The sequence below is a fragment of the Eretmochelys imbricata genome, chromosome 15 (assembly GCF_965152235.1).
Source record: "Eretmochelys imbricata isolate rEreImb1 chromosome 15, rEreImb1.hap1, whole genome shotgun sequence".
NCBI classification, from domain to species: Eukaryota; Metazoa; Chordata; order Testudines; family Cheloniidae; genus Eretmochelys; species Eretmochelys imbricata.
Genome location: NC_135586.1, coordinates 16678564 through 16800459, shown reverse-complemented (window position 1 = coordinate 16800459; position 121896 = coordinate 16678564). Strand labels below are relative to the sequence as shown.

The window sequence follows — 121896 nt, the reverse complement described above, 5'->3', positions numbered from 1 at the left end:
AGTGTTTAATGGAAAAAATCCCCAAAATAAAATAATATGGTAACTCCATTCATTAGTAGAAGCCTTGACAGGCTGCAATTTACATGCCCTTCTCTTTTTTTTTTTTTTTTAACCTCTGGACTAAACCAGGAACAATAACACACTACTCCTCCTAACGAGGTATCTCTGATTCTAGCAAGTACTGATCTTTTTGTTTCACTAAAAGTTTCTTCTTTACTATTTTTATTAGATGACAGTGTTATGGAGACTGATTTTACCAGGGAAGAGATGTCTAGTGATTACAAAACAATACTGGAAGTCAGGAGTTCTGGCTTTTATGCCCACCTCTCCTACCGACTAGTTGTGAGATCTTGGGCAAATCACTTAATCTCTGTGCTTCTGTTTCCCCTTCTGTAAAGAGGGTATTAAGATATCTGCCTCACAGGGGTGCTGCAAAACTTGTTAAAGAGCTTTGAGATCCTTGGATAAAAGGCGCTATAAAAATGAAAAGCATTATGAGTTGATGGCCCCTATTACAACCTGTCTGAAAGCCTTTATGAGGGAAGAAAGGAGCTTTCACGTTACATGAGCCAAGTCATAAATGTGGAGATTATAATGGCATCGAAACTCCTCCCCACACTACAATTGAAACTGTGCGAGCAATAACGGCATTTTTCCAGCTGTAGTGGGGCAGAGCTAAAGGATTTGTAGCTACAGGGGAGTAGCCTAGCAAAAGGGCACTTTGATTTTCCTCTTTATCATTATTTATTATTTCTGTCACTGTAACGTTCAGAGTGCTCAGTTGGGATCAGGGCCCCATTTTGTTGTGCATGCTTCTGGAATGTAAGTTCCACATAAATGAATCCTGTTAATATTAATATTTGAGAATTGACACGAATATGTTCAGACTCTCCTTCTATCTGGAAGGGATAAAATCTCATGAAATCCCTACCTGCCTTCAACTGAAGGCTCCATTCTAGATTCTGTATTTTGGACGAAACTCTACTTTTGTTGTTCAGCATGCCAGGTTCCCCTTCAATTATATGTAATTTTTTTTAACCTTCGTTATACCTCATGACTACGTGTTTAAAACAATAAGCACTGCTCCTGCAATTGGATCTGGATGTTGGCTTCAGTCGGATTTTGTGCGGCCCTGATTACAGGACTGAGACCATAGTGTGTACTGGCAGAAGAGGATCTGGAGTTGGTTCAGTTGGGTCTGTGAACATTCCCAGAGTGTCCCTTTGCACAACTTAATGATTCCTGCTCCTCTCACTTGTGCAGACTTTGCGACTGTTAATTATCGCATTAAATAAAAATGAGAGCTTGCTATAATAACACCAACAGCCTGTGGTGGAGAAAATATGCGGCTACTTTGATACAGATCCCCTTTTAATGAGGACATAGTAGACCGGGCGAGCTGTTTTCCCAATATGTTAGTTGAAACCTACAATTCCTGGTTCACAGACATACCCTATTGACCCCACAGTTTTGAATGTTGGATCAAATGATTTTATTATTGCTGTTTGTTGTAGCTGTTTTTGCCACCTCATTCCCTTGATTTTACCACTTGTCTCTGTCAAATGAAAAGATGGGAAAAGGAGACATGAATTGGCTGGTGGGGTGTAAATGAAACAGGTGTTATGTGTGAAGTATCTGCTTTCTAATTGCTGCTGTTGGAATTTGGGGTGGCGGGAGGGGAAAAGATGGCTACACTTAATTAATAAGGCAGGACTCACATAAGCTCCAGCTGTGAGCATGGGATCAGTCTTTAAAAGATTAAACTCAGGAGGTGGGGCTGAGGTCTTGATTTCCTCCTAATGTTAAACCCCAAGACATGCTGCTGCTGGATACAGAGTATGTGTCCACTAAGCCTTTAGACTGTTGTGTTCGAATCAGAAATAGAGTATCCATTGCCACTCACCTACCCCTGTTCCAGGGGTGAGAAATAAATATAACTATGACAAAATCAAAGGTTGTATAGCTATATTTTAAATATGGAACAAAGCCTCCATACTTGGACTCTGATCTTGAACCCCTAAAAAGTCTGAGGATTTTTTGATCGTGTTTTGGCTCCACCTTTTATAAAAAGAGGTACCATTTGCAAAATGTGGATCCAGATAGGGGTTTGAATTCCAATCGTCTTCTTCACCCGGTACAGGGGGTTCAGATCTGGAGTTGTAGCCTGGATCCATCTCTAATGTTTATGAATAAACATAATCACATCTGTGGTCGCTGCTGTGAGGGAGAACCCAATTTGATTGTGCTTCGGTGATGGGGAATGCTGCAGAGGTACTGTGGGGAGCTCTTGGAGGACCATGACGGTGAAGGCCCTAACATCATCTCTTTCTCTATCTGAAAGATGGCAGCCATGACTTCAGGACTTGGCTAAGGCTGTGAGGGGATCATCAGGGAGCTGCCAATAATATGGAGAAGCCCCTAAAAGTACATTAAAACAAAAACATTTTTACCATAACTTAATGTTTATCTTGCCGTCTTCACCCACTGCCACAAAAAGCAAACAGGTGCATGATCACCACCAACGCAAGGTCATTCCGAAACCAAAGGACCGATTAAAACGGTGCGATGCTATTGATTTCAGTGGGGTTTTTAAACTGTTTACACTCATGTCAGAGGGAGCTGATTCAGACCCCGAAGGCGAGGCAATGTCACTGTGTTGGCTTTAATACTTTTGAATTAATCCACAGGGGAGTTACTTATCATTGGGGGTAACATTTCTGAAAAATTCAGGGATGGGAGGGGGTTAGAGTTGTTAGTATATAGAACGTTACATGTGATTATATCATGCAAAGTCCGGGGGTGGGAGAGAGGGAAGAGTGGAAGACATGGAGTATATAAATGTATGAAAAGTTGGGGTGGGGGACCAAATGTCCCCCTTACCTCATCGCAAATGACGCCCCTGCTTATCACTTTAATCTGAGCTGAAGGATTCTTCATTTCTGCTTTGGATTTTCTGGGTTTTTTTCCCTTTTCCCCTGCCCTTTATTTTGAATCTCACCAAGCTCCAGGGGCTAATGTAATTTTTATGCTGGGGACACTTCAAATTTCTGACTAGACTTTTTGTTGTTGTTTTGAATCACGGTTGGGAGAGAGGGAGGAAAGCCCAAGTCCCTACCAACTTCAATCGACTTGGCTAACACTAGACAGGGAGGCCTTCCACCACGCAGAAAAACCAATTCTAAATGTTACAGCATGTTTCCAACAAAGAAAGGTGGGGCCCCGTTTTCCAAAGCTGTATAAACAGCAGCTCTGAGACCTAACTGTGTTGCTGTTTTCAAAGGTTGCTTTCAAAGTGCTGACTCAGAGTAACGAGCCAGTATTGTTTTATCTGACTGAGATTAGGACTCAGAATGTTGTGGTTTTGTAACATAGACTCCAGTGGAACCAGCTGCATATTTGACACAGGATTGTTATTCAAGCTCAAATAACCATCTAATTTAAGGTTGAGGTGATTTTATATACTTTTTTTTTTTCTTTTCAAGAGTAGAGCAGTCATGTATGAAACAGGACTCCCACTCAGCCTCCCTTGGTTCCTAATACTTTCATTTTCATTATTCATTTATTTTAAGATTATGGCCTTGACTGGATAGTTGATAATATTTCCCTCTGTCCTTCCTTACACACCCATGAAGGAGGGGGGAAATTCTCTTATTTGAAGAACTTACATCTAAAAGTCAAGCCCGGGGCAGCTCCCATGCCATAAATAATATTTTATATCGTTATGTGAAATCTTTTCAATTTGCCTCCCTCTTATCTTCCTCTGATTTGAGAGGATGTATTATTTGGAAAATAGTCTTGCTCTTTTGTTTCTCTTTATTCATTTGTTTGGAGGCCAAACATAAAGTATGGGATGCATCTGAGTGAATTATTTGTCAAAAACTTGCAAATAATAGTTAGGAAATGTGCAAGCATTATTTTGAGGGATAGGTGATTTTTCTGAATAATAGACATTTTTACAATGAAAATTAGATAAATTTGTACATCCCACTCATCATGTTTTCTTTTTTTAACTTGGCAAAAATTATTTAAATGGGTATAACAATTTAAGCCCCCAATTCAACAGCCTGTCTCTATTCAGCACTTAGCAAGTGCTTATCTTTTCACTCTTATTTACTTACCACTGATTCCATGTGCTTAAATGCTTTGCTGAATTGCAGCCCAGTGTAGTCAAAATAAGACAGCACATGTATCCTCTTGGAACTCTTTTTTTACTACCTTAACTCCTTTCCTGAGAACCTGTACAATCATAGAATGACAAAACAAAACTGTCACGTATCACTTGCCTCTCTCTTTCACTACTGATTGCTATGAAATGCAGCACTACTTTAGATCATACTTCTAATTGTATTGACAGAGAATCACTATTTTTCACTACCAATTTGTTTGGGGGAAAAAAATACATTCAAAATGATGGGAGGGGGGAGCTGACTGACTCATGGGCTCTGTATCGTTTTACCAATCTATCACCTTTGATTTGAGTTGGTTAGTGATTAAAAGTGGTTACCTTACAAGGACAGATGTCCTTTATGAAATGACACTGTAGTCTCAGTTCACTGCCTATAATGAACCAGTTCTGGTATAGGACATCCACAGAATCATGCTCCTGAATCTCAGCTGAACCTCAGCTCTGAAATCTGAAGAGAGTATAAACTGCTGTAGTACTTTCAGCCTGAGTCTGGAGACAGCCTGCAACTATAGCTATGAGACGAGTGAGCTGCTCTTATTCAGCTCAGTGAAATCTACTCATCTCAGTCTCTGACTGACTGCCCTGTCTGCACTAACATTGCCAGTGGTGGAGCTGAACTGGTGGTGGCAATGGTGAGAAATATTTCTAGTGCAGACAAGGTTAGTGGTTAGTCACAAATTGCTGATAATCCTCAGTATCGACAAGGCCAGGGAGTCTAGGTTGATTAACCCTCGCGCTTATACTACTAAACTTTTTCCTCCAATTAATCCATTATCATTGATAAATCAAGTGTCTCTGACTGCCGAATCAGATCTGGTGATGTACTCATAAGCATAAATCTGTTGTGTCCCTCTGCTTATGAACTAGCACATGCTGTCAGGGCTGTGCATGCTTCAGAGAAAGAGTACAATTTATGTGATATCAGCTGCTTGACAAACTTTAATATACGTTTGCTATAAAACAGGCAGCAATTAACAAAATGTGATACCCAAATAAAAACCCTTGATTCATTTGCACAATAGATCTTCAATTTACTCACATTCATGCTAGAGACACCCATAAAAATGATATCCAGCCTTAAAATCACTTAGAAGCACATTCTGAAAGACCCCACATTTGCAAGTGATACTCCAGTACTTATCTAATGCTCATGTTTCTATGGCTTTGCCTTCATGATTCTTCCAGTGGTTCCTTTATGTTTTCTGGTATTCTGCCAAACACCTGTGACTCAGTGTGCAACAACTATTCTTACTGTTTAATTTAGCTTTGCACAGAAAGGCTGTATTAGGCCTGATGTAGGCCTAATCCCAAACCTCTAAAGAGGTTTAAGGAACTCTAGTTTCACCTAATCCCGAAACCTAAACCTAGAATCCTTGAAAACCTCCATAACACCACAGGCATGGGCAAATAAAGGTTTTCCACTATTAAATTATTAAAAGGACACAGTGTGTCTTTTGGATTTGAAACCTAAAGCTTTACCTAAGAAGCTGGGGACTACCCACAATAGAGTGTTTATTCTGAAGATAATAGATTGGAGGGTTTATTTGACTAAAGTCTTATCACTAAAAAACTAGAGGAGATATTTCTGTGCAAAGTATATCCAGGTTTCTGTTTATGGATAATCTAAATTAAAGCCTGATATCAGGAACACATAGAATGGGACCCAATGCAGGACTGGTGCCTCAGACACTGAAGCTTGCTCACAGTAAACATTTAATATTAATATTACAGGTACAATTTTGTCCATGATGTATACATTGTTTTTCAAAATTTTGAATCCAGCTAGTTTTGGGGTGTCTTATTGATGATCAATAACATGTAAGCACTTGTAACTTTAACTTACAAATTGCATCCAACGGCAATAAATTCTTGCTTATGTTATTTCATGCTTAATTAATTGAATTCTTCCATTCAAGAGGTCCACTAATCACTTTGTCTTGCCACACAACTCATTAACTTTGTGCTGTGAAAGGGGATGCTTAATTTTCAAGGAGACTGTAAGGAATACTAACTGCATCATATTCTAATGCACTATTTTTTTAACAAATGGGAAACCTCAGGATACAGTGACCATTTGGTTTTATAATACATAAATTTTACAGCAACAAATTGCAGTTTTAAGTCTCTTTTTTCTAAAGTGATATGAATTAAGACAATAATACATGAATCCTATTTGTGCATTGTACAATGCTGAGGATATTGTCTCTATTTAACAAATTGTTCATAATGAGAAATACAGAAGGTCACTAGTGTCCATGAGGTTGCTTAATCATGTAAATATGTTTAGAGGGTGCTGTAGTAGTTGGACTGAGGATTCAAGATTCCTGGACCAGAATACCACAGTGATAGGGTCTTATCACACCCAACTAGAATAGAAAAAATTAGCAGCCTACTCCTCTGGCCCAATGACTATTTAAGTATTTATCCACAGTGGAATAGTCATTGGGCTGGAGGGAGAGAATGACTCTGTAGATCAGTGGTTAGGGCACTCGTGTGGGAGACCTTGGGTCCAGTCCACTTGCTCTAGCCACTTTGTCATTATTTATCCAGAGTGCAACAGTTTCAACAGGAGAGATTGTGGGAGGCCACATCAGAATATCCATAGCTCAATTGTTAGGACATGTTCCTGAGAGATAGGGTTTGAACAGGGCTCTCCCTTCTTCCCCGCTCTGGCACAGAGGTGGGGCAATCGAACTTGGGCCTCCCAAATCCCAAAGTAGTGCTCTAATCACTGGGATAAAAGTTATAAGGTGGGCACCTTGTTCTCTGGCAGAATGGGACCCTATCCAGTAGGCATACTCAGATACTATCAAATTGGGCTCTGTATGTGACTTGGGTGGCCAAACACCTGTCTTTCCCTGCTTTGTGTATTGCTCTGGGGTTTAGGTGGGAGGCAAGCACCTAGATGGCTAGAGTGAAGCAGCAGTGTGCATAGGCACAGGCAGAAGCTTAGGGGCCAAGTGAATGTAGATGCCTACAGGGTTCAGTGAGAGTTTTGTGGATTTCAGTGAAACCATAACTGGGACTTAAATGACTAAAACCTGAGAGTTAGGTGACTAACTATCTCTGTGGATCCCACCCTGTATGCCTTTGTTTGCCCCTCTATAACCAGGATAGAGTATTGCTTATCTGTCAGGACAGTCATGCTAGCTTTCAAAGGTGAGATCCTTAGATAAACTGCATTGAAATACAAAGCATAATTATAAGAATACAGATTATGGGGCAGATCCTCAGCTGAACCTCAGTAGAACTATAGCAATTCACACTAGCTGAGAATCTACCCCTGAAATGCTACATAAAACAAGGGTGGTGTTTTCACCTCTGTGATCTGGTGTCATAAACAAATGAATCACGGTTTCTTCCCTTTTTATTCCTTGCTGCAGCTCTGAGGATCTGTCCCATTTTGCCCATCACTGAGCCTTGCATCATAGCAACCATCCCTCTGGCTAAGAAGGCTGGAAGTATGTCCATCCTCAAGTTAGCCTAAATGCATTTGGAGAGTGATATGAGACACTCCCACTTTCCAGGGTGGGAGTAGTATGCCTTTCTCCACAGCTGTCAACTACAGAGCAATGGACTTAGCTTGGGTTCTGAACTGTCTTCAGACTGCCAGTACAGCTGTTTTGGGAGTATAGCTCAGAATGTCACCAGAAACCCAGAGTTCAATTACAGTCCCACATACAGTATTTCTGCTATAACAGCAGAATTTCAATTTACTAGTCTGGTCATTTAATTATTGCCCAATATGTTGAACTCTTCTACCGGCTCATTAATTACTGTTTTAACAAAACTGGTGCTAATTGCTCTCTGCCTCACCAGTCAACTTGTCACTTTAAGTAGTTTGTTCTGCAAGACAACAATGGTAAATTAATGTCTAATAGCAGTTGTGCTGGACTGAAATGTTTTGTGACAGTTAGCTTAATGGTCCTGCCATTAAAGGACTACATGAAATTATCTCACAAAAATTAGGATGGGTCGCAGCCTCACATAGGAGGCAAATTACCTCTTTTATTTAGAAGTGACAAAAATTACAAAGAAACCCTGAGTGAATCAATCAGCTGACAGAGTTCCTGGTAAATTACAGGTTTCAGAGTAGCAGCTGTGTTAGTCTGTATTCGCAAAAAGAAAAGGAGTACTTGTGGCACCTTAGAGACTAACAAATTTATTTGAGCTTAAGCTTTCGTGAGTTACAGCTCACTTCATCAAGGAATGCTAAACTGTATTACACTGTTTGACCACTAGGTGACACTGTAAAATTCCTTATTTAAAGGAATCTCCACCATACCTGGCAGAGAATTAAAGAATCTTATGTTATGATGAACACAGCTGGAGTGTATAAGCAAGCTCTGTGACCAGTCCATATCTGGTACAGAAGTACATGACATGGTGTCAGGAGTAAACTAAGAACAGAAACAGAAGGAAAAAAGCAACAACAGTTGCAAACAGAAGGTGATACTGGATTTTTGAAAGGAGATCCAGTACAAATAACCTTAAGAGACAATGCTGAATCATTTACTTAGATACAACTCACAGGATTCCTAGCCCGTTATGTCATAAAGTGGAAACTAAGTTAAAAAGAATGGAGTGGATTGGCATAATCAAGAAAATCTCTGAGCCAACAGTATGATATGTGCCAATGATACCAGTTATAAAGAAAAATGGAAAAATAAAAATCTGTGTGGATCTTAAAAGACTTAATGAAGCAGTTGTGAGAAAAAAATATATCCTCCCAACACTGGATGACTTCCTCCCCAAAGTGAAAGGAGCTATATTATTCTCCAAGTTGGATGCCTTGTGTAAATTCTGCCAAATTCCTTTATCCAAAGAATGTGCTAAACTGACTACATTTATCACATCCTTTGGGACATTTTGCTTTTGAATATTACTTTCTGGGATTACCAAAGCACCTGAAATTTTCCAAAGAAAGATGGCAGAACTGTTGATGAACATAAATGAAGTTGTAGTTTTCATGGACAGTATTCCTAAATCTAGTCAGTCAGTCTGGACTGAAGGTAAACAAGGAAAAATCCATTTTCTGTCTACCCCAAATTGAATTTTTGGGACAGACAACAAATAGGACTGATTCCATCTTTAACTGAAGAAAGTCAAAGCAATTAGAGAACTGAATGCACCAACTAATGTACCAGAACCAAGATATATATTGGGGATGGTAAATTACCTTGGTTGACTTCTATAAGTCCTTTGTACACTGAATGAACTGTTAAAGCCCAGCACATCTTGGCTCTGAAGGCCAAATTAAGAATAAACCCACAATGGTCAGTACAGGGTAAAGCAGCTATGGCCTAGGTTGTGTATTGTTGCAACAACATGGCTCTGAGTGGAAGCCAGTTGCATTTTGTTCTCGCGAACCCATAGAAGCAGAAAAATGATATTCACAGATTAAAAAGGAGTGCCAAGCAAGCTTATGGGCATGTGAGAACTTTTTCAGATCTTTGCGTGAACTGGCTTCATTTACGCTGATAACAGACCAGAAATCGTTTGTAACCCGCATCAACAGAAGAGACCTGGATCAAGCAGCACTGGGATGCCAAAGTCTATTGCTAAGGTTAATGTCATTTAACCCAATTGCTAAATATGAGAGATTACACCAGCAACAAAAAAAACCTTGACAAACATGCAACTTCAGGAAGGCTGCTGGCCAATGTATCTAAAAGACACTAAGGAAGAGACAAGAGACTACTCTGCGGTGTGTAGACAATTGAGTCAAATGGACTCATGATTACCGGCAATTGCATCATAATTCCAAATGAAATGAGAGGAGAAATCCTAAACCTCATCCATGAAGGATATCAAGGATTAACTAAATGCTGTGAACTGGCCAACCAGTCAGTGTTGTGGCCAGGCATCAGCAAGGACTTAAAGAATAAAATATCTGCATGTGGACACTTCAGAATTAACGGAACACACAGAACCTTTAACAATGCTTTTACTAGACAGACCTTTAGAAGAGAATAGTTGCAGATTTATGAAAACATTTACGAAGATGTCTGTCTGGTAGGTTAATTCTTGGTCTAATAACTTTGGCAATGTGCCTTTAATAGAGTGTACAGTACTCTGAATTCTATCTCCTTCAGGGCTTTCTGTTGTGCCCATCACTGTGATAGAAGTACTTTCAAAATGACCTCTCAATCAAGCTTTCTGAGACCTTGACCTCCTGTGTGGTCTTATTATCCTGAGTCCATGAAAAGGAGCCAGCTAATCCAGAGTTCTAATTCTCTCTTTGATAGTGATTCCTTCAGTTTAGGGCAAGCCACTTCACTTCTTTTGCCTCAATTCTTCTCTTTGTAAAATTGTGATTCTACTATTTACAGGGATGATGTATTTAAAGGGATGACTGTCAGCAAAACACTATATGAGTGCTAAGTATTATTTTATAATTCTTGACCATAAGAGATATAGCTCTAGAAAACTACCCTGAGTATAGTGGTTGCTTGTGTATTTTGAGCCATCAGTGACTGATTAAAAGGTAAATACACAGAGTGACAGATTTTGAAAGCTGACTGCCCACAAAATTATGTGCAAACTCCAAATTGGGAAGCTGGCTTGAAAAATCAGACCTGGAAAGACTGTAGCCAAGATTTTTAAAAGTGATTTAGGGTTAGGGGTGAGACACCTTAAAGAAGCCTAATTTTCAGAAGGCAGGTGCTCAGCTCTTTCTGAAACACTGGATCTGTTTTGGGTCTTTCAAATGGGTCATCCCAAAATCACTAGACAATTTTGAGAAACCTTGGACAGCCTGCTTTGTGCAGAAGCACCAAGCAGCTGCACACAGCCCTTATTTCCTCACTTTGGCCTCGGATAACCTTATTGTTCTCAAACTGTTAATTTATTTACTTTAGATGTTGGAGTGAATTTGGTTTGTAAAAGGAAACAACACAGAGGATCACAAAACAAAGCTTTTCCCACCCAACTACACCATCCGCGAATGATACTGCCAACTAATAATGGATTCATCCCTGTGACTGTTTGTTTTACTCTGGTATCTTTGGCAGGAGCTCATGTCTTTATTTCTACGGAAAGGGGGAAAAAAATCAAGCTTTCCTCTTGCAACGTGATAATGGGTAACTAACTTCCCCACTGGATTTTAAGCAGTTTTATTTACCTTCAGTCCTCACAACCATGTGTTAGAAAGTGGATTTTAAAATAGCATTACCGGGGGTATGAGATGATGGTCCATACATCAGGCTGTAAACTGTAAGAGGTAAAATTAGGGTGTCAGGTTGCTGGAGAAACAAGGAATCTCTTCCTCCCCCCCAGGACCCCCTTCTGATTGTTGTAAATGACACGGACATAACTTATGTATACCCCAAAGCAGGGGGTAGTCAAGAGGGAGACCCCGGGTCCAACCCAGACTGCCAGATCTTCATTTACTTTATTTACTTTTATTATTTTTATTTTATTTTCCATTTTTTTATTATTATTTTCTCAGGAGTCCGGATCTTGACCAAGAAATTTGGCCCTTGACAAAAACTAATGGGCCAAGGGCGCCCCAAAGTGCCATAACCCAAGGCGGCTGCTGCTGCAGAAAGTACCACAACCCCCGCCCCATACTGCTGCAGGGGGCGGAGCCTGCCCGGCACCCCCCGGAAGCAGCAGGGCCGGGCTCCGTCTGTGCAGCCCTGAGCCGGCAGCAAGCCTAGGAGACGCTCGGGCTGCTCGGCGTAATCATCCGGGCTCCCTCACAGGAGGGCCCCACCTCCCCGCCACCCTCTCCCGCTCGCGCCACCTGGCCCCTCACACAGGCCACACGGCGCATGCCCGCCGCTCTCCCCACGAGAGAGGCGATCTCAGACTTGGCAAGGAGGGGGGGGCCTAGCGCGTCACGTGATTTCTTATCATGGGGCTCGACGCTCTGCTGCCTCTGTCTGGTCCCCCAATGAATCTTTAGGTGTAGGTAGTAGAGCGCCGCGTGACCGATCCATTTCGTTCTCCTCCCTTCCCTTTCCCTAGTCCCCCCAGGCAGCGGAGGGATGCCGCGTCCCCCTCCCGCGGGCAGCCTGGTGAAGAGCCTCTGTGTGTCCGTTACCTCTGGGCTCGGGGAGCACCTGGGGAGCCGGTCAGTGCTACCACGGGGCGGGAGGGATCCACGTTACCACCGTGTGGCTCTGGGGGCGAGGGGTCCGTGTCGCTGTGGCTGGGGGGGCTCCGTGGGGGCAAGGGGTCCGTGTCGCTCTGGGGTGGAGGCTCCGTGGGGACGAGGGGTCCGTGTCGCTGTGGGGGGGAGGGGCGGGCGAGGGGTCCGTGTCGCTGTGGTGGGGGTTCTGTGGGGAGTGAGGGGTCCGTGTCGCTATGGGGTGGGGGTTCTGTGGGAGCGAGGGGTCCGTGTCGCTGTGGGGGGGAGGGGCGGGCGAGGGGTCCGTGTCGCTATGGTGGGGGTTCTGTGGGAGCGAGGGGTCCGTGTCGCTATGGGGTGGGGGTTCTGTGGGGAGCGAGGGGTCCGTGTCGCTGTGGGGTAGGGGCGAGGGGTCCGTGTCGCTATGGTGGGGGCTCTGTGAGGAGTGAGGGGTCCGTGTCGCTGTGGGGTGGGGGTTCTGTGGGAGCGAGGGATCCGTGTCGCTGTGGGGTGGGGGCGAAGGGTCTGTGTTGCTGTGCGGGGGGGGCTCTGTGGGGGGCGAGGGGTCCGTGTCGCTGTGGGGTGGGGGTTCTGTGTCGGCGAGGGGTCCGTGTCGCTGTGGGATGGGGTTCCGTGGGGGTGAGGGGTCCATGTTGCTGTGGGGTGGGGGTGAGGGGTCCGTGTCGCTGTGGGGTGGGGCTCTGGGGGGGGTGAGGGGTCCCTGTCGCTATGAGGGGGGCTCCGTGGGGGCCAGAGGTCTCCGTTGCTGTCAGGGGTAGTGTTGAGGGGATCCATGTTGCTGGTGGGGGCACTCCTATGCGATATATGGGGGTGCTGGGTTGCTATCTCTTCTGAGGGGAAGAGGGACTGTGCGATGCCGCCACTTGGGCGACCTCTGTGCTGGGAGAAGGGTTGAAGGGCCCTGTGTCACTATTACTGGTGAATCAATATACGGTGGTTGCTTTTCAGGCATGACCTAATTTAATTGTCAGAACATTTCTGTGAAATTGTTATCTCAGGTTTACAAATGGGAAGACTGAGGCACTGAGAGGTGAAGCAACTTGTGGAAAGTCACACAGCTAGTCAATGGAAGAGCCAGGAATGAAACCTATGGGGCTTCCTGTCTAGCAGCCCTGCTTCAAGGCAACACATTGACTGTACATATGTTCAATATATAAGCCCTTTGGAGCAGGGTCAGGGTCTTTGCATGGCACCTAATGCTTTGCACAAAGGGGTCCTGATGCACAGTGGGGCCTTTGGACACTACTGCAATACAAATATTAAATAACATTAACTTGTTGCACAATTATACCGTCAGAGATTAATTCAAAGCTCAATGAAATCAGGACTCATCAATATTTAAGAACCATGCCTCACATCACCTTCTCAGATAATATCATGGATTTTCCCTCCCACTCCTATCTCCCTGTGGATGGATTCTAGTTTTTTTCCTAATCTGGAGCCTCTGAGCTTCCTTCCATAAGAGACAACAAGCTGGCAGCAGTGAGATGGACACTGGGCTGTTGTCTGCTACTCCATCTTTGACTGTGTTCCCTCTAGGATCCCTCTCTCTGACTGTGTGGTTTAGATCCTGCCTTAATGTATCCCTACAGATGGTCACATTTAATTTGTTTCATATTCTCATTTTAGTTAATAATATTGACAGAAATGCATGGAGTTTTGAACTAGAGGAAGAGTAACTGGAGATGGGGAAATACTTCACAGGACAAATGTTTGTGAGTGGCCTAGTATCTTTGTCCTACATAACGATAATACTAGAGTGAAATAATAATATTTTGATTACCATCCAGGTCTTTGTAATTACAGTTAAACTGTTGCTCTGAAATATTCCTGCAAAATGTTGTTGCAGGTATTTGGAGGAAAGAGCATCTTTGGAGAGCCTCTGTGTAATGATTTCTTTCTTCTAGCAGCTGGCATTGGTGATGCTAATGCCTTTTGCCTTGAGTTTAGAATATATCACCTCAGCTTTTTAATATCCGTGAGCCACAAATACCAAACAGAAATGTAATCTCTGTGCATTTATTTTATGATGAACAAGAATGAGTATTTTGTCAGGTTTTTTAAAGAGTAAGGTTGATGACCTAGGAGGATTTTCCTAGCCATTAAGGGACATTGCAGCTTGAGGAAGAGTGTGGTCTACTGGCTGTAGCAAGGTGGGACAGGGAATGTAATCTCTTGGGTTTGTACCCAACTCTGCTACTAATTTACTTTGTGACCTTGGGCATGTAATTTAACTTCCATAAGCCTCAATTTTCCCACCTGGAAAATTGTAATAGTAATACAGTACTAATTTATAAAGTATTTAGAGCTCTTCAAATGAAAAGCATTTACAAACATAAAAAGTATTATTATATTTGGTACATTATAGCTTTTTAGTATCAAATTTAGCCCAGGCAGAACTCCACTGAGGTCAGTGGAATTGCCCCTAGTTACACCAGGATTGAATTTAACCCAGAAACTTTTACTACCTGTTACTAATCCCTCTCAGAAGCTGGAAAATACTCTTTTCTTGCTAGATTTGTCATCTTCCATTTGGTAAAGAATGTTTCTCCTCATCTGCTTTTCTGTAATGGCTTTGCTGTACTTTCTCATTAGGAGCCTCATTGATATTGTCACAGTTTTGACAATATGCTTTTATTTACTTTTGCTCCCTCTACTGGCTGCCTGATTCTACAGCAACTGAGCAATATGCTACGAGATCATGCATAAAGTAGGTGAAGCCCAGTCTACAAATGGCTACACGATGCATGAGCATTTAGATTATCACGTAGAAATGTAAATGTCATTTCATGGGCCTGCCTATCTATTTGAGCACACAGATGCAGAATTTAGATTTGATATTTAGTTGCCCATATCTAAAATTTGCGTTCTTTTTTTTGTATCTTTACTTGTTACAATGAGAATAGGTGATATTTTTATTTCATTAAAAATAGCCTGTATTATCCCCTTGTGTACAAAAGTTTAAACTCTGTAATTCCACAGGGACCGCTGAATCTGCATATTCTCCTTCCCATGCTCCCAGCCTCTGTTACCCTATATTCTCAGACAGAATTCCCTCTTTGCAAGATTTCTTGAAGAGCGGCCTGCAGTATTGGAGGAACAGGCTTTCTACCCCAGCTTGTTCCTGTCTCACCTCTACTCCTTTCCTCTCCCCCAATCCCAACGCTACTAAATTCTTCCATGAATTCAGTCAGAGGGAGCAGTGTAACTAAGAAGGATTCACAAAGGGACTTAAGTGTTGCAATGGTGAGCATCATGGCATCCTATCTTTTAGGCCCCTAGAAAATTCAGGAACAACACTGTGATCTGCAAGGCCGAGTTAGGCACCTAGGCTCCCAATGCAATGAATGGGGAGAGGAGCAAGAATGGGATCCTCAGAAGCAAGCCCACTAGGTGAAGAGCCACCTAAGATAGCACACCCCCCTCTCCTTAGTACCTCTTATTGGCTAAGCCCCTCCCCTCTCTTGAAGATAGAAGCTTAGCTCTGCTTAGTGATGCACAAACGGCCACCTACTGCCTGGCATCAGGCAGTTTAGGCGCCTAAGGTGTTTATTGCAGAAATGAGTTAGGCACCTATCTCACTCCACACAAGACAGCCGGAGGTGGAGGGGCATATCTTATAATTTCCAGAATCTCTCCTGTTGAAGCTGGTCCGCTGTGGATAAATAATGATAGTTGATGGAGCAGGGGGTCTAGACGAGGGGTTTCCTCCCTTCCAGGTGGATGCACTATTTAAGTTTGTATCCACAGTTGAATAGTCATTGGTCCAGAGAGAATGACTCTATAGACCAGTCTTTAGGGCACTGACCTGGGAGGTGTCTAGAGGTTTGGTGAGAGTTTTGTGGCTTGCAGCAAAGCTACAACTGGGACTTAGGTGCCTAACACAGGGGCTTGGGTGCCTGAGTCTGGGGTTCAGGTGTCTGAATACTTTTGTGGATCCCACACATCTTACTTAGTTGCTTGCCCTCTCTGAATGGGTCTACCCTGGTTTTTTCTCACCTGTACTGCACACCAGGGGAAGTATATGGGCCTAAGTTATTTAGACTGTAAAGGACACTCTTTGCAAGAATTTTTAATTGTAATTATTGAAAATGATGTCTCGTAGTACTTGTATTGTCTATTAATGAATCCTAATGAAATTAGCTCAGTTTACAAGGAAATGTTTTTTCATAACCAAAATAATTTTGGAAACAAAATCTGGGCTCCTTCTGGCTTGTTTGTCAACGTCAGTGATAAAGATTCTGCAGTCAGAACTGTTAATGGTGTTGATGCATGCAACAGAATAGAAACTAGCTCCCAATCTTTCATGGCTCTGCAGTGCTAATAGGAGTAAAAACTGGTTTTTGTCATTAAAATCAGCAGACTGAAGTCTTAATATGCATTGGGAGCTAACACGCTGAAGAAGATGATGTCATTTTTGACTCATTATGACTTCTCTGACCGTAATTGCATTTTAAAGTATTACAGATTACCTTTTGCAGCCCAACCCTTCACCAATGTCCTTTATGGGTTCTTACATTCCTAGCCAACTATTTTCCTGTTTTGTACCATGCAGTATATCTGGCTAGAACATGTCTTGTGTTCGCATGCCTTTTATATTTCAACTTGAATACTAATTCTCCATAAGCCCAGCCATAACAACACACAGTTCCCCTGGAATAGTAAGAACTGTGAACCAGTCAGTTGTAACTAGTTTCTTCACAAAAGCCAATGAAAACAATACTCACAATTCCCTTTTTCCAAGATGCATGTATTTTTCCAGTGTTAAAGGAAACTTTAATGCTGACAAATCAAAGCTTGAACTTTTTGCTTTTGAGTTATTAATGCTGTCATGTTGCAATTTGCACAACTTTGAACCTAAGTAAAACATGTGTATGTTAAAAGAGAAAAAGTAGTTTAAGTAATAGCATTCTGGGTCAAAAAATGTATGTAGGTGGATTTATGGATCATTTTTTAAATATTAAAGTTTGACCCATTAAAATGCATTTGGTACTACAAACGAAGAGTTTAAAATTGCAGTTGCTCAAAAACCACTGTAATTGCTGAGCAATTTCAAAATTGTTGGTCTCTATGGAGCAGTAAAAGTGATCACAAAACAATCAGAATAAAATAAATCCATGAAAAAACGGTTCAATTTTTGCCACAGATGAGAGCTGAAGAAAAACTTCCTTTGAGTGTAGTATTTGCACACTGGAATGTGACAAAAAGTGGACTCTTGATGCTTTTGTTGTATACCATGAAACCACTCTAGATTGCCACTGTGATATAGGTCATTTAATGCTTTGTTCCACTTCTGAAATAAGAATCAATTGTGTTATTACAATGCTAAACAAACAAACCTATTTTCAAATGGTGGTGGTGTGAATGAGTATGTATATTTAATTTTTATATACACACATACTTTGAGGTAGCATGCAAGTGATGGTATCGTAGAAAAGATTTACTAATTTGAGTTTCTCATAGCTGTATTACTTACATGTGTGAAAGCCATGAATGAGGTCATCCCAAATGATCTCAAAATCTAATATTTCTAGTATCAAAAAACTTCCAAATATGTTCTATTCATGTAAGTACTTCAGACATAACAGTTCAAAACATGAATAAAATCCCCCTTTTTTCCTCCTGAAAAACCCCCCACTATTTTCTTCACAAAAAGCCCTGTTGAGAAGTCCTGTTATGATGCATTTTGATTATGTGCTTCTTATGGTGACTCTATTCAGTACTGCTTAACTTAGCTGGGTGGTAGTCATATATGACTTGCTGTAAAGCATTAGTGTATAAAGGAATTCTTCCAAAGAGATGGGTCTTTGACAGTTGTGAAGCTAGTACAGGTCTGCCTTCTGGAGAAAATATAACCCATTAAACTGCAGTTGCTAGATGAACCACGTTGTAAAAATTGGACATTTAGGTTCTATGTACACTGCAAATCCTACTGAGTAAGGGGACCCAGTAACAAAAAGGTAGTTCTTGGCATGATTAAAGACGTGTATTGCAGTGTAGACGGGACATATTAACTGTGTTCCCAAACTGAGCAAAAGTCCAGGCTGTAGCAGGGTTCAGAAACATAGTTAAAACATGATTCAGTCTCATCTACGCTGCAGGAATGAACTCTGTTATCGCTCGGTTGCGAGACAACCTGTGCTGTGAGCATGTCACTTAGTGTGGTAGGGAGGTGAAGCTGAACCGGAATTAGCTGAGGAGGAATGTAGACCAATGCTCTCAGTATGAGAGTTAGTCCACAATTTTTCAATAGGAACCAAAGACCTTTGATATTATGGGCGGGGGCTGAATTCTCCTCTAAAAATGTACCAGATAGGAATCTCAGGAAAGACTTTGCACATTCAGGCAGCTGGAACAGTTGTAGATTTCCCCACTGAGATGTAAAGGCAGTGCTACAAGATTTAAGAAGGTAGAAAGTGTGACTAGTTCAGTGTTTCACAACAACTGGGCCGTGGACCAGCGCCGGTCCCTGAGATCTCCTTGATACAGTTTAGGAAGGCAGCAAGCCAGTCCCTGGTATCAAAAAGGTTGAGAAACCTGGACTAAAGTATTAAATAGGAGGGCCTTATGATATGAACAGGGTTCAAAATTTGGCTTTCTGTTCATCATAAAGCAGATCCTGGTTTTAAAAATAACAACAACCACAACAAAAACTTGTTCCACCACTTCCCATACTTTTTCCTCAGGAGAAAACACAGAATATAACATAGGTAATAAATCTATTTTATGGCCCGCATGAGAAAGGGTGGAGAAAATCCCTTTACTCTGTTTTCTTCCCATAAATTGAAATGTGCATGAGATAGTATGGGAGATGCTGGGATTTTCATCCAACAAATTCACAGCTGGATTCTGCTTTATTATTTGTTGAAACCTGATCATTTGTCACTTGATTAGCTTCTGGCTGTCAAAACCATCACTTGCTCAGTGTCCTGTCTGGTTAGTAGATGTGCTGCAGAAAAGATACTGTAGCACATGCACAGAAACATAGCTCAACTGGTCCAGTTAGTCAAAAACCGCCTCTCCTTTATATGCGAGTTTCCATCATCAAAAATGGAATTTGAATAGCAGAAGATTTGATCATGTGAGAGGTGGGGAAAGAGGAATTATGCAAACACATCAGTTCTGTGAACACTATTTTTTATTCTGCATCATAGATCAATGGGATCTGAAATCAATGGGATTATTTGTGGAATAAAGTACTATACAGCGTGAGTAGAGGTGGGAGAATAGAGTGCTGGACTAGACAACATAGCAAGGATGGATGACAAAGAAAGGAAGGGGGTAAGGGAATGCATGAATTAGATCAGGGAAAGATTGTGAGGTATGCTTGTTGTTATATATGCATTTTAACTTATTAACATGTGGGGTAGTGTCCAGAGTGAAAGCAGGGTGAAGGCCAGTGATCGTAGGTTGACCAAAAGAACTACATTGTGAGGGAGGACTTGAAGTGGGAGAGTGTGGCTGTGTGCTTTACAGAGTGAGTGAGGGTGTGTCGGGTGTAGTGTGCAGCATGAAAAAAGGCATGGACATGGGAGAGCAGGGGAGCAACAAGGTGAGCTGAATTGGCTGAGCATGGGTATAAGTGGGAGAATAGGTGATAGCTAGAAGTGAGACTTTAGCTGGGACAGAACTATGTAGAACCTTCTAGACAGAGATGAGCTTGAATTTAAAATGGAAGACAGGCAGATTTATCATAAAGTTGCCTCTGCACATAGCTCTTAAACATTTTATTTTCTATATTTTAGAATATATACCAAAGAAACTCCTAACTTTTTCTATCCAATAGTACACGTATAGTGTCAAGGGACATACCTGTGTCTCTGCTCTTAACTGCCACCACAGCCATCTGAGTGCACAAACTGACAAGTTGTGTTACAATGAGTCACTGTTGTCTTTGGGAAAGCAAAGGTAACTTTTTGGCATGACTGAGAAGTAGGATGAAGAGTGATGCAGCTTTGTCCCAAATAGGAAGCCTGTGTGGTGTGAGCACTTAGCACTGTGTGCTTTTAATTATTATTTTAAAAAATTCAAAACCAGTTTGACACATTTTTGTGTCTACCGTTTCTTTATGATGACTGACATCTTCTCCGTTTCAGATTGGTCAGGGATTTAGAAGGTAGATGCAGAAAGCAAATGAAATTAAAACCCTGATAAGAAACCATAAGAGTAACATAACCTTGCTGCTACCAATACATTAGAAATCCTGACTCCTACAGGACTATCTGTCAGTTTTACGATCTGTTACATAAGTGGGTGGATGGGCAGGGAATGATTCTTTAATTATCAGGGGTTGGCAGAATATGCTTATACTGATATATTGCCCTACTGTTTTTTGATTAACAGCTAATAAGTTCCAGACCCATAACTAGAAGATTTGGCTCATTATGTTTTTTAAAAGTCACAAATATGCCTGATGAGGGCTAAATGGTATGGATAGTTTTGTAGCATCACATTAGCTCTGCTTGAGTCCATAAGAATTTAAGAATGGCCATACTGGGTCAGACCAATGATCCATCTAGCCCAGTATCCTGTCTTCCCACTGGTGCCAGATACTTCAGAGGGAATGAACAGAACAGGACAATTATCAAGTGATCCATGTCCTGTCATCCAGTCCCAGCTTCTGGCAGTCAGACGTTTACCGACACCCAGAGCACGAGATTCATCCCTGACCATCTTGGCTAATAGCCATTGATGGCCCTATCTTCCGTGAACTTTTCTAATTCTTTTTTGACCACTCCTTTGGATGTAGCTCCATTGAAGATTTTATTTCTGCTAAGAGACCTGTGAGCAGGGACTGTTATTTGGTCTGGGTGGCTGCGTGTGCATGTAACCACTGTAAACCATGACTATTCCCTGTTTAGATAATCCACAATGGAAACTGCAACGGGCCCACATAGCAGTCTCTCCAGTTCAGCCAGCTTCCATAATGTTCTCCCACTGCTTCCTTCTCAATATTCCTGACACTCATTTATGTGCCTAGCCCACTAGAATTTAGTCCATCATGCTCATAAATTTGTTCATTTTTATGATTAGCCCATTTTGACTTCTTGCACTTCGTTTGTCTTTAAATTTTATCGTTTGTGCCTCAAATTCTAACACCTGTTGGCAGTTTCACCTTGTTGAATTAGAACGATGACTGTGGGGATAATTATGAGCAGAAGGAACATTCGGGAATTGTTTCAGTTTTGTTTGTTTTTTCTAGTTGCATTTACGGACCACCCCCCCACTCCTTACTGAACAATTGAGGGTGTTGGTTACTTCCTTCTGTGTTTATGTAAGAAAGCTGTTTATAGTCAGTTTTTCCAGTTGGCATATGTACTTCCTTGACTGCAGTTTGACACATCATTCCTCCCACTCCCTCCCTACAATTGAAGCTAATGAAAGTCCTTTTTTTAATTATTTGTGATTGTTGGTGTTAACCATAGAAGTGGCCACCATTCCAGCTTGGAAGTGTGCTGCTTGACATACTTGTTTTTGCTTTTTAGTTCCCAGTGGTTGAGAAACCATGTACACTTCACTGGGTGTTCAAACAGCTCCGTAAACTGTCACACACCCTGGCTTGTTTAGATGAAATGAGAGACCAAATGGTTTATCAAAGCAGTGGGGGTGGATAAAAATGGATTTTTTTCTTTTTGTTGCGTGAAATTGTAACACCAACGGACCCCGGTCGTTGGCAGGCGGCATCGAACCGGGGACCTCTGGAGCTTAGTGCATGATCCTCTACTGCATGAACTAAAAGCCAACTGCCCCTTAGCTAAGGCTGTAGAGCAGACTCATTAATGGCTAAGTGGTCTCGGTGCCACTAGAGGGGACAGACCAGCACACCCGGGAGGGATGTGGGTTACAAAATATTTTAGTTTATTGTCAAATGTAAGAAATTTTTCAGAATGAGTTATAGTTCAGCCCATCCCTGCTGGGGTGCACAAGTTGGGGTGAGAAGATATAAGGAACTTCCTCACCCACCCTTGTGCACTCACACAGGAGCCTGGTTCAGTGGCGGCATTTGAGCTTTACAGATTGCAAGCTGTGCTCAGAGCTAGTTCCCGCAGCAATACTAGCTGCATCATATAGGGAAGGAGATGACAGGGCCATGCTCCACTTTACTGACTTGCACAACTACCCTGTTCTAGGGGGGTGCACACTGCACCCTGTCCTTGGATGGTGCAATATCTGGTTCCCCCTTACTTTAGGTAGGCCATGGTGTGCTGCTGCCCATTGTGCATCCTTGCTACCTTCTATCCTGAACTGTGATTTAGCACCACAGTTGAGCCATTAGAATTAAACTGTTTTATCATCTGTCTTTTTTTCTATGACAGATCAGTTATTTAAATTGTTTGCCAAAGGAAGGGTTGTATATAATTTCCTACATTTTGGATGGTTTTCATGAATAAGAGTTAAGTATTGTAACTCATTTTTCCAATATAGAAATGCAAGATTTTTAATATAATCGTCAAGGTGATTTACAACATTAATGAACTGAGCCCTGACCTTCCAATAAGATGCATGCAGGCAGACACCTGTGTCCATGTGGAGCCCATTTGTTAGATGAAATTTCATTTAAAGGTGAACTGAAATGCTTCATAACTATTAAATAAGTTCTTCAGTCTTCAAGATCTTTGATATTTTCATGCCTCACTATACCTCAGTTTCCCTGAGTGACTAGTCATAAGTGAGGGGACACAGTAACTCTGTGGCCAAGTCAGGAAAGAAACTCATCTCCTCCTGACTGCCATTTCCCCCTCTAACCACTAGACAATACTGCCTTCCCACAATTAAAAAAAGAACACATTTCTGTGAGAGACAGGCACAGTATAGTCGTCTAATCACAGGAGTGGGTTTTAGGAACTCCTGAGTTCTAATCCTATTCTAAAATAGCTACTTTTGAGCCCTTAACAAGACATTTCATCTCTCTTGGACTGTTTCTCCATCAATATAATGGGAGTAAAACCTACCTCTATTTTACTGCTCCCTATTTATATAACAAACAAACACACTTAATTGTGTTATCTTTTACACCATAAATGCTGTGTAACCAGATGGCTCCAAAATGTAATTAAATATTTAAAATGTACCCTATATTTAAAAAAGGTAAGGAAAATCTCTATCATACCCATGAATGCATCCGATGAAGTGAGCTGTAGCTCACGAAAGCTTATGCTCAAATAAATTTGTTAGTCTCTAAGGTGCCACAAATACTCCTTTTCTTTTTCCATGGAATGTGAGTTATTGTACTTAGGTACTTGAAGTATATCTTCTTCTTAAATAGCATTCTTCTTCTGTGCCATGCTAATGCCAGCATTGGACAAGTAGAGCCATGTAGGGGAGTAGTGGGAAGTAAATGTGCTCTCCTATGTCCCCTTCCACCATCTCCCCTCTTGACCCCATGCCATGGCAGCTTTTGAATGCTTTGGAGGTATGTGGGAAAGGACAGACCATAAAGCCTGCATGCTTAATATTTCCACCACCACCACCCTGAGAAAGGGGAGGGGCAGGAAATGGGCTCCCCTCTGTGTGCTGGCCTGAGGTGCTGGCTAGGAGTAAGGAGTGAGTAAGCTTCACCCAAACTTACTCTCCTCCCAAACAAGAAGGGAGCAGGGAAGGAATTGTGTGGCTCTCCAAGTCAGTTTCTTCCTGGTCCTCCTCCTTCAGCGGTGTAGCTACCTGCTGCCTTGACACAGGGCTGAGTCTCAATCTAGCCTGTTGCGAATATTTAGAGAAGTCCTAATTTCTGGTAATTACTTTAATGCAATGTAATGTTTCTTCTGTCTGATTTCCTTTATGATGATTTTTATGCTTTATCTGCTTTGTTCCCTTCTTAGTTCTTCCAGCAACTGTGGAGGGTGCACCTTTAGCAGGCAGTGAGAAAGCTGCTGTTGAACACAATGGACTGTGAATGGGTCCTTGAAGAAAAAATCTGACATTGGACCTGTTTCTGAGAAGTGCTGAAACTTTGAAACCACTGACTTCATCGGGAGTTGTGGGTGCACAGCAGCTCTCAGAATCAGGCTCTTGATGGTGTAAGGCCATTAACATTCCTCTTGATTGCCTGAAATTACAGCTCTTGTGGATGCCTGGGACTTTCTTTCAGAGCCAAGTGCTGAATATAAACTGAATCCAAAATGCCCAGTGCTGAATGGGTATATGAGGAATAGCTACAATTTAGGTTCCAGAGGGTCATCAACACTATTTATTAGAGACTGGTAATAATAGTGAAAAGATACTTTCCATACCAAGCTCTCCAGGGATTTAAAAATACCCGAAGTCCAGCCAGTGAAATCCAGCCAAGTTTTATAAAAATTATAGTAGTGGCTTTTATTAAATATAATCAGTGCATTTAAAATGTATAAAGTATTCAGTTTACTTAAAGGAGTTATTTTGCCAAACCATAAATGTACCAATAACTAAAGCAAGGAATAACAGTTTAGGAAATCTAAATTTACAGTGCCATAAAAAAAAGCTTTGACTTTCAGATTTTAAAAAAACCTCTCTGCTTAAGCATGTGATTCATATTTAATCCTGGTTATACTGAATTCACATTTGTATATATGTTTATAGTGGGGTATATGCGTCACATGATGTATGACTTGTCCCCATTATCACAATACCAACTAGGGTTTAGCTATTTTGAGCCCTTGTTTAGAGTACAACCCTCTATTCTGTTATCTTTTACATGTGGTTTTGAAATCTATCTCCTCTTTTATCCACAAGAAATTAATGAACACACATTTCATAGCATCCAATAAAACTTTAGAATAACATTCTGCAAACATAAACAAAGGTCATTTATGTAGTTAAAAGGTCCTAGCCTCAACCATGAAGAATTTATTGCAATAGTGGATATAATACTCTTGGCACATACATTCTTCCGTGAACCCAGTACTTGCAGTTTTTGCAAGAGCAAGAGACTGAAGATCTTGCAGGGTAAATTATAATACTGTTTTATACAAAATATATGATTTTGAAAACATTTATGTTTTGAGGTCCTTTAAAAATAGTCACCCAATGAACATTTCATGGTGCTGTGATGTAAACCTGCACAAACATTATTCACGTGAATAATCTGTCAAGTTACTTTTGTATTGTCAGCATTTGGAGGATAGGGCCATTTTACCACTGAGGAAACCGCAAAAGGGCGTTGCCTTAGAATATTCTCATATGTAAATAAATACACAGTTTTGCAACTTGTGCAGAGGTGGGTTGCCAGCAATTTAACAAAACTGGGCTTCATTTCTCCTTGTAAAAACTGTGTTGGAAATATGGGGCCTTATCCCGCAGTCTTTATTCAGGTTAAACTCCAGGTTTTTTTCTATTTGTTTGTTTATTTTATTTAGGAAATTTTAACTAGTTTACAAATCCTTGCCATATAAGTATCAGAAACAAATCTACACCAGTTAGTTTTTGTTCAAAGAACCGTTATCCAAGAATATTGTCATTAGATCTTTCTTTTTAACATGGTGTTCATATAACAGAGTCAGCATCATTACAACACCTATAATATGTCACTTCTAGTGATTTTATTAAATTGAGTGAAAAAATTTGGTGGGAATTTAACCTGAATAAAGACTGCAGGATCACTCCCATAATCATTTGAGGGCTGGGATGTTTCTGAGACAGTCGCTAGGAGGAAGAGGAATGGCCTTACTGCACCCTGGCTGTTTCCTGTTCCTGCAAGACCCATACATACTATGAAAGCTGGGAATGTGAGTTAGGGCTGCCCTAGCCTGTGCCACAGGCTGAACTGCCCCCACACCCGCAGAGTCACGGAGATATGGACCCCCTCTCCTTAGTTCCTGGAGCTGGAGTTTGGATGAATTTTCTCTGTGATCCTTCCTGGCTGTGCCTATTTTTCTTTTCAAAGCTACACTGTATGTGCCTGTTCACATCATTATTACTCCTTATTTTTTGATCAGACATTTAGTTGCACATTTTTATGGAAATTAAGATGATGAGAGGTGCATATAAGAAATACACATTCCATCCCCAGCTTTACATATGACACCAAAGTAGGGCAGGATATGTCCATATGTAAAATACTCCATTGAAATGCAGCCAACTCTGGAGTGGAGAGTGGTAGCCAACTGGTATGCTGCACTGTACTGTGGAGAACAGAGATTTTGGCCAACGCAAACTCTTACAAAAAGTGCCAAGTGTTCTATAGTGTTGATGCAGAACAGATAGACTCTTTAAAGGTCTCCACTGAAAGATAAACACGTGGTAGATGGAAGCGGGCTGTTTAATGTAGAAGGATGAAGGACTGAGTCATTCTGCTGGGATTTTAACTGGTAGTTCCAGGAAGTCTGTGTATTTAAACTACTATGCCATTTCTCCAGCATTTGAACAGTACAATCACCATCTGCTTGCCCAAGTACTCACCTTTACTATTTACCCTTTTCTCACTTGCTTAGCCCTGCTACAGAAATCTTAAAATTCTTAGAGCTCAGGAGAGACTTATGTTGGGTAGACTAACTGGAATAATATTTATTCAATAGAGAAACACCTTTTTCCTTTAAAAGGCACATCTGATTTTGATTTTTATAACTTTTTTTTAGTGATACAAGTGACATTGTAAGGGGGAAAACTCCACCTTATTCTGGAGCTATTAGTATGACCATTAGAGCTTTATAAGGGGAAATGTAATAAGAGTATTTTGTACTGTGTTAATATTGATTTTAATGGATGCCTTATTAATATGGTACTTAAAATATTTATACTCATTTCAAAGTTGGAGCCATTGGTATTTCAGTACCTATCTTTTGCTAATTATAGTTATAATGACCTTTGATTGGAAAAATATGAGACTTGGGATGTTAGCTTTATTAGCTTTTTGTTGTTCCTGGCAGTGAGGTTAAGTTACTTATGAAGGGGAAACTGATCCAGGTGCGGATGTGCCGCGTGATGTCCTGTGCACCATGTAAGTCCTGTAGAGGGACGTACATGGAAAATTGGAGTGGAGTAATTCCACGGAGTACCTCCACACTCCCTGCGTGCTGCAGAGATGTCTTCATGAAAATTCCAAATAAACCAGCTTAGAGGGAACTGCAACAGGTGGATTGGAGAAGAGGCCGGGGTTTAATGCTTCCGTGTCCCCAAACCCTCACATAGGAGTTGCAGCCATGATACCAGTCCATGGGCTTCAATAGCACCATAGTGGGGCTATGAGGTCCCTGAAGATGTGTGTGTGTGTGTGTGTGTGTGATTCCCACCCATTTCCATTCTCACTTAGTGCCCTGCCACAAATCCTGATCATTCAGGCTATTTGCTAGTTGGGTAGAATTTCACCCTAAATAAATTGATGGTTGTTTCCTGTAAAATAATTAACTTCTGATCATTATTAAACTTTTTGTTGGTTTTAAAAGTGATCTGCAAAGGGGATGCTGGATGAGGAAATGAGCTTGTGCCTTCGTAAAACGTTTCTAAGGTAAAATATGAGCAGACAAAACATTAGGGACATCATGTCTTGTATCCCCTGTTTTTGTTGGAGGACTCGCTTTGTTTACACTGAAATTTTTTACATAGCTGCACTGCTGTATCTGTATCAGGACAAACCCTTAGTGTTGCATTGGTGCAAGTCATAGCATGCACCAGTGCCTTTATACCAATGCACCATGTCTAAGCTAGGGGTTTGCACTAGTGTCTGAAAATCCCAGTGTAAACAAGACCTCACTAGTGGTCTCAGCTGTGTATTGTGACTACACTCTCTGCCTATAAGAGAAAGGGTGCTGAATCCTTAACACAGACACCTTTTTATTTCAAGAATTTTGCTTAAATATATGTTAACAAAAACAAATTTTCTCAACTAATGCATCCGATGAAGTGAGCTGTAGCTCACAAAAGTTTATGCTCAAATAAATTTGTTAGTCTCTAAGGTGCCACAAGTCCTCCTTTTCTTTCAATTAATTAAGTTTCACTTCCTTGGTATCTGTGATGTTGCAACCATGTATGTTTTCCAGACATCTAAAACCTTCCAGAGAAGAATTTCAAATATAGGGGAAATATAAATAAATAAAAACCCATGAAGCCTTCTTTATACAGGCACAAAGCCCATGTTGGGGGTAAGAGGGGTTGTTTTGTTTTATTTGTGCAAGTCCTCCTTAAAAGAAAAAAAATACCTCTGGTTGTTCCAAATTATAGCAATACCTCATTATTATTCCTTAAAAATGTTAAATTGTTATATTTGCAACCAGGATGCCATTAGCTTCCCTATTAGTATTTAGTTCAAAGGAAGACTTATAAGTACAAAAAAAGTTCTGTTGTATAAAACTGAATGTGTGTTTGATATCACAGTAGTTTTGGGAACAATGCAAAGGTCAATTATGTTGCTTGCTCTCCTGTCACATGATGTGCATGTGTATATGAATGCATCCCTGGAATTCCACTGTGGGATCTGCATCTTTGAAGCTGATGCTAAAATTACTGCCTAGGCTCTTGCAAAGGCGGATACTGATAGAAGATTCAATGAAATCGAAGGTCGCTGGTCTGGTAGGTGTTGAAAGATACCTGGCTATGATACTATTTCTGATTTAATAATGCGAATGGGAGGCTAGTCCTTTGTAATAATTAGGACTAATTACTGAAGAGGTGTTGACAGATGGGCTAAGAGGAAACAAACTGCCTTTATCCAGTGGTTTAGAGTCAGATTACTGGTCTTGTGTTATCTGTTTCTCAGAAAGTAGAAGCTTCAATCATTCACTAAGTCTTCAAAGGGGAAAGGGATCCTAACAATATACAGGATTTGGGATGAAGTTATGAAATAAATCTTTGACTCAAAATGGCTAAATTAATCCCTTTTCCGTAAATTATTATAGTTTTTAAATTTGAGTTACAGATGAAGAATCTGATTATACTTCAAAGTGAGTCAAACCATTATTGGTGACCTTTTTTTTTGCTGCTGTTCATTGATTAGTTAATACCTGATTCCTTCCTCTCCTGAATGCTCGGTTTCCTCTTTAAAGAATGATCTCTATGGCTGATATCCAATTGGAATAGGGAGGAAAAGGCAATTGCTTAGGACTTTCTCTTCTTCTTAGTACATGAAACATAAGGGTTTTTAGCACATAGACACAATATCTCTGTATGAAAAGCATGTTTACCAAATTTCAGTTATCTAGCTCTTTATACAAACAGACAAGAAGTTGGAAATTTTAGCAGAAATTGGCAGATTTTGGTTAGTTTTGTTAGTCTGGGAATTTTTTTTTTACCATTGAATATTTTTTTAAAAAAGTTCTTCCCTCCATCCCCTCAATCTGGAGCCTCTTGCCTAAGCAGCTGACATTGTCCGTCAGATCTTTGTCTGGTGGGAATGGGTTTAGTAAAGACATTAAAGAGTTAATAATCTTTCACTGGAATGAACATTTGGAGTGGCTTACTTCAGACAAATGATTTAAAACTCTAGCTATCCTCCATGTTCTCAAATGACTCCCTTTTATATTCACTTCTTCCCACCATCCACCCAATCTTGACCCTGATTTTCTGTGAAGCAGTGGATAAATATGGTGGACTTGGATAGTTTTATAAAGAGAGGTAGCTTTCAATTATTTATTTGCTTTTTAACAATGGAGGCACTTTAATTAGTGTTTAAATATTTATAATCAGTTTTATTGTGCTGTAAAATCTGTTATACTTTGATCTAGATTTTCTGCTTTGAGATAATGATGCTCGTAAAGGTTTTCTTAATGAATTTGGTCAGAATTTGACATAATCTGATTATCTGATGAAAGACTGACACTTCAGTTCCTGCCAACATAAAAGAGCAGTACAAAAGGGGGCTGTTCAGAGCCCATTCAAAGGCTGGAAGTTCAAGTTCAGGTACTGCAGGCTGTTTCAAGATTCAGAATTAAGATGGTGAAACAGTTTTAGATTTCACTGTTGGGTTTTGTTTTTTGTTTTGTTTTTCTGATCGATTGTGGTTCATACTGGACAAGGAGACTGAAGCTTTAAATAAGTAATAACACTTTAAACATGTTAACTGTCTTCAGGAACTTTTGGTTTAGCAAGCAGAGAGAAATAAACAGCTAATGTTAAGACATGACCCCTTAAAAATATGGAAGAGCTAGCTGATCAGAATGTGCCAGGCATCTGTGACATTTAATACTAGAAATTCTAGTATGAAGGTCATTGAAGAATTATTGAACTGGTGTTGTAGTTGTTCACTCACTTTTTATTAATATCCTTCACATTTTGACTATTTACCTGTTTGATATTGTTGTCTCAGGAATGGAGAAAATAAATATTGCAGTGTTGTAGCTATGTCGGTACCAGAATATGAGAGAGACCAGGTGGGTGAGTTAATATCTTTTAATGGATCAACTTTTGTTGGTGGAAGAGACAAGCTTTTGAGCTGCACAGAGCTCTTTTTCAGATATTACCAAAGATATTAAATATTTAAAGATATCACCTCACCCCACTTGTCTCTCTCAAAATAAGTAAATTTAACAACTCCGTCCTACATGGTCATGGAAAATGGATCTAGAATTATGTGATCAGATTCACATGGAAGAACAATTGTGGTTTTGTATCTAAAATCTAAGATTAGACTAAGCAGTTAAAATAAACATTTGTTGTATTTGATGATCAGGTAACATTTACCCTGTAAATGTCATTCTTGTTTGCACCAGAATTACAGTGCATTCTTGTCACATTTCTTGGACTACTTTGCTATCTGATAACGTGGCTTATCCAAATAACATCTACATATATTGTATCTGATGGGAATCACAGTGGACAAAAAGGAGGTGCTGATACCAATTCATGTTGAATTTTAGTGAGAGACACAGCAGAAGAATGCTTTTTCATCTGCTTCTCTGAATCCTAAATTTGAAATGGTTGATATTCATGACATGGGGCCTTTTTAAACAAAAAATAAAAATTGATTCTTGAAATAGTAAAGATTATGGACCAAATTCTACAGTCCTTATTGAGGCAAAACTCCCACTGACACCAGTGGGACTTCTGCCTAATAAAGCCTACAAGTTTTGATCTAATGAATTAATACAGAGTAGAGGAACCTCACACAACCTTATTATACAATTTGAAGAGTTCTCTTTTCTTAGAAAACTTTTAGTGAGTTCACTTTCATTGTGCTTACGGAAGGGTTTGAGCACAGATCTGGGAGACCATAAATCCTATGCTGATCCTGGCTCTTTCAGTGACTCTCTATTACCATGGGCAAATCACTTAGCCTCTCTGCCTCCGTTTCTCTGTCTGTAAAATGATTTATAATAATACTTGCCTCGCAGCAGTACTGTGGCTTAGTTAACAAACATAAAGATTCTAAAGAAGGAATGAATTTATAGATATTATTACTGCACCCATAGAGATTAAATAATTTAATATTTTGATTTAAGGGCCTAATTCTGCAAACCTCACTCACTTCAAAGGGATTGCTCAAGTGAGTAAGGATTTGCAGGACAGGGTCAAAAATGTGGACTATGAAAACAAGCAGGAACTACAATAGCTGATTTACTATTTGATTACTTTAACTATTTGTGACTTAGGTGGATTTTTTAAAAAAGTTGTCTGAAACATATCTATAAAATAAATCTTAAAAACAGAAACCATGTGAAAAAAATAAATACAGTATTCTGTTGTATGTGTATCCTGAAATGTGCCAATGCCTAAAGAATTTCTTGCTCAATTTAACCATAAAAATACTTTCCTTCCTCTCCGCCTTTTCCAATGATTTTGTATTTTGTCAGTGCAGTATTTTTTCAGTTTTAGAAAATGGGGGAACAAGGATAAAATAAAATATTTTGGGAGCTTTTTCGGATAGCTCAGCCAGGAGATAGTTTGGGTACAGTTTCTTACAGTACACAATGAAATAACCTTGCTCCCTCTAGAACTAGGATCATTTTGGATAAGTGGTATCTGTGGTCAATGTTGTATATTTTGTAGCAGAAAAAATAGCATAAAATCCAGTAACTGATTCAAAAGATTTAAAGAATATGAAGTAGCATGTTGCTTCCACATATGTTTTTAAAACAAATCCCTTCTCAATTCCTCCTCCTGAAAAAAATACACACCAAGATGGGGTGCCAACTTTGAGGTGACAGCCAGTGCTAGGATTTTAGGAAAGGATACGCTGAAGAAAGTTTAAGGCCTCCTAACAGTAAAGGGTCAGCAGTGGCTTGTGGGATTTTTTTAATGGATAGTTTTTACCTCTAAAATGGTAAAGATGGGAACAAAAATACCACTGTTACTTCTATTGGTAATATTTAAGTACATTTTTGCTCTAACATTGTTTAGTACAAACAGATACCATTCCTCCAGAAATAATTATTTCTAAAGTGAGGTGTGAGAAGGCTTATTTTGGTTGAAACTTGTGTAAGTCCATTTTTTTAAATGGAGGCTAAAATTACACAGTAAAAGTTTAATTTGGGTAAAACTGATGGAGACATTAAAATAAATGTCGTATTATGTACGAACTTTGTAAATTAGTATGAAAGATTTTATTTGACCCTTCCTCCCCTATTGTCAGTTATCACGGGACGATCTCCTGTGCTGGAACTGGGGGTCAATAGAGTTAACCCAGTTTACTCCAGCTGAGGGCCCGGCCCTGTACGTCAATAGTCAATTGACTAGCCATTTTGTGATATATATGTTAGACCTATAACATCATTTCTTAAGAGTTGTATTTTTATTATATAGTATCATATTGCATATGCATTGATATTGAATTAAAGCAAGTTTTATGTTCTATTTCACATTTAGAAGGAGAAAATCTACAGAACACAAAAAGTTATCCTGTGCGTATTGTGTTTCATGTTCATATGCCCTGTGGGAGGAAAAGAAAAGTAATAGAACAGACAAATAAATAAACGTGGTGTTGAAACTGGCATTACAGAGTCTGCTGTTGCACAATAGAACCGCAATCAATTTACTGTCTTTATTGGTCGACTGCCAGAAAAATAGTATAATATTATACAAGGCTAGATTAATTAAATAGTAATTATAAGGGAATAAATCAAGTAATCATAAAAGTTTATCATGGGAAAAATATGTGTCTAGAATTAATTAGTTTTCTAATAAAGTATGTATTTTAATTGCTCAGAATTACGGAATCCTTAATTGCAGACATGTAAGTTTGGCCCGATTAATTTCAGTTGCTGTAAGAACTTGATATATTTCTTCTCTGTCAGTTTGCTGGTTTTTTTATAGTTTGCTACTAAACAAGAGTACTTCAGGAAATGTCTGCTAAAATGTCTCGAAGGTGTTTAATTAAATCTTTGCAGGCTGAGGACAATATTAACTAGTTATTGCTTTTGGAAGCAAGAGATTCATGCCCGATGCTGAAGTAGGCAGCACCCCTAATTTCGGAGGCTGGGTAGACAGATCTCTGTTGCTGACAGATTGCTATGCATGGCTGAACTGAAAGGCTACTCAAAACAGCCTTTTGATGGTCCTTGGCTTATCAATTTTCTGCTAGATTGCAATGATTTATCAAGTGTGCAAACTTGAATTCAACTTTAAGCCTGAATGTTGTGTTGTACAGAGACAATTGTGTGAAGCCTTTTTTTCATTTATTTTGTGCATTTTCACATTCTTTAATTTTTCAAGGAGATTTGGCATTAGAGGTCCTATATCTTTTTGCATTAGCCATATGGGGAGTCTGTTTTGGAGTTGAACTACTGTGTACTTTGTGTCAGATTTCTTTCTCCTAAAACAAGGCTTTCTATAGTTTTATCATTGCACTTTACTGGGCAATTAATGGCTTCATAAAGCAAAACAGATGGGTTTCTTTTTCTTTAATCTGGACAATGAACCTGTTTATGAAACACTAAAATTTCATCAATTTCAGCTGTGTTTTCATGCTGTGTTTTAGCTTGACATATTAAAAACAAGTGCAATGGCATAACTGTAGCCATGATATTCGGCTTTCTCAAAAATGTTTATTTCAGTGAGATTTGCAATGCCTAAAATGTTTAACTGTGTTAAGAAAGGTCAGCCAGCTGATAGCTAAAGGCGAGTATGTCAAAATGAAAGACTGAAAAAAAATTATCATTCTGACACACCAGGAGTATTAGAATGATTAATGTTTATGTTAATTTATGGCTTTTACATGTTGATTAATAGCTTTTTGTTTCAGTGACTAAAATGTATAGGGGCAATGAGATCCATATGCTAACTCAGTATTCTTAGTTTTGTTCCCATGCTGAATCTGTGTTTTCATATGGAAAATAATTATAGTGAATTTTTTAAATTGCAGATGGAAGTATTTGGACGTTATCCTCAAGATACCAGCTCAAATCCCAAATATTTCTGAAAATCGTATGTTGAAATTTACATGCATTTTCTTTACAAACTTAATTATTTAAAGACATAAGTGTATTGTGTTTTGTTCTCTGTCAGTTAGATGATGACTAGTTAGAGGAGAAAAGGTGTTAAAAATGTAACTAGTCATTCTCTGACTGAAAATGATTGAAAAAAATCACATTGTATTGCTATTAGTAGCCATTTCCCCCCCCCCCACCCGCTTTAACTGGATTTCTTGGCATATATTTTTACCAGTGGCTGATAAACAAATCAGTTTGCTCCCTAACCATTTATTGGTTTATACAGTGAAATGTGGAAACCTCTGTTGTTCCCTAGATGGGGTCAGGAAAGAAGCTAACTTTGGCGCAGATCCTGAAGGAGGTTGAGCTCCTAGCCTCCTGTTTACTTCAATGGCAGAGGGAGCTACTTTGCTTCTCTCAGGATTAGGCTTATAGTTTTGAAGTCTTCTTCTGAGCAGTCAGTCATTAGTGGTCATTAACAACTATTTTGTGACCAGTTAGAATGAAAACTCTGGCAGCACTGACTTCCCAACCTGTAAAAATCCAGGCCTCTAGTCAGTTGTAACATAGGATGTGTGGCAACAGATTAATGGTATCCACTAATACAGTATTGTGTAGCTTGGTCATATAAATCAGCAAGTCCTGTTTGATGCTGTTATCTCTCTAAATTTAAATTTTCAAAACCAACAATGTTATGTCAGAATGGAAATCTCTTGGTTATGTTATTTTTTGTTCATATTTCCATTCACACTAGTGCATGCTTCCAGTCCATTGCCATGATTTTATTTTTGCTTTGTTTTTAACATGGATCTTTTAAGGTACAGCATTGTTGCTTAATTCCTACTTTGACACTGATGTTTGAGGATGAACGTAGATAAAGAATAAATGTACAAAGTAATTAGCTAATGCTAATGTAAAGCACTGGATATACACATTGCTAAAAGGAATGACTCTTTCATTTGTACGTTTTATGTGTCAAATCATTCTATTTGAAACCATTCTATTTACTTAATTAGCTTTTTAAACATAAACATTAAAGCACGATATATGGAATTAGTATTATTATAATATTAGCAGTACAGCAAGAAAGATATCAAACAGATCTATAAAGTAAAAAACTTAATGTCACAGTCCTGTTTTCTTGGCATATTTTTCAAAAGTTAACGTAGTGTTCACATGTCTAAAAGCAAGTCACGTGTCACATTCAGGCAAGCTTCCCTCCTACCCCCAGTTCTACCAGTGTGCCTCAGTTCTGACCTCAGGATACTGTGCAGTTTCTCTCCTGTGTTTTACTTGAGGAAAGATTGACAATTATATCAAATTATGTGGTGAAGTTGTGATGTGTACAAATGAGGTCCAGGATGAGAATGTAAGCTTCTGTTCCTTGTAGCCTAAATCTGGATTTGAATTCCAAGTTGCTTCATTTGGTGGGGGAAAGAAAAAAAAAGTCTTGTTATATTTTTAGCTTATTATAGAGTACAAACTAAACATACTTTTGCTCAGATACTTTTCCCATTTCAATGTTCTTCCCTACTTCTGTGTTTTTTATGTAAAGCTTATAGGATTTTTAGTGTCAAACTCAAAGGCAGTGGGCTGAAAAATTACTACAGAAGGCTGGTGGGCATATGTGTTTTACCAAATATTTAACCTGCTTTTAGAGCACATTTTCTTAGTATGTAGTAAACTTCAAATACTCATCTTTGAGTTCAAATACTCTGAAATAAGCAGTTCAGTTGCTTTCTGCAGATGTATCTGGAAGCTGCCAGACCATCTGTATTTTAGTTATGTTTGGATAAAATGGTTACTTGTAATCCTGGACTTTGATCCTTTGCCTGCTAGAAATGCCACATGTCCATACAGCATTTGCCCCAACTACTGTTGTCTGAGGTATGTGCAAGTTCCACTGTGTTTTGGCATTTCAAGTAGAGTAGATTTAAAGGAAGGCCAATCAACCAAGGGTCTCTGTTGATCCAGCCTGGCTGCTCAAATGGATCATGCAGCCAACCAGCATGGTGGTAGCCAGCTGAGATGGGGGAGGTCCACAATTTTTAAATGCAGCCATGCACTATGGGTACTGCTGAGGGCAGAAGGGGAGATTTCCCCACCATGAGAGCTCAACTCTCTGTTATGGTTTATAGGCAGAAAGCCTGGACAAGACTGGCCTTATGGGCCCTTTAGAAAGCTCATACTGTAAGGGCTACCTACCATATTTTAAAATTGAAAATGGAGTTGGATTATGTGCTTTGTACTATTAACTTAATAAAACTGCCCTTTCCAGCAGTTTTCTTTGAAATTACATACTGTATATTCTTACTGAATGCAGGTGCTATGTAGTCGATCTAGTTAGTTAGCTATAAGATGTGGGAAACGTGTCTTAAAAATCATCACGAAAGGAGCAAAGTTACCCTTTGACCCAAGTGGAAAAGACAGAAGAGAGAGGAGAGCTCTGGAGAGGAGCTTTCATACATGAGAACAGGGAAGAAAAAAGGTTGTTCATATTTTTACTGACTAATTCTTTAATCTTACTCTTCTTTGGGAGGCTGGCACCTGGTAGGCTTGGAATTTCCAGAAATAAAAGGGATTTCATATATTTGATGATGAGCACACCTGGATGTGTTGAATATTTTGCAGTCATAATTATATCTGCACACCTGCTAGTTAGAGTCCCGAGTCAGTTTGCCAGACGTGCCGAGAGAGATTTATCTCTGGCATACCTGAAAAATCTCTCTTTAGCACCAACTTTTTGCTACTTTGTAAACAACTACAGAATCGGAAGCCTTTTTTAGTCTTTGCTGAAGCTGTCTGTATCTCAGATTAAATTGTGGGGTTGTGGGGGAAGGGGGTGCTTGGATGATAGTTTACTAGCAATTTGTTTTTGCTTCGATGTGTGATGAAAATACAAATGACAGGAGTGGGAACAGGAGAGTTGTTGAATTCAACTGGAATTTTTCCTGTGGGAATCTATTAATGTTTTTAATTCTCTGTGAGATTTTTCTAAGGTAATCTTTCTGACATTTACATTTTTTAATGACTATTATTAATTGAAAAATCAGCTTTTTCTATTTTTTTTTTATCAAATGCTAAAGTAGTGCATTTCTCACTGCATAGAAACTCAAATAACTTAAGGAAAGTTCCCTAAATTACACACGAAACAAAGTGGGGTTTTATAGATGGTATTATTGGTAATTTGTTCTCTAAAGTTATATAACTTTACATTTTTTGAAGAAGACTAAACAATTCCCAATTTTAGTAGAAACATGTTCTGCATGGGAAAGCCCTTTACAATACAATGTGTGATGTGCACAGTCATTTCTTAACTGGAATATCGATCTGGACACCTGGATTTTCCAATCAGCATGCAGTTGGTGGTGGAACAAGAGTAATCAACATAATATATCTGGAGTTTGTATTGTACCCTGTCAAAATAACTTCTGGAGCACAGTTTGGTCACTGAAGGAGGAGAGTGTTACCAGCACAGGAAAGGCTAGGGGAAAAAAAGAATAGGATTGATGTCTATTTAAAATAACAAGACCAAAGTACGGCAAGGAGGTGTTGCATCTCTCAAGCCTGGTGTCCTCTTACAAACAAATAATGTCATAAGCAAAATTTAATTCATGTCCTCCAATGTCCTGTCTTGGAAGCCAGTGCTCACAACATCTAGGTGCCTGTGTGTCAAGCACATAGTCTAGGACAGAGAACTTTTTTGAAAGCATTTATTATAAATTTCCTTCTGTGGGTCTCACTTTGCTGCTTAGAGCCCTAGGGCCTGATTCTGGTCTCACACCGGTGTTTTGACAATGGGACTTAGACTCCTAAATCATTTAGGGACTTTTGAAAATTTTGAAGATAGGCACTTAGGTGCTTTTGAAAAATCTCACTAGGAGGCTATCTGCATCTTCAGGCACTTAAATACAGTACCTTTGAAAATCTTCTTAAGTGATGTTGCCGAAGTTCACAGAGGGAATTAGCAACAGAGGTGGGATTAGAATTTAGGAGTTCACTGTTCCCGGACTGTTGCTCAAACTGCTGTGTCACAACTACTGCAGAGAGCAGTAGAAAACTTAAAACTTAAAATTGTTATGCTGTAACTTCTCATCACCACTGTCTTTTTTGCTGTGCAGCCTCTGATGATTTAGCAGTAGCAATTAATAATAGAAAATACCTCATTCCCTAGCAAAACACAACGTGGGGCTATTGATAAAAGCCATATACTATTAAATACAGATTTCCAGATTGATGTATATAATCGCAAAATCCCACTTCCAAAGATTGACAATTTACTTTGAATCCATGAGTGAATAAAGTATGTTTACTATTATTTTTTCCCTATATCCCAGTCTGAGGAGTCTTCTACAGTATTATCCTTGTAAAAACATGCATTAGGAGTGTCTGTTTCATGCCAGCTAATGCCTTCCTCACATCCAGGCACACACAGTCTGTCAGCAAAACTTTTGTGTTGCTAATTAGAAAAATGCTATTAAATCCTGCCTCATAATCCCAATAGCCTCTGGGCTGACTCAATTCCATTTTGTCTCCCTCCCTCTCTTAGAACTATACTTTGGAATCATTCCTTCATAAAAAGGGACACCTCCCTATAACATGCTCTGTGTTAGCTACATTAAATGTCCAGAGGGTTACAAAGACAAATTGTCACTTTGAGGGTGATTAGAATGGTTTTGGATACAGTTATGGAGCTCTGATCAAGTGACCTTCAATGACAAAGCGCTTATTGTAACAGACAGCCTCATAATAAGGATGAAGTACATTACAGATAGGCACTGAAGGGTTGAATCTCACCATGGGGAACAACCTTGTACAAGCGTGTAATCATCTGAAAATTTATTCCTGGCTTGTCATGAGTCTGGATCCTCAGATAGCATCATAAAACAGATGAATCAGTGCATTAAAACATGGAAGTTATGCACTGAGCTCATTATTTTTATAGCTTACTGTACAGTACTATTGAGGAAGAGAGAGATGTTAGATTGTAAATGCCTGTTTCATGACCAGACCTAAAATATTTGTTTAATTAGGAATTACAGATACCGTAGTGATCACTGTTATATAAATAACAAAGATAGAATTAAATCTCTCTCTCTCATCTCAACTGAGTTGCAGTAGTCAGTGCATCCATTTAATAAAGGAAGAGTCAAAAAGTCTGACACTGATGCATCATGAGTGTCTACTTAAAAACTGAAACGTTTTACTTGTCCATGTAATGCTTAGTTTTACTTCTGTGTTACCATCCTCTTCTGTGACCCATCTGGGAGAAAGAGTCCTGTTGACATTCACTTATTTAACTTAGAAAATGATTCTTTGGGCTGGTGGAACCCATCCAGTAAACAGCTTTTTGAAAGAGTCATGATTATTGACATCCACCATGACAGCCGCCCCCCCCCTTACTTTTCAATCTACTCATTTCTTAATGTGAACACAGGCAATAAAGTAAGAGATAGAAGTGTAGGATATATAGGGCATGGTCACTAATTTCACACAGGAAAGACTGTCAGTAAAAACCTGCTTATAATGCTCACTATTGTGTCATTTTCCAAATTAATTTAAAGCTCATAAAGGCTGCTAAATTAATAGCTATGCCTCAGCATTGTTCTGGAGGATCCTCTCTAGCAAGCTGAAGTATAGTTCAGTCTTCATTGCCATCCAGTCTTTGTTGTCTTTGCAAAAATTGTCTACATAGGTGTTCATTTTGATGGACATTTTTGTGCTGTGAACATGTTTTGGTAAGGCCTGGATCGATCCAAGCATTCAAGAATGTGCCTAACTGGGTCATATGAGTAGCTCTTTTGAATTCAACAGGATTACTCAAGTGCTTAAAGTTTTATGCACATGCTTAAGAGCTCTGTTGAATTGCAGCCTGTGATCAACCACTTGCTTTACATAGTCCCCCAGCCCAGTCATCAAATAATAATTTTTGATTACTACTGATGCTGGGCCATATTTGAACCAGTGCCTAGAGGTGAAAAGATCTATATCCATTTCCTGATCCTGGGAACAGTGCAAACTCCTCTGAATGCAATATTTAACATAGTGTGGTCATAAAGTTAAAAAGAAATGCTGTTTTCATTTTTTTTTAAATATAACCATACCTGGAACCAAAAGTTGGAACACTGGGGAGTAATGAAACTCTGGGGTAAAAATGAGTATCGCTCTAATCTTACCTGAAATCCTTTTCAGTGGATATATATTCCATGGCAAGAGAGCACAGTGAAAGGATTATTTTGGGAGGAAGGGGAAAGAATTTGCCAAGGGCCTAACTGGAATGATAAATGTGCTTGCTCCACTAAATTTGTGTGTCCAATTCCTTGCATTTTGTAGTTGTCACTTGTCAGTCCAGTTTGCAGCATGGAGAATAACTGAACACATTTGTATATTCAAATATATGATGAGTGCATATTCATGTAGCAAGCTCAGCATTTCTCATAGTTTAGCATGGATGGATAGCAATGAGAAGCAGATTTGATAGATTGCTTGATCCCGAAGTGTAAGAGGGAACATTTTAGTTTGGATTATATGGCGAATAACCTCAACATAATGCTAGCTATAAGGGGAAAGTATAGACGCTTAAGCAAAGCAACTGTCTGAAGCAGAGCACAGTTGCAGTACTGTTGTTCATAATATATGCTTCTTAACACTATGTGATTAAGAAAATCTTGTGCTTTTCTTTGATTTCTCTTCTTGGAAAGGTGTTTCTAGATTATTGCTGATATGGCTCTTCCACCTCCAGATCCACAGTTTGTTCTACGGGGTACTAGTGCTGAAGTCCATACTCTACATTTTTATTGTGGAGGCCAAGAACCCGATTACCCCATTCTCTTCTCTGGGTGAGTAGAAGCCTTTAAGTAAATTTCCCACCAGAAGCTGTTGCAGAGATGAGCATCCTTCAAACCCCCCCCCCTTTTTTTTTTAAAGAGAACATATACTTTAAGTAAATTATAGCTGGGAAAAACAACAAAATGTATTCCCAGTAAGTGATTGGTGCATTGAATGAAGCCTGTGTACATACATAACACTTCAGAGTCCGAGAAGGCGGAAGAACAGCAAAATTTCTTATTAAATTTTACATGATTGTCACAGAACATGCCATCCATTCCCTCTATCAGGTCTTCCAATGGGCTGATCCATGTCTGGAACCTGAAGACACGCAGGGTGGATACAATTCTAGATGGCCATGGAGGAAAATCTGTGCACTGGGTGGAAGCAATCTATGGCAGAGACAGGCTCCTCAGGTCAGTGAAGTAGTCAAAAGGGACAAGAAATTGTGGTGCTTGTATTAATCTTGTTGCTGTAACATACTTGATAAGAAGGCGTCACTTATTTCTGAAGTCACTGTAAGTCTTGTCTCTGAACGTACAAGACAAAGTGTTACATAATTTACAATAAAGGACCAAATTTAAAAGCCACAAAATAAAAATTGAGAATGCCTAAAATAATGTGTTCAATTTATTCAGAGTAAATACTGCTTCCTGTAACTACAGCATCACAATTCAGTATTTCTGGTGTCCTTTAGTACATCAGTGGAAGTGAGGTAACCTGAAGTCTTTACGTGAAGAAGGGAAATTTGGGTATAAACTGACAAATGTTTCACAATAGTTTTCAAAAAAGAAAAATACAGAATAAGATCATGTCTACACTAGTGAGCTGTGCCGCTGTAAGATTGCTCGTGTAGCCACTCTATGCTTCTGGGAGAGAGCTCTCCTGTCAACATAATTAAACCACCTCCAACAAGAAGCAGTAGCTACGTCAGCGGGAGAGCATCTGCTGCCGACATAGCGCTGTCCACCCCAGCGCTTCTGTCCGTGAAACTTATGTCACTCAGAGGGGTGTCTTTTTCCACACTCCCCAGTGACATAAATTATACCAACAAAGTGCTAGTGTAGAGATAGCCAAGTTACAAGGTAGAAAACCATAAAGACAAAGGCGATAAGTGAGTTCAAGAGATAGGAAAAGTAAAGGATTGAAGGATGTGCGGGAAGAGCCGGATTGGCGGATTAGTATCTACCAAAATTGAACAAGAATGCTGGGTTACATATTCATACTCTGTTGCAAAATATATTACGTTCTCCTGCAAGGAGGGATGTTTGCAAGGTTACTGTGTTCCTTGGAATACACAGGTGATCCACCTTCTTTGCAGCAGATGCCAGAGCATCTGTGTGATTTTTGAGGTGTTCTGACATGTTTATCAGGAAAAGACATCTCTTGTAAAGTACTGTAGAGCTCATTAGCATTTATATTTGTTGTCTGCTTAAATTCTGTTAACACCCTGAAGAAATTTGGTATTGAACTAAAATTATTCATCTAATTATCCAGTTTTCCCCCTCATCTATTCCCTGCTGTGTATTTATAACATTATGTTGCTTTAAGTATCTAATATAATTCCAGGGCTGCTGTTACCTGTATTTTTCCTTCTTATCTTCATCTAAAATTTAACCAGAACAAACCATTTTTCCCATCTCCTGATAAATTCTTAAAATGTAAAGTCTCATGAGCTACAGAACTATTCAGTACAATTTCTGTTTTATGAACTAACTGGGATTGAGGAGTTCATGAAATCAAAGTTTATAAAATTGAATATTTCAAAATTACAATAAGTGCAGTGCATAACTTAATTTATTAATTGTTCAGTGATAATGTACATTACCAATTGTATATAGTGTGCCTGGTTTTCCTTTTACTGAGAGAATAACATCTCTTCTTTGCTGCCAAATCTGTCTTTTCAAACCTGTGCAGTCACTTAAACATTGGCTGAAGGATTCAAGTCACATTTTACGGCAGGAAGATGACAGCAGCAGCAGAAAAATGGTTCATATGAGTGATGTTCATAAAATCGGGGTGTTATTGTACATGACACTGTTTTGCTTAATGCTTCTGTCAAGTGAGAACATTGTTAGTAAATTAAAAATACTTGAATTTGTATAATTTAATGTATGGAAGAAAGGCTTGGGGGAGGCTCTTATCCCAGATGATGACTTGATGGCAGATACTGTAACTACTTGGATACTTATAGAATATATTTAATGAATTCATTGTTTCAGTCTTGCATACCCAATATTTGTTGTCAATACCTGCAATTGCTTGTAACTTGACCCTGAAATAAACTAAGTTGTTGCTCTTACTTATTGACTATGTATGTTCCATCTTTAAAAACGATGTGAAGATTTGATTTGTGGGAAACTGAGGTGTTCAGGATATTGATATTGGAATATGGAGCTTCATTTTCAGACTACTCCACATCAGTAGAGACTGATAGTTATTACCATCTGACAGTGGTTCAGTGACCTGTGTTGGATGAGACTGGTCTCAGTCCACTTCCTAGGGTTAAATCCATTATATCTGCGTAAAGTTTTGAATATTCATGGTCTATACCTGTGGAATGCAGAAGGTAGGGGAGGTGGAATGCATCCCCTCTATCCAGGGCCAAGATACTGTGCTGTTTTAGCTTATGAACTGGAATAACAACCACACCTTCTGTGCACCAGAAGCACAATAGGGCAACTGGCTTCACATAACTATGGAACTATTAATTCCCTCCCCTACATTGTGACTTTCTGTGTCTGAGTATGTGAGACCAGCACAAAGCCCCTGTCTGTGGCAACTAGGAGGTGTGACTTCTGTGCATCCTTTCCATCAGCAGATCCACGATTTTGGTTTTGGCCCACCACACCGTGGAAAATTTCAACCTTATGGCTCTAGTTTGTTAACCCTTGTTACTCATCATTTTACTGGTTTGTTTCTCTCCCATTAACTCTCCATGGATATACAATATTCCTAGAATCTTTTGACATAGTTTTTACCTCTTTGCATGTATTATCTTTGTCTAGTTTGCCTTATCTAGTAAATGGTGGGTTTTAGTTTTGTTTTGTTTTGCCCCTGTTTTACATAGTCCGTATAGTCATTACTATTTGCCTAGTGCGTTTGATGACACATGTAAGAAGTTTTTATTTCATTTCTGGGAGAAACTGTGTTATATGGGCTTTTTTTTATGTTTGTGATTCTGACCTTCATAATTATATTTGAATTATTATAACTTACTTATTGTTATTATTGCAAAAACGCTCAATTGTAAATGATCACAAACGGTGTATTTATTTTTTATTGTAAAAGCCAGGGTCGTAACCAAAAGATCTGCCTCTGGGATTTGGCAGAAGGAAGGAACACAGTGACCGATTCTGTTTTGACTGAGAACGTGGGATTCTGCAAATGTTCACTGCTGAAGGTGGCACAGGGACACTGGCTAATGGCCATGCCAGGAAAAGACCTAGATGAGGTAGGAAATCTGTTCCCTTCTGTTGCTTGGAGGGGGGAAACATTTAGCGTGCTTTGTTCCTTAAATTATCTGACATGGATGAAGTTGCCCCTTTTCAGACTAATCTGTTAAAGAAGAGACACAAGGAGCTCTTTGTGGCTACTAATTGGACCTTCCAGGGTTATGGCTGAACCATAAATCATGCTCTAATAACAGAGCTTCTATCCTGGTTTTATCTGACATTTAAATATTTGCAGCTGATGATCCTATATATGCAGGAGTTTTGAAAATCTGTTAATACAGCTATCTGAGTAAGGGGGAACTAGTGATCGCTGGCTAACTTTAATGTTCAAATAGTTCATCATATTGAGGTACTGTTCTTTCATCTGAAATGTAAAGTAGCATTATAGTGGGACGTTTGGATGGCTGAGGGATTGGTAATGCGATAAAGTGTTTCACCCCTCTGTTAATGGTTTTACTAAGACCAAGTTGGAAATAGTTGAAAGTTATCACTAGCTGATGGATATTTAGTGAAGTCTGTGTGCCATGATTTGACGGTCTCAATCCAGTTCCTACTGGACACACATCCATATATCAAACCAATTACCACAACTGCCATTATTTGACAGGCTTCTTAGTAGTGTCAATAGGGAGGCCAAAGTCGGAATGGATGTGGAAGTTGAATCCCTCCTCTATAGAGGTGATCCCTTCAAAACAGGGTTGAGGAGACATTGTGCAGTAGTTTGCACTGCCACTGCCCCGGTGTACTTGTTCTGGACTTTTGTACTCTCAGTCTGATCTCTAGTGAGCACTAAATTAGCCAAAACCTTTTTTAAAAGTAACATTAAGTTGGGTGATACAACTTGTGTGTTGTATAGTGTCTATTTTGTCAATGTTATATTGTAGAAATCTTTTATTCATTTTCATTTTGTTTGGCATGCAAAAGTCAGATATCTGTATCTCTTTTTGAGGGTAGTAAACAGATAAATATTAAAATACATCCTCATCCAGACATATGACATTAGAATACAAAAAAAAAAATGAAAAACAGGGGAAATGGCATATAACTTCCTATATAGATAATAACAAAACGTGTTGCTAAATATCACAAATAGGCATCAAGGACAATTGATTTTCTGGGTTTCAAGGCACATATATGTGAGGTAAAAATAATAAATGGTGCCCAGATAGCAAGAAAATATGGATTTTTTTTTTTATTCTTTTAAAGTCATGCACATACTTTAGTGCTTTGCTGGATTAAGGCCAGAATGCTCAGCACCTTGCAGGAGCAAGCCCTAAGCCTGTGAGCAAGGCTAATGTAAGGTTGTCCCATATTAGTTCAATAAGAACAAAGTACTACAGAGCAAAAACTTCATCTTAAATCTGAAAGGAACATATTCTGCTGCTGGGAATGGGGATGGGGACATTGGTCCCTATATACATATATTTTCTCTCTCAATGAAGAATGAAAAAATCACCTAATCCAACAAGAGGAAAGTTTTTTACCCCCCTTCTTACAACTCATCTTTGTCTTTTTTGCATTTGTGTGCATGGGCCCTGAAAACTGATGATGATTTGCTATCTCCCAAGGTAAAAAAGTTCCACTCTGTGTATGAACCTTTACATTAGACCTGTTAAATTCACATAAGTTCCTATAATGTATAGTACCTCCAAATAGGCAGGACTATGTGAGACAGAGTGAGAACTTTTGTGGCTTATGATTAAAATGAGACTTAATAAGTGTTTATGCTTGGCTGGTGCCCAAAAAAGAGTAATTTTGTCTAAAAGCAGGTTCAGTCCATAAATAATAAGATCTGAACAGGCATTTATTTGTTCATGATTACATTTAAATCACAAATTATGAGTTACATGCACTTCTCTTGCCAATTTGCCAGAAACATGTTAAAAGCTTTATTAATGTGAAAAAGAAAAAGGGTGTGTTTCCTTGTGGCCGTCTTTAGCCACCCAGGAACAGTATTAACCTCAGGCAAAGGCAAATCTTTCTTCTATTAAGGAAAACCAATATAAACACAGAACTTCAAGTTTTAAGTTACAGTTGTCAAAATATATGAAATGGTATTTATTTCTGAAGCTTCATAGCCATTAATGCAGTCTCCTTCTCTGGAACAGTCAACCCAGCAAAGGCAGATTGTGCCTGATTGTCTTCTCCAGACAGCTCTTTTAGTCTTCTTGCTACCCTTTGTCCTTGGCAAGAAGTTTAATTCTCTTCTGAAGCATGCTATGGTGGGAGTAAAGGAAATCTTAAAAAGATGCAGCAATGTACTTAGCACGATGACATCTCTTTCTCTGAACACTGCAATTTCAGTCTCCTGCTTCCTTTGCTCTATGAGTTAAAGCACTTTCAGATTCAGGGGCAAAAGATAAGTGCAATTCTTTCTGCTATTTCTTTTCCAGCTATTGTTACATCTAACTCTTTGGTTACCAGTGGTGGCAACGGAGTCTCCAGAAAAGAGCATTTTTAGTTATGTCTGACTCCAGTTAACAAAAGCTCCCAGCTGGCCAAAATTGAGTGTGCTCTCTGCAGTTGTCCTGTTCTTGGAGATGGCTCCTCATCACTACAATCTGGAAATAGTCTCCTCTTCCATTGTTGATTGGGCTTAGAAAGCTTCCCTATGTTCTTTTTAGTACATTCTGGCTTCCCCAATACTGGAGAGCAGCTGGCTTTTGGCAAACCAGCTGACAGCCTGTGGAATTGAGGAAGATGTCCTGGCAGGCTTTGAAGTAAAGATATGGAAATCAAAGGAGACCACAGCTGCCTCTGGCTTGATTGATGGCTCCCCAAGGAGAGAGAAACTCTCATATGGCCAGTATCTCAGATGGATTTGCACAACTCACATTGACTAGAGTTGAAGTTGTATGCTTGTATCTGAAAGCAAAATGTGGCCCTAAAATATACCAGAATGACCCAGGCTGGTAACCCTTGGAGATAGCAAACATTTACATTCCTTTTTCATTCAGAAGTAGAGATTCCAGACAAGTGTTTGTTTAAATAAAATTAAATGTAACCTCAGTAATTAAACGTACGTTTGTGCTGGGGGGAAATATGAATAATGTTTCTGACAATAAATATTTGTTATGTAGGAATTCGACTACCTCAGTGCAAATTGACATGGACAGTTTTGCGCATTTATTATGCCATGGGACATGCACAGAAATTAAAATTCTAAGAGCTTGATCCTCAGCCCCTAATCCAGCTGTTTTGCATGTAGCACAAAGGGGCTGGAAAGCTGCACTAAACGGACAGTCAAGGATTCTCCCCGCTGTAGGAGAATCCTCAGACAATATAGAGCTGGCTATGTTGGCTTTACACCATCCATTTCCTCTCCTCGCTTTTTCCGTATAAGGGGTGTAGACAGAGGCAAGCTATGAGGAGGGCCAGAGCACATATCCCTTGGCCAGTACAACAAACCCTATGACAGCCACAGCCAGCATAATTTTGAGCAGTCTAAAGGGTTCTGCAGAGTTACTGGGGTTTATTTCAGAGCCTCCTGGACCCAGGATCAGGGGCACTAGAAAGATTACTTTAAAACCACCATCCTCTCCACTGTGCCAGTTATGAGCATAGATCTGCTGAGGATATACCCCTAAGTGTGAAAGCTCTTGGGCTGACTGGAATTATGCAGTAGGATCTAAATAGTTTGAGGTCTAGAACAGTTCTTATAAAGAGTTGATTAATTCTGTGCCATTAAAATCCAATCACTTGCACAGCCTTATTGAGTTAGCTTTCTGTGGTAAATATTATTACTCCTGAGGGCATTCTGCACCAAAAGATTAAAAATTCAGCACACAATATTTTAAAATTCTGCAAGTTTTCTTTGTCAATAAATAAATGCAGAGGCTTCAGCATGGCAGTGGGGAGCACAGGCCACTGGCTGCACAAAGGTGGAAGATCACCCTACACCCCCCTGGGGCACGGACTCAGCGGTGAGGCTGCACCCAACCCTGACACAGCACAAGGCCTGGGCCTGCCCCAGAAACACCCTGCGGCCCTGCCCCTCTGCACCAGGCACACCAGGTGTGGGGCAGGCAGGCTCAACAAGACAGGATTCAAGTGGGGAGGGGCTCAGTGTGGAGGGATCCAGCTGTGGGGTGAGAGGATTCTGTGTGGGACAATCCGGGTGCAGGCAGCTCAGTGTGGGGGGTCTAGGTGTGGGGGGATCTGGATGCACAGAGGCTCATTGCGGGGCGGTTTTAGGTGGAAGGGCAATGGGACTCTGCAGGGGCTTCTAGGTGAAGGTGGTGGGGCTCAGTGGAGGGGTCCGGATATGAGGGTCTCAGCAGCTGAGTGTGGGTGCTGCGGGAGTGGGGCTTGGTGAGGTGGGGGTCTGGGTGCAGCTAGTTTGGTGGTCAGTGATGTGGGGGCTCAGGGTGGTGCAGAGGGTGGGGCATCAGGGTGGGGTTTTAGTGCAGGGAGCTCAGGGGGGGTGGTCTGCGGGCAGGGGTGAGGGTTCGGAGGCAGGGGGCTGGGTGCAGGGGGACTCCAGATGCAGGGGTGAGGTTCAGTGCATGGGGTTGAGGTATGGAGGGCTTGGGGGGGGTTCTGGATGTACCGGGTGAGGCTTGGCAGGGGTGTCTGGGTAAGGGAGGTCCAGGTGCATGGGGGTTGTGCAGATGGGGGAGCATCTCCCCGTACAGTGACCCCTCCCCCCACAGCTGAGGCACGATGGGGGCAGGAAGCAGGGGAAGATGCTGAGCTTCCTGAAGCTGGGGGAGGTTTCTGGGGTCAGTCTGACACAACCCCAGCCACTCCTTGCAGGGGAAAAGGAAGTCCCATCATCTCCTGCCTCCAGCACAGCCCAGCCGGGACTAGCAGCTAATCCCAGCTCAGGGTAGAAGCCACTGGCTGGGGTGTCCCCAGTCCCGTGGTGATTTACCTTTCTGCTGGCTGCTCTGAGTGCCTGAAACGATGTAGCTGCGCTGCTAGGGAGTGCTGTGTGACTGCTTTTGCAGCTTCCCTTTGCTTTCCTGTCAGAAAATCATTTTTCTGTGGGGAAGCAAAAAAATCTGCAGGGGGCATGAATTCTGCGCACGTGCACTGGTGCAGAATTCCCCCAGGAGTATAAATATTATGGCACAAGCATTTAACATAAATGTCCCCAAAGGTAACAAGAAATTGGAGTCTTGCTTTTAATGTTCTATGCGTTTCCTGGGTGATTGTATTTTTATTAATTTAGTTTTATCCAGAAAAGTGATTTGGCTGCTTTCAACTTTTGTGATATCACAGAAGGAGAACAGTACTTCTGTCGATTATCAAATATACTGAAATAGGGTTGTTAATTTTCTTCTGCTTAAATTCACAGCTGTTTAAGGCTTTGCTGTGTGTGTTTATAAACTTAAAAATATTGATTGTAAAACAGATTGAAAAGAGTGCTTGGATAAGGCTTTCTTGAAATAGCCCTTTAAATGCAGATTTAAACCTTTTTTTAATAATTAAAGTTGTATTCAAATTTTAAATCCTCTGTGTTATTTACCCAAACAATACAAATAACAATAGTGTGTTAGAATCAAATAGCCCCAAATCCTGTCTCCAGACTGAGCAGCTGTGTTGAAGGAAGAAATCCTCCTCTTGTCCCAAGACTCAGAGCAGCAGTATCCTCTGCCACTATTGTCTTCCCTTCCAGCCTCAGGGCTTCAGTCGCCTCCAGAGGATGAAGAAGGAGCGCGATATCTGTCTGAAAGCATGCCTAAGGGAGTTGGCACTCTCTCCAGCACTGGAGCAATGGTCCAACTCCACACCGAGCACGGCAGCCTCCATGTACGATGCTCTGCCAGCACCATCCACGAGCCAGCACCTGTCCTCCTCCATGGCGCCAGTCAAGAAGCTGAAGAAGACTGAGGGGAAGATCTCCTACCTCCCGTAAGGGAAAGGAGAGGGCTGGGGGCGAGCCACAACCTGTGTCGAACACCTCAATATCCCTCTCAGGAAGTTGGGCCCCAGCTCAAGTCGAGCAGTGCAACCCATCCCTCACTTCACCTGTGACTCCAGATAGCAGTGCAGGCCCCAGCCAGCTTCAGGTGCCGTCAACGTCCGAAGCCCTTCAAGCAGCTCAGGAGATCCTGATGCTACCAGTGCCACCCACACCGGCTCCAGCAATACCCCAGTCTCGGAGAAAACCTGCTCTTGAACCTCTCCGTGTGCCCCAGCCTCAGTGGCACCGTTCCCCATCAGGAGAGGTGTCCTGCCATCACTCGCCCACCCGAAACCGTCATGCCTCAGGACTAGAGAGGCAAGCTCAGTGGAGCTCTCTTCGGTCACCGCACTGGGGACATCAATCGAGGGACTCGAGGTGTACCTCTCCGGTAGATTGGCGCAGACCCTCTGAGGCATGAGTAACCCAGCAAGAACGTCCAGGCCGGCCCTGACTCTCTCCAAGGGCCTGGTACTGATCACAGGACCAACTGAGGATTAGAGATCACAGATCGCTGGGCCATCATTGCCTGTCTCCTAGCAGTAGGTCGCCCTATTTGGGAAGATCCTCCTGACAACCGGCCCATATTAGCTCCCAGTCCTGTTGGACGTCCCGGTACCGGTCGAGTAGCATGACGTGTGGAATGCCATGTCTCAGACGCAGATCTGCTGAGCGCCACCGGTCCCGAGATCCCGACCAAGACGCCCGTATCGCTCGGACAGGTCAGCTTTGGGATGCAGAGACCAGCACCAGTTGGACAAGAGCCACCGCTCCACTCGATCCTGGTCGCCCAGTACTGACTGCTCCGTTTATACCTCTGGCATGGAGCAAGGCTCCCTGACTTCGGGACAAGACCAGGTACCTGAGGTGCCGCCTACATCATCAGCACCAAAACCTGTCCCATGGTACCTGTGGAACCCTTAGGAGTTCACCCAGGCCTCCCGGTTGGTGTCGGGAGCCTCAGAGAGGCCAGCGGCCTCAGTATCCCATCCCCCTCTGGTGCAGGAGGCTTCAGTGGGTAAGACCCCACAGGTCCAGGAGGACCCAGGGGAGTAATCTGCTGGACCATCAATGGAAGTAGAGGTACCTGCGGCACTGGCATTAGCCTCGTCGTCGCGAGACGAGGCTATCACAGGGCCCCCTCACCCAGTTCCTCAAGATAACACCAAAGTGCACGAGGAACTTTTGAAAAGGGTCACGTCCAATCTGGGGCTTCTGGCAGGGGAACTGGAAGAGCCCTCTGACTTCTTGTTTGATCTCTCTGCTCCTGCCAGGGTGGCTCTACCCCTTCATGAAGGGGTTTCCAGAATCACTAATACCCTGTGGCAGACCCCCTCTTCCCTGGCCCCGTCTCTAAAAGGGCCAAACACAAGTACTTTGTGCCAACCAAGGGGCACTTATATTCCCACCCTGCCCCCAATTCCCTCGTGGTAGAAGCTGTTAACCACAAGGAGAGGCAGGGACAACCCGGGACCACCCCCAAAAATAAAGATTCGAGGAGGCTGGATCTCTTTGAGCGTAAGATTTATTCATCTTCCACCCTTCAGCTGAGGGTGGCAAACCACCAAGCCCTCCTTGGCTGATATGACATTAATATTTGGCAAGCCATGGTCAAGTTCAAAGGGTCACTCCCTGAGGCTTCCAAGAAGGAGTTCCGAGCAATCCCCAATGAGGGCACGACTGTGGCCAGGGCGGCCCTCCAGGCAGCATGGCTTCCACTGTCTCCATGCGATGAGCCTCCTGGCTGCTCCTCTCTGGGTTGTTCTCTGAGACTCAGCAGTCAATGGAGGATCTGCCCTTTGACAGCCGGGCCCTATTTGAGGAGCAAATGGACAGCAAGTTTCCTGGCCTCAAGGACTCCCACACCACTCTAAAGCCCTGGGTCTCTACGTCCCAGCCCTAGCGTGTAAGAGGTTCAAATTGCAATAGCCTCAAGGCCAGGGGAGCCAGCCTCGGCAGGACCAGCCCCACAAATGTGCCAAGTGCTACAAGTGCAATCCGGGCCACCCACCTCCATCCTCTGCCCCGTCGGGCTCGACCTGTGCCAACCAAGGGGCTAAACAGTCATTTAGAGGGTGCGTCCAAGAGCGACCTACCAGACTATTCCTCGGATCCATCTGTCCCAGTGTTTGCCAACCACCTTTCCCCTTTCCTCCCTGCTTGGACCGCTATAACCTTGGACCAATGGGTCCTCAGCATGGTGGAGCAGGGTTGTACCCTACTGTTTGTTTCTACCCCCCTTCCCACCCACCTTTCCCATCCCTCTTCAGGGACCCCTCTCATGAGAGTCTCCTCATGCAGGAGGTAAAGGGGTTGCTACAGGTGGGTGCGGTGGAGGAAGTTCCTCTGAGTACAGGAACAAAGGGTTTTATTCCCAGTACTTTTTAATCCCAAAGGTCAAGGGCGGTCTATGGCCCATCCTGGACCTGCGAGACCTCAACAAGTACCTAAAGTTAAAGTTCTGCATGTTTCCCTGGCTTCTATTATCCCCTCCCTGGATCCGGGAGGCGGGTATTCCACCCTTGACTTGGAGGACACATACTTCCACATAGCGATCTTTCAAGGGCACAGACTCTTCCTCCAGTTTACAACGGGGCCCCACCATTACCAGTTTGCAGTCCTCCCGTTAGGCCTGGCAACAGCACCGAGAGTGTTTACCAAGTTCATGTCAGTGGTAGCAGCTTACCTCGTGCACCGACGTATCCAGATCTACCTGTACCTCAACGACTGGCTCATCAAGGGCAGCTCCAAGTCTCAAGTCCGAAGGGATGTTGTGGTGCTTCAAGCCAAGTGCCGCTCTCTGGGCCTACTGGTGAACAACAAAAAGTCGACGTTCGTGCCGGTGCAGAGGATAGAATTCATCGGTGCGGTCCTCGACTCTACCTGCGCCAGAGCGTTCCTGCCACTAGAAAGGTTCCACGCATTGACGAACCTCATCACGGAAGTCTCCGCATTCCCTTTGACCTCAGCCAGGGTCTGTCTGCGCCTGCTGGGTCACATGGCAGCGTGCACTTAGGTGGTCCATCATGCCAGGCTCCGGATGCGGCCCCTGCAACAATGGCTGGGAACGGTCTATTCCCAGTCCTGGGACCCCCTGGAAAAGATCATTATGATTCCCCAGGCTCGCTGCAACGGTGGACCGACCGCAGGACAGTCCTGGAGGGGGTTGTGTTCGACAACGCCCCGCACTCCATCGAGTTGGTGTTGTACACTTCTGACTTCGGCTGTGGGGCACATCTCGGCAACCTACAGACACAGGGGATGTGGTCCCTGGAGGAGGCGCGGTTACAAATAAACGTCAAAGAGCTCCGAGCAGTCTGGCTGGCATGCAGAGTCTTCCTGCCCCACCTATCAGGCATGAGTCCTGACTGACAACACAGCCTCGATGTTCTACATCAACAGGCAAGGGGGAGTGCGCTCGTCGGTCTCTGTCAGGAGGTGCTCTGTCTCTGGGACTTCTGTATCAGCCACAAAATCCACCTGGTGTCAGGAATACGCTGACAGACCAGCTCATCAGGGACTTCTCCTCTCACCATGAGTGGTCGCTCTATCCAGAGGTAGCCTGCATGATCTTCCAAAGGTGGGGAACTCCCTGTGGACCTGTTCACTACTAGACAACAGGAAATGCCACCGGTTCTGCTCTCGGCAAGGTCTGTGCAAGGGCTCCCTCTCCAATGCCTTCCTCCTGTCGTGGTCAGGGAACCTGATGTATGCATTGCCGCCGATTCCACTCATTGGCAGCGTCCTGGCAAAGATCAAGCAAGACAAAGCGCAGGGTGTCACAGTTGACCCGGCATGGCCTCGCCAACACTGGTTTGGCATGCTCATGATCTTGTCAGCAGCCCACCCTGGCCCCTGCCCAACTGCCAGAACCTGCTGTCACAGGACCACGGTTGGCTCCCACACCTCAACCTCCACCTCTCGGCCTGGATGTTGTATGGCTGAACCCGGAGGAACGGACCTGTTTGGAAGGAGTCCAGCAGGTCTTCCTAGAGAATAGGAAGCCCTCAACCAGACTGACTTATGTGGCCAAGTGGACAAGGCTTTCCTGCTGGGCATCCAAGTGTGGCATCTCTCCCTCGCATTCTTCCATACAGGCTGTCCTGGACTACCTGCTCCATTTGAGGAACAGGGCCTGGCACACTCTTCTATTAGAGTGCATCTCGTGGCCATCTCCATTTTTCACATGTCAATCCAAGGACAGATGGTGTTTTCCCATGACATGATGGTCAGATTCTTGAAAGGGCTCAAGAGACTCTTCCTGCAGGTGTGGGCTCCTGTCCCACAGTGGGATCTTAACTTGGTCCTCTCTAGGCTCACTGTCCCGCCCTTTGAGCCGCTGGGTTCCTGCTGTTTTTCCCACCTGTCATGGAAGGTTGTGTTCCTGGTGGTGATGGTGATGTCGGTGAGACGGGTCTCTGAAATTAAAGTCTTGACCTCAGAACTGCTGTACACCATCTTCTACAAAGACAAGATTCAGCTGCAGCCCGACCCAGACTTCCTACCAAAGATGGTATCCACCTTCCATATGAACCAGGACATCTTCCTCCTGGTGTTCTGTCCCAAACCACACAAGACCAGTGAAGAGAGGCGTCTTCACATGCTGAACATCCAAAGGGCCCTGGATTTTTATTTAGAACGTACCAAGCCTTTCCATAAATCATCTCAGCTCTTCATCGCTACAGCAGATAGGATGAAGGGCCTTCCGGTGTCCTCGCGGAGGATTTCTATTTGGATCACCTCATGCATAAGGACCTGTTGAAACCTGGCAGGGGTTCCGCCGCCACCGATTGTCAGAGTTCACTTGATGAGAACATAGGCGTCTTTGGCTTCTTTCCTGGCGCACACCCCTATCCAGGACATCTGTAGAGCCGCAACGTGGTCCTCTGTCCACACGTTCACGGCGCATTATGCCATCACTCAGCAGGCCAGAGATGACATTGGGTTCGGCAGAGTAGTGTTCTAATTGACACGTCCATGAACTCCTACCCACCTCCAGGGGTACTGCTTTGGAGTCACATAATATGAAATGGACATGAGCAAGCACTCGAAGAAAAGACAGTTACCTTTTCTGTAACTGGGGTTCTTTGAGATGTGTTGCTCATGTCCATTCCATGCAGGCGCCACTCCAGAGGGTGCCAGAGCTGGTCCCCTATGAATATGCTAAGGGAAAAACTTCCAGCACAGGTGCGTGTGATGAGCACACACACCTAATATGGAATGGACGTAAGCAACAGATCTCGAAGTACACCACTTACAGAAAAGGTAACTGGCTTTTCCTATTGCCCCAACATGCATCCCAGGCCATATTGCACAGCTAGACTCCCCAAATTTTACAGCACTGCCTTTCCCACAGCACTGCAGCAGAACTGCACTAGTTCCATTGCAGATAGCATCTTCTGTACCCATGCAGGAAGGGCTAAGATTTGCCCCATAATGACCTTGCCACACTAGGAAAAGTCAGACCCCTAATTCACTACCATCATTGCGAGCAATGGTGGATGCTGTTGTGTAGACAAAGGACAAATATTTAACGCAGTGGTGTTCGACCCTATTCAAAATAGGGTCAAGCTATACGGTCATAAAAGTTCCTGTGTCCTGTCAGTGCTACGGCTTGCACCGGTGGAGAATTATGGATCTGAATTTTGCCAGTGTAGACTCAGCCAGAGGAAAAAACTATGTGAAATCAGTATGATGATGTACCCCGATACATGACCATCATGTAGCCATAATGTAAGGGATGAGGATGAGATAATACAAGCATCCACTAGTGAATGTAACAGACACGTTTAACAACAGAAATATAGGAAGAGGAAACAAGGGGAGAAAAGGGAAGATTTTTAAAAATAAAATCAGCCTGCATTAACATCCAGTTGTATTGGAGATGATTGCAAAATAGGGAGGAAATAGCAGAAAGTGGAAGAGGAAATTCTGTTATATCCCAACAACTTTGTTTCATTCTCTTATAAAACAATGTGTCTGTCTAGATAATGATTCTACAGCTATCAGGCTTCCAAAAGCAACTTAGGTCCTGCTTAGATTTAAGACTCCTTCCCAAATTCCCCCTAGAGAGTGTATTTTAAAAAATCAAAGAGCTTACACCCAGCCTTAATCACTTTATAAGGGTCATGTTTGTACAGCAAAATTGTGACCTGGAGTCTGACCAAATAAACTTGCTTCCCTAATGTCAGGTTCAGGTTTTGGAGCTGCCATCCAAGACGTCAGTCTGTACCTTGAAGCCAGAGGCAGATGCCAAACCAGGCATGGCCATGTGTCTGAAGCTATGGCAGGTAAGGTAACCAGGCCTGCCAATTCTGAAATGTTTTCCCTGTGCTTCATTTTATATGGAGCACATAAATCATTCTTCACTCAGGTTTTGATTTATTGTCAAACAATCAAGTAATAAAGGGAGCGGGGAGGGGGAGGCAGATACTTGTGAACATCCCTAGTGAAACTTTCTGAGTTAGCCAAGCCTTAATGGAAGGTACGTGACTTGCAAACGCTTACTGGAGGCTTTGCAACCTTAGAATAGAAGCAAGATTTTTGCCTCAATCAAGAAGAAAATGAGCGTAGTAGATGCCAGGCTTTTGATATGGTCTCTCATTATAAAAAAGGGTGATGAGAAGTGATCTGGGTGTTTAAAAAATAGATAGGTTGCACGTATCCAGTAAGAAAATAGGTTATTGAACATTTTTTATTCTAGACATGGCATATGGACAAAGTGTTTATGCCTTGTATTTACGTTGGATGAAAAATAGAAATAAAACAATTATTTTTAAAAGTCTTTGTAATTATAAGGTAGGTATCGTACCCCAGCTGAGGAAAAGAAAGTTTAAGTGATTTGCCCCAAGTCTCACAATGTAGTGGCGGCTGCAGTGGGAATAGAAATCCTGATTCACAGTTCCCTACTCTAACCACTTAGACCACATTCCCTCCCAGTGTTTGTTAGTGCTACATCACTGGAAATTATTCACAAATTATCAAATGCTTGCAACCAGATCCTACCATTGCTCCACACTCAAAATTCCCATTGACTTGCATGGAAGAAGACGCCTTATGAAGCAGATGTGGGAATGGAGCTTTAGTGAGCTAGGGCCCCATCCTGCTTCCCTTGAAATCAAAAAGGAGTTTTGCTATGGACTTCAGCCAAATGAATATGGGCCCGTAGATCTAACCCTAAGGATTCATGTACAATCAGAAATAAATTAAAATGGTACTACTGCATTTTTATTAAGCCAAGTAAGATTTAAAAGGTCTAATAAATGCTCAGCTCAGCGTTTGAGAGAGTGTAGGTTTAATTCATTAATGTTTGTAGAACTATTGGAAGTCCTGGGATGGAAGGTACGCTAATTCTTATCATTATTATTTTTTATAGTGAAAATACTTCTCCTTCAGTTTCGTGCTTTCATTAGAAGTGTCCTGATGGGTTATCTCATTGTGAACCTCTAGAGTAAAACCATAGACTAAATGAACACCGTTCCATGTGTCCTATCCTCCTGCATGCTAGTTCAAAAATGTTCTGTGAATCAGTGAAATAATACTCCTACTGGGAACAGCTTTACTTAGACACTAAGCTGTAGAGTGGGAGGAAATTGAAGCTTAGGTTAGACTTGTGGTTTAAGAGACATTGGCTTCTCCCTAAGCAATTAAAGAGCAGGCATCAGCATTTTTTGCCATGTCGAGGGCAGAATAAAAATTAAGATATCATTTTACTAAATCTCTATTTATAATTATTGATCCATGATTGAGACCAGTATTTTTTCCCTCACAAAGGAGCATATTCATAAATGCAAATGATACACAGTGATTGTCTGTTGCGCTTCACACCTTCCAGACATTACTAACTGGGTGTGGTTGGATTTGCAAGAGTGAGGATGTCCTCCCTTAAATTTGTTTTTTGCACTCCTTGGGAAAGGCACCATCTTGCATAATGGGACAAACAAAAAAAATTGAACAAGAATAATACATGTAGAAACTGGAAATGCAGAGTTATTGCTTTATATAAACTATAGCAATTATTCCTGCCGAGTTGACAGCGGATCACCTTTTCTTCCTTCCTTGACAATTATCCAAATGCAAAAACAACAAAATGTTCTGCTTAAGAGGAAAAATATAACTTACTTATTTAAAAAAAAGTTTCCCCTAAAACCAGAAGATGAAAGCTGAAGATTTTTTCTTTAATGAGGCCCATTACTGAAGCAAATTGGTTATTGTGATTTATTGCTTTGTAAGTAAGGGATCAAACCTAGAAATCCAGCTGATTTCAATAACTATATAATAACTTTGCACATATACAAGCATGTGTACTTGTTCAAATATGAAACTTCATGTAATTTGTATTACCCTGTACAAACATTCTCCTCTTCATGCAAAACTTTATTTATTTTTAAATGAGACCAGTTTTGGCTATAGTCAGTTCATAGTGGTTATTTTCACTCAGAAAACCAAAAAGTTGGAGCCAAATTTTCCTCAAATGCTCAGCACCCAGCAGTTCCTAGTATTCTCAGTGGGAACTGTAGGGTGATGAGCACCTGTAAATATTTGCCCATTAAATTATGAAAAAGACAAAAGGATCTGACAAGCTGGCCCATAGATATCTTGCTTTATTGACTAGCGAAAGTTATCTACATCTTGGAGATAATTGCTCTTGAAGAGTCATGTGCTGGTGGTCATTCATTGTATGAGCTGCTCATAGAGGACAGTTCCAACCAGAGAACGAGCCAAGCCTGGCCTTTGCAGAAGAAAGAGGACTGTCATTTAAAGGATGTGGCATCCACAGGATCCCAGCCTTCATTTGGAACCAAGATCAGCTAAGGAGATCACACACACATGCCTGGGCACTGCCCCTTCATAAGATAGGTGCAGGGGATTTTGCTTTGTTTTCTTGTTTTTACAGGCCACTTTCAGTCCAGTTCTGTGGTTTTGCCAGCCCTGATATTTACTTCAGGATTCCTTCCCACACTGAGCGCTTCCTTAAATTGAAAGAACATATATCTTGGGGCTATGAAGAAAGGATCAGGGCTCTAACTGCTAGCATTCATGAAAGGCCACTTTCTTTCCCTTCGCTTATCAAGGAGAGCTCTTATTAGCAGGACCACCCATTATTTGTTAGTTTAGCTACTCCTAAAATGAATGGTTTAATAACTAGTGTGAGAGTAGTCTGGAAAATTAAGAGAGACGGTGAAGATTTGGCCAGTACAGATTTGTGTCCTGCTAGTGAGTCTCTGGTGATTCGAGAGAGAGCCCATATAGTGACACAGAACAGTAGGTGATAATTCATTCTCTGGAAACTTCTTAGAATTTTATTTTAAAATCAAACACCAAACACAGTAGGCACATAGGATCAACAGAGAGGTGTTTGAAAATAATAAAATAAGCTAGCATAGGCATTACTGGGACAAGACATCCCTATACATGCTGGTGTTAAACTTGGGCCTATTCTGGTAGCTTTTCTCCTATTAAAGACATAGTTGGCATTTACACACGCTTGTTTTTCAGTTGCTTTTCATTAGGGATTTGCATCCTAGCTCACATGACCAGTTACTGATTACAGGGTCATTAGCCTTTTGGCTAGTGCAATGATGAATATTTTCCTTAAGTGTGACATGTAATCCAGTAACGTTCCCTTCTTTGAGTTATTTCAGAGGCTTAAATAAATTAGGTGTCTGCCCAGGGTGCCATGCCCTTTGGCTTGTGACATCATTAATCAAAATATCTCTCAATTGGTTACAGTGGGATTCAGACCTCTGTTAACTCTTTGGTAACTAACAAAGAGGTTTTCAAATAGAGGTTTAGCTGTTGGGTCTTAAACAGTGCAATGCATTTGGAGAAATTATCTGTATGCAGGACTCATGGGTGTTTTCACCTTGGCAAAATGGAAGTGGAATCTAATTAGTGGGGTAGTGGGGTAAATGGACAAAAGTAATCCAAGAGATTATGTGAGTTTGGAAAGTGGTGTAAAAACCCACTTCTGTGAGAAAATGGAGCATGCATCTTGGTAAAATATTGAAAATGTAAGTTTGGTATTGTATCTTAAATTCGTAAATAACTTTCTGCGAACAAAATGAATTTGGTTCTCATAGCCTGGTTATAACTTGGTTACTATGTGTAAATATTTACTGAAGAGACCCACTCAAGCTTATGCCATGAACTATCTCACTATGAGATTCTGACATTTTGAGGGTCATGATGTTTGAATCAAGTGCTAAAGAGGAAAATTATTTAGATTTTCAGGGAGGGAAGTAATTATGTGCTACAATGATGGACACTTCAGACATGATTTAACAGTAATTGTTCTGAATTAACATGTACAGAGCACCAGAGGTTACCTTTAGTGGCAGCCTTCTGGAGCTCTCTGCTCTAATGCTGTTCACTTCAACATGAGAGTTTTTTCATTACTTTTCTGGGTGCTTGGGCTAAAGCCTGTCTGGGGGATATAAAACTTTTTGTTGTTTCTGAACAGCCTGACTTTGGTTCATGTCCTTTTCTTCTGGCTGGCTACGAGGATGGATCAGTGATTCTGTGGAATTTATCAGGGGGGAAAATATTAAGCCGACTTGCTTGCCACCAGGAGCCAGTGATGAGCCTTGACTTTGACTCTGAAAAGACGAAGGGGGTCTCGGGCTCATCTGAGGAGGTGCTTACCGTCTGGAGCCTCGATGAACAGCAGAACTTAAAGGTCAGAATCATCAGCCCCTCTGTGTCATTTGTCCCGCTTTGCACTAACAGTTTGATAGACTAAAAAAATATTTAGTCATGAAGAGGAGTTGTTGCAGATCTCTAACTAATTAATCACAGACTGGTTAGAATGCAGAAGAAGGCTGTCCATGCTGTTAGGCTATTGTTGAAGAAAGGTAGGGATTTTTTTTTAAACCTTTCATGTTTCTGGTTTTACCAAAGCTGTGTTTAAGCAACCGACACATAGGTCTCCCATTCTGCAAGTCACTATTTTTATACATTTCTTTATCATTACATTATTGTCCAATACTCAGAGCACTTAATAAATGAAATTATTGTAAATCGAAAATTGTTTTCATAAGGATTTTGCTTGGGTGCCTAGAGTTTTCCCTTTACCTTAGGAAAGAGAAACATTTTAAGACAGTTATAAATAAAAGATTAAGGCTAGAATAAGTGATTTACTTGCCCAACTAATATTGAAAATCAATGGGATTTAAGCACTTTTGAAAATTCCATCCTAAATGTGAAAAAAAGTTACTAATGTCAGTTTAGATACTAGAACACTCCGCTTGCGTAGGATGGCTCCTTTACTAAGATATGGCCTAAGAAACCAGTTGAGCCTAATGATGGTGAATGGCATTGACCATGGCTTAATCTGGACATCATGAGTAAAAGTTGTTTCAGTGCCAAGGGATTGAGTGGTGGAAATTCTAGGATCTGGTATTCTAGTACAGAAGTAACCAGATGATTTTGGATAAAATTTATGAAAGTGTAAATGGGCCCACAAGGTGTTCTACATTGCCTGAGTATCTCTTCACAACATATGAGTGGAAGGGTCATAGAGAGGGGCCTTTTCAACTCCTGTGTGAAGCAGAGGGGTGCTCTGCACTAATTCCAAATAGACCTGTCTGCAGGGATCCTTTGGTGTAGGGGCCACTGGTTCTACATTTATACTGCCTCCAGGAGGAGGAGCAGCTGTTGTTCAAGCTCCTGGGTTTCCTGCAGCCAGGGCCGGCTCCAAGCACCAGCGTTCCAAGTGGGGGCTTGGGGCGGCAGTGTTTCCGCGGCGGCGGCAATTCGGCAGCAGCCCCTCAGTCCCGCCGGCCGCGACAGGAGTTTGGCGGCAGTCCCTCTGTTCCACCGGCCGCAGAAACACTACCCGCGTCTTCTCCCTTTTGCTGTCCGCGGCGGCAGGTTTTTTTGACTGTTTGGGGCTGCAAAAACTGTAGAGCTGGCCCTGCCTGCAGCTTTGTGTGCTCACACTGTAGAGGGAGAAGTGAATTTCATCCTCGGAGGAGTAATTTGTTTTTATTCAATATAGCTATCTTACACTGCATTTTCCTATTGACATTAGTCTGTGATAAATCAAGTAGGAAAGAAAGGGATGTTTCCATCACAGTATCCTCTCAGTTATGTGTTATGAATTAACCTTAATGGGAGACTACAGGTGTGATTTGAGGGGTGAATAAACTCTGAAGTTGTTCACCTGATGGTATTTCAGGTTTGGGGTTTTTTTAATGGGTTGTAGCTCCAAACTTATATTCCCAATAGATACACAGTTGGTTATTGCAGCTTTAACTGACAGTAGTTTTCCTTGGATGAAGTGCTATTTAAGTGCAAAGTATTAAGCCATAAATAACATTTTTCACTTCATGCATAGTGTGAATCCACTAATAAAATAAATAAAATGTGTCTCCCACACGACTGCTAGAAATAGTCAAGGACACAGATTAAGTTTTTTTCCACTGTTGCATTAATAACACGAACCAGATGGGGATTTTTCCTGACATTCCAGGTACCTGAGGTAATGGTAGTATTTGGAAAGCCACTCAGTGGCACGCTATTTTTACTCTAAAAAGTTTTAATAACTAAACTTGGTGCATAGCTATCTGCCTTTGGAGAAATGATGATGCAATGATGGCACTGCTCTGCTGTTTTATGTGGCAGTGTTCCAGTGTGTCAGTGAAAAGACGATGAAGCTAACTAACTACGAGGCTTATCCCGAGGAGGGAAGCTGGCATATTGTCTGGTACCAGTAAATTGCTGAAGTCATCAGTATTAGTGAATGGCTGGGCTGGTTATGAGGCTTCTGATTTGGAGGAGATAGTATAATTAAGGGATAATGTTTGTGGCAGAGGAATACAGAAGGCAATAAACAGCTCTTGCGGGTGATTAATCAGCAAAGCAGAGCTGTGGCATTCAATAATTGCAAAAGCTCTTTACTGCTCATAAAGTCCACCTTGTTCTAGTTATATAATGAAAAGGAAGATTCAACAAACCACAATGTAAATCATCAGAAAATTTGTTTTTCTTGTCTCTTTAGGCTTTAAAAGCTCAATGTTCCTGCTGCCTTCTTGGCTAGATGGCTAGAACAAGGGCACGGCTTGAGGGAATACGTGTTTACAGGTGGATTATTTAAAAAAAAAAAAAAAAAAAAAGTCTCTCCTGAGTGAAAAGGGAGTGGCAGGTCAAAGACTCTGGCCATAGTTAGGATATGTGACTAGCCTTGGCCATGATTGGCTGAAAGCATAGAATCCAGATCTCCTTTGGTTCGATTCTTTCCTTTCTGGATCATGAAATGGTTTTCTACTTTGGAAATTTTTCTGATGTGTTTTTTGGTTATATTCATTATCCATGAGCTTTTAAGGCGGCTCACTCAAATCCCCTGACCACAGCGTCAGGTTACTAATTCCCTGAGTGTTTGTCCAGGAGTTTTATCCTGGCTCTCCTCTTGTTCTGGTGGGTCTCTAGCAGATACTGTTACTTCCTTACCATTCCTTAACCAAAGAACATTACCATTACAGTCTTCATTGTCAGCTTGTAACTTGCTGTTGACATGTAATTCCAATTATCTTCTCTGGACAGATCTCGTCCATCTCTATTGACAGTACTACTGCAGTTCTCAGAAGTAGGCTTTGATTAGGCCCAGGTTCACAACCTCTGTTACTTAAGCCAGGTCTCCAACACAGACTGCTGCTGGTATAGCTGTGTTGGTCAGGCGTGTGAGAATGTGTGATCCCTGACTGACATAGAAGTGCCAGCGAAAGCCTCTTGTGTAGACACGGTTATACCAGCAAAATGGTACTTTTCTTGGCAGTGTTTATTTCTCTCAGGGAGCTGAAATAAGCGATACCAGCGGAAATGCAGCTTTGCAAGTATAAAGTGCAGCCATGCTAGAAGTGCTTTGCTGGTATAGTATAAAAGAGGTTATAGTGTAGATCTGGCCTTAAGCCTTGTCTGTACTAGAAAGGGTTTGAAGCTATAGCTATAGTGGTATAGATATACTGACAAAGGATCACTGTGGAAAGACGCTTATACCAGCAAAAGAGCTTATGTCAATTCCCTGAACTAAAAACCTATGCTAGCAAAAAGAAAAGGAGGACTTGTGGCACCTTAGAGACTAACCAATTTATTTGAGCATAAGCTTTCGTGAGCTACAACTCACTTCATCAGATGCTGTAGCTCACGAAAGCTCATGCTCAAATAAATTGGTTAGTCTCTAAGGTGCCACAAGTCCTCCTTTTCTTTTTGCAAATACAGACTAACACGGCTGCTACTCTGAAGCCTGTCATTATGCTAGCAAAAGGTCTTTTTGCCAGCACAACTGCATCTACACTAGGGCTTTTGCTGGCAAAACCATGTTAATAAGTGGTGAGGTTTTTTCAAACTGCTACTCAACATAGATATGCTGCCAAAACTTAAGCATAGACCAGGCCTCAGTAACACTTCCAATTTTGCTTTCTTGCCTCCGGTATTCCTTCCATTTGGGTCTACTACCCTTATTGTTTTCTGTTTCAGGACATCTCCATCTCCTGTCTTATTTTGTGTGGTGGATGCAGAAAGTACATGCCAGGTTTTGAATTAACCATTCTCTTAAGGAATTTGCATTAATATATATAATTTAGGTATGGGAGTGCTGCTTAAAAAAATAAACAACAAACTAGTGCTTGGATTATTATGAGAGTTTAAAAATACTGAAACTTGTTTTGGATCTGATCGTGCAAGGTGCTGGGGTGTCATCAGCTTGATTGTGTATATACTTTCATAATTTAAATAAGGGATTGATCTAGATTTTAACTACATTAGTAGACTTGTTAGGGAACTAATATGATTTTTAATTGACCTCATTCTGTCTATAATGTACCAATTATGTATCATGGAATGCTTTTTGCAGAGGAAAAGTATACACATTGAAGAGCACTTCAGTACAACTTTCCCCTTAGGAAAATAGCTACCACCCACAAATTTATGTAAACTATAAATTGAATTATGTTCTCTGTGTGTTTTATTTTGTTTTTTACAAGAGAGTTACTTCCCGAAGAGTGTGTTCTCCCTTCAGTTTATGGAGGAATTTATGTGTTATCCCCTAGTATAAATGGGAGTTCTTTGTGTGTATGTGTGTGTGTATATATATACATAAAAATTAGAGCACACTGTGTGGTCAGAGTATACCCCCGAAGTCTTTTCCTCTTTTCAGTGTACGTGCTGAAATGTACTAGCTTTCTTATATATTGACACTGCCTAAATAATGATAGTATCTGCACTAAGTGATAATAGAATAGTTATTAGTTTGATACTCAGTTTAAGTCTGTTTTCTATGCGCTCGCACACCCCCTCCATAACTGAAACACTTCTTTTTTCCCCCAAGGGCTCAATCCTGCAAAGTGCTCAGTAGCTCATTAGGGATGCTAACTGCCCTCAACTGTTGCAAAAGCCAAGTTGTGCACCTCACAGGTGTGAGCCCAAAGAATCCTCTAACAACAGCAATAAAATGCTTCCAAGTTTGAAATCAGTGCCTAGTTCATAATCCCCTTCTCACTATGGGGTGCATCAAAAATCTCCTGAGAATGAGTTCTGGAAATATAGATTTACTGACCTTGTGACCTAATTCTTGGAATCATTCCTTTCTCAGGGCACTATGTAGAGTGCCATCACAGCCTATTGGTGATTCTGGAGACCACATCGGTAGGAAGCAGTAGCAGATAGTTTAATACTAGCCCAAAAACCTTTCATAGGAATACCCCTGAAATCTGGAAACAAGGCAGTGGCTCTAAACTTTGCAGCTCAGGCCCATCTCTAAGAATAACAAGAGTGAGAGCGCAAAGCTGTATAGTCTGACTATTCTCATTTAAACCAATTTTTCAGTGATGGCAAAGTATAAACCATTTAAATTGCAATAAGTGTACAACAGACACCTTTTTTTTTTTTTTTTTTTTTTTTTTTTAAAGAGACCAGGCTGAAGGTAGACTCTTGTGGTCTTCTGTCTCTATCTACTGTTATCCTAACTATTGCATCACCCCACGTGTGGTTTAGAAGTTGGGATACCCACTAACAGGCAAATTGATACCTGTGTGTTTGTTGCTTCCTCTAAATTCACAAAGATTTTGTTACCTTGCGCTCACTTTAAATAACTTTAACTTTATCGCTCAGGTTCAGAAAACACACAAACTCATCAATGCTGGGATTGCTGATGTTGCCATCCGCCAGGACAAGAAGATCCTGGCAACAGCAGGGTGGGATCATCGTATCAGGATCTTTGGCTGGAAGAAACTGAAGCCCTTGGCAATACTGGACTACCACACAGCAACTGTCCACTGTGTATCCTTCTCAGATCACAGTAGGCCAAGTGAAAGACTGCTGGCAGCTGGCTCCAAAGACCACCGCATTAGTATCTGGTCAATCTATAATCAAACCTCAGGTGCTCTGCACTGTCCTTTGGAAACTAGAAAGCCGGCCTGATAAATCAGAAATTGTTGTGTGATTAAAATCTGGGGATGGGGAAGTATTAAACCATCTGCAGTTTGAGTGCAAGTCCCCAGAAGGACCTGTTCACGACAGAAAATGTTTTGTTGTAGAAGGGAAAGCCAATGCTAGGAAGGGAAGAACGGATAATCATGCATTTAAGGCAAAGGCCTAGCAGAGTTGGAGTCTGTTGCGTCCTCTCTCACATGCTTCTTTTGGCAAATTGTTTTGATTCTTTGTGCCAGTTTCCTCATCTGTAAAATGGAGATAGGTGCTGTCACTCAGGCATGGTGTGGTCTAGAGTACACTGGTTTCCAAATCATATTGAGATCCTTAATGTACGTAAGTGCAAAGAATCAGTTTTATGTGAACTTGAACCCATTAAACCATCCATAGAAGTTTCTCATGTCAGTTACTTTTTCTTCCCCATAACTGAAAAGCTATCAGACCAACCTTGATTTGTTCACACTTCTGTCAGTTTTTAGCTTAAGCCAACAGCCAAGAATGTGACTAGGGATGGCCTTTGGCATTTATGAATTTCATTATGTCCCCTGTCACCTCAAGCCTTGCAATTAATCATAGAAAGAAAAAGGAATCTTTCCATACACTGCATTGTAAAGCTATGTAAAGCCTTTTTCAGAGCCAGTGCTAAATCCTTTCCATAGACTGACTAGCAGAAGGATTTAAACTGAGCAATCCAATTAGCACCCTTCTCCTTGGAGATTTGGGGGGTAAATTTCCAGTATGGTGAGGCAGGGATTTGGCTATACATCTCCCATTAACATTAATGGGAATAGCATGGATAAAACCTTCTGCACTATCCTGAAAATATACCCTTTAGTTTGTCATCTCCATGGTCGTGGAAGCTGAAATCCATTCCAAAAGTTGATTGTTTTTGCTTGAGGCAAAGCACGGTGCTAGCATTCTCCTTTTCAAATATATTTGAGCAGTAACAGTCTGTTCGCAGGCCAGGAGATCTCACTACTTAATTAAGGTTTGCCAGTAAGGTGCACTTATATCTACACCATAAAAGCAATTAACAGTGTGACTTTAAATACAGAGTAATTTAGAAATGCTAGGGGGTTCTTGGCATCAGAAATATTTAGCATCAGAAAAAAAGTCTGTTCTGCAAAGGGGGATTTTGGGGATACCAGTGCTGTTCTGTGGATGTTTTTTTGAAAATGTTTGTCCCTACCAATTTATGGGGCTGGACATCAAAGGGGAACTGGTCAGAAATTAATTGGACAGCAGCATCAAAAGACGTCAGAACTACATTTCAAAAACCAAACTCGTGTAATGCTGATGCCAAAGCTAAACATCAAACCAGGGCCTGCTGTACACCTGTACCGTACATGCAGGGATGATCTTGTTGAAAAAGTGCTTTCTAACTCTGTACAGGAAATGTTCCTCAAGTGCCAAGCCCCAGTGTTCTTTCCATTACAGAACATAAAACATACTGCAACAAGGCTTTTACTAATAAAACTCTGCAATGTTTAAAGCGGTGTCACACACTGAAATGTGTTCCTGTGCTTCTTTGGTTATTTTTCCCTCAATACTTAGCTCTGTGGAGGTTTAGTCTGCACGTGTGAGTCAGATAAGGCCTGATCCTGAGCATCTTTGAGCCAGTCATTGGGAGTTGCAGATACTCATTACATCTAGACCAGGGGTGGCCAACCTGCTCCTGAGAAGGAGCCACAGTTTACCTATGTGTATTGCCAAAGAGCCACAGTAATATGTCAGCAGCCCCCCATCAATTCCCCCCACCTGCCAGCAGCCCTGATGATCAGCGCCTCTCCCTCCTCCCCCATGCCTCCTGTGGCATGCAGGGAGGCTGTGGGGGAGGGGGAGGAGCGAGGGCATGGCAGGCTCAGGGAAGGGGGCAGGAAGGAGCGGGGGCCTTGGGGGAAGGGGTGAAGTAGGGGCAGAGGCAGGGGTTGAACAGTAACCCCCAACCTGCCGCCACATTGGAAAGTTGGTGCCTGTGCAAGGAACCACATATTAACTTCTGAAGAGCCTCATGTGGCTCTGGAGCCACAGGTTGGCCACCCCTGATCAAGACAGTATGTGTGTATGTGAAATGATCATGCCAGGATTGCTACATATCTTCCACTTCCCATGCAGAAGAGAGGGCCATGGGCTCAGCAATCTCCATCGCACCATCTTCCTCAGATCCACAAGAAGCCTGATGCAAGGAACCACACACAGTTTTCCTCCCCACAAAAGAGATGGAAAGAAAGCCACTGTTTCTTATTCTGTTGTATTAAATTGCAGTGGTACCCCCTCAAATCTCAGAGACTCACCTAATTTGACAACAGGACACCTCCTGCTGAATTCACATGTATTAAGGCCCTGCACCTATTGAGATGAATGGCAAAACTCCTACTGACTCCAGTTACACATGATTAAACCCTAAGAGATCACCCTTCTCCAGGAAAGTCCTTGGTTTTGATTGGAGTTTTACCAGACTAAAGATTCAGGGCCAGCCTCATAGTCGCTGCTTGATTTGGTTGTTTACAAACCAGATAAAGAGGGGTTGGGAGTGTTAAGGTGAACACTAAGGCTCTCTCTCCACTGCCACTTTCAGCTGTAAAACACCCCCCCGAGCAACAAAAGTATATAGACAGTGCTTTATGGCTGGGAGCCTGGGAGAGCTACCACCCCTCATTCAGGGTGGTTGTTTTTTATCACCAGGAGAGCTCTCCCCTCGCGATAAGGGGTGACTATACTGCCCAGGTCACAGTGCTGCCCCGGCCATGCTGTAATGTGGGCAGTGTAGACATACCCCAACTTTTAGGCCCAATTTACTTCTCTCCTCTTTATGATTAATGTTTCCTATATAGCTGCTGTCACTTGGTTTTCGAGTTGATGAGCTCAGTGCATGTCAGTATGTACTGCTTCGAATAGAAAGTGAGTCTTTGTTCAGCTGTGCTAAGATACTCCATCTGCAGTGGACTCTTTAAAAAAAAAAATACTTCCAGCTTTTTAAAGAATTCTAGTTGCACTGTTGTCACTGAAACATGCTTGAGTATCTCACAAGCTGATCCAGTACCTCCAATGGAAATCGTAGGATGACATGACACCTTAAGCTTATTGAAGATTCATTATTCATTAACAGCTCTTTCAAGCCTTCTCCAAGCAAGGATTAATATGCAAATCACTTGCTAATTGAGAGGTTTCAGAGTAGCAGCCATGTTAGTCTGTATTCGCAAAAGGAAAAAGAGGACTTGTGGCACCTTAGAGCCTAACCAATTTATTTGAGCATCAGCTTTCGTGAGCTACAGCTCACTTCATTGGATGCATTCAGTGGAAAATACAGTGAGGAGATTTATATACACACACAACATGAAAAAATGGGTGTTACCATACACACTGTAAGGAGAGTGACCATTTTCCCTTCCCCTCTCCCCTCCCCCTGCTCTCCTGCTGGTAATAGCTCATCTTAAGTGATCACTCTCCTTACAGTCTGTATGGTAACACCCATTTTTTCATGTTCTGTGTGTATATAAATCTCCTCACTGTATTTTCCACTGAATGCATCCGATGAAGTGAGCTGTAGCTCACGAAAGCTGATGCTCAAATAAATTGATTAGTCTCTAAGGTGCCACCAGTCCTACTTTTCTTTTTGTTAATAGGCAGTATTGTTTGATCTGGGCTTGTAGTTGAATCTCTGTTCACTGACAAATGGTCGTACCGGCTGTCTATTTTTCTCTGGCCTTGAAGGCAGCCTTTGTAGTCAGAGTTCACTGTCTATCATAGTTGCGGAGATGCTCAAGGGATTCTTAAAGTAGCCTGATATTTACTAGTTCTTTGCAAATATTCTTATATGTTCCTTCATGATCAAGTTATTACCCTTTGCTTTAGAAGATGTGTATATTTGTTTGACTAGTAGTTTAAAAAAAAATCCTGCACAAGAACAAATTAAAAATAAGGAGATAAACACACATCTTTAATCCCACAAACAGATACACACATCAGGGCCTGGAGTGTCATTGACTTTAAGAGGAGGGAGGACATGTATGTGCAGGACTTGCATTTTGCCTCTTCAAGCTGCACATAGTAATAAGTACTTCATAGGTGAAAGGGTTAATCAGCACTTTACATTAGCAATGATATTTTACTTTCATCCTAATAAATTGTGGGGGGCGTTAAATGCATTTTTTAGTTTCCATCTAAGTCACTGGTTCTAGAGAGTTGCTTGATACATTATCTGACTTAGATACACACACTGACTGCACAATTTCAATCTGGATCACAACTTTCCTGAAATGTATGAAGTTATTTACTTCAGGATCAAGACATGAATTTCAGTCTCAGACCTGAACTTCCCCAAAGTAAAGAAGTGTTCAAATCAAAGGGTTGGTTTGGGCCCATCTCTGTTAATACAGGACTATAAAATGTAGCTACCTGATCACATCTAAGCAACCAGTGTAAAATATTCCCAGAAGAATTAAAATAGCTTATTAAAATGTAATATGATCATGTTTATCTCACTGAAGATTTCAGCTGACTCATTTGCTATCAGGAAGGTTTTGAGTAAAGAACCACCACAAACTGATGGAGTTAGCCCCTGAATCTCACCTGTCAGAGAGGAAGAGGACTAGCCTGTACTTGGCCTAAAGGAGTCAAGAGCGAAGGTGATGACAGCTAAATTGTTGCAAAAAGGCTTCCTCCCCAGAAGTGGTGTATCTGTCACTCTGGGGGAAGGGGTGGGAAGCAACCAACATTTATAAGCTAATTGAAATAAATCCCAAACACTAGCATTTGTACAGCAATTACATGGAATATTTATCACCAGTGGAATGAATGCTGACCTCTGACCCTCAGATGTTTCCTGTAAATGAATCTGTTAGTTCCAAGCTCTTCCTCTGCTCTGAATGCGGTGAGCAGGGTGTTGAAGTGGAGATGAGCTAGGGAAGAGGAAGATAGCTGGCCATAGTTATAGCAAAGAGCTAGAAAGAAGTCAGTGAGAGGGCCTGTGAAAAGACCAAATTGTAAAACCTTCCCTCCTGCACTCTGAAATTGAAATTAGTGATTAGTAATAGTGGCATAAATTACACACCGTGGAGCCCTATTGGGACTATTGCAACTTCTTTTAAAAGACGCATAGCTTTAAAGTCAATACTGTGTGATGGTTTCTAGTATGTTTTAAATGCATCTTACAAAACTTAATTTTGTCCAATGCTAGCAGACAAAACTACAACTTCATCAACTTTTTCTTCTCTTCGGTGTCCCCAGTAGAGATAAAGAGGTGAAGTGACTCACTAGCGCAGCAGCCAGGCTAATTATCTCAGCAAAATGCAAGAATTACTGAGCCAAAGATCAATGTATTTCCTTATCGAGCACTGTCACTGTGGTGGGAAAATGTGGATCACTGTGTCCTGCCTGGATTAATAGGACAAGATATGTTAACACGACAATATGTGTTTCAGACGAGGTGATATATACAAAGCCTTTAAGCAGTGTGCTACCGCGTGAATTATGGAGATGAGCTGTTACGAAATGCAGGGAATTTCTGTTATTCACACACAGTTTGGAAATTCTCGTCTATGGCCCAGTGCTGGAGGCATTTTTCCAGCTGAGCATGTGTCTTTCCTTTGCCACATGGCAGCATCAATTTGGCCTTTGAGAGCAATTAAATAGATGTGTACAGCCACAGAGGAGGACACACTCCCCAAACAGCTCACTCCTTCCATTAGTCACACCTGTTAGGCCAATTGCATTGCTGGTGTACCTTCACTGAAACCACTGCAATGGCATCAGGGACATAGTTGGCCTATAACTCCAGCACTTTTTTGAAGCATTATAGGTACTGAAAGCATTGCAGAAACTGCAGCACAGACATTAAGTGTGACTAAGGCCCCTGAAGGAGCGGTTAAGTGCCTAAGTCAACATTTAGGCACCACTGGCATGCACAAAACCACTGCTCAGCTGCACCAAATCTCTGGGCACCCGTTTCTGCCAGAGGGCATATGCACAGCTGCCTAAGTCCTGACACTGCTGAGCAACTTGGCACCAAGCTCATACCTAAGGCTCAGTGGGATTCACAGACCAGGTGCCTCTTTACCTGTCTGATCTGCGGAGCCCGATTTAAGAGCACACCGCACCCACACAAAAGATGGTGAGGAAGGGATTAAATATTCATTGGAGCAAGGCTATGACTCCCCCAGAGTGCCCTCACCACAAGGCTATAAAGTCATTCTTGATATCACCTTCTGGGCTGATGATGCCTGTTCATGCATTTCATGCAAAGTGGACGAGGTTCAACAGGAGAGATTGTGAGCAACCCATCCCTGAATAGCCCTGGCAGCCTGTGTTTGAGGGTTGTCAACTGCAGCACCGCTATGGTGCTTGTTTTCATTTGGTCCCTAAAAATGTTTACATAATGTTATCGGATACGAGGATTATTTGGGTTGAAGCAGCTGTTTCCTCCTTTTGTTGGTGTGTGTGCTTCTTAGATTCAGTTGCATTTACTCAGCCTACTGAAAGGAAAATCTTAGACTGAGCAGTTTTTACCAGAGAAATGACCCCTCTATATTTAATGCACATGCCTGAGGAGGTTCATTCTAACTTTTAGCTATTAGTGGTTTATTCCCTCTCAATCCCATCCATCATGCGGCCGTTGGCACTTTAATGTATTATTAAACCACATAGCTGGGAGTGTAGCAACATAATCCCTGAATTGTGAAGGTTTTGCCCATGTGATTAATGGTGTGAAATATATCTGTGCATGTTTTACCAGCGTTATGATGTGTGTTGCTTTATTCTGACTTTGCCCCAAGGAATCTGATGCATAGTTCAGTACTGTGGCTACAAATGTGTCCCTTAGGTGATATAAAGATCCTGGGAAACCTTAAAGTTTCCCAAAGCAAACTAATTCTACAGTATCCACAGGTAGCAGATTCTGATCACAAGCTTTACGAGGAGCATTGGGGTGGGGAAGAAGCCTAGCTAGAGATTTGTCCTGGAATTTAGCTGTCCTTTTGTACCAGTAAACTAACTCCATCTTCACACTCATTTGCTCTTTTTATTATAATGTTTGCAACGTATTAGGAAATGATGCAAATTGCAACCTGAAAAGGGTCTTTTAGAAACCATGCACACACATCTGACAAATTGTTGTGCCAAAACTGGACCTGCCTGAAGGACTGCGTGATTGCCACTGTACTGCAAATAGTGGAAAATCATAATGTTGGTAATAGAATTCATACCTCCTGCTCCAGCCAGCACAGGCCCAGCCATTTTCACTACCGGAGAATCTCCACTACGTCTTAGGAGTATAGCGCTTAGGGCACACACTTGAGCAGTTCTGCCACCTTCCAGTAGAAGAGAGAGGTACATGTTTGGTAGCCAGTTTGTTACATCATGTTACAAAGCCCAATATGGAATAGAATGAGAAAGGCAAATAATGCTTTCACATTTATGATTAAGAATGTTTTGTTTAGAAGTTGTAATTTGACAACACTTACTGAAAGCTAGAGAATATGGGACACATTCTGCTTCAGTTAAGTTTCCCCCTGAATGTATGTACATTAGAACTGCAAAAAAGCAGCATTAATCCCATGCCAGCATTCTGGACAGCCATGGCCCTATCCCTCCCAGCTCCCATCAGGAGCAGAAGTAACCTGTGGACATGTGGGATTGCAGCCAGATCTGGGCACATGCAGTTTGTGCCAAAATGCACAGCCAACAAAAAAAATCAGGAAATAAGACTTCTGCCCCATTACCAGCCCTAGCCATGGCTTTTCTCATGATGCATACAGTCCCCAGTTGTGTGACAATATCTGTGAGAGAGACGTCCAGGCATACATGTCGGCGGCAAGATTAATGGTTGGTTTTACATGATAATTTGAACTTGGTAGAAAATGCAGACTGGCATCCTTCTTGGTTGTAATTAAAAAGCCTATAATTGCTGGTATTAAATCTTAAGTGGATCCACACCTACACTGCTTTTAACTTAATGCCTATTGTAACCATTGTCTTTTACTTTTTGCCTTGGGTTCTTGGTGGCATGCAGACTTGGCACCAAACTCACCAGAGAGTGTGAATCTTTAAAGGGTTAGCATGTGTGCCATTCTGGTTTGAAGTAGCGAAGAGCAAGCAGGAAAGGGAATTGATTCAAAGACTCCCTTCATGTTTGCTGAAACGTGCAAAGCGGTGCTGGAAAAACAGAGCTTCCCCACTCCATTTTCCCAGTGCTGCCTCTCCCCTTTAAAGGGGGCGAGGACTAGAGAGGAGTGGGCTTGTTCGGCCTCATTTTGAACTCATCAAAACATGATGGGGTTTGAGCATGTGACCTGACAGCTACTATTATTAAGATTTGCAGTCTACCCAAGAAGAACTTGGGGAGGCACTGAAGAATTGGGGCAGAATAGAGAATGAAATCCACTGAAAGACGCGAGTGACTGGGTGGGGAGCAGCAGGGTGAAAAGCATGTACCAAGGTAGAAGTCTTGCCTATACTATACACAGTGCACCAGTTTAACTAAAGTCATCTAAAAATTGATGTTGCAAACTCCTGATGCAGATGCCCTTCAATCGGTTTAACACCTTGCTCATAGGGATTTAGCTTACTTTAGTAACTGACGGGCATACAGTTATAGACCAAGGCACTCAGAGCACTTTACAAAGATGGATAAATATTAATGCCCATTTTACAGAGAGGTAGCATGCTGCACAAGGACTTCATGACTCCACCATTAAAATCACCTGTTCTAACTTTAGGGAAACCACCTTCATTTATTATGGCCACCTTCTGTGTGAAGTATTTGCATATAGTTCTCAGTCTGCCAAGGCCCAAATGTGGGATGTGCTGTGTGACAAAGACCCCAAATGAGAAAGATATGCAGGAAACCTAAAACGTGGTGGGAGCCATTCAAAGAAAGGACTTTCCCTGAGCTCAGTTTCATTATTCTGTATTTCTCACTCCTGAAAGGTATGAAGTGCTGGTCTTTGAATTGGGACCAGAGAGCTCAAGTCCATGCTTTACTTTAAGCCAAGTGGAAGATCCATCTCGTTTTGTATATTCGAGCATGTGCTGAGCCCTTATTCATTTTCATCGATGAAAGTGAAAGGACACCAAAAACATAGGTAGAAGACAGGGAGCAATGGAACTAAAATGAGTGCTAGCCCCAAAATGAGGTATGGTCATATGGCATGTTTCTTCAGCCTCACAGGGGTGATGGGAGGCTTAATTCATTATCACGTTGAGATCTTCAGATGGCAGTTGCTATATAAGTTCAAGTGCTAGGATAATATAGCATCCAGTCCTGCAAAAGCCTCATAGGTAGACGTCTCATTGACTTTAATGGAAATTCTGCATACAAAACCCTTGCAGAATTAGTCCTCAAGTGTGAGTTTCCTGGCTTTTGTTCTCTGTCACTTTAGTATGTGAAATGTATAGATTTATCATGAGTACAAGAGTATGTTTGTTGTAATTATTTTATTAAGACTGCTTTTCATAAGCTTTTCTTTTTTTAAATCTGGAAACATTTGATTTCCTATATGGAAAGAACATTTATCACACTTTACACAGATCATATTTGGCTAATCCTTTTGCATATATATGCAAAACGTGACATATACAAGGCTATTTGAATTTCATAAAACAGAAAAGCAAGGAAATGAGATATAATAAGTATATTACATAAATATGTGTGCCCAATTTACAAACCTATAGTATCTTTAGTAAATGCATAATAGGCGATTTCTGGGGGTTTTTTTAAATGTGTTTTTTGGCGCACAAAAGGTTTTTAAGCTCTTAACCACTGAAATCAATGGAAGTTAGAAGTGTAAATTCACACTAGCCCACAGATCCTCAAAGGTCACTTTATTGACTAATGATGGATTTAAATACACACTAAATTCATAGTAATGGTCACTATTGAAAGGTTAAAGACGTTTTTGCTTTTACCAGATCATTTCAGCCCCTGTGGTAAATTATGTATCTAATTTACAGATGAACTGGACCAGAGTAATTAAAAATGGAAAAAAGCTAGTTACTTCTTTAAAGCGCAATTTATCAACGGCTGGGTTCTGATTTGAATCATTATCAGCCCTCTGATTTTTTAATAACATGAAATAATGTATAAACACAGCTGAATATTGCTGCGTGGCCAGTTATTCTGGAATCCTACACAAATAGAAAGATATTTCCTTACTTAGGCATCTGTGAAACACCACCGATCTTTGTGTGTGTCACATGGTACCTTGTTAAAATGTACTTTTTTTCAAATCAGTTTGTACATCTGCAAATTCATGCGATATGCAATGCGCAACTTCCTCTGTAGTCGGCGTTTGCTCTTCAGCCACAGCTCGGAGAGAATGGTTCACTTGCTGGGATTCATTTCAGAGCCAGCCAACAGCACGACGGTAGGGTGGATGGGTGAGTGTGGGTGGGTGTGTAAAAGAAGGAGCTTTCTTTAAGACAGCAGTTTGACTAGGTAGAAAATAACCTGATGTTCCAAACTGATCTAGCCACAGAAGCACTTACAGATCTAACAGTGATGTCAGCCACAGCAGCCCCTCAACCGCTTCTCAAACAAGCCAAGTTCTAGTTTAATTTCTTCTAAAGCTGAAGCGGGAGGAAGTAAAAGTAGCGAGAATGCGGAGGAACCCACAGGTTGACTTTTCTCAGGCTGAAGAGGGGATAGAAGAAGAATAAAACGAAATAATCCGAGATCCTTGGGTGGAAGAGGCTAGAATCCTGCTTTACACATATTAATTAATTAGCCTTCCTAGCCCCCTCCAGGCTATTAGCGCCTTTCGCCAGCGGAGAAGGGGCCACATGGTAGGATGTGACTGATCCTCTTATGGAAGCGGACAGGGACCTTTCCCATTGCCCCTGCGGGTGCTGGGAAAGCCCCCCTCGCTGGTGCTGAGCTGAGCCTTTGTCTTTGCTGCGCTCCCGGACCAGCAGGGACCCGCCCCGTCTGGAGCAGCCTGCCCGGGGGTCGGACCATCCCACAGCGCTCGCTGGCCACCGGCTTCCCCTGCCGCCCGGGCACTGAGCCTGGGCCAAGGCGCTGCTCTGGCCATGGCTCGATGGGCCTAGCCGCAGCCCCGCCCGGCCCAGCCGGACGGGCGCCCGCGGGCCCCTGCGCAGGGCAGCGGGGCAGGTGGCGCTTCGCTCCCTCGAGGAAACGCTGGAGGCCGAGGAGTCGCTGCACTTTGGCGGGTTTCAGTCCCCGGGATCCGCGCGCCCCGGCCCAGCCTGGCGTCCCTCACACAGACACGAGACACGCAGACACGCGCAGCGGGGCCCGCTGGAGGGGCACAAAGCGGCCCCACGCACCGGGGGATCGGGCAATTGGCATCACCTCGCCCCCCCCCCCCCCGCTGAGCCAGCTGCGTCTGCCCCCCCCATCTCTCTCTCGCACCCCCATACACTATTTCTCTCACACACACACACACACACCCCCTGCACCTCTCGCACACACTGTCTCTCTCTCGCACACACACACACCCACCCCCTGCACCTCTCTCACACACCCACCCACCCCCTGCACCTCTCGCACACACTGTCTCTCTCTCTCACACACCCCCCCACCCCCTGCACCTCTCTCACACACACCCCCACCCCCTGCACCTCTCTCACACACTGTCTCTCTCTCTCACACACACACCCCCTGCACCTCTCTCACACACACACCCACCCTGCACCTCTCGCACACACTGTCTCTCTCTCTCTCTCACACACTGTCTCTCTCTCTCTCTCACACACGCACATACCATTTTTCTCGCTCGCTCGCACACACACACCCTGTATCTCTCACACACAGACACCCCCCCACCCCCGTCTCTCTCTCTCACACACACACACACCTGTCAGTCGCTCTCTCAGACCCTCACACCTGTCAGGCAGAGTGTCTGTCACACACACACTCCCGTCAGTCTGTCGCTCTCTCACCCCCCCCCCCCACCTGTCACGCGGTCTGTCTGTGACGGTCTCTCCCCCACACACTCGGTCTGTCTGGTTCTCTCGCAGGCCCACACACCTGTCAGGCCGCGGGTGTGTCCGTCTGGCGCGCTCGCTCTCACACCCACACCCCAGGCAGTGTCTGTCTCTCTCCTACCCCCGGGTCACCCTGTCTGGCTCACCCCCCCCCCCCCGGCCGCCCCTTCTCCCCCGCGCTCAGGTCTCTGGCAGCGCCCTCCCAGCCGGGGGTCTCCCGTCGGGGGGCTGGCAGGGTGGCGAGCAGAGCCCAACCGGGAGCCCCGACGGGCTCCTGCCGGAGGCCCGCCCCGCTCCGCTCAGCAGCGCTGGGGGCAGCCCCCCCAGCCAGGCGGGGTGGCGAGAGGGCCAGGCTGCGGCGTGGCGTGCACCCCCTCGCCGCCCGGCCCTGCGCCCCGCTCCCCGAGGGACGCCCCGGCCGGAGCCGCGAACACCTTGCTCAGGCCCCGCCGGCCAGGGAGGCTTGGCTGGGGGCTGGGGGCGGCGAGCCCCGCGTGGGGTCGGCTCAGGGCCTCAAGCCACCTTTCGCTGCCAGTGATCGCAGGGTGAGGGCAGGCGAGCCGCCCGGGCTCGCCCGCTGGAAAACAGCAGCATCCTCCCCCCCCCCCCCCCACCCCAGTAAAAAACTTTTCAGAAGTGGGTGCCTAAAGCCCTGAACGCCATATTTAGCCAGTGAGCTAGAGATCCTGGCTGTCCGAGCTGCTGAGCAGGCACCAAAATCAATTCGTACCTCCCCACGGGTCAGCTCTCAGAGGGGGCCACGCCCATGCCCCAGCTGGCAGATTGAGGTGGTTGGGCGGCGTGTGCAGAGGCATGTTTCCCCGTCAGCGTTTAAATGCGGATGTACCTCAGGCATCCACTTTTGGAACGGTCCCCGAGCTCTCTTAGGACTTTTGAAATCCATGAGAGTTTTACCCTTGCCTTCGCTGACAGCAACATACAGCTGCATGAGTGACGGCCAGTTTGACAGCAATTGGGTGTGTCTCTGCATTACAGTTTAATAATTGGAAAAAACAGCATGTGCCTTTGTAGTGTACATCCTGGTTAAACCAGATCCTGAACAGCTAGAAAGATCGCATGGCTAGCATGATCTTAAATGATTCCCTGGTGCTCCATACTAAAGCTTTGCTATGACATTTAAAAAGCTTATTAGGGCAATGCATAATATAAAATCATAGGGCTGGAAAGGATCTGGAGCGATCAGCTAGTCTCGCCTCTCCCCCAGTGCTGAGAGAGGAACAAGTAGACCTAGCCCATCCCTGACAGGCGTTTGCCAAACCTGTTCTTAAAAACCTACAAAGACCTGATTCCACAACCTCCCATGACAGCCTAGTTCAGTACTTAACCATCCCTAGAGTTAGAAAGTTTTACCTAATACAGTCTCCCTTACTGCAGATTAAACTGATTATTTAGTGTCTTACCTTAAGCGGACATGGAGAACAACTGATCTTGGACATCTTTATAACAGCCCTTAACATGTTTGAAGCCCTTCCTCTGTCTTCTTTTCAGAAGACTAAATATGCCCAGTTTTTTTAGCTTTTCCTTCCAGGTCGAGTTTTCTAAACTTTTTTTTAATCATTTTTGTTGCTCTCCTCTGGACTCTCTCTAATTTGTCCACATCTTTCCTAAAGCGTGGTGTCTAGAAATGGCCACAGTGCTTCAGTTGAGGCCTCACCAGGGCTCAGTAGAGCAGGACTGTTACATTCGGCATCTTATATAAGACAGGCCTGTTAACAACCCACTAAAATGGTATCAGCTGTTTTCGCAACTGCATCACACTGTTGGCTCCTATTCAGTTTGTGGTCCACCATAACTCCAAGAGCCTTTTTAGCAGAACAATCACCAACCCAGTTGTTCTCACTTTTGTATTCATGTATTTGATTTCTCCTTCCTAACACCAGTACTTTGTACTTATCTTTATTAAACTTGATCTTGACACATTGGAGAATTGGTCAGAAAACAAGATGATCTTGAATTCTAAACCTGTCCTTCAAAGTGCTTGCAATGCCCCTCCCCCCGCTGTGGGGTTAGCTGCAAATTGTATAAGCATGCTCTCTCTCTCTCTCTCTCTTTCTCTCTCATATTACCCATATCATTAATGAAAAATATTGAATAGTACCAGACCCAGGAAAAAACCCCTGTGGTGCCATTAGAGAGGGCTTCTAATTTTGACAGTGATAACATTGATAACTATCTCTTTGCATATGTTTATTTCAACCAGATGTGCAGCCACATAATCATTTTATGAGACCACATTTCCCATGTAGAAAGGCTTCCATGCTCTCTGTGTGTAGCACAGGGGGTCTCTAATGACCGCTCCAGATAAGCCAATGTGCTCACTATATGTGTGTGTAGAGGGAGGGACAGCAGCTGATATGCTAGGCTTTAAAAGTACCTGTGGACTTAGGGATGCAGTACCCTAAGACATCTCTTTCCCTCTTAATTTATCTGTTGTGAAAGGCATGGCCAGTTCCTTTTATCACATCTGCACAGTTGTGTGACATAGGATGGACAGAGGGATTAGCCATTAATGAGGCACTACAAGTCATAAAGGCCCTAATTCAGCAAGATGTTTAAACATTGCCTACTTTATGATGGGAAAGATAACTGTGACTTAGTCTAGTCACTTGAAATTTAGGAGTTGGGATCTCTGCTGGGAAATGTCTCGTGGTTGGGTGTAAGACCAGTACAGCACATGGCAAGCTCTATTCCATGGTTATCCATGTACATACTTAGCCTAATTAAATGTTGATTCAAATATTGTTTTGCTCTTTATGTAGAGAAGTCTGGGCTTAAGTTCTCAGCTTCCCTTATCAACAATACATTTAAACATGTGAAGTCAAATTGGATTACTCCCATGCTTAAAACAAAGCATGGCCTTAAAGATTTTGCTGACGCCGGGCCTAAATCCAGGGGTGGGACAGCTGTAGAAATACCCTTTAAGGTTTATAATTCCAGCCATTCCTAAATCTGCATTGTCTCTGTCACCCTTTCAGATGCAGAATTACCTTAGTGGTCCTTGTTCTAAAAACGCTGAGGGGATAGTAGTTTAGTGATCTAAATTTCATGCTCAGATATGCTTCCCAGAGTCAAAAGTTCAAACCCTAACAAGGGCTTCGTCCTTCCAGAGGAGATAAATAGAATTCCATGCAGTTAAACGAATGGACTGTTTGTTCTGCATGGACATTATAGAAACCAAACACATTTTGTAGGATCAACCCTAGTGTCCTTACTCAGTTTCCTCTCAATCCCCTCCCCCATGCTATGACGTGCATTAGGGACAAGTTTGTTACCAGTCACTACCCCAGAACTGGCTCGGTTTCCCTGCTACAGTAAGAACATAAGAAGGGCCATATTATGTGACACCAATGGTCCATCTAGCCAAATATCCTGTCTTAAAAACAGTAGCCAGTGCCAGATGCTTCAGAGGGAGTGAACAGAATGGGGCAATTTATCAAATGATCATCAGTCCCAGCTTCTAGCAGTCAGAGATTTAGGGACAGCTGCAGCATAGTGTTGTGCCCCTCACCATCTTGGCTAATAGCCATTGATGGACTGAACCTCCAAGAACTTATCCCAGTTATACTTTTGGCCTTCACAACATCCCCTGACACTGAGATCCACAGGTTGGCTGTACGTTGTGTGAAGCAGTACTTCTTTATGTTTGTTATAAACCTGCTGCCTATTAATTTCATTGGGTGACCCCAGTTTGTGTATTATGTGAAGGGGTAAACAACACTTCCCTATTCACTTTCTCCACATCATTCAAGATTTTATAGACCTCTATCATATCCCCCTTTAGTCATCTCTTTTCCAAGCCAAGCAATCCCAGTCTTTTTAACCTCTCCTCACAGGAAAGCTACTCCATACCCCATATCATTTTTATTGCCCTTCTCTGTACTTTTCCCAATTTTAATATTTTTTTTTTTAAGATGGGGCAACCAGAACTGCACACAGTAGTCAAAGTATGGGCATACCATGGATTTATATAGTGCCATTATGATATTTTCTGTCTTATTATCTATCCCTATCTTAATGGTTCCTGACATTGTTATCTTTTTTGACTGCTGCTGCACTATCCCCAATGACTCCAAGATCTCTCTGCTGAGTGGTAACAGCTTGTTTAGACCACAACATTTTGGATGTATAGTTGGGATTATGTTTTCCAATAGGCATTATGTTACATTTATCAACATTAAATTTAATCTGCCATTTTCTTGTGAGATCCCTCTGTAACTTCGCAATCTGATTTAGACTTAACTATCATGAGTAGTTTTGTATTATCTGTAAACTTTTACCACCTCCCTGTTTACCCCTTTTTCCAGATCATGTCTGAATATGTTGAACAGCACTGGTCCCCCAGTATGCATGCATCTGGGGAAGAAAGGCGCCATCTGCATGCAAAGGAGTTATTGTTCTAATGTTACTTGCAAATTAAAGCCTAATCCTGCAAATTGTTCCACACAGGTATTTCTCTGCAACCATGTGAAGCCTCACAAGGCACAAGGATCTGTTTGGTTATACAGAACAACTTATAAAATCAAGGCCTAACACTGCCTTTTTTTTTTTCAAAGTGACCTCACTTTGTATAGGGAGGGATGTTTTGACTTCAGAACACACAAACTGATCAAACACACCCACACACACAAAAAAAGAAGGAAAACCATTTATAAATGTCACTGTCCAATGTCTTTTCAATTGAACCGTAATAAGATTATCTACACATATCTATAAATATCTACAAGTATCTACACTGTTTGCAGATATGACTCTTTGGTTGTCTTGCCTTTTTCCTACACTGCAACTATTATGAAAACAAAATCAAAAACGTTTGTATAATCTCTGAAAGAAAAAATAAATATAACAACTTCATTTTAAACAAAAGCTTTGGCACTAATCAATGTCCAGGTAACAAATCATAGTGAAAACTCTGAAATAACAGCGACAAAGCAACAGGGCATGTCAGAGAGCAGTTTCCAGCTGGCTAATAATATGCACAAGTCTATTTCACATCAGCCTTTTTGAGAACAATTATTGTGTAGTCGGACACTAAAAATTTCACAATTCACTGCAAATGTCAAATAAAAACACATGGTTCTTGCACAGATCTTCACAATTGATCCAGATTTTTGTAATGGAAAAAGTTACAGAAAATATTCACATCTGCCTGTATCTCTTCTTGATAGAGCCTATTGCTGAAGATTGGATAGACATTACTATGTAATCTTAACACTTGCCACCTTCACAAGGTAAGGAATCCCCTTTCAAAAAGATACCAAGAGAACACTGTGGAATTTGCAATGCAGAGGCACAAATATGGATGAATCGGAGGACATAAAATATAACCCATCTCTTTCCACAGAATTCTGTGGAGCAGGGGGGAGAAGGACGGAGGCACCCACATGGTCAATTAGCTGTTAAATCCTTCTCTGAAATACAGGACTGGCCTGACAATTGGTGGAACACCAAGCAAAAACATAGTCTGGATATTCATAATGTGTAGCTGGAGACATATGCCAGAAGCTAAATTTTGGGATGTGGACCATCTCCACAGGAAAAGCAACCTGAGGGAAGACATAAAAGGTACTTTCCAGATGTAAGAAGGGGCATACAGCAAGCAGCCATTGCAAAATGGTCACTGTAAAACTGCAGCTCTGCCAGATTTAAAGGGCCAGCCCCTGAAAAGCATGCTGGGGGGAAAAATCCTCTAAAAGGCAAGGCTGCAGTGGAGAGTATTAAGAGACCAGGAAATCACCAGGCAAGGTAGAGTTGTAGGGCTGCGTTGGTGGTGTTCTCATCACCAGCAATCACGACCCCTCTGAGAATACAAAAATACGGCCCAAACTTTGTCTTTTTTTCCTGTATGCTTAATCCCGATTGTTGTGGGAAATAAAAATCTGTAGCACTGTTCTGGGCCTTGGGCTCCATTAGAGAAGCACAGGGCCCCAAACTGTTGCTTGTGTATAAAGTTGCCCCCTACAACCTCATCAGTCATGAGGAGATGGGCACTGGGAAGGACCTAGCTGGGGGGGTCACCTGGCAACATCAACACATGTCCTAACTTTAAGGCCTACCTCCACCGCTAGTCCCCTGGAAAATACAGGGGAGGAGGTCTAAAGCCAAGGGAGCCCCAGTCCTCCCCCTCAGTAAGTCACAACACTTAGGTGGCTCTCACTAGGAGGAGGAGGGGCAGGGGCTGCAGGGGCCCAGGGCCAGCCGCGCAGCACAGGGCACCTCCTCATTCGGTGTTAACACGATGCCCCAGAGCCCCCCCGGGCTGGCGCAGGAGGGCCAGGGCCGAGAGTCTACGGCTGGCTTCGCCACAGGCTCGCCGAGGGCGAGTCACTGCCCCTTCCCCGGGGCGAGGCAGCCCGGCCGGCCCCCTCGCCGGGCTCTGGGCGGGCGCGCGAGCCGTCCTCGGCGCCGGAGCGGGAAGCGCCCCCTATGGCTTGGTGGCTGCAGCCGAGCGCAGTGCCGCGGCCTGTCGCCCGATGCCCCGCTGCACGGGCGGGGCGGGGCCCGGCCCTGCCCCTGCCTGGCTCTGGCCTGCGGCCCGGCCGCTCTGCCCGGCGAGCCAGGGGGCGGGTGGGCAGAGCGGAGCAGCGGCCCTGCCGGGCCGGGCCGGGCCGGGGCGGTGCAGGGCGGGAAGCGGGAGTTCTCCTCTCGGCGGCCGGGGCTCTCCGACGGCCAGGCGCGGCCGGCGGGCGGGGGAGGGGCGCACACCATGCGGGGGCGGCGGGGCGCGGGGGTTACCGCGGCCCGTAGTCGTAGCTGGGCGGCGCGGCCGCCGAGGAGTACACGTTGGCCGCCGGCGGGCCCATGTGGTGGTGGTGGTGGTGGTGGTGGTAGCTGTGGCCCCGGAGGCTGGGTAAGGGGTAGGGGGCGGGCCGGCTCTTCGCCCCCAGGTAGTGGTCGTAGGCCGCCGCCGGGTACTTGTAGGGGTGGTGGTGCAGGGGCTCCGAGGCGGGGGGCTCCAGCCGCAGTTCGTGGTGCGGGGGGCTGGGCCGGCTCCCCGGCGTGCTGCTGAGCTGGACCAGGCCCCCCGCGCCGGGGACGGGCAGGGCCGGGCTCAGCACCCGCGACATGAGCTGCTGGTGCGCGGGGTCGGCGTGGAGAGGGGTCCCGCTGGCCGCTTCCCGCTCGTAGTCCCGTCGGCTCTCCGCAGCGTCTGCAACACAGCCCGGGACACGGAACGGGCAGAGCAGCCGGTTACCGCCTGGCCAGGGCCCCGAGCGCCCCCACCAGCACCGAGCCAGGGCCCCGAGCGCCCCCCACCAGCCACTGACCTCCCCAGCACCGAGCCAGGGCCCCGAGCGCCCTCTCCAGCTCCGAGCCAGGGCCCTTCCCCGGCGCCCTCCCTGCGATGTGCCCCAGCCACTGTCCCGCCGCCCTCCCTGAGAGCCACTGAGCCCCCATCACCAAGCCAGCCCCCCGCCCAGCGCCCTCCCTGAGATGCGCCCCCCCCAGCCACTGACACACCCACCGCCCTCTCTGAGAGCCACTGACCACTCCCCCCCATCACCCAGCCAGTGCCTCCGGAAGGTGGGGGAAAGGGAGTCCCAAAGACATTGACCCCATTACCTAGCTACAGATCCCAGCACCCTCCCTGCGCCTCCCGCCTGCGTCAGTGTCACGACACCTAGCCACAGACCCCAGCGCCCTCTCAGCTTTAAGGAGAGTCCCCTAGACACTGATCCCCCCCCCCCACCACAACACCTAGCCACAGACCCCAGCGCCCTCCCTGAGCCTTGGGGAGAGTCCCCTAGACAATCAGCTCCTACTTCTCCTGGAGGTGTTCTCATGCACTGGACCCAACTTTAACCAATACATTTCAAGCACACAGGTAGTTGCGGATTCAGTTACCCTTAAAAACGGGAGGGTGGAGGGCTGCTCTTAAATTCTCACCCACAAATCCTAGGGAGAATGCACATACCGCATGGAAATACCCATTGCAAAAACTGCTCGTTGTAAGCATGAGAAACTTTTAAAACTGCTTTAAAATTAATCCCAGAATGAAAAGAGTCTCCCTTGGAATGAGTGGAAAGCAGAGCAGATCTGAATCCATGAGTGTCACAGACTTTCAGGGAGTTCAACAGATGCACAGATTATGCTGAAGATGGGGGCACAGGATGGGAAGTTATTTCATGTCCCCGTAAAAATATAGAGCCAAACTATTCTGCAGCAACAGTCCAGACCTCAGCAGTTACAACTGATTGAAGTGCAGCATTGTAAGACTTCCATAGCATTTTCTTCCCAGAGAGGGGTCACATGCTGTCACCCTAACTCATGTTTAAAGTATATTTGTCTGTGAGTAGTTGCATTGAAATAAGTGGGGGGGGGAGCACAATCTGGTCTGATGAGTGTATTTTTTGTCCTGGAACTTTTAGTCTGCACCAGCCCCAACAATCACAAACAGGGGAGCTTAGAAAAACCTCCCTCTACCCGTGTGAACTTTTCCATTTAACGCCACCACTTTAAAAAAGGAAAGCCTTCAATTTGTTTCACTGCAAAGACTTTATGTTAAAAAAAAATCCTAAAGGAGGGGGAAGAGGGGAAAATCCAGGGGAATAAAAAGCAATGATTTTTAAATGAAGTGTTTAAACATTGTGTTCAACAGAAATCTGTGCTCCTGGGACAATACATTCTGACTGTGATAAATAGAGCTGAATTGACTGACAAGTTTGTACACGCTTGAAATTTTTGCAATTGTGTAACACTAAACAAATACAGACTTTTCTTTATTTTAATAGGCCTGGAGTGTGCTGGGAGAAAGGCCCCTGGTTGTCTTTGCAGTTGTTTACTCTGTGTAATGGAAAAAAAAAATCAATGAAAAGTTCCCAGTGTGTATGCTTAAACCATGCACTAGGTTAAATTCAGCTCCTGAATATTATGGGATCTACATTGAAAACATAACCAACTTGCTTTTTCAAAAGGGCAATGCATGCAAAGCATCTTTAGGATATATGTGATTGTGGGTATGTCTCCATCTGTAAACTAAACATTTTGTCAAAATGCCTGACTGAAGGAAACTCAGAATTAGAAGCATATTAGGAAGGAGGGTGAATTTTAAATTGGAGGGAAAGGCCAGTGTCAAGTAGTGTAGATAGCACACTCAGAAACTACAGTGGTGGGTGTTTTAGAAATAATTTAAAAGATTAGATTAGGCCCAGAATATATGTTTTATTTAAATAGAAAAAAGTTAAGATTTTTGGGGGGGGAAATATAATCCCAGTTATCAACAGAACTGTTTCAAGTTTTTTATATGTCAAAATAATTTGGATTTAAGCATCCCTTTTCTGCCTTGTGTCAGTGCGTGAAAACCCAAATTGAAGCTGACTGTAAATTTTAAAAAAATGAAATTAACTTGTGCAGTTTTACAGCCCTTACTGGTGGAAGTAAAAACAACAAAAAACAACCAAGCAATACCCCCAACCCCTCCCCCCACCATAAATGGCAAAAGGTAAATGAAATTTTTCAGCCTCTTGATTTTGATTATTAATAATACCAATAAGACACTATACAGGATATTTATATGTCCTTTATGTCAACTGACAGTGTGTGTAAGTCTGTGAAGATGCAGGAAGCTCACCTTTCTCAGTCCCATTCTGATGTGCAGGGGAAGACACTGGATTCCTGGACCTGGCAAAAGCACTCATCAGAGGAAGGGCCCCTGGTCTGTGATTCCTGGGCCTAGAACAGGAAGAAAAGAGTAGCATAGCACTGTAATTGTTTCAGTCTAAAGGCCACTGCCGACACATTAGGGAATTCTATTGCTCTGACTAACATGGCCCTATTAATAACTCCAGTATGCAACTAGGACCTGATCCCATCCCACTGAAGTCAATGGGACTACTCAGGTGCTTGTAGCTAAGCAGATGCTTAAATTCCTTGCAGAATGGGGGCCTTAATATGGTTAGTAAAGGACAGCAGACTTACCAGTCTTCTGGATCACAGTCTCTGAATCCTTTAGCGAAGGGGTTGCTGGCAATCTTGAGTTGTGTGATCTGAAAAGGGGGGGAAGGGGGAAAGGACTTTGAGTGGCACTTGCAGATATTTCTGATTAGAGAGTGCCCTACTCCTTTAAACTGGCTTCTGGGACAAATCAACCAAGTTTCACCCAGTCTGATGGAGGGGGCCCAAGTAGTAGCAGTCCTAGTTCCTCTTGGAAAATTATAGGCACCAGCAGGTTTGAGAGCTCTCTTTGCTTTGCAATAGGGACATGTGGTTTCCCTCTGCTCGAAAATGCAGAATTGTATGCTATCTAATACGAGTTCAAGGCGAAGGGAGAGGCAGCCCGAGACTGCTGCTAAAGCTGTGTAAATGCACTTGTAAGAAAATGCCACATTATATGGGTCACCACCAGAGCAGCTAAGACAAATCACTGGATAAATCATACTTATGTATTTATTTAATTCGCCAGGGAGAAGGCAGGACATTTTCTATATTTAAGCAAATCCACGGATAAAGTATGTGATTGTGAGTTTCCGGAATGGGTTGAAAAACAAACTTTAAGCCCCTCAGTGACAGTTCCAGCCTTAGAGGTCAAACTGATAGAAAGCAGGAGAGAAAGAGCAGCTGTCCTGAGCCATCAGGCAAATGCCAACTTGGGAGGGATGGGGGAGCCCCTTAAAGGCGCAGCACCCAGCTCTCAGCCCAGACGTCTTTGAATATGTGGGGTTTGGATGTTGTCCAAATAATAATTGTGGCATGTTTTTTATCCGTGTAAATTTGTTTATTTTAAAAGCTTGAAACAATTACAAAGGGTAGGAGCTACACCTTTTGCTTCCTGGGAATAGGCACAATTAACTGTGCTAATAAAAATATACAAATAATCAAATAATAGATAACAAAATAGGCGTTTTAACCTTCCTACAAGACCCCAAAGCTACAAAGGGAACAAGGAATCTGGCATTCATTCAGCTCTCCGACTTGGATAATAATATTTTACCTTGCACTATTGGAAAAGATCCTTAATTTGAAACTCTAATTATAGACACGATTTGTTCCTCGGTTTATACTACATTAATGTTATTTTTAAAAGCGACGGGATTTAATGCTACCCAAAATATGTTCTATTATTTGTGTGTTCCTAACGAACAGACCCAGGGTGGCAAAGGCAGATAAGTAAAATAGCATATTTGTCCAAACAAATTTTGAGTGACATTTCGCAGCGTGAAGACTGTAGTTTCCCAGCTAGCCCGGGTCTCGGGTTTACATAGGTAATGATGTCCCTCTGGGTTTGAGGAAGTTTTCTATGGAGTTAAAATTGCAAATCTGGAGCTCACGCAGCTTCCTCGGAGTGCAACAATGTAGCTTTGGAGCAGGGCTCCCTGAGCTATCAGATTCCATGAAAAGTCAAGGAATGGCTTTAGCAGATGGATAAGAGGACATCTCCCTAGACACCTTCCACAACTCGAATGGAGACTCAGAGACTGACACTTAAAAACCCCAGTTTAGCTCAGCCGTCCCATGCCCCAGACCTCGAGGAATCTTCAGCTCGACAGAAAAGGACAGCAGATTGTTTCGGGGGGGGGGGAGGCGGGGGGAGTCAGTAAACGCTGTTAGGCTGATGGACAGTGGCTCGCTTACCCATAAAAGCTAACCGAGGCCAGTTCCAAAGTCCAGTGAAATTGACTACAGCAGGCTTTGGATCAAGCCCTAAATGGTTTGCAGTTCAGAGACTTGGTTTATTATTTGGTCTCCTTTCTCTCTTAGGTAATTTAGGATTTTCTCTGAAAGGAGGAGGAGATCTCTAGTTCATAGGCTTTGGGGCGACTATAAAATAATTTAGTACCATAGCTTGTTGTACACATGAGAAAATTAATGCTTAAGATGGGAAGTGTGTTTCTAATGCAAACAGCAATTTCGCTTCCCTACAATTATAAATCACCCAGATGACTGTTTAAATAATAAGACTGTATATTTAAAAGGTTATATATTATCATTCCAGACTAACTTGTGTTTTAGCCTGACATTTCAAATATTAAATTGGTTTTGGATCCAATGATCAACCTAAAGCAATGGAATGATGTCTGTGTTCTCTTTGTTATAATCACATCTTTGTTATTAATGTTCGATTTGGTTTCCCACTGAATGTTTAGTCATTTCTACTGGATCACACATACATATTTCCCCCTCTTCCCCTTAACTAAGTCTATAGCATAGTATTGTATTTACTAAGAAGATTTTCCCTCAAACTCTCCTTATGCTTTATTATAGGCGGTAATATGAGATCTACAACAATTCTCTGGAGACTATAACAAGGGGTAGCCGTCTAGCAATCCCTGTTTCAGTCAGTGCCTGTGACCCCAAAGGGCTCTTGCTTCACACTTAATGAATATACCTTTTTCTTACAGAGTCCGAAATGCACATTTGAAATGCTGCTTTTGGGGCGGGGGGGGGCGTAGAGTGTGTGTGTTCCTTTTTAACAAGCTGTAATTATTCTAATCGAGATAGACAGCAAAACAAACAAGCAAAACAAACAAACAACTCAATATGACTCTTCAAGTGCGTGTTTTAATCAAGGTGATGAAAAAAGTGCTTAAACCGAGAGCGGCTGGCAGCTCTCTGCTTAGAAATTGAATCTGAGTTTTGCAGATCTGGCATAATTCATTTTTGTTTAACAACTTTTTTTCTTTTTTTGCATTGAGTTGCTTGAAAACCTTATTTAGAAAGCCACACGGTTTGTGTGTAATTAAAGAGAGTGTTGAAAGGTGATTGCATTTACCCCGTTCCAAGAAGCTAAAAACCCATTGTATTTATTTGTATACCAACAAAGTTTCCATTGGCCGGGTATTACCTTTTAAGCATTGACTGCTCTGAATTAATATCCACCCCCCACCACCAACAGCACCACCCACCGCCCCTTCCCGGATCTCCATCCGTCAAGGGGAAGGTTTTGATAAATGAAGTATCGGAGGGTTTGTGTCTCAGTAATGAACTCCAGATCCTCACCCTGTGATTCTGATAGGCGGTCACGGCGGTGAAGCGGGTCTCCTCGAAGACAAACGTTTTAAAGTTCTCCTCTGCATACTTCTCGCTGTCTTTCCTGGGGTCCACGTAGACCACATGAAAACGAGGCTGGTATCTGTGCATGGAGTTCAAAATGATCTGAATGATAAAACGAGCAAGGAGATCATAATTGATTCATTCTACACCAGGCAGAGCGTTGAGAGGAGAGCACCGCGCATCCCCCGCCCCGTCCCCCCGCCGCACAGTGTCAGGCTGGCAGCCTGGAAATGGGCTCCTTCGGGGGGAAAGGACTGGGGGTGGGGGGGTCAGAGAAACAACAGGATTGCAGCTCCTCTGAGGCTACGGCGGTGCATAGTATTAATTAGGGTTAATGAAGGATTGAGTCTTGTAGGAGGCTATGCAGTGAAACGCTCCGCACGTTGCTCTGCGCTGCCGACTGAGGTCCGATTTGAAACGCTGGGCACAAGCACTGCTAAAAAACACTACGGGGGGTGTGTGTGTGTGTCCAGTCTGAGCAGGATTCCCCAGCGAGCCTGCGCCCTTTAAAGAGGTGATCTCACTGGGGACCGGACAGTTCCGCAGGGAATAGGGAGGAGAGCGGCTACAAGCCCTTCGGATCCACTATTAAATATTAAAAAAAAGGAGGGCGGGTGGGGGCATGTACCGGAGCTACCGGGGAGCACTGAACTGAATGGAAATAGGCGGAAAAATCTTGGGGCATACCCATTATATGGAACAGGAATGGGCGGGTCAAATGGCTATCAAAAGAGAACAGCGTTTAGTTAACTCCGGGCTCCAGCATGTTTTCCTTAAACACTCATTATTCCCAATGCAGTCCGTTCCCATCAAGCCAGTGGAAGGGGTGGGGATGCAAGGAATGGGGGAATCGGGCCTTAGGGAAAAGTTCAAAGTTATAACGTAAAGGGTCCTATGCCTCCTCCCTATGGGCCCGATCCAACCCCTGGAGTCAGCATTGGGCCTGGCCCAACGCTCACAGCAAATATGAAATTTGGGGTGTTTCCAATTACAATGAGCAGCTATTGAAAGGACCCGATCCACCACTGCCAGAGTCTTTCTAGGCATTTTGACCCCAGGCCTTATACTTGGTAAGTCGTGCCCAGGGGTTTCTTTTTGTGTGCGTCAAGAAAAATCCACGTGCTGGAGATTTCACGTGCCATTCTCCTCCCCTTTCAGTGCCCCCAGTTGGTTCCCCTCTCTAACACTTACGTGCCCATTGTCATCCAATAAATTATTGGTCAGTTTCAGTTTATCGAAGGATACTATTTGTTTCATCCACTGGGCCCCTTTAGCAGGAGAGTCGGGGTGATAATGAACTCTCCCGGGGGTAGCAGGGTCAGCTTTGCCGGCCACCAGCCAGGAGGAGCTGTGGAAGGCGTATCTGCAAAGGAGAGGCAAAGTGCAGTCAGTGGCTGCTCCTGATCCAGTTGGTTAAACACGTGCCCGGTAATCCAGAGTTTCATCTGAGTTCTGCTCTGGACGAGAGAGGAGGCCATCGCGGGCCAAGTCCCTACTAGAATTGCAGGGTTCTCTCAAGTCTTTCCCCGTCCACACCATGGGGATGAGAACACACGAGGGCTGATCCTGCCCTTATCCAAGTCACTGGTAAAATTCCACCGACTTCAGTGGTGCAGGATCGGGTCTAATTAGCTAAGGCCAGATGCTAACACTCTTACCCAGTGAGCGGTCCCATTCAGCTCAACGGAGCCTGAGTAACCATAGCAGAATTTAGACTCTAGTATTTGAGTTAAGTATTATTTTTGTCGGTGGGTTCCCTATAAAAACCTCTGGGCTGCTCTGGGACCGGAAAGTGCAGTTTTTACACAGTTCAATCGAGCTGTAAAACTAGCTTGCCGAGCAGAAGGAGAGCGCTTCCCCACTAATGAAGGTAGCCTCTCGTTTCTAGAAAGCCAGTGGGAAAACGCCAGACTTGTTGACAAACAAAATGTTTTCCTTGGCTCTCTGGGGGAATTCGCAAAAAGGGAAAATCTGCTCGACTGGGGACATTTATAGCTACCTGCACATATTTGGGATGGAAGCCAGAAATGCTACCGAATAAATACAATTTAAAAAGTGAAAGGAAACCCTTTACACAGTAATGTTCTGGCTTTAAGGTAAAAGTGGACATTTATGTGCAGTTTAAGAGCGGATCCAGAGTTTAGCAGTCTTGCTACAGTCTTTCAAAGTCCATATTCAACAGTAACATTAAAAACAGTGAGACGAATCTTCTATGCACGCGTTGACTTTAAAAGCCAGTGTATGCACGGGGGCGGGAGTGGGGTGTGTGGAGAATTATACACCATTGGAGTTGAGCAGAAACATTACTTTTTTTAAAAAAAAGATATTCTCAATTGGATGTTATATATCCCATTTCCCCTGACAAGCAAACGTTTCTGTAACGCCCTCAGAATTTGATATCTGTCTAAATATTTATATATTCGACGCTGAGATTCATATGCACACTGGCTTTTAGGCGTCCTGATCTGAAGAGAAATGGATAATGAGCCTTTCACTGTCTTCAAATTAAAGGTGTTACCAATCAAACCGCATCATCGATTTGTGAGCCGCCGATTTCCTAGGTCGCCTTCCTATGTTCTCAGTGAAAACAGAGAAAGAATTTGGAGAAATATGCAGTTGGCTTTGTTGGTGATTTTCCAACGTGGCCTCAGGCTAGGACAATACAAGCACTTTTCAGTGAAACACAAAGAAAACTAGTCTCGGAGGTTAACGCACACACAGAGCAAGACCCATTCCCTTGCTGTACACAGTCACCCCCCAAAAGCAAAAGCCTGTTGGGTTCTTTTATATGAGGCGAAAAATGAAATTTGATTCTTAAACAGAGGTCCCTCCCGCGTGGAATCTACAGGAACATTTATAAATAGCGAATTCTACAAACACTTTTCCTCCTAAAAACTCGGGTCTATAGCTATTGTGCTGAGAAAGCCATTTTACAGTCAGCAATTAGCCTGATTTAGGAGATCGAAATTTCTCCCTGCAGATGCAGTTAATGAACATAATTTTAATGATTTTTTTAATATGAGAATTTGGGGTGGGGTTTTTTTTGCCAGACATAAGTAAAAGTCTCATAATCATGGATTAAAGGGATTTTTTTTAACCCAGTCATGTCTGTGTTTTGACTGTGCGCGTACCTGTGGAATATCCTCTTCGGATAAGGGAATATTTTACTTTAAAACTTCGGGCCAAATTCTGCTCTCAGTTACACCGACGTACATTCGAAATCACTCCTAAACTCACCGGGGTGATATGGGATTTACACCGAATCAGGCTGGCTGCTCCCAAAGCTAACTACAAAAAGGGGTGGCCCCTTTTTTATTACAGCCCAGATACTGTATTTTAAAACAGAACCCCGCACCACGTGTGGCATTTGGAGAAATCCTTCCTTGCACTGAGGAAGCCACGACGGATTCAAAACAACAAATCAAGCGTTTCGATTCCAGAGCTAGTCCACTAGACTTTTAACTTCAGCCTCGATTTAAAGCACATCCAGATTCAAACTAAATAACGGCCCCCCGATAGAGAAGAACGCTTCCATCATTCTCGTCCTGGGGCTTAGTAGGTGATGTCACAGAACCCGCAGATTTGCAAGTCAGGTCAAAAGGGGAGTTGGAGGGCAGGGGAATGGCCTGAATCCATTGCTGGACAAGGAGATCTACATTTAATTGCAGACTCCAACCTAGATCCAATCTATTTTTTAAAAATAAATATTAAACCTTGTGTGTGTGAGAGAATGACTCCCAGGCTGTTGTGCATGATCTCCAAGCACCCTTGTAGCTGTAACCAAGCCTAATTTATGATCTGTATGAAATATTAGGAGAAATTTTAAACCCCCAGTTCAAATACGTTGCAATTAAAAAAATTCTCTCCCTCAGCATCTTGCGCGGAGTAGACAGTCACTGGGGTGCGTTTCACACCGGAGAGCTGCTGGCTTTAAGAATAAGGCTGGGAGAGGAGTGGGAATCGTGTTAGCGCTTCTGTTCTCCCTCCCTTTGCCATTCAAAGGCAGGGATGAGCCTGATCCAAAGCCCACTGAAGTCAGTGGAAAACCTCCGACTTGCTGCTTTGGGCACTGAATCAGGGAATTACCATTCCAATGTGTCTCTTTCCCTCGGCGCCCCATCGCAGTCCCGGCTAAAGGACTCAAGGAAAAGCTTATTCTACTTGCCGATATCTTTTGTCGTCCACGGGTACAAAATCCATTAACAACATGTAATCAGCCATGGGGTCCATTCCAAATATCTTCACCTGGAAGGTGGGGAACATGCGCCTGCGGCAGGAGAGAAAAACCACAAGGCGTGTGTCAGAACAACCCCAGCTCCTCGCCTGCCGGAACCGGGGACTCGCGTCTGGTGACATTGCACCCCCTTCCATCTGCGCGGGGACAGTGTCCCTCTTTCAGATCAAACCCCTTCCTTCTTTCTGGCTGTAGCTCGATGGCCCATAGCACAGAATAGGTGAGCAACGAGGGTGATTTAGAAACAATATATTCACCCCTGGACCTGGGAGAGCTGGAGGACTTTACAGATGAAAGGTTTATAATATTGTGGGCTAGAATCAGATGGTGGGGACGCTGAAAAGGCAACAGGTAATTGGAGGAGGGGGTTCCCATCTCCCAGCCATGGGAGAGACATAGGGCCCGATCCTGATCGCCTCCCCCCAACAGACCCACCAAGACCAGCCCCTAGGGCATGCATGAAGTTACGTTAGCCAAGTATTTTTACACTGATGTCAAATTGCCTTCTAGGAACTGGTAAAACTTTCCTATTTAAAGGCTTATAAGAAGTCACCGAAGGACATGAAAGAGCTGGGAAGTTAGATTAAGTCCAGAATACCTCTATGGGTTAGCGCGGCTAGATGAAGCTAACACAAGGCTCCTGTGTTTTAATAACGAGCTGTTATTCCGGGGGGGCTTAGAGATGCGCCGGACTGGCGGACAATCCGAGCGTCTCTCTAGAAAACCGTAGCTCTTGGTGGCGCTGTCTGTGTCTCTCCTCCTCCCCCCGCCCCATTTCAACAGTGGGTGAGCGAGGGGTTACTTTCCCTGCCATTTGGCAACATCCCCCGACCCCGCAAGCTGTTTGCACAATGCTGAATGCTCGTTAGTTTCAGGAGTCTCTTGCAGGGCTGTGCACAAATGCCCGACAGTTCCCGGTGGCTGAGGTGGGGTGGGGGACTTTATAAAGGAGCCCCCAGGGGAAATCTGTCTGGGAACTCGCACATAAAAACGTTGGCTGAATATTAAAGTTTGATTTCTGAGTTATTCTACATACAGCTATAAACCCTGTGAACCATCACTTAGAAATCAGAATGTTACTAGCATGCTAGAGTGGCGATTATTTTAAATTCCCTTTCGGGGTCTTTCTGACACAGCTCCACATCTCATGCTTGCTCCCCCCCCCCCAAAAAAAAATCAAAGCAAAAAACAACACAACGAACAACACAAGCAAACCAAAACCCAACACCGCTCCCCAAACAAAACAGATGAAATCTGTGGGGGTAAATAGCAAGACAGTAGACCCGCAGCCCCCCCCCCACTCTCACACACAGTCCAACGGATCCTAGAGCATCTCTCCTATTAATTCCCAGCCAAATTAGCACCGATCTAAAGAACTGCTGCGTTTGTGGGGTGTGAACACGCGTCCGAGCTGCGCACACAACTGTAGGGCTCAGAGAGGCTCCAGTTTCGCTGCTTCTCTCTGAAACCCTCCAGGAATTTCTACCTTTTCACACCCACTTTGCTCGGCTCCCTGAAGCTAAAGCAGGAGTGAAGTGTGTCTGTATCCCTGTCTCCTCTCCGGGACTAGCTTGACTGGCCCTGTAGCCTTAACAATGGCAAAGGAAGACACGTGAAATAAGCCCAGAAGCCCTTTGAACTCATTTACTTTCTAAACCAGGCTAGCGGGGTAGGTGAGTTACCCAGTGTCATTTCTGACATTCCATCCCCGCGGTACCGAAAACACAGGCACCAGGCCAATGGGGCAGCGTGTGTGTGTCTATGTGTCTGTCCGGGGGGGTTTCAGAGCCTTCCCAGCTCCTTACATTTCCTGAGGCGATAGTCACTTGGTTCCCACAACGGTGCTTTCTCCTCGGACTCACCCAGCGCGCACAAACTGGGGGACAGGCGCTCCCTCCCAGCGCCGAAGGGGCTCAAGGCCACCAGCGCTCTGTTCATTGTGCAGCCGATTGACCGAATTTGGTCTCGGCATCTTTACGCTTTCGCAAACGAATGGTGAAATATCCCCGGCTAAGCGTGCGCTCCGCGGCACTGTCCCCAAGCCAGGCAAGCGAGCCTGGGACACCTCCCCTCCCAACCAGGCGACCGAGAAAAGTGGAGAGGGGCTTTTGTGGGTCTCTCTTCCGCATTTTCCTCTCTTGACTTAAACCAGGAAGGGGCTCGTTCTGCTTTCGCACCTTGACCCGCACACACAAAAACACCCAGCAATGCTTTTGGAGGCCAGAATTTTCCAAAGGCTGCGAGTTAAAGGTGAACTCAGATGAGCTAGTGAAATGAAAGATCAACCCACTCCCCACCCTCGTAGGTAACAAATGTATCAGTTGCCTTTGTTCCATTTAGAGCCAATGCTGGGGGCTGTTTACCCCAAAGCTTTGGTCTGCTTTTCCTTCTGTTTTAGGTTTGCTTGTTTTGCAAGGCGAGCAACCAGCGTGTGGGTATTGCAGAAAGCAAGGGCGTGCAAGCGAATTTTAACCCACCGGCTTTTAAATGTATCCACACTGAAGCTCCAGGGAAAAAGTAAAACAATTTACATTTAGCAAGGAGGCTGACAAGAAACCTAGCCCACTTCCCTGGGCTTCAATAGAACGAGCATTGAAACGCGTTAGAAAGGCAAGTTAGTTCCATTACAATTTTTTTTTTATCTACAGTAAATTTTAGCCCGGCTCCAAACCCATAAGTTCTCGGAGTTTTTGGAATAACAATTACTGTTGCTTATTCTAAACAACCTAAAACGACACAAGCCTCCATGAAAACACAGGGCGCTCCAGAAACCACCGGGAGGTAGCAAGCTAGTCCAGAAGCCAATTGCGATGCGTTTTGTTGTTAAAGTTCTCCCAGCGCCTACGGAAAGCATAATCTTTTCACACGTTACTGATTTGTTTTAGCAAATCAACAGGGACATTTAAACCGCATTCCATTTAAAATATTTAAACCCTTATTAACCTTAACTCCAGTGTTTCTTTCTTCTTCTTTTTTAAACGAAGCTTTAAACAAACAATTTAGCTTGATAAACCCCGGTTTAAAAAAAAAAAAACTCTTAAGGCCAACACAGACAACCGTGAAAATAAATGAGACCATTAATAGAGCGCAGTAGGGCTACCTGGAATCAGCAATCTGCCTTTCCGGGTTGTTTGCATGTTTTATTTGTTTTACTAGTTTTACACCCTGGCTAGTTCAATTAACCCTTTCGTCATTTAAACCTACTCTTTATTTTAATCTCACCTCTGCACTTGACACAGTTAGTTCACAAAGTCAAAGTCTCTTGTAGAGTCGTTGCCGGCTTATTTATAATGTGGATTTCTTCCCCCTTCCCCCCGCCCCCCCCGTCTGTAAAATGGAAAGGACACTTCAGAGCTAAAAAAACATTGTTTTCCCGAAAGGCTCAGCTGTTAGCTAAAATTCCCTTTTCCGTTAAAAAAAAAAATTGAGAGAGACTCAGATGCGGTTTGTATTCAGTGACGGGGGGTACGGGTGTCACGAAAGCATTTAGGGAAATAAGGAACAAGCCTAGGCAACAAGGTAGAGGCTGCAACACGGAGCGAAGAAATCTCCTGTCGGAAGGACTAGTCTAATCCAGAGCCCAGTGGCGAAGACTAGAAGGAGACGATATACTCCGCATGAGGCCTGGCGCTGAAGGTACGGGCCTGGGCTGAGGAATGCCTCGTCTAAATGAGAACAAGCCCCCGGGGGTAGGTCCCCACCAACCCCCCCACTGTAACCCTACCAAAGCCGTGACTCGAGCCTGAGTTCTACAACGCTCCTGCACCGAGCTTTGGAAAACACGGGTTTTTTCTCCTCTCCCCTCCATAACCCTTCAAATCAACAGAGGCATCTGGCCCGTCTCTGGGACTGAAAGCAACCGCGTGGCTTGCGGTGTGGGGTAGAGATTCTGAAATCTTTTCCCCGCTGTGTTGGTCACAGCAGCGGGAAGGACCCTGGGAATGACTTGCCGGATTCCGCAGCCTTTTCAAGATGCAGTTACAAGGGGTGCCCTTTGCTAACCTGCTCCTCAAGGTGTTACTGCGCGATAGGATCTACGACATTATCACCGACCTGGGGGAGGAGGAGGGGGGCGAAGTCAGTCAACATAAGACACGCCACAAGTACAAACTCCGATGGCCACAGTCAAGCCAGCCGGGGGTTTGTTACCGCTTGGACAGCGGAGAGAGCGTCCAAAGGCCGCACAAAAGGAGTGACGTTTGCAGACACAGCCCCAGCGGGCCGAGGTTTTAGGAAGGCTTACAAGGGAACACATCGCAGTGAACTTGCCGACCTGTGAACCCTCTTTATTCTCTCGCAAATGCTGTACGCACCCAAGGAGGTCACAACAGCTCCATACCAACGCAACTCAGGGTCAGTTGAGCTATTTCACTTGAGCTCGCAGTTAAATGGTGTCTAATTAACAGACAGGGTCATCATCCTGCCCCCCCCCCCGTAGCCGTTTAATTAGCTTAGTTGAGAGCCTTCCTTTTTAAACACGATACAACGTTCGCTTCCTTTGTTAATTTCGACGAAGAAGCTTTATGGGCGTGCTGCCTTCTTGGGTTTACATTGGTGAGTTGGATCCGGCTCTCCTCAAACTGGTAAACTACCCACTGAAACGGCCGGGAGATTTACCGGAGAAAAGGATGCTGGATGGGGCCTCATAATGAGTATTCTGGATGCTGGTCATTTGTGGATTCCAGAGAAGGAAATGTGGCAAGTACTAAGAGGTGTAAAAAGAGCCCCTGAGGTTTCTTATCTGTAATCTCTCCAAGAAGGCCCTAAACCAGCAAAGCGGAGATCCATGTCTGTCCCGCCAATGCGTGTGACCAGAGGTGGGTGTTAAAGGGATCCTGCTAATCTTGCTCCTAAAGAACAGTGTCCTCTGCAAATAAAGCTGGTTTTAAATCTCGCGTTTGAGAGTCGGAGGCAGTGTTAATGGTACTGACTTTGCCATAATACAGTAATCAGTCTCCGACATGTTACATAAACCCCCACGCTCACTTTCCGATTCGAATCCGATGGCTTTGCTTGGGGGTTGTGTACGTTTGAATGCACCGCTTTTAACTCAGGTATCTGTGCGGACTTTCACAGAACTTCCCAACCCTTCGCTCCACAAGACAATTGCCGATTCTGCTCTTAAAGAAGTGCGGGGTTCAAATTACCGTATTGGGGGCTAGCAAACAGATTACCCCGACAGAGTGGATTTTTAAAATCAGTCTATTTTCTTCTGAAGAGAGCAGATAAGTAACCGCCGCCCGGAGAGGGCTTTGCTCGCTAACATTTCACAAGAACCCAGGAGGGGGAGGCTCTAACAAGAGCCCCACATTGCTCTTAAACCCAGCACCAAAGTATACGAGGCATGAGTCATATTCCGAAAAACGACAGCGGCTCATTTGTTCCGGATCTAACCCGGCAGCCCTGGCAGAAAGGGCCCGAGCAGGACACCCGCATAGCGAGGAGCAGCACCCGGGGCGCTGTCGATAATTTCCTTGTCCCACCGGGACAGGTCCCGCTGGCGGGGCTATAAACCTTACGATGTTTTAGGCGCGCAGTAAAAATGTATTTTCCTGCGCTCGTAAAAGGGACCATAAGGAAAAAAAAAAAGCCGCGGAAGCCCTAGGGTAGGTGAAAAGGGTGGAAGCAGGGTCCGTTGGGCTGACAACTCTGGGTGCAGGGCTGCGCGGGGCACAGGGAGAGGGACCCTGGCGGGGGCCACCCTCTGAGGTTGCAGGCTGCTGCGTGCGTGCGGGGGGAGGAGGGCACTGAAAGGGCTTCCAGCCCCCAGCACCAACCCGCCTCTTCAAGCCGCTTCGCTCCCGGCGCCCCACGGGCGGAAAACCCCCTCCCCGGGCCTGCCCCAGCCCCTGCCAGCGGGGAGGCGCCACTGACCTGCCGGCCTTGGTGACGATCATCTCGGTGCCCAGCTGGTTGAACTCGTCCCACAGCGCCTTCATCTCCAGCTGCACGCTGACATTGGCCACCTTGGGGTTCTTCTTGACGGGCGCTTTGGCCGCCGGCGCGGCGGGGCAGCCCGAAGCCGCCGCGCCGCCGCCGCTCTCGGGGGGCCCCGGGCCGGGCGGCGGCGGGTTCGGGCCCGGCGCCGGGCCGGCCGCGAACGGGTAGCCGTGTTGGTGCGGGTGCTGCTGGGCCGAGCAGGGCTCGTAGTGCGGCGGCTCGGGCTGGCCGTAGGGGTCCCCCGGGGAAGGGGAGAGGTGGTAGCCGCCGGAGGCGTTCAGGCTGCTCAGGCTGTTGGCCGTGAAAGCTGCAACATCGCAAAAATGGGACAGCTGGGTGAGCCAGGGGCTGGAGATGGCTGAAATCATTCCAAAAACAGGCGGTCAGGGCTCGGCTCCGGCTCCCCGCTCCCCCCTGCTCTGCGCGCCCGCCGCCGCCGCGCCCGCGTCTTCTACTGCGCTCCCCGGGGTGCCCTCCCCCGCCCCGCCTCCCCCCCCCCCCCGGCCCCGCGGGAGCTGCTCGGCCCCGGCCGCGCGGCTCCCCCGGGCAGGCTGAGCTCGCGCTGCGCGGCTGCCAGGAGCCCAGGCGCTGCAGAGCCCGGCTTATCTCTGCAGAGGGCCTCCCCTCGCCGCAGAACCGGTTCTTATTTCTATTTAGATAAGGCGCTGCAGGTAATGGGCCTTTCCTCGCCTAGGGACTGGAGCCCTGACGAGTTGATTGACAGGGGAGTGCGCCTTTTTAATAGCCCGCCTGACACCCATTTTTCACTCCCGAGCCAAAAAAAAAAAAAAGTTAAAAGAAGCAGGCATCGCCCACAGGACCCTCCACGGATAGACGATCTAAACGCGCCCCCGGCAAACGGGCACTGGAGTAAAGCGAACTGCCCGCCCCCATGACGGCGCAACAACCGCCTAGTCCCCGGGAAGCGCTGGAATTTGCGTTCTACAATTAGGAATACGCTATTCTCCGCGTTGCACAAGCGGCAGGGCTGAAACAGTCCTGGCGACACACTCGTCTCTCTCTGGATGTTTGTTTCCTAGATGATTATCCTCGCCTAGCCGCTCCCCCTCCACCCCCTCCACCCCGCATATCTTTGGGAAGGATTTTTTTAAAAAGCCCAATCAACTCTGCATCTGCACTCGAAAAAGCGAGACAATGTCCTACAGGATGCGTCAGTAGCCTGCAAATGGGCGATTTTTACCCCCTTTTTTTTCTCCATTCGCTGATCCCTACAAAATTTAGAAGGGAGATGCAGACCCCTTTGGACGTCTTAGACCAAGTCTGCGGACCCCCCGGGATACAGCTTGAAAGCCGCTGCTCTCCACGGATATGGGTAAAACTAACAGAATGGTCGCTGATCGGGATAACAGAATGATCAGAGTCGGAGAGTTTTGTGTTTAAAATAAAGCGCGGGAGGAAACAGAGTCAATTAAAAAGAAGAGGGTGACCAGATCTTTCTAAAGAGCTTTGACATAAACACGGTACCGTTTCAATTGCGGGTTTGGGGCGTTAGCAAGCCGCTCTTTCGGTTCCAAGCCTTGCTGGCTGGTAAAATCTCTTCTCAGTCAAAACTTCATTAAAAACAACACCGATCTTTGACAAGCCTTCCTAGGCCTCTGCCATTTCCACCTCTTTTTGTCTCGGAAACACTGTCTTTTCCCGTACCTTGTTGTTATTGCTTACTCGCTACAGCTGAGGGCAGGTCTCTTAAGCAGCCGGGAGTTGCTATAAGCAGTTGTTTTTTCCCCTTTACCGGCTGGAATATTTTTTTTAAAGTTTTGACGCTTTTACGCAGCCATGGCAGGGAAATCGGCTGCAACCCTCCCCCCCACACACACACATACACACATTTCCCCACTTACATTCAAAACAAAACCCCGGCACAGCTGCTCAGAGGAAATTCCCCGAAAATCCTACATCCCCAGGATTTGCTCCACCCCGCTTTTTTTTTTTTTAATGCATTTCCCCTCGCTCTCCAGTGGGGCTTTGACTTCTTAGCTCTCGGGCTCCGATTTGCAGCTGCCCGCAGGAAGCTCAGGTCCTGCGCCTAGGTCCGGGCTGCACGTACCTTCCATGTCTCTGGTGACGGTGCTGAAATGCATCTTCTCCGGGTGGGAGCCGGGGCTGAAGGGCTTGCTAAGGCCACAGCTGGGCTCCTCCAGCGCTTCCTTCCCTGCGTGCTCGGCGGCGACTGAAATCAGAGAGGCGATACTGAAAGCATTTGCCTTGGGAGACAGAGGGCTGTTCTCGTCCATAGGGGAGACCGATGCAGCAGCCTCCCCCACCCCCTGGCCTCGCCAAACGCTCCCCCCGCTACCACACCATCCAGCCAGGCACCATGCGCCGCCAAGACCGCTGCACCGCCTCGAAGGAGGAAGCCGGAGAGGAAGTTTTCAGGGCGGCCCCCACCCCCCCGCCAGCCGCCCGTTTCTGCGCTCCTTCGGCGTCTGCAGAGGAGGCGGATCGGGCCCCGCCAGGCGCGGCTCCCGGGCGAAATCGGCTCCTCGGTGATTTATTGATGGGTTTCTCGCCTCTCTTCCTCCCCCTCCCGCTCGCAGCGGGGAAAGTGGCCCCCTGAGAGGCGCGCGGCCCCAGCCCGGGGGTGGGTGATGTCACATTGGAAGCCCGGTGCCTTTGCCTGGAGCGGCTGGGGGGGGGGGGGGGGAGCTGCCGCCGCCGCCGCTGCGAGTCTGTCAAAGGGCTCGGGCCGTTTCCGCGCCTGCTGGGCACGGGCAGGGAAACACCGCCGCGCGCACGCTGCGGGGGTGGGGTAGGGGCAGGTTGTATTTAAATGGCCCCCTGTCAATCACGGCGCCCAGGCTGCAGGGAGCAGGGAAGGGGGGGGGGGAAAGAAGAAAAGCGGAGCGTCACTGCGGATGTCCGGTGGAGCTAAATACTCAGTGGTTCCCCCCCCCCCTCCGCCCCCCGGCGCCCGCGCCGCCCTCCTCCTCCTCCAGTCGGGGGGAGCTTTGACACTCTGCTGGCTGCTGGACGCCGCTCCCACCAGGCTCCGAAGAAGCAAGACAACAACGATTCTGAATCTTTCCTTCGGCAAAACTCCAGCCAGGGCTTCAAGGATTTCTGCTCCGGATGGAGAATCCTGCGCACGGTGTATTGATTACCATTACCCCCAGCGCTTCCTCGGGCGAACTCCTGCCAGGACGTTCGGCATTTTGCTCATGTCACAATGCATTCGTTAATAGTAAAATAATAATAAATAATAATAATGAATAATAAATTAATTAATAGAAAAGCAACCGTTCTTAATGATCAGCAGCATTGTCATGGGCTGGGCTGCAAAACCAAACAAACAAACAACACCCCCCCTCCCAAAACCTTGTGTGTCCTCTCAAGCTGCATGTGTGTGGTACAGATGATTATTATTATAGCAGAGATTCCTCGCCCTTCTTGGCGTGGGTTGTTTTTTTGTTTTTGTTTTGTTTTTTTTTTAATGAAAAGCCATTTTCCTCCCTGCTGAATCCGGAAAAATAAAGTGTGACTGTGGTTTGTTTTTAACATACAATCTGTTGATTTAAAGATTTGACTGAGACTTCTTTAGAAAGTTTGCAAAAATGGCTGTGTGAACCTGCTTCCTGTCTCATGGTATAATTCAACTTGATTTAAAAAACAACAAAAACCGCCTATCAGGGGAAAAAGTCGTCGTTAAAACAGGACTTTACAAACAGGTGCTCCATAATATACTGTTCTTAGATTATATTCATATTATTCATCTAGATAGCTAGATATATAAATCTGCTTAATTGGCAGTCACGTGCAAAGTTATCCTTGAGCGGGTTTCACCTTTATCAAATGCAACGTTGTAAGGCCAAGCAGGGAAACAGTATCGCCTTTCATTGCTATAACAGATCCAGCATATGTGCAATGGGATACTCACTCCAACTATACCAGCCCATAGGATAACCCAAGGCAAACACAACTTGTTTAGCCGTCCCTCCTCCTCTGCAACAGAGAGGGTGAGGCATTGGACCTGAAAGAGTCAAAACTGCACCTCTGGCTGCAAACTGAGAAAGGCAACCGAAGTCCTGCCAAGTTGCTTCCAGGTGTGTGTCCAACGTGAGACCCATGCGGGCACTCCCGAAAGTCACGAAGCCTCGGGGAATGCGGAGCCCTTTCTCAAAAACAAGCCAGCAGTGTCTCTGGAAGAGGCAGTGAACCAGGAGGGAACGCAGTTCGGATTGCATAACCCCATCAATGCAAAGGAGGCTCTGGGGGTGCACTGGGTTTATAGAAAATTAATTGCTCTGTACGTAGCCTGAGGGGTCGATTCTCATCTTGGAATATTGTTATCTTTGGACGTTTTAAACCATCTGCAGAGCATGCATCCGATGAAGTGAGCTGTAGCTCATGAAAGCTCATGCTCAAATAAATTGGTTAGTCTCTAAGGTGCCACAAGTCCACAGAGAGAAGTTACAGAATCCGGTTCCATATTTGACCTGTGGTTTTCAGCTAAAGGCATAAGGCATTACATTATATTATGTTCGTTATTATTGTATATGGTTATTTCAGTCAGCAGCTTTTCAGTTCCCCAGTCTAATAACTGAGCCATGGAGGGGGGGCTTTTATATCTGATAATCCTCCTATCTTTTGGAGATGAGCCCCACGGATTTTTTGTACACGGAAAGTAGATTAAAAATGGCACCAGTAAAATCGTCGGTGTGACAACGAAGAAAATCTCAAATCTCTGACTAGACCGTTTATTCTAACAGACTCTCAGTGCCATGGAGCGGATGGGAGACCATTACCTAGAAGACAATTCCGTCTCAGCATTCCAACCTACTTCGGATTTCCCTTAAATGCCCACTTTCGTTTAAACCGAATTTACAAGCATTCAATTTTATCACCCTGTCGAAAAATCGCTCGATGAAAAAATAAATATCTCCCAGGTGCAAAAAACAAAAACAAAACAACACAAGAAAATCCACCCAATCCAAAGCCCCAAGCTGTTTTTAAAAAGGAAACATTTCACAGGGCCTTAGTGTTTCCTTTTATCTCTCTCTTTTCCACTTTCATTTGTCTGCCCGAGCAGTCTTATCAACCTCCCTCCCCCGATTCCCCTGTAATTTTCTTTTTTGGCTAACTTCACTGAAGGGCTGCTTATTAGGATTTGGCCTTTTTCCATTATACACGTCTCCCGACACTTTAAAGAAAGGGTCTCGACACCTCCCTGTTCTCTGGCAATCTCCTTTCTGACTTGGTGTGAGTAGAAGTCTCATTTAGGAGCGCTCTGTTTTAGGCGGACTGGGCCCAATCCTGCTTAGTCGAACAGTTTGGCAATGGAAGTTGTGCCCATAAGGGGGGGGATAGACCCCCCCCGCCAGTCCATCACGATCGTTAGATTAAGTCTGCAAAGCCGCCTCTTCAAAACCTCGGGCAGCGCTGAACACCGAGGTGAACCAAAGCAGGTTTCAAAGCAGTTCCTTTAGCTTTAAAATAATCAGCCCGTGGCTGGAGGGATGGGGGAGATTTCCAGTAACCGCTCACTGTCTAGGATATTCTTGACATGACACCCCAGAGCTACTTCTCTATTTCACGCCGCTGAAAATGTCCCAACACGGATGAGCCGAAAACCTCACCCACGCGTGAAATGAGCAGCTACACAGCCGTGTGCCCTCCTCCAGAGACAGGAGCAAGCTTCCTCCGTTACTTGCCAGTCGTTTGCACTGGATTGCCCTGAAATCCGGGCTGCACTAGGAAGTCATAAAACACCATCAAGAAATGGAAGAGAAAGCCTCTGTGTTTAGCGATGCCCTGGAGGTTAAAAGTCATAAACCCCGCTACAAGTGGAATACTTTCACTCGGCCGGCTGCTTGCCAACGGCACGGTGCGTGGGGCTGGTGGCAAGGGTTTACCCGAGCTGACTCTCTCCGGGTCCCCAAATCCTAAATAAACCCGAAAGCCCGGATCCAAGGGCAGAGCTCCCGGGACACTTTCCTCGCTGGTGGGCAGAGATCAGTGACACAAAGGGACAGTGGCATCGTCACGCGCCCCCAAACTTTTCACTCGGCCTTCTCTGAGCAGCTGCCGAAAGCAGCGAGGCTCTGTCCTGCGGAGACATCTGGTGAGACTGGTGACACGTAAGGAACCGTAGGCCGAATACTGTGAAACGGGCGTAAATTCGCAAGAGAGGAGAATCAGGCCTTAACAAAACAAAGGGATTCAGTTCCTCCCAGCCCAGCCTGCAGGGCTAGGGTGTGAGATCTCAGGGGGAAATACTCCTTGCTCCTCGTTTAACTCTGTAGCCCAGCTTTTCCGGGCGGGTGGAGGGAATCCTCTTCCACAAAGACTGGAGAGGCCCCTGGCCTTCTTCAGCCTCAGTAAGGCTTAGGGCGAGCAGGCCCTTGGACGAGCTGGGAGTGAGCTAGCCCTGCATTGAGGTGCAGGCCCAGGGCTTGGAGACCTAACTGAGATAAGAGTGACATGGGGATGCCTTCCTGCTTCATGTGTGTCACCTACCTGCTGCTACAAAGCCCCTAAATCATGAACTATCCAGGTCATAAAAGACAAGAGTCGAGCCTGGGGGATGAGGAGGAGGAGGGCAGGGAAAACACCTTGCCAATAAGAGTCAAACGGAAGGAAAGATGCAATGAGCCAGAGTTGGCTTTTTTTGGTTAGAATTGTCACTCCGGGATAAAACGATCCCCGCCAGATTTATTCCAAAGAACACAATATGAATTCCTCGGCAGAGACTTTGCTTTCGGGCCTTGCCATCTGGGTGAGGCAAAAGCCACTGGTTCTTCCAAAGAGGACCACGTCAACAGTTTGGCTCGGTGGTTTCCTCCCGGCCCTGTGGGCTCGGCTTCGGCTTAGTCCCCTGGGTTCTTGCTTAGAGGCGCGCAGCTTTCCGCGCTTCACCCTTTGGCAATTGTTACGCCCAGTTTTCCCCGCGGCGCTATTGATTTGTGCGGATCTGCCTCTTGAGCGCTGCGAAAATGGGACTGAAAATTGAAACGGCCGGGGGATCGGACCCCGCTGCAAACTGCGCCATTAGAAGAGGGCAGAGAGGTTGAGAGCGAAGGACAGAAACATAAAATCACCCTCGCCCCACGCGATTTCCGAGCTCCGCTTTCCCCCCAGAACGCGGAGTTTTCCCTTTCCTCTCGTAATTGCGTTCCAGCTCCGGACCATCGGTAACTACCCGCTGCACAAACACTGGCTACGGCAGATGGGTAACACTGGGAGAGGGTCTTTCAACAAACGGAGATGCCATAAACAAGCGAGGGGAAAATTTGGCCCTTCCCGGCTAGAAAGAGTTTTTGAAGCAGGGAGAATCTTCAGGGCCAAGAACTCCGCAAACCAGCGCTCCCAGTATCGGCGTAGAAACCATTCTGAACGCAGCTGTTTCGTATTTAGCATTAGTGGCTCCTGAATGAGGGGCTCAGAGTTACCTGCTCCCCTTTCTCCCTGTTTAACTTTCGTTTGGTTTCTGCTGCGACTGCCGGGCACCGGAGGTAATGTCTGAGGGGTCGGAGTCGGAGCAGTTCCCTGTCTTTATTGCCGTGAGAGGACCGCCGTGCAATCCCCACACCACCACGTTCGAGTCCGGTACCTGACAAGGTATTTTCATTTATTTAATTTCAAAAGGTGGCCCGCAGAACTGGAAGTGGTGAAGGCTGGCGTGTCCGAACTGGGGATCGCAGGGAGCGCTCGGCGCCTGCCTTACCTAGCTCGAGGTGCTGAGGAAAGGAGCAAACAGCAACCCGAGTCTCTTAAGCAATACATTGGCTAGCTTCCTCCTTTGCAAAGAAGCCATTGGGGACATGGGTTGCCTTAATGCATAAGGCAGACGGCACCTCCGGTTACTTTCTATATCAACCGGTAGCTGGCCCAGGATTGCACTGCATCTAATGAGCAGCAAAGGAGTTTGTATCGACTCAACAGGTTTACATGTGATAACCCCCCCAGTTGTTTGCCTCTCTTGAACCAAGTAATTGCACATGGAACGTCCACTCGCGGTTAACCATTTCCTTCCTCTTTCTGATGACATCAGCTAACAATTGACACGGTCACAATGAAGCATATTCTCCACTCCGGCCTTTACAGAAAGCGCTAGAAACGTTTATTTCGTACAACCTCAAGACTTCCATGCAGGAAAAACAAATGCATGATTAAAAACGCAGCAACAGATATTTCCTCTCCAGGGGTTAAGTCTTAAATGCCTGCAAAGGGAGGTGGGAGACCAGATAAAAGCAATACCAGATTTTTTTTATTTGCACCCCCACCCCCTCACTCCTTTGATGTTTCCCCAACTCTCAGCCATTTAAAAAGACAGGCGTCGATCCTTCCCCAGCCTGGAAAGGGTTAATGCCGCCTAGCGAGGGAGACGTCTGTAAAAAGAAAGGGATACTCACGACACCGCTCACAGAGGGTCAGCATTCGCTGCAGCTGCTTCGGGTCTGAGCCCCGGAGCCTGGGGGCGGCCTTTTTATTGGGATGGTTCCCCCTGGGCTGGGGAGTCGCGGGACTTTTGTGTCCCCATTGTCCTAAGCCGCAGAGAGCAGCCGGTGCTGAACCCCGCCGGCTGAGGCTGGGGGCTTGCCACACGCCCGGCCTTGCAGACGGTCCCACAAGGGAGTGGGGCTATCTACCCCTGCTCCGGGGGGGGGGTCTAGGACGTGATGGGCCCCCTGCCTCTCCCGGGCGCAGAAGGGACAGCGAAGCCGTAGTGAGTGGCACGGGGCTGGCTTTCCCTGCCCGGAGTCCTGTCAGTGAAGGTCCCCGGCTGGCTGTCCTGTGCATTGTAACCTTGGAGGGGGCCTTTCCTCCCTCCCCCCCCCCCGCCCCTGCACTTCCTGTTGGCTGCGCCTCTGGCGCCTCTCCGCTCCGCAGCCAGGTGCTCGCTGCCTGCCCCGGCAGCTGTGTCACGCCAGCCCGGCCCCCGCGCGCTTCCCCCCCGGCACCCCCGATGGCTCAGCCGCCCGCACCCCGGGAAGGGAGCTGGGAACCAAGCTGGCCGAGACCCTCCCCCTACACTTCTGCAAAGGGATGGATGGAGGCGGGGAGCGAGGCCTACAGGAATCACCCCGCTCCTGGGGCCAGGCGGACAGAGGAGACGGGGAGCTGGGGCTGAGGAAGGGAAGGAGCAAACTCCCGGGGAGTCAATCCCCAAAGTAGCGCTGAGTGCGGCGGATGTTCCCCAGCCCAGTGGTGCGCCTGGAGAGCGCAGGGGACAGGGTCGAACCGAACCTGTTCTCTGCTGATGGGATCAGGTGGTTGCTGAGCAAAGTGCCTAGTTCTTGCAAATCCCACTGTTGTTTACCACTTCTTTAGCCAGCTCCCGATTGCTGTCATCCAGTTGTGTCTTTTCCCTTCCCTCCTTTGACCCATCTTCTCTTTCCGCCCCCTTCGGCCTCTACCTCCCCCCCACACACACACACTTCTTTCCCTCTCCTGCTTCTCACTCATAAATACATAAACCCGCCAGTGTTACTGCGCTTCTACCGATCCCATTTTCAGGCAAACCCCTTTAGTTGAAAGGGCTGCGCACACATTAACCCACCCCAGGTTTCCCTGGGTGCTCGGCCCTTTAAAACTCTTTCTTGTGTCCCGTTCAGGCCGCTCCTAGCTACACATCACCCAGGTTCTTCGGCTGCCGGCGGCATGCAAAGGTTCATCCCCGACGAGAGGAAGAGGAAGATTTATCACTATTTTGGAGCTGACCCAGCTGAGCTGAGGTGCGGGGGGACGGGAGATACCCTGGGCAGACTGCGATCGGACATTGCAGGACAAGTTACTGAGCTACTGGCTTGTAATGTGGACTCAGGCGCACAGAACTGCAGCCGCAATTATATTCTGGCCGCTGTGCAGAACTGGCAGAGGAAACCAGCTCGTTCGATCGAGGCAGCTGGATTTTAAAGAAGAATAAATAAATACACGGGGGCAGATGTCTGCAGCAAGCACAGAAACCTGCGGTCTGAGAAACGATTAATAATAACAAGAGGTTTTATGCGTTCTTAAAAAAAAAAAACAAAAAAACAGAGCAGGAGACTGTAAAAACCGGCGAGACTGTCCCATAACATCCATCCGCCGGCAGAGCAGGGGGTGTCCTCTGTGTCTTTAAACAATTAGTCCCCGGGCCCTCACTTTATTTGCACAACACACAGTTGCTGCGTGAAATCAATCCCCTGCCCGCTGAAATGCCACTTTCCCATTTCAGGAAATCTAGACAGACCCATGTGAGAGGCTTTTGCAAGCTCAGGGTTGTCTTTCTGTTTAGAATTGTACTGGCTGTGTGGGAAGGGAGGGGGAGAGGTGGGGAGAATCAGACTGGGGAACCCCCCGGCTCTGGGAGAGCAGGAGAAAAAGGGGCTTAGCTAGATTTGAAAACGTCCAGGGGAAATGGATTCGTTTTAGCCGTACTCTCCATACCAGCAGCAAGAGTCAAATCACATTCACTAAATACAATGAGCCTGTTAGTGCTTTAAAATTGGCTTAGAGATCGATAGTTGTTTCTTTGTCTCTATAGGTGCACTGCACACAAGTCCCTTTTTCTTCTTTCCTGCCACTTCCCTATTCAGGGTCCATGACTTTTCTAGCCTTCTTCCAAAACTCATGGCTGGACGGCTGTCTATTGTGCAAACTGGTCTCTCGAAGGTCCGCGGACATCCTGTCCATGTACCTAAGTCTTTGGCCTCCCCCTTAGTCCTCTTCCGTCCAGGACCGTCGCAAGGGCCCGCCCAGCCTCCCTCAGTTTGTCTTCAATTGGGACAATCCATATTATACATGTACAAATATATGCATGCGAGTGTGTGTTATATGTATATATTATATTCTAGATACCACATACACATATATACTTATCCATATGTAACATTCTTATACCTAACACAGGTATATACAATTTAATAATAATTCACACACAGATGAGTGGTGTGCAAAATCCATAGTAATACTGGAAGGCTCTATTAAATGACATAGACAGACGATTAAAACCTGTAATTTTGCTCCGCATATCTACAAGTATTTTTGGTTCAGTAAAATGCTAAGCAGTCCTGATCCTGGGTTATTACAAAGAACATCAGCCAGACATGGTGAGCCCAGCTATTCCAGACTTGATTTTCTCTATCAATAAAAGATGTAAGGTGGCGCTGCTAAAAGGGAGGGTTGCCTTGGAATTATTTGTCCATCATTGTAAGAGGGGGCGAGGAGGGGATTTCCTGTCATGTGAAGGCGCATGCCCCCCCATCCTCGCACATTCAGAAGATGTGTATATGCCCTGTGAGTCGGTATACTATTAGATGACTGTGTGCTCCGCGATCTTTTGTGACGCGAGTGTGAACAGAAACCACAATTCAAAGCAGTTTGAAATGCATACATAAATAGAAGACCAATTACACTGAGGCTTTGGGGTGAATTGCTCTTTGACTAGACGATTTCTGTGGTTTTCTCTGCGGGAGTCATTTAATCAGGGACCTGTTTAATTTTTCTTTGTATCTTTATGCCTAGTGGATCCCCGTGACACATGAAAATGAAGAGGTTTTGTCTACTAAATAATCCTCTCCTATAAAGGTAGATAAACATCTAGCTGCCTCTCTGTCAGGGCTTCTGATCATAAAGCCCTTCTGAGTGACAGGTCCTTAGGATATTGACATATTCCCCCTCGCGATAAAACACACTTTCTTTGTCATGTCTATTCAAGAGGGTGGGTTGGAGCCTCTGCTTCGGTACCGCTGAGTCCCGGGTCCCGCTCACTCAAACATCCACTCGTGTTGTTAGGGGGGACCCTTTAGCCTGATTTCATTAAGTCGGTCGCGTAACTCCCGCACTGATTTTCGTGGGAGCGGAATCGCATCTTCCCGGCTAACTGCTTGTGTAAACCTCAGCGTTGCTGCAGGCAGCCTGCGCTCAAACATTGTTCGCGTTTAGAAATTCGTGGCAAGCAGAAAGTATTTTTTAGAAGAACATCGTTTGGATCTGAGAGGTTTCAAAACTAGACCGGATTCCAATTGACCCTCAGATAGTGAGTCACTTTGCTAACGATCTGGGAGGGATTTTCAACAAGTGAACGAAGGGACGGTCTGTGACTTCGGACACTGACCTGTCGCTTTGACACCGACAGACCGCTCGTGGGGCAAAAGATGGTAAAGATTTTCCTCAAACGCCCGAGCTGTATTTGAAATTGCCTGACTCCAGGAAAGCGCAGCGCACGCTCAAGAATATCATTTTAAAATCGAATTTAATACATGGGTTCCTTTAAAGACTTTCCCCCAAATCACGGTTCCCTACGTGTTGACATTTTTGCCGAGGACTGGGCGTACTCGCTGCACAATCAACAGCGAAAACAATTCGTGGGAAGCCGAATCTTTCTCATGGACACTCACAAGAATGTCAGGGAAAGTAACAGAAGCTGCCGTGTATAATGTGCTCGTTGTCATTTCTCAGTGCCCTCGGACTGCCGAACCCAGTCTTGCTGTCCTGAACAGTGTACAGGGAGCAGGCACAGGGAAGCCTACTCTCTAATTAGTCGGGTTGTTTTCCAGCGCAGGAGAGGTTGGAAACATACGATTTCAACAAAAAGAGTCCTTTCTAACCATCCCAGTTATTGAAAATCCCGGGCACTTCTTGCTCCTAATGTACGGGTTTTTTTAAAAAACAATCGTTGGCTTCCACTCGTTATCCGGCTCACGATCGTTTTCCCTGCTCTAGCTCTATTTAGGACAGGCCCTGAGAAATCCCCAAGAGCCTGAACTGCTGCAGATCCCTTCGAAAGAACCCAGGGAGTGCAAGGGATTAGCGCGGGGAGATCTTTAATGTTATTTCTCTGGGTGAGGCTCTGCAACTGGAATAACCAGCCTTCGTTTATTTTCTTAAATCGCCCCAAATACGTCCCATGCCTTTCACCGTTCAGATTCCACTTTTGGGGGAGGGTTGTTTCCACTGAGGGGTGTTTTAATCTAAATGACACCCTTCGGGACAGTACGCTGCACATTCTGTCTCGCTATACAGTCAATGTACCTCATTAGTTTGATCCGCTTTGTTAACGGCACCGGGCAAATCAAAAGCGTCATTCAGCTGAGTTTCCTAGCCGAGCAGGTGTGGGGCCACACGCGATTTGCTACAGTTAATGTGCCCTTTTTAGTAAGTGTTTGTTTATCCCTTCTGCTGTTGGAATAGTGTTAATCAACACTACCCAGCCAGCCTTTCACGTGGCTACCTTCAAGAATGATTCATTGATGCTTGGGTTTCCTGCGGCTCCTTGATAGTCAGAGCAGATAACGGGGTACCTGGCACAAAGTGAGCCATTGAGAATAACTTTAGCATGAAAAGAACAAACAAGGAATAGAGGGGGAGGGTCTGGCACCATGAGCAGAAGCGATCGGTGCCGAGCCTGCCAGAGCAGATGGAAGGTGGGACCAGCCGGGCTTCCCAGCAAGTGGTTAAATTCCAAAGGAACCAATGTGAGAAGCAGAAGGTTCAGCTCCGTTGAATAGCTAAGCGAGCCCTTTATGCCCCCTTCTTCCCGGGTTTGGACAGGATCAGAGAGATCGGTGCGCGTGATAGCCTAGCAAAGGAAACCCCCCAGGCCCGCTCACCTGAGAGCTCCCTGAGCACACCTGAGTGCTTGGCCGGCGAGCGCGTCCCGCAACGCAGCGGGCTCGCAGCTCGCTGCCCTGCGATCCCGTCCTTCCTTCGCTCTGGCTGCGGGACCAGCGCCTCGCCCCGGGGCCCAGCCCTGCGTCCACCCTCTCGATGCCAGTCGCACAAACCCTGGAAAGAGCCACGCCCTGATCAGACCCACTGGAGCGCCGCTCGTGGGAAAAGCCACGCACTCCCCCCAGGGTGCAAAGAGTCGCGGGGTGCTCATCACCTGCCGCTGCGGGAGCTGGGGAAGCCCAGGTCTGGGTGGAGGTGAAAACCCGCGCTCAGCCTGGAGGTGGTGGGGGTAGGGGGGGACACGACACACACCAATAACCACAACTAATCATTATCCGCTTGGCAGGGCCACAGCGCGCCGTGAGCACAGGAATGAAAGGAGCAGCACACGGCTCCGCGGCAGGGAAAGAGTCCCCCTTATTTACACGTGGGGAGAAACCGAGGCACGCAGCTGAAGGTACTAGCCCCACCTCACACGTCTGATGGCAGACCGAGCCGTCGAAGCCCTGTCCAGTGGCTTCCAGCCCTGTGCTTTAAGCTCATTAGGCACCCTTCCTCGCCGGTTTAGCGACTTAGAATGAACCACGGCGCCTTTTTTCCAGGTGATAACGCCCCAGCTCTCTCTGGACTGGGGTCTTCTGCCACCCAACTGCAAAGATCTGACTGTAATAAAGGCGTTGTCCCAAGGAGCCTGTTCGCTTGGTGGCCGGCACATTCCCGCGGTTCCAATAATCTGCGGCAGCGTCGAACTCTAACGTGTTTATTCCTCGCAGGGACACTTGCTTGGTCAGTTTCGGCTCTGTTTGATTTGCTATGGGGATTTTTGTTTTATTTTATCGCGCCAAGAGGCTTATTTTCTACAGATACAAACCCAGAGCGGTCACACACCGAGGAATTCTGAGCCGTAAAACTATCAGCCTGGCTTCCCCCTTCTGTCATTTTCCCCAGCACATATGATGACTCCGATTTCTTCTCTCTCTCTCGTTACACGAAAGGACAAAAGCAAAAACACGGTGGGGTAAAAGCTCGACTTTTGTGCTCACAGTGTGTTAAGGCGATTGCTCGTCTTTCCACCAGAAGCCGGTCATTTCAACGTTGGGTGTTGAAATATTATCGGGCTCTGTGCTCAGAAATATACAAGACCGGTTTTAGTGCCAGGTTTGCAGAGAGAGCTGTGCTCTTCTCACAGATACAGACCCCCTCTTCCCCCAACAGATCAGGAGTGTATTGCCCTCATTTAAGTCACCTTCAAACGCACAGACCAACCGAAAAAGAAACAAGTGAGACGGGCTTTGGGACAAGTCCATCTTTCCACACCCCACACCCCTTCAGCGGCCGGATCTCTGCCTCTCCCGTGCAGTCCGGGCTTTTAATCCTTGCTGCTACTTTTAAAAAGCAAACCAAGAATGGGTTCAGTATGGGAACGAGAAACCCACCCTTGAAGGTTCTTTGTGGCAATTCTATGTGTCTTTCATCATCTTCCTTGGAAAATAAATGACCATTGTTCGGCTGTCTTGTGGGGGGAAGGGGTGTTTTTAGGGAAATTGCTTTTTCCCTTCCAAATCCAATTCCCCGGGGAGGTTTTATTTATTGACGTGTTTTTATCAGGAGACCGGAGGTTTGTATTTCTTAGGACACTCCGGCGTTGTGTGCGATCACTTTGTACAATGGAGAAGGGTGTGTGTGTGTGTGTGTGTGTAAATACCCGACTTTATTTTTAACAAATCCCTTTCCCCGCCCTTCAAACACGAAACTTCAAGCGTGGGATACAAACACGGCTCAAACCGAACGCGCCGCGAAGAAATGTAACTCTAATGGCTAAATGGCTTTCCGGGGAGTTTTGCGGGAGAGTGAGGACCGCAAGGTTTAACCCTTTAAGCCCTGATGTAAGAAAAAAAACAATCAAAACCAACAACCAAAACCTCAGCACAGCACCCAGCAGCTCGCCGTTAAGTAAGTGGTCCGATTTTCCAAAACGGCCAGTTGCCATTGAGGTACCTAAAGATGGTGGCTAGATTGACCTGCTCGGAGTTAGCTCTTTTTTGGCTCTGAAGTGTTAGAACCCACAGCAGTGTATTATTGCCCCGGGGGAGACAGCCGAAGCTTTTGCAAGGGCTGGGATCTATTTTTCTTTTGATCACTACCTTGTCACTATAAACCTGCGGTGAGCCGACAACTTAGAATCCGGGGAGGTGATAAAGTAAAGATGCTGGATTTGCACAAGCTGTTTGGAAAACAAACAAAATAAATAAATGTGGAGGTGCGTAGCAAAGTCTGTTCTGCAAAGCCCTGGAAAGTTGGGTTTTGAAATGATTTAGGGGAATAGAAAGAAATACATACCAAGGGGCTAGGTGCAAAATACGAATTGCACTAGGAAAAAGCCAGGAGCCCAAGGCTGTCCTTTTAAAGCACCTGTGTAGGCATTTTTTAAAGTTAGGTCGCATCACTCTTGTGTTATTCAGTAATATATATATATATATATAAAAGGCTACTGCAGTCATTTGGCCCGTCAGGGTCTTCTGCCCATTCAGAGAATCAGCCTTGTACTCCCAGAATGCTTCTGCATATACGTTTACACCGTGGAGCAGCATCCTTCCTGTACACGCGCGAGACTAGAGCAGCTGGTCTGAGCCAAGGTTGGGCTGTGGAAGCCGGAGTAACATTTGACTGGTTTTTACCAATGGAACACAAGGCAATTCATAGGGAAACACGCAAGGCCTGTCTCAGTGGCCAGACAGAGAAGGAGCCAAGAGAAACGAGAATACATTGCAAACTGATCCTGCTGGGAGTTGGGAGACGGATCCTTTAGCACTGCAGAACCATTCTCCACACACTCCCCTTTACACTGTCCTATATACCTAGGACATTATATAGGAGCATATATACACATTCATATTAATTGTGTTTTGGAGCGAAGTCGTTTTTGAGAGGAAAAACTGGTTCTAAATCGTTTGCTTTCCTCGCAGCACACTCCCAGGTACGTTCGCACTAGGATATGGAAAGCAAGAAGAGCTAATAGCTTCAGCTTTCTTATTGCTTTCCCTAGCAAATAGCTCTTATTTTGTTCTGCATTGCACGTACAATTCCGATCAAAACGTTCAACCATCATCAGACGTCTGACAAATAGATAGAAATGAGTGTGTGTGTTTGTGTGTATACCTGGAGATACCTCCATGGAGAGTGAAAATCAGACAGACTTAAATATTGCTATTAATTCGATATAGTCCTTGATTTTCTAGTTTATAGAAGGTTGAACAGAGCAGGGATTGTATCGAACTAACAGGACTTTATCAACGCCTCTACTTTCTCCTCCGCCTGCAGATATGACCTTTCCGTCCCCAAAAGCAGCGGGATGAGGAAAGAATTCCACCATTTGATACAGCGACAATTCTGCTGCCTTGGGACGGGTGTCAAAACCCGCAGGGGGTGTTAAAAGCCAGCTTGCTCTCTAAATAATCACAACAAAATGGGGTCCTGTCGGGCTTGTGGCGGTAGATGGGAGCGCGGGGAGCCCCGACCCCCGCAAGTGCGAACAAACGTATCCGTTAGTTGCTGTTAAACCAGAGCAGGTCGGATATTAACCGGGAATTGAGATCAGTTCGCACATCATAAATCATCATGTCGGCGGGGCGCACGGCATTCCGAGTTCCCGCCGCCCGGCTCGCATTGTGTTCGGGGACAGGGCGTGATCCCAGGATTAAACTCGAGCCTGGGCAAATACTGGCGTTTTAGCCCAGACGTAGAGAGGCAGGAAATCCAGTTTGATAAGTGACAGGTGAGAGCGGGTCCGAGAAAGAGGCTTTAGAGTGGACGAGTCACCGGGGCAGCTAATTGGAGCCCAAACCGTTTTGCATCACTAAACAGGGTCCTACCCTACCGCCCTAGTTATTGCGAGCTAGATCCCACACCCGCATCTCTTTCCACGCCACCCCTCCAAAAAAAAAAAAAAAAAAAACATCTGAAACTATCCAGCCAGGCATGAACCTCCGGTTTCTTTCCATCGGCTCGGTTCGGTCCTGGGGTGCTGTTTAACGCTCTCCGTATAAACCCGGTGCCTTTTGATTCCTTTCCGCGGTGTCCCGTTTTATCACGGTCCCGCCTCAGAAACGGCTGGAAAATGGGCTGGGAAGAAACTGGCCAGCAAAAGCATCGCCGCCTTCTTCCGAATTTAAATGAGACACACGGAAGAGTAAAAAGAAGGGCTTGATTTCCAGCGCGACAGATCAAGAGCTCTGTAGAGAGAGAGCCGCAGCAATCCGCGTTGGAAAGGACCTGGGGGTGGGGGTGGGGGTTTGCATTAGAAACTATCTTCGAAAATTAGGAACAGGATCAGAAGGAACCTCATAACAAGAAAGAGGATGCAATCGAATTGATTGACTCCCAGCCAGGAAAGCCACGCCAGGAATGGCAGGCCGATTTAATTCGATTTTAGGATTATCTAGCTCGGAGCGGCGGAACAAAGATAACTGCTCCCGGAACCAGAGCTCTATTTATAGAAACGAAGCAAAGCCCGCTCGTTCCTCACACCGTTTGGTGGGCTCCTAGGGCCCGATTGTTTTGATTATGTAACGGAAAATACATTTCCTTTGATGCTTGTAGCCATTAAAATATTAACTGGAAACGAAAAGACAAACCCGCGCGGGCTGCTGTGGTCTCGTGTTAGGAAATGGAAGCGCAAACCTGCTTTGTCAGCCGGCGCCTTTGCGGCGCTTCGCGCGCGCTGTTTGCACACCTGAGCCTTATCTTTAGTGGCTTTTCTATCAGCCAGTGCCCGGGAAATAACAAGATCCGGAAGAAGGAAAAAAACGAGCCGTACAACTTCCCAGGGCTTGAAATCGAGCTGCTGAAGCTGCGGCACTTCTGTAGCAGTCGCTATCGGGACACAGAGAGAGCGGTGTATAAAAGATCTTCTGCACTTTCCACCGCCTGCATCCCATGAAGTGAGCTGTAGGTCACCAAAGCTCATGCTCAGATAAATTGGTTAGTCTCTAAGGTGCCACGAGTCCTCCTTTTCTTTTTGCAACTTTCACTAAAGACCTTCCCTAATTAGTGCTAATTAGCAACTAAAGTTCCTGAATCAAATCAAACCCGAAAATCCTGCTATCTTGATTTAAACTTTCCTTTTTCCTCTCTCCAATATGGACATACGCCATAACGGCAGGACCCGTCAAGTCTCCTGGCCAAACGGTCTAGTTTATGTGTCTAGTCGATCTGTCTTCACATTAAACCGGACACATTAATACGTGTGTACGTCAGACGTGGTCACTAGGGCTTGCTGTAGGCGACACACGCAACATATTTACATTTCGATGTATCGATTTGTCAGTTGTGTGTGTGTGTGTGAGAAAGCGATCTTTAACACCATGACAACTTTCATTTCCGAAGAACAGAGCTGCCTCCATATTCTGTGTGCAAATGAAAACTACATCTAATGAATGAAACGGTGCAATGGGGAATTGCCCGACGCGGGCGGTGCTCTGGGGTTGAGCCCACTGTCCCTGGCTTATCAGTTACACTCCGTTTTCTCCCCTCCACTGAACGGCCGCGGGGGAGTTTCCCACAATGCGGCTGCCCCCCTGCAGATGTCCAGGAATTCTCCCCCTAAACTAAATTCTCCTAAATTCTCCCCTTTCGTGCCGAAAGGACCATTTCGCCAGCTTTCAGAGTAGCCGCCGTGTTAGTCTGTCTTTGCAAAAAGAAAAGGAGGACTTGTGGCACCTTAGAGACTAACCCATTTATTTGAGCAGAAGCTTTCGTGAGCCACAGCTCACTTCGTCGGACGCTCAGGAAAGCTGACGCTCAAATAAATTGGTTAGTCTCTAAGGTGCCACAAGTCCTGCTCTTCATTTTGCCAGAGGGAGACACTTCGCAGTTACCAAACCACCCAGAGCTGCCTGAAAGTGCTTATTCGCTACACGTCCCTACGTGGTCTGCGCCGACAGATCACTGGGGGCTTTGCGTTTCCACAGCGCCAGCGGGCAGGAAAAGAGGAAAC

General features: G+C 44.5%; 2 protein-coding genes across 6 annotated transcripts; one reads left to right on the top strand and one right to left on the bottom strand.

Annotated features, from left to right (window-relative positions):
* Positions 1 to 11882: 11882 nt before the first annotated feature.
* Positions 11883 to 68661, top strand: GNB1L (G protein subunit beta 1 like). 4 transcript variants are annotated; one of them, XM_077835201.1, is made up of 8 exons: positions 11883 to 12263; positions 34483 to 34544; positions 41251 to 41388; positions 41668 to 41793; positions 44669 to 44831; positions 56932 to 57030; positions 61311 to 61418; positions 66848 to 68661. In XM_077835201.1, exons 3-8 carry the CDS (start codon positions 41273 to 41275, stop codon positions 67154 to 67156), a joined length of 921 nt encoding a protein of 306 aa, XP_077691327.1. In that variant the 5' UTR covers positions 11883 to 12263; positions 34483 to 34544; positions 41251 to 41272; the 3' UTR covers positions 67157 to 68661. The 4 variants fall into 4 exon arrangements, with proteins under 4 accessions (XP_077691327.1, XP_077691324.1, XP_077691325.1 ...); XM_077835198.1 differs by having other exon boundaries at positions 61203 to 61418; XM_077835199.1 differs by lacking the exon at positions 34483 to 34544 and having other exon boundaries at positions 61203 to 61418.
* Positions 68662 to 85857: 17196 nt separating this feature from the next.
* Positions 85858 to 104392, bottom strand: TBX1 (T-box transcription factor 1). 2 transcript variants are annotated; one of them, XM_077835022.1, is made up of 8 exons: positions 104359 to 104392; positions 102225 to 102597; positions 96282 to 96383; positions 93308 to 93479; positions 92063 to 92218; positions 89045 to 89112; positions 88698 to 88798; positions 85858 to 86276 (listed from the first exon to the last, which is right to left on the bottom strand). In XM_077835022.1, exons 1-8 carry the CDS (start codon positions 104390 to 104392, stop codon positions 85858 to 85860), a joined length of 1425 nt encoding a protein of 474 aa, XP_077691148.1. The 2 variants fall into 2 exon arrangements, with proteins under 2 accessions (XP_077691148.1, XP_077691147.1); XM_077835021.1 differs by lacking the exon at positions 104359 to 104392 and having other exon boundaries at positions 102225 to 102658.
* Between the last annotated feature and the right edge of the window lie 17504 nt (positions 104393 to 121896).

Bases quoted from the DNA above. Each gene is read 5' to 3' on its own strand.
- GNB1L (XM_077835199.1), top strand. From the start codon at position 41,273: ATGGCTCTTCCACCTCCAGATCCACAGTTTGTTCTACGGGGTACTAGT. The intron at 41,794-44,668 runs GTCAGTGAAGTA...TTATTGTAAAAG, and splicing joins GGCAGAGACAGGCTCCTCAG to CCAGGGTCGTAACCAAAAGA. The intron at 44,832-56,931 runs GTAGGAAATCTG...CCCTAATGTCAG, and splicing joins CAGGAAAAGACCTAGATGAG to GTTCAGGTTTTGGAGCTGCC.
- TBX1 (XM_077835021.1), bottom strand. From the start codon at position 102,658: ATGATTTCAGCCATCTCCAGCCCCTGGCTCACCCAGCTGTCCCATTTT. The intron at 93,480-96,281 runs GCAAGTAGAATA...TCTCCTTTGCAG, and splicing joins GTGGACGACAAAAGATATCG to ATACGCCTTCCACAGCTCCT. The intron at 89,113-92,062 runs GTGAGGATCTGG...CCCCCTTTTCAG, and splicing joins CCGCCTATCAGAATCACAGG to ATCACACAACTCAAGATTGC.